The sequence below is a fragment of the Carassius carassius genome, chromosome 33 (genome assembly GCF_963082965.1).
Source record: "Carassius carassius chromosome 33, fCarCar2.1, whole genome shotgun sequence".
Classification (NCBI taxonomy): Eukaryota; Metazoa; Chordata; class Actinopteri; order Cypriniformes; family Cyprinidae; genus Carassius; species Carassius carassius.
This window is the reverse complement of record NC_081787.1, coordinates 22,787,005-22,931,183: the sequence shown is the minus strand read 5'-3', so window position 1 is coordinate 22,931,183 and position 144,179 is coordinate 22,787,005. Positions and strand designations below refer to the sequence as shown.

General features: G+C 38.0%; 3 protein-coding genes, 1 long non-coding RNA gene and 2 pseudogenes across 7 annotated transcripts; 4 read left to right on the top strand and 2 right to left on the bottom strand.

Moving 5' to 3' along the window:
- Positions 1 to 9,264: 9,264 nt before the first annotated feature.
- LOC132114164 (iduronate 2-sulfatase-like) lies at positions 9,265 to 18,509 on the bottom strand (annotated as a pseudogene).
- Positions 18,510 to 19,688: 1,179 nt separating this feature from the next.
- Positions 19,689 to 22,488, top strand: LOC132114163 (lysozyme g-like; annotated as a pseudogene).
- Positions 22,489 to 45,391: 22,903 nt separating this feature from the next.
- On the top strand, positions 45,392 to 46,857 carry LOC132114331 (lysozyme g-like). The gene is made up of 5 exons (XM_059522442.1): positions 45,392 to 45,530; positions 45,651 to 45,734; positions 45,843 to 46,039; positions 46,249 to 46,387; positions 46,500 to 46,857. Exons 1-5 carry the CDS (start codon positions 45,527 to 45,529, stop codon positions 46,631 to 46,633), a joined length of 558 nt encoding a protein of 185 aa, XP_059378425.1. The 5' UTR covers positions 45,392 to 45,526; the 3' UTR covers positions 46,634 to 46,857.
- A 9,340-nt stretch (positions 46,858 to 56,197) lies between these two features.
- LOC132114001 (CRACD-like protein) lies at positions 56,198 to 97,334 on the top strand. Of its 3 annotated transcripts, XM_059522108.1 has the most exons (15): positions 56,198 to 56,520; positions 60,307 to 60,363; positions 66,485 to 66,564; positions 74,565 to 74,733; positions 74,887 to 75,019; positions 83,390 to 83,548; positions 86,384 to 86,443; positions 90,789 to 90,947; positions 91,112 to 91,217; positions 92,629 to 92,984; positions 93,748 to 94,284; positions 94,372 to 94,903; positions 95,778 to 95,902; positions 96,251 to 96,338; positions 96,931 to 97,334. In XM_059522108.1, exons 2-15 carry the CDS (start codon positions 60,314 to 60,316, stop codon positions 97,092 to 97,094), a joined length of 2,718 nt encoding a protein of 905 aa, XP_059378091.1. In that variant the 5' UTR covers positions 56,198 to 56,520; positions 60,307 to 60,313; the 3' UTR covers positions 97,095 to 97,334. The 3 variants fall into 3 exon arrangements, with proteins under 3 accessions (XP_059378091.1, XP_059378092.1, XP_059378093.1); XM_059522109.1 differs by lacking the exon at positions 60,307 to 60,363; XM_059522110.1 differs by lacking the exons at positions 56,198 to 56,520; positions 60,307 to 60,363 and adding an exon at positions 61,761 to 61,809.
- A 6,369-nt stretch (positions 97,335 to 103,703) lies between these two features.
- On the bottom strand, positions 103,704 to 108,267 carry LOC132114000 (transmembrane protein 109-like). Of its 2 annotated transcripts, XM_059522106.1 has the most exons (4): positions 107,952 to 108,267; positions 107,206 to 107,265; positions 105,733 to 105,835; positions 103,704 to 104,336 (listed from the first exon to the last, which is right to left on the bottom strand). In XM_059522106.1, exons 1-4 carry the CDS (start codon positions 108,162 to 108,164, stop codon positions 103,966 to 103,968), a joined length of 747 nt encoding a protein of 248 aa, XP_059378089.1. In that variant the 5' UTR covers positions 108,165 to 108,267; the 3' UTR covers positions 103,704 to 103,965. The 2 variants fall into 2 exon arrangements, with proteins under 2 accessions (XP_059378089.1, XP_059378090.1); XM_059522107.1 differs by lacking the exon at positions 107,206 to 107,265.
- Positions 108,268 to 121,024: 12,757 nt separating this feature from the next.
- Positions 121,025 to 122,307, top strand: LOC132114330 (uncharacterized). The gene is made up of 4 exons (XR_009425288.1): positions 121,025 to 121,126; positions 121,272 to 121,356; positions 121,925 to 122,052; positions 122,173 to 122,307. It is a non-coding gene; the product is annotated as an uncharacterized LOC132114330 (long non-coding RNA).
- Positions 122,308 to 144,179: the final 21,872 nt, after the last annotated feature.

Here is a 144,179-nt window from a genome sequence, read left to right as displayed (position 1 = left end):
GAGACTGAGAGTATTTTATTTAGTGGAGAACTTTGCAGCAGTATTTTATTTCTTATTCTTTTTTTATTTTAAATATATTTTATTAAAAAAAAAATTTTTTAAAGTGTATAGTAATAAACAACCTGCAGTTTAATGTTTGCATTTCTTTCCCTTACTGTCCTGAAAATGAACCGAACCGTGACTTTAAAACCGAGGTACGTACCGAACAGTGATTTTTACATACCGTTACACCCCTAGTATATACAGTATATCTAGTTCATTCATGAATCTGTAGATGGCACAGGCTGATCCTTTAGGTCCTTTACATGCAATCTTCTGGCAATCACATAATTTACTACATGCACCATCTGATCAGCCTCTTCTGATTTTGCAACCAGTGAGATTGTGTCATTGTCATATGTTAACTGTAAGCTGGTCCTGCTGCATGCAGAGTTCATCTGAATCCCTCCACCTCCCCCAGCTCCACCTGTTTAGTGTGTCTGTATATCTTTTGGCAGTAGTATAATCCATACATGCATAGCAAATCTAGTCTACGAAAACAAAATTCACTAAGAATGTCAGAAATATAACATGCTAAAACTATTTAAATAGTTGTCTTGATTGAAATATATGTTGTTAAACATAAAAGTCATTTTGATAATTAAAAAAAAACGATTAAACTGTGAAATTGTCATACCCATCTCTATAATTGTATTGCAAGGAACTTTATATCTTGTCGAATATCCTGTTTCACTATGTAATACATCGGATTACAGAAGTATAATTGGTTGTGAATGGTATTTCACATTGATTTTAAAGCTAAGGTTTGGTTGCAAGATTCTTGGCAAGCTCCTGTCTGTTTATCCATGCCAGAGAGCAGCACTCGGTGCGATATGATCTGTGCATATAATGGGGGTGGCACAGGCCTAAGGGCGGATATCACTGAGCCAGACAGCAACAGCTTCCCCACCAAGACACTTAGACCTCAGGGCCAAGAAATCTGGCCCCAATCTGACTGGCACCATTAAACTCATCTGAGACACAGATAATGTGTGTGACCCCTAAAGCACAATCAGCCAAAGTGCACAAGATGAGAATATAGTAGCTGTTAGCGCAGTTTGATACAGACATGCACATACACGAACAGGTTGTTTAACCCTACAAAGCCTACTGTATCATATGTGGTATGTAAGTTTCTATTTCTATTTTCAATGATATGCAAACTTACCAACATGATCAAAACTTTGCTGAAAAAAATCTTGTACACAATTAAAATAATGACTTTATGATCACTAAATGGTCTCAACCAAATTGTAATTATTTTAAAAATATTACTAAAACATAATCTTTAATGACATTATGGTCTTAAAAATAACAACATCTTGACATTATCATGATCTGACATTATTCATGTCCATAGAGTGTGATGTGTCACACACTGAATTTAAACATGTGGTTTGTTTGAATCTTGAATCCCAGTGTGAGCAAGAGCAATTTTTATTCCTGCAAACACCACGAATGATGCGTTATATTCTAACTGTTAACTAGGTTCTTATTTTGTTATCTTTAGTGGGATTAGCTCAGTTCAGTCTGTTCCCTCTGACCCTCAGCTGATAAACATTATTATACAGTTCCAAGTAAGAAAATTAAGTGCCCTGATTCTGAGGTTCTTGTAAATCGTTTTGTTTTGCTGGCTGTTTGTGAGTCTTGTCAGACTATCAGATCTCTGGAGACAGTCCTCCAAAGAATCTCCAAATTCATTACAAAAGTGCTCATATGCACAAATCTAATTGCAAAAGTAATAGGTCACATCCTTCATAATACAGTCCAGCTGTCTTTTATTGCTCCCATGTCAGAGCTACAGCAAGCATGGCATTGTTACTTTTCATCCCAGACAATGCGGTTAGGTTTGGGTTTCCAACAACAGTATCTGGTTGCAGAGGCATAGCTATAGGACAGGCAAGGCAAGCAATTGCCTGGGTCCCCGCATTTTGTGGGGGCCCCCACAACAGCTGACCAGTTGAACAATCGGAAATGTCATTATCAATATAACATGGAGCAATTTATCTGCATCCCCCCTAGGGGGCCCCCTCTCTCCTTACGCTGGATGTGCTTGCATTTTCCTCGTGATACGTCAGCCGTGCATCTCTGTTGAAAGCAGTGGCCAATCAGAGGTGTTTACTGTAGGTTAGTCAAGTCCACTCTGATCTAATTTTTGTTTTCGCAAGTTTGCGTAGTTCTACACACTCACAGATCTTCCTAATATAACAAGCGTTAGTGTTCCTGTAGCTCAATTGATAGAGCATTGTGCTATCAAGTGCAAGGTTGGGGGTTCGATTCCCCAGGAACACGATAGGTAAAAATTGATAGCCTAAATGCCCTGTAAGTAGCTTTGGATAAAAGCGCTGCTAAATGCATAAATTTAATTAAATTTAATTTAACAAGACAAAAAGAAAGCATACACAATGTAAATTAGATTGTGTAGTTATTGATTATATCAGGAGTTTTCGCGTGAGAAAGCTCGAGCAGTTACACCATAAGTGCCGTTTGCTCGGTTTTTACTTCATTCACAGTTTGAAGAAAATTGTAAGAGGACCATCCACATAAACCATTTCAGGAATTACAAACACAAGTGTAAAAAATGATGCCAGTGAATCTACGCTATTGAGGGTAATAACTGTGGCAATGAACAGAACGAACTATCTGACAAGCCAATGTTAAAACAGAGCTCTGATGCAGAGTAAATTCAGAGTAACAAACCTACAGCAGTAACAAATCTGTGTTGCCTTGAGCAGCTTCTGTAGGTAAAGATAAATTAAAGATCTAATTTTTAAATAAAAAAGGCAAAATATTTAATGCATTATTTAATTATTTAAACCATTAATAATTAACTCAATTTGTAGTTATATACTAAGTTAATACTAAGTATTTAAATAATTTACCATACTAGGCTGTTGGTGTCTGGGCTTATTTATTTATTTATTTTTAATTTTTCCTGCACTTGCTATACTTTATAGTCATTTTATAATAAATCCAAAAGCAAGTCGTGAAAAAAAAAAAAAAAAAATTAGGTAGTTATAAAGGCACCTGAGCTAATGAGTGATCCTCTGCTGCAATTTACTGGATATAATGCTAATTTCATGTCATTTTCATCTAAAGTGTTTGTTTTCCACCTGGAGACAATTTTTTTCTTTATGAATGAAAGTGAACATTTAAAGTGAATTTCGGCATAGTTAAAATAAATAATAAAGGCTTTAAATTATTATAAGCGTTTAAAAAAAGTAGGGTTTTATTTTGAGGGTGGTGCTCATCTTTGTCAGCCATGATTACTGTGCATCCCTGGGTACTGTGTCTTGCAGCCAGTGTGGAGCCCACGAATGAATAAAAATAAATATCAATGCATTTACTTAGTTGACATTATTTATTTAGCTCTTCTACATTAAATTAGTTGAGTTAACATAATTAGTTGTCAACTAATAAAACTAGTAAAGCTGATAAAAACAAACAATGAACAAGAGAGGCTGTCAGCATGGCACTAATTTCAATTGAACAGAACATACAAATGTCTTCGGATATGGTGGACATAGTGACAGCATTTGCTATAGCTAAGGCTCATTAGCACCATTTTTAAGGTGACTGTCTGTTACTGTAAACATGAAGATTGTACTGTACTGTATATTCCAAATTGTATTGTACAGTATTGTTTAGCATCTACAGTATTTTCTGCCATAAAGATGAAGATTTGTATTTTGTTAAAGAGTAAGCACTTTATTCACATAACTTAGAACATAAATTGTTTATATATACATATATATAAACAATATATATATATATATATATATATATATATATATATATATATATATATATATATATATATATTATATAACAATAACAATTATATATATTCTTTTTAATTAATAAATTGATCATTGATTTCTTATTTTTTGTTAGTGACATTTTCCACAACTTTAACCACTGTAAATTTTGAGAAATAAAAAATGCAACATTTTAAACAATGAAAACCCTCCATCAAACACTCAACCATTATCACCAGGCATTATTATTCAAATTCACACTGTGCTTATTGAAATCAATGTTTATTATCCAGAGCAGTGATCCATAACCATGTCTGCATTGATTCTGTGTTTGAAATCACCCAACATAATGGAGTTAAAACAAACCATTTATCTTCACCTGGTCTATTTCTGTTTCGAAATGTTTGTTATGTTAGGGGACTAGTGTTAAAACAGGACAACGTTTAATGTTAGTTATAACAAAAATCCATAACAGGTAAGTAATCTGTCATGTTTTTTTTTTTTTTTCTCATACAGCTTCTCTTGAAAATACGAAAGAGGCAAGAATTTAGAAACCCTTGTTATTAGCAACATTAAGTGAACAGCAGGCAGCAGCTCAGCAATTTATTTGTTTGAGCTGGCATTCACGCAAACGTGCAAGAATTCAGTCCCCTGATATACTTATGATAAAGCTCTTTTCCTTCTTTGCTTATAATTAAAAACAAGTTGGAAATACATTTGGAGCGATGTATGGTTAACAAACATCCAGAAGCTGTTTACAGTGATGACAGAAACCTGGCTAAAACTAGATATTTACATTACTTTAAATGAGTCTACCCCTCCCCCAAGATTGATGTCAATGGCAATTGAAATATCTCAGATCATTATCTAGTATTATGTATTCTCCATATAGCTAAAGCCGCAAACTCAACTCAAATATGATAGTACTTCTATCCAATAGCTCAGAAAAACTTGATGGTGTAACAGAAACTATTGACTCTCTTTTCTTGCATTTTAGATACTGTTGCTCCTTTACACTTAAAGAAGATAAAGGAAAACAGTCCGACACCATGGCACACTCACACCTTAAATAGAGCAGCCCGGAACATGGACTGCAGCTGAAAGAATACAAAACCAGTGGTATTTCACATTGCATGGAGGGGAAGTACTTCTACATACAGAAAATACTTAAAAACTGCTAGATCTGCTTACTTTTCAACTCTTTTAGAAGAAAACAAACACAACCTGAGGTATTTATTCAATTCCATGGCTAAATTAATGAAAAATAAAGCATCAACAGATGCAGACATTTCGCAATAGCACAGCAGTAATGACTTTATTTAAATAAAATAACTTGCCTTTATGAACTTCTTTACTTCCATGATCAATACTATTAGAGATAAATGTACAACCATGCAGTCGTCAGCTACAGTATTGCATCAGACAGTGCACAATAGATTCCCTGAGGAATATCCCTGCGTGTTTTCCTCTGAATAATAAAATACACAACAAACATGACAGTGTTGAGGAGGGAAAAAAATTAAAGAAAGCATTGGATCAAAGCGAAATGGATATGTTTGCACCAACTCTGCAATTCAAAGACATCATGTTAATTGTCGAAAGATGAGGTAATGAAAATTACACCGTTATGATAGTTTGATTACAAAGTATATTTGAGACTATATAGATCTGGCTGAATTAATCCCTTTTCTTTGACATAACATTACAGAATGACTCTTTCAGCATTAAAGGTGCCATAGAATCACTTTTGTAAGGTGTTTGAACACAGTTGTGTGACGGCAGTGTGTGAAAACAACCAGCCTATAATGTTAAAATCCACCCACTCACTGTTTTATAATCCTTATAAGTTCTCTCCACACTAGCAGTTACAGATTTCTCACTACTAAGATGTCATAGTCGGGAAAGTCCCACCCTTTGTGACGCTCTCTGCCCTATTAGCATATACCCAGCCCTGAGAGAGAAGCTGCGGTCCACCATTACTGATTTCTCGCTGTAGCTGCTGGAGGTTCAATGTCAGCGTCAAAGAGCCATTAAAAGTGTCCTATGTTGGAATGCACCAACGAAAAAATCACTGGGAAAAAATGCTAAATTCCTATACTTTTGTGCTAACATTTTACACCAGACTGCCTCACAAACAAGGGTCAGTTCAGCGCTGGAGTTGTGCAAAGATTGCTTCTGAAAGAGGGATCGATGCTAACGCTTTGTGCGCAAATGTCCAGACCCAGGACAAAGTAAGCATCATGCCTCATATTTTGTTTTCCAAAAGATCTTCTTGGCTCTCTGTAAGGCTAATGTTGCTATAGCTACCATTGTCTCTGCCCGTTTTCACTAATGCTGCTTTTACATGCTACCAGAATAATCGTAAATAGGAATGTGGTAGTTATAAATTGCATTTGGAACCAATGTGAAACCCTAACACCGGTGGTATGCCCGCGAGCATGAGCTCATGAATTCCGCACTTGTCTGAAAAGGGAGGCGGGAGCACAAGCTCATTTTCATTTAAAGGGGACACACACAACAAAAAAATTTGAAAAACTGTGTTTTTGCTCATACCCTAACAGTGGCAGTTTCAACAAGCTAAAATTATAAGAAAAGATTATAAAAAGTTTATATAAATAGATTATATAAATAAATATAAAATATAATAATATAAATAATCTAAAAAATTATCTGTGGGGTATTTTGGGGTAAAACTTCACATACACACTCTGGGGAATTCATAGAACAATATAACATATTGCATCAATGCATTCTATGGCACCTTTAATCTAACCAATGTTAGAGTCGTAGAACATCGTTCACATAAAAATCAGTCTACATGATATCATAGACAGAAAAGTCTTGTTTTTAAATTTCGTTACAAGCCATAGATTGGCAATAAAAGTGATTAATACATGGAAATTCTTACATGTTGCCCCTTTAAGAAGCACATTTCTTGATTGTTTTAATTAGGTCTTTGCAAAAAAAGAGTTTGCAAGCAACACAATCAGCTCATAGACAAGAAAAGCAAAGCTACTTTAGTAAAAGCTTCAACCAGCCTGTTGAGCCTTCTCTGACTGCCCTGACCTTGCTTTTAGTCAAAAAAAGAGAGACTGCAGTGGAATTTTCCGGACCAGCTGGCAATGAAGCCTGTCTGCTGAAGCTGAATATATTGGCGGTCCCAAAGGATCCCCTCACTATAACAGTCCTGCTGCACTCTTATAAATACACACTTGAAAAAAGGACATACACAGAGACACACAAATAATGTGCTTGCTTTGTTCCGTTGTTTTTCCTTTTGAGAGAAAGCGAGAAAATAAATGTATGTTGCCACATAAATATTGAATATATTCCTTCAAAAAGAATTCATACTCTGCAGGAGTAAACAATGTGGCATCTGAAGCGAAAGAGTGCAGGGAATCCAAAATAAACCTGAAAAGAGAAAGCAGGTAGGAATGTTTAAAATGCAGACTCGTGGCATGCAATGAGTCTGAGGAGCCAACGCTGACTGACGTCACAGCATGCGAGCAACAAAAGATGCTGCAGCAGTCGTTTCTCCTTTTTTTAATGTTGGATAATGTTGGTTAAACTATACTCTGAGGTGTATCCGGGCAACATCATTTCCAGGTTTTCAAATTTAAGCATCTAATTACCTTGGCAACGGTGCAGTGGGAGCGCATGACTTGAAAATCTATATTTAAGTTGATTTTCATCACGCTGCCTGGAAAAACAAGAGCTTAGCACTGGCAGATTCTCTGTCGGCCTCCAAGACAAAATACAATTACGACTTAGTGACCTGATAAATTGCTAAAGCAGAGTGTTGTCTGAGCAGAGCTTTCTATTTCTCAGAGACTTAGATTAAACTCATTTCTCACTTAAGTTGACGTTGAGTCATTTCCATGTATCACATTCTGAAGGGAATGAGGAAATTAAGTCAATGGACTCAAATTTATCACGATACTACCTTTCTTTTAAATTCTTTTAAGAAAAGTGCTGTGCAATTTTATTTCATAAGAACATTGTGAGGTACATGATTTATTATTAAATAAATCAACCAAAACTAATCTGTCAAAAAATATTTTGTAGCAGTAATCTAAATATGAGGTTTGAAGACTTTTGTAAAGGAATCTTTATTATTAAAATAGGACAAATATCTGTGTAAAACAGGTCCTACTGCAATGCTGATAATTGTCTTTATGCATTATGTAAAATTACTCAAAATACCTTTGTATTTAACTGAACCTCACAAAAACATGTCCTAGGCACATTTATATATATCTCTCTCTCTATATATATATATATATATATATATATATATATATATATATATATAGATATATATATATATATATATATATATATATAGATATATATAGATATATATATATATATATAGTACAGACCAAAAGTTTGGAACCATTACTATTTTTAATGTTTTTGAAAGAAGTTTCTTCTGCTCATCAAGCCTGCATTTATTTGATCAAAAATATAGAAGAAGAATTTAATATTGTGATATATTATTACAACTTAAAATAATAGTTTTCTATTTGAATATACTTAAAAAAAAAAAATTTATTCCTGTGATGCAAAGCTGAATTTTCAGCATCATTACTCCAGCCTTCAGTGTCACATGTAACATCCAGTCTATCACATGATCATTTAGAAATCATTCTAATATTCTGATTTATTATGAGTGTTGGAAACAGTTCTGCTGTCTAATATATTTGATGAATAAAAGGTTAAAAAGAACTGCATTTATAAAAAAAAAAAAAAATTCTAATAATATATATTCTAAATATTTTCTTTACTATCCCTTTTTATTAATTTAACATATCCTTGCTGAATAAAAGTATTGATTTAAAAAAAAAAAAAAGCTTTGCATCACAGAAATAAATGATAATTTAAAGTATAATAAATTTAAAAACAATTATTTTAAATTATAATAATATATCACAATATTACATTTTTTTCTGTATTTTTGATCAAATAAATGCAGGCTTGATGAGCAGAAGAAACTTCTTTCAAAAACATTAAAAATAGTAATGTTTCCAAACTTTTGGTCTGTATATATATTTTGGTCTGTATATATATATATAAAATAAAGACCTTTAATTATTTTGCCTTGTGGAATTAGCAAATTTTAGCCCAAACTCTTAATTTTATTTTTGAATTTTTTGAATTATTTTTTTTCATGGAATTTATTACTGTTATGTAGAAAAAAACACTAATGTTGTTTTTTTTCAAATCCAAATAAATTTGTTAAACTGCCTAATAATTCTGATTTCTTTTCTTATCTGTATATTCTAATGGAAAATATATTTTGTATCTAAATCAGAATACATTAAGGGTGTTATAATAAATAATATTTTTGCATTACAGTAATGAGAATACAAGATAATTAGTATTTTGATTTTGAGAATTGTGAGGTGCGTTTATCATGACTATATCAGAATGCCAAAAATGTATTTTCTTATAATTATTAATTCTTTTATAGGGTGTAACGGTGGTCAGTGGAGCAAATGGAGTAGCCCATGCCCATGTCAAGGTCCAAGGTCCGAATTCTCCTGGATGGAGTCGGAGGGCCAAGGGTACTGGCTGTGTGAGTAGGCTGCTCTGTTGGGCTCTATCTTGGGGTTGTGGATGAGATATGCCAAGCTTGAGCCCTCGGTGCAAAGCTCGATCTTAAAAGATGAGGCAGGGCAGCAGTGCAGAGGACGCAGCCCAGCCAGGTGCGAAGCGTGGGGAAGACATCCACCAGCTCCACCACACTCTCAACTCCATGACCTGAAAGATATGAGGACAAAAGGCTGATGGAAAAATGAGATACAGATGCATTCAAGAACCAACAATGTATCTAAAGCTGCAATGTTTAGCATTATATACATTTAGCGTGAATGGTCATTTTACACTTTTATGTTGTTTAATTGCATTGCACTTGGTGTAAACATTATATACATATAATTATTATTATTATTATTATTATTTTACTTGCTGCTCTGTAGAATATAACAGTGACCATCCACACAGGAGACAAACCTTTTTTTTCAAGTATTTTTCTCATATATTTTCAATAAAGAAGTTATAACCAGAAACTAAACTGAAAAAAAAGATCAAGAGTATACAAGACTGAATGAATGAACTACCTTTCCCATAAAGCATTGCACCTGATGCAGTTCAATCTGAAACTACAATACAAACATATAAACTATGAATATCAAATCAATGACTTAATTTTTTATGTTTAATTCATGTATAATTGAATGCTTATCAATGTATAATTGAATGCTTAAAGTTAATATTAGATAAGTGTTGCTGTATTTAAAGAGAGGTCTCTTATGCTCATTTCTTTGATCAAAAATGCAATAAAAACTAATATATTAATATAAGTACAATTTCAAACAGCCATTTTCTAATTCATTCCTGTGATGCAGTGCTGAATTTTCAGCATCATTCCTCCAGTCTTCAGTGTCACATGTTCCAGAAATCATGCTGATTTGCTGCTCAAGAAACATTTCTTATGATCTCAGTTGAAAATGGTTGTGCTGTTTAATATTTTTTTCGTGATTCTTTAATAAGGTTAAAAAGAACAGCACTTTCTTTGCCATGATTCCTGGATCTGTGTTAAGAGTTACTCTACTGATTGGGGAATCACTGTAAATTGTGCAATTAAAACACAATTATAAAAATGAAGCTTAGATCACAGTGATCCGATGATATATATACTTTCACAGAAGCCACATTAAATAGCAAAGGAGCTTATAGCAAGTCTGCTTTGAAACTTTAAACATTATTAGTGCTAAAACTCATCTGTATGCAGTATTTTTTTTTCTTTAGTGAAAGGCCCCAGTTCTGAAATTTACATTAACTTTACTGATATGGTTACTGAACATAGCACAGTTCATTAGAGCAACAATACAGAGCCCACTATGAGACCAATAACTCTCAGGACTTATTAGCTTCTCTATGCTGTGGCATTATCATTACAGTCATTACTCCAGCTGCTTATGCTGGGTGTTTTCTAAAGATTGCCACAAATGTGCACTTGAGAGCTGAACGAAAGCAAACTATCAGCAGATGCGTGTGCTCACAGTACACTCTCAGTCAAACCTTCGCATTGCACAAAAAAACACTGAAGCAAAACAGGCTGCTTTAAGTAACATTAACTTTGCCAAACTGCTCCCGTGTGCCATGAAACACATCGATGAAGGGGAACGTCTTCTCCCCAGGCCGAGGGAAAGGTGAGGTCACACCTGGGCTTGTACACGATCAATGGCACTCGGGTGGCTACATCAAAGTTGCTGTATTTGGCCCATTCGCCATGTTCTCCTAATGACCAACCTGAGAGAGAGAGAGAGAGAGAGAGAGAGAGAGAGAATTAACCATGAGAAAACTCCGAATCTCAAAGAATAATCATTTCATCATTTAATCGTTTCTCTGATTTAAAGCATAACATGGATGTGACCTAATGAATGAACTTTGAATTGAGGTAGCAAATAGAATTTAACCTTAAGAAAGTAGAATGAAAATGTTTTATAAACATGCTATCATACAACATATGGGGTATTTCCAGACATGTTAAATAATGAATAATTGAAATGTTTAAAATAGTACCAATAATATTAAATATGCATTTGGTTGTAATAATTAAATGGATTTAAATACAATATTGCATAATTTTTTGCATTATTTAGTTTATACTATAATTATTATAATGAAATTGTAGGAGATAACTTATATGAATTTATTAGCAAACGAGCAAAAAATGAGCAGCTGCTCAGTAAAGTAATATAATAATGTAATTCAAAAAATGAATAATTTATAATCAATCTATTATTTAAGATTTCATACTATATATATATATATATATATATATATATATATATATATATATATATATATATATATATATATAGACACACAGACAGATTTGGGACCAATTCAATTGAAATTTTTCATGAATTAAAATGAGCATATTATACAGTATATATTATGAAATAATAATAAATACATTATACAGTATTCGTTTATATATTTTTGAGAGGTTATCAGTTTTTGTTCATGTTCATACTAGTGTTAAATGTCTTTGCGCTGCAAAAATCTTTCTGTCATTTCAATCCAATTTAGCATTCTGTGTAATGGAGCCAATTCAATACAAATTCCTCATGCATATTAATATGTTATGGATAAGAGCCCTTAATGCACTGCATATTTGCACTGTAACACACACACACACACACACACACACAAGTAACACGTATGACAATCTTAACCAACAATAAAAAATGCAATTTATGCTAAATAAAAAAAAGTGACATTTTGCGAAAAAGGTGATCTTTTTTTAGAAGAACTTATGTGAATTCAGAATAATATGGAAGCCCACAGAACACTAAAAATCTGAGCTTCAATATAAACCAAATGCTTCAATACTGCCACCTAATGGATGTAATATTTAACATTAAGCTGAATTTCCAGAACTCTCTTGAACAAACCGTGATCTGAAAGGTTCATATTTAATTCCACAAGAAATGGGACTTAAAGATCTTTTCAGGCTGGAACAAACTTAACTACTAAAACCATATTATAACTTCATACAACTGAAAAAGAAATAACTTCAAATGTAAATACTATACTTGTACAAAATCTCTATGTGTGAACATTGCATTTTTTGCATGGTACCTGAAAATCTTTAGGAATGGGGCCATAAGGAAAGCTCAGATTTAACGCCTGAACATCTTCCCTCTTGCAGATGTCAGTCCAGGGGTTATAGGCCACATTAGGAAGTTTCTTAGGAACAACTAGGTCTGGATACAGCAGCACACTCTCAAAAGGATAGAGCTTTAGGTACTCCTATAAAAACACAGGATTTCCCAGATTCAGTGATTTAACCGGTGCTCATGCAGTGTGCCCCGCTTCGTTGAAAAGCACATACCCGTGGAATTCCAAAGGGAATATGTGTCTTATAAAAGCCAACAGCCAGGAAGCAAGCAATGGGAAAGTCCTTCATAGAAGTTGGATGGCCTGTGCTGTGTTCTCCATGCCAGGAAGGGTTCCCAAAAGCATCTCTGACACATCCACTGCACACAGTATATTACTGTGCAGTGTGCCATCTTTATCTCTGAGGCCTAACAGATGGACATGAGATACTGGAAATAAACATTACAATGTTTTAGAAATCTACTCATACTTTATGCATGTTATTTACTCAATGTAACTTACTTTTTTTACTTTTTTTCAATGTAACTTACTTATTTTATTTTTACCTTTTAAACATATTAAATGTTAGGTGGGAAATTTTTCTATATTAAATATTTGATATTAAAACTTAAACTTCAATATTGTATGGTAACAATATGGTATTTTTATTATTATGATGATTTTATTATTCTTTATCTTATTAATTGTTTTATTTTTATTTACTTAATTTGTTTTTTACTACTTTATTTTACAGCAGATTTTGGAAACACAAGAACGTCTCAAATAATTATGAGACAGAATAACCAGCAGGTGTTAGAAATATAAAAAGTGTGAGAGATCGGATGGTACATAAAGGTTTACAGTTGTGGTTCTCAGCACGGGTCTGGTTCAGACCTATTTCTCACATGGACCATTGACACTCTATCTACAATCTCAATTAGGAGTGTCAATGATCCACTTGAGAGATAGGTGGCTGTAATGCACTTATAAGTCTGTGATCTGCCATAAAAAAAGAAGAAGAAGACACGTCATGTGACGTCTGTTGAGAATGAGCTCAGGACAGTTCGGACACTGCGGTGAATCAGAGGTAAAAAATGATATAAATACTGTTCAGTTTCTTGCACAGACCAATCATCTTTACACATCAATGTATCATCACAAGCTGCAGAATTTAATTTGGTTTTGTTTGTGTATGACTCTCAGACCAGCTGTATGGGTAATCATCTGAGTGGTTGGAGGCAATGCCTTGAGGACAAGCACATGAAAGAGAAACATTGTTAGTTTAAACATCAAGCAAGACAGTTAACACATGAAAGGATTATAGGGAAATCACAAATAAATGTCCAGGTCATATTTCACATCAAAAATGAAGGCATAGTTTTTAGGATTTTTTGCATTGTGAAATGATCATGCATACAGGTGCTGGTCATATAATTAGAATATCATCAAAAAGTTGATTTCACTAATTCGATTCAAAAAGTGAAACTTGTATATTATATTCATTCATTACACACAGACTGATATATATCAAATGTTAATTTCTTTTAATTTTGATGTTTATAACTGACAACTAAGGAAAATCCCAAATTCAGTATCTCAGAAAATTATAATATTGTGAAAATGTCCAATATTGAAGACACCTGGTGCCACTCTTTAATCAGCTAATTACAACCCAAATTCCGGAAAAGTTGGGACGTTTTTTAAATTTGAATAAAATGAAAACTAAAAGACTTTCAAATCACATGAGCCAATATTTTATTCACAATAGAACATAGATAACATAGCAAATGTTTAAACTGAGAAAGTTTACAATTTTATGCACAAAATGAGCTCATTTCAATTTTGATTTCTGCTACAGGTCTCAAAATAGTTGGGACGGGGCATGTTTACCATGGTGTAGCATCTCCTTTTCTTTTCAAAACAGTTTGAAGACGTCTGGGCATTGAGGCTATGAGTTGCTGGAGTTTTGCTGTTGGAATTTGGTCCCATTCTTGCCTTATATAGATTTCCAGCTGCTGAAGAGTTCGTGGTCGTCTTTGACGTATTTTTCGTTTAATGATGCGCCAAATGTTCTCTATAGGTGAAAGATCTGGACTGCAGGCAGGCCAGGTTAGCACCCGGACTCTTCTACGACGAAGCCATGCTGTTGTTATAGCTGCAGTATGTGGTTTTGCATTGTCCTGCTGAAATAAACAAGGCCTTCCCTGAAATAGACGTTGTTTGGAGGGAAGCATATGTTGCTCTAAAACCTTTATATACCTTTCAGCATTCACAGAGCCTTCCAAAACATGCAAGCTGCCCATACCGTATGCACTTATGCACCCCCATACCATCAGAGATGCTGGCTTTTGAACTGAACGCTGATAACATGCTGGAAGGTCTCCCTCCTCTTAAGCCCGGAGGACACGGCGTCCGTGATTTCCAACAAGAATGTCAAATTTGGACTCGTCTGACCATAAAACACTATTCCACTTTGAAATAGTCAATTTTAAATGAGCCTTGGCCCACAGGACATGACGGCGCTTCTGGACCATGTTCACATATGGCTTCCTTTTTGCATGATAGAGCTTTAGTTGGCATCTGCTGATGGCACGGCGGATTGTGTTTACCGACAGTGGTTTCTGAAAGTATTCCTGGGCCCATTTAGTAATGTCATTGACACAATCATGCCAATGAGTGATGCAGTGTCGTCTGAGAGCCCGAAGACCACGGGCATCCAATAAAGGTCTCCGGACTTGTCCCTTACGCACAGAGATTTCTCAAGTTTCTCTGAATCTTTTGATGATGTTATGCACTGTAGATGATGAGATTTGCAAAGCCTTTGCAATTTGACGTTGAGGAACATTGTTTTTAAAGTTTTCCACAATTTTTTTACGCAGTCTTTCACAGATTGGAGAGCCTCTGACATCTTTACTTCTGATCATGTTACAGACCTGATATCAATTAACTTAATTAATCACTAGATGTTCTCCCAGCTGAATCTTTTCAAAACTGCTTGCTTTTTTAGCTATTTGTTGCCCCCGTGCCAACTTTTTTGAGACCTGTAGCTGGCATTAAATTTTAAATGAGCTAATTAAGTGGATAAAAGTGTAAAATTTCTCAGTTTAAACATTTGCTATGTTATCTATGTTCTATTGTGAATAAAATATTGGCTCATGTGATTTGAAATTCCTTTAGTTTTCATTTTATTAAAATTTAAAAAACGTCCCAACTTTTCCGGAATTCGGGTTGTAACTCAAAACACCTCCAAAGGCCTTTAAATGGTCTCTCAGTCTAGTTCTGTAGGCTACACAATCATGGGGAAGACTGCTGACTTGACAGTTGTCCAAAAGACGACCATTGACACCTTGCACAAGGAGGGCAAGACACAAAAGGTCATTGCAAAAGAGGCTGGCTGTTCACAGAGCTCTGTGTCCAAGCACATTAATAGAGAGGCGAAGGGAAGGAAAAGACATGTTAGAAAAAAAGTGTACAAGCAATTGGGATAACCGCAACCTGGAGAGGATTGTAAAACAAAACCCATTCAAAAATGTGGGGGAGATTCACATAGAGTGGACTGCAGCTTCAAGAACCACTACGCACAGACGTATGCAAGACATGGGTTTCAGCTGTTGTATTCCTTGTGTCAGACCACTCTTGAACAACAGACAGCGTCAGAAGCGTCTCGCTTCAAAAAGGACTGGACTGCTGCTGAGTGGTCCAAAGTTATGTTCTCTGATGGAAGTACATTTTGCATTTCCTTTGGATTTCAGGGTCCCAGAGTCTGGAGGAAGAGAGGAGAGGCACACAATCCACATTGCTTGAGGTCCAGTGTAAAGTTTCCACAGTCAGTGATGGTTTGGGATGTCATGTCATCTGCTGGTGTTGGTCCACAATGTTTTCTGAGGTCCAAGGTCAACACAGCCGTATACCAGGAAGTTTTAGAGCACTCCATGCTTCCTGCTGCTGACCAACTTTATGGAGATGCAGATTTCATTTTCCACCAGGACTTGGCCCCAGCACACAGTGCCAAAGCTTCTAGTACCTGGTTTAAAGACCATGGTATCCCTGTTTTCTTAATCAGCCAGCAAACTCGCCTGACCTTAACCCCATAGAAAATCTGTGGGGTATTGTGAAGAGGAAGATGCGATACGCCAGACCCAACAATGCAGAAGAGCTGTAGGCCACTATCAGAGCAATCTGGGCTCTCATAACACCTGAGCAGTGCCACAGACTGATCGACTCCATGCCACGCCGCATTGCTGCAGTAATTCAGGCAAAAGGAGCCCCAACTAAGTATTGAGTGCTGTACATGCTCATACTTTTCATGTTCATACTGTTTAGTTGGCCAATATTATTAAAATTCCTTTCTTTGTATTGGTCTTAAGTTATATTCACATTTTCTGAGATACTGAATTTGGGATTTTCCTTAGTTCTCAGTTATAATCATCAAAATTAAAAGAAATAAACATTTGAAATATATCAGTCTGTGTGTAATGAATGAATACAATATACAAGTTTCACTTTTTGAATGGAATTAGTGAAACAAATCAACTTTTTGATTATATTTTAATTATATGACCAGCACCTGTACACATCAGATGGACTAGTTACCAGGATGGAAGACTTTGCCAGCTGATAAAGTGGTGTATTCAATAGACTTGAAGTACTGAGGAAGTGTAGTGTAGTTCCCTGCATGAACTCTCCAGTAGGAGTTGAAATCATACAGCTTTGTGCTGTCTGGTCTTCGACTCGTTAGGAAAGACACTCTACTAGATTCACAAACAGCTTGCTTTAAAAGAACATAACAGCAGTGTGCAACTGTAACTTAAATGTACACTACCAACAAAGCTTTGCAGAGTATCAATAATATATATTTATATTTTTGATGAGCAGTAATACAACATACCTGTGCACAGGCGTTATGAAACACTGTGGCAACTTTACCACTGGATCAGAGTAGCAGCCTAAAGTTGGTCTCAAATCATCAGCAATTAAGTACAAAATGTTGAACTGTTTGCTATCTACTGCAAAAGCACCTGCTTTCAAAACGTGTAAAGTCAAAAGGAACAACCACATCTGAGTATTTAAAAACATTATGTTCATATTTTCATGGGGAAATAGCGCGATATAGTTTATATTGAATACTATCGCAACAGCATCTTTATTTTATAACATGTCAAGCTACATACAGTGTTTTGCTAACAGGTTTTCATAGACTGGCTGTGATGACTGGGATTGATCTTAAAGACACAGTACACATTTTCTCTTGTCTACTGTACGTAGTGCTGGTAAAACCAGCTTTTTGAGTTGGCTCAATAGTGAATATAAAATATACAGCAAAGACATACAAATGATTCGTATGAGCTGGTTTGGTTTTTATGAGTCGATTCTTTTCAGTGAACCTATTACCGAACTAATGACTTTTCATCATAAACACTTACAAATCAGCTGGAGCGGTTATTGAATTAATGTGACTCGTTAACTCAATTACTTAACTGTAGTTCTAATGACATTTAAAGCAGTTGTAAATGTAGTAAAAGTGCAGTCGCCAAAGGCATTTAAAGGGGTAGTTCAACCAAAAAATGAAAATTAAGCCATAAATTACTCACCTTGAAATCATCCTAGGTGTATATGACTGTCTTCTTTCAGACAAATTTCAGAAAAATTGTCTTTGATCTTTCAAGCTGTTTAATGCAATTTAGCAGATGATGCACTCCATCGGTCCATGAGAAGTTTAATAAAAAGCTCATTCAATGAAAAAAAAATGTGTCTCACATGGCTCCGGGGGGTGAACATAGGCCTTCTGTAGCAAATCAATGCATTTTTGTAAGAAAAAATATCCATATTCAAAACGTAATAATCACTTTAATCTAGCTTGCGCTCACTGTTGTAAAACAGAAGCAGTTCCAGGGGAATGAAGTATGAGGTCAGCATTGTATGCGCCGTTGAGTCTCGTGAATACCAACGTTTATTAACAGGAGCAAAGGAAGCAAAGTTTTCTCACTTTAGCAAAGGAAAACCAGTCTCGTCTTGGCTTATATCACAATCCTCCGACATTCTTCTTTACAAATCCTTGTTTTGTACTTCTAATACTATATATCTGAGAGAAGAAAGTCATATACACCAAGGATGACTTCAGGGTCAGTATTTATGGTTAACCCTTTAATGTCAGTGTAGCCTACATCATAGGATGATTCACCTAAGAATCTGATAAAACCATTAAAAAAAGTTGATTGCATTTTTTTCTTAACATTTGTAGTAAAATGCCAATCAATCCACCAAATATATATAGTCAACTTGCTGCGCTTTTACTATAATAAAACCGCAGTTCATTTTCGTAAGGGTCACTACTGCAAACCTAGAGTTAATTTTACTGCAGTTTTACTGTTAATGAACTTTAATGTACAGCGGTTGTAGTGTTTCATAGTTTTATTGCAGCTACTTTAAGTTATTGGCTACTGTAGTGATTTTTGATAAAAGACATCCAGTATTGCATTTTTGTGTTATAACAGTGTTATAATGGTTACTGTTATATATGATGGTTTTATTATAGTACTGTACTCCAATACAATTTTGGTATTAGCCAACCACTGCCATCAACAACTATACAATAAGTCATAAGCACAGTTTGCTAGATGTTATAAAAGACTGGCACATTTCCTCAGTACAGAGCACTTCTGGCCAATGACTATATTAAAATCATTAGATTTTAGTGTGTGTGTCTGTGTGTGTGTGAGAGAGAGAGAGAGAGAGAGAGAGATTGACTTTATAGTTTAACTGAGAGTTATTATTGACTTTATAGTTTAACATATATCATAAAAGGTTGTAGGCTATTTTTTATGTTAAAAATTATTTTTCATGTGTATTTAATATTAAATTTAATATTAAATCATATAAATCTGTGTTTGAACCTGTTTTGTAACAGTAAACTTCTTTCTTTTTCTTCAGTCTGGCTTAGGTGTGATGTGGTAATATGACTTAAACGCAGTTCCTGAATTTCTTGTTATAACAACACTGAACATGGCAATTTTGTCCCTCCTTAGAATCGAGAAAGAGAAACTAATTCCACTGCAATCCCAACTGCTTTGTACCCTGCAGTTTTTATCATGGATAAGATGATATTATCCTGTGCTATATAATACCTCAATATGACACTGGGATAGACAGTATAGCAATACTTAATTTTTTTTATATAAACTATTTACTGACTTTTTAAAGGCCTTCAGACGATACACCATGTATTTTCTAGCATGCATTTATGGAGACATAATGAATATACACACCACCGGTGCATCAGAGGCAAAAGCAAGACAAGACAGTTTAAATGGTATCATAAAAAAAAATTGTGGGGTGGTGTTGGCGCAGTGGATAAGACACACGTCTTTGGCGTGAGAGACCCGGGTTCGAATCCACTGTGAGACACCAATGTGTCCCTGAGCAAGACACTTAACCCCTCCAGAGGCGTGCGACCTCTGACATATATAGCAATTGTAAGTCGCTTTGGATAGAAGCGTCTGCTAAATGAAATGAATAAATGTAAATGTAAATAAATAAATAAAAGGTATGATGCTTAACTGGTGTATTCAGTCAATTAAGCTACATGCATTGCAATTAGGTGTCGAGGCTTCCAAAAAACTGTCTGAGAATGATGGAGAAATACAAGAGTATGATTATCAAAGTTGGCAGAGCAAAGCAGATGGACCCGGCTGTGATTGCTGCCATCATATCCAGAGAGTCTAGAGCCGTTCTGAAGGCAATTGCTTTGGCCTCATGCAGGTTGGTCAGAATAACTGATTTGCTCTATTTGAAAAGATAATGCCACAAAGATCTTAATATGAGAAACATAAGACACATATAAAATTATATTTAGGCTGTTTAGTCTACATCTGGACTTTAAATAGACACACTAATCATAGATAATCCATGCAAAATTTGTGTCACTGTGAAATCATTGATGTTATATCTTGTATTTGTTTTGCACAAGGTAACATTATATTTAGCATTATTTGGCCTTTTTGTAAGGGACAGTTAATGAGACAGAAAATTATAGGATAGTTGAGAAGGATCAGGAAATTAAGCCAGTTTCAAATGGATAAACTGCATGAATGCAACATGTCAAAACATGTTCACTGCAAGACATGCCTCTATATACAGTGCAAATCTGCAGACTTTTTGTCACATTAAAAGATAAAAATGCAACGCTTAATATGGTCGCTCAGTCGCAGGAAGCCCTGCCTTCTGAATGAAAGAGCCAATTGCTAATCGATAAAGTCTTCGTGTCACTGCAGCTGCCATTAGAAGTCCCAGTTGTTATAGAAACAATCAGCATTCTGAGACGTGCTCTTATGACTGCACATGAGCACTGGCTGATCTAGCCTGAATATTAAGGTTTTTATAATGCTATTTGAGCAAAAGTTACAATATTTATGACACAGTTCGTGTCAGATTTCTTTGGTGATTTCAAATATGTAATCGCAAGCTTAGTGAACGGCTTTTGAGAATTTGATTTGTCCCCTTTCAAAGAGATAGGAGTTGCACTTGCATGCCCGAGAGGCGTTTCAAAGATGGCCACCGAGTGACATGACTTGTCTTAAAAGGAATTTACTAATACTTTGCCAAGCACAATGATAAGTCACTATTACTAGCCAGCAGTATAATGTGTAATTTTATGCCTAATTGCTTGTAACTCACAAACATATATTGTTTATTCTTTTATATGTGTGTGTCTTTTTAAGTTTACTTTTTGTTTTAGGCCCTTTCATTGAAAGTGCTCTTCAGAGAATGTCTGCTCGCATTTACACTGCTTAGATTTCCCACAAAGTTTAATTTTATTTTTCTTCACTTCTTTCTTTTGCCTTCACCTGCAAAGTAAGGACTTTTGCATCTAGCAGATGCATCAGATTGTGATGTTTAACATTTTTGTGGTGTATACTGAAAAACCTGATAAACTTAATTAAATCTAAATTTTGTAACCTTTCGTTTTTCCACACCTAAGAGGAAGAACATCTGAGACACACAGAGAATCCACTCGTTCGTGCTCTGAAGAATTGGCGGGATCCCACAGGGAATGTCTTTGGCCTCATGCAGGTTCGTTAAAACAATAGATCTACTCTATTTAAAATTTAATTCACAGGTAGATTTAGGATTAGGCTTATATGAGTGTGCACATAAAATAAGACATGTTCCTGGATCAACATCTTTTGTTGATCCTGGATCAACATCACTGTCCAAAAATATATAGCTAACCCAATCCCTAACCCTAAACCTAACCATACCCATAATTTATTCTTAAAATCAGAGAGAAATGATAGGTGAATAACAAGGGTGTAGAAGCATGTAACCCTGATGGTAAGTCTAAAACTGACATTTCTTGACAAACCTATCCCTTATTGTGATTGGTTGATTGGAATGTTGTTCCAGGATCTACAAGGATGTTGGTCCAGGACCATGTTGTACTTGGTGAAATCGCGTTCACCATGTTTAAGTAGTAAAGCAGTTAAGTAGGTTTTTTTAGGTTGACGAAAGCCAAAATCACACTCAAGCTGGTGCATGGGACAGTGAACAGCATGTCACACAAGCTACAGAGATACTCATTGGCTTCATTTAAGAAATTAAAGTTCCCCAAGTGGACACAAGACCAATGCTTAAAAGGTAGTACACTTCCACAAATTGTTTCAGAAACTACACACATTGGATTCATCAGAGAACAGAGAAGTGCAAGAATGATGATTCAATAAATGGATATTAATCAGTCTGTAAATTGTGCAAAAAAAATTGGGTTAAGTTAAATAGGATGTCATCAATCTGATTGAGTATCTCATGTCTGTTTTAGGGGGAATATCAGCCTACAACAAAGGTGTGAGTAGAGTCAATACGTATGACAATATCGATGCCAAAACCACTCCAATGACTACTCCAATGATGTTGTCACCAGAGCCCAGTGGTTCAAAAGCAAGGGTTACTGAAGAACATATGAACCTGTAAAACCCTTACATTAGTGGAATGAGTTCAACAACTCAAGATTATGAGTCTTCATTTTTTATATTAGGCCTATTAAATAAAATTAATGTATTCACTTAAATCATGTGTCCATTATTTATCACAATTATCTTAGGAACAGTCCTTCCAAATTCACAATAAAATAACCTCATTTATTGCTTCCAAGTAGATGCAAAAACATCATGAAACCGCTTCTTGTTCTCCACGACAGAGGGCGATGTTGAACGTAATCCTGCACACATGACACTGTAGTAGAACAACATTTCACAGAGAACATTGGGGGGCGCAGGAAGCACTATTTTGGAAAGAGGGTATTTTATTAGAGCAGTGGTTTTCAGGCCCCATTGCTCTGCACGTTTCATGTCTCCTTTATTTAACATACTTAATTCAGATCATCAGTTCATTAGGAAAAACTCCATGAATTTAACTGAATGTGTCAGATAAGAGAGACATAGCCTACAAAATGTGCAGAGAGGTGGGTCACCAGGACCAGGATTTAAAACCACTGGCCAGAGTCACAAAAAGATGAGATGAAACATTGTAACTACTTGCAAAAGAATATTGTTGGCAACTTTCAAACACCCCTGTCAGAGGGTCTGCATGCAGCATGTAGACGGGATAATATATGTTTATAATATTATAATGGGTTCTATGTGGTTTTGACACTACAATGTGGTTTGTGTGGTTTAGACAAGATGAAGTATTGTTTCTATGGCAACTACTGTTTACATCAGTGTTTCTATCAGTTTTCTGTTGCATGGCTGCAGAACTTTCAATGAACTTAGTGCTCACTTTCGGGCCCTATTTTAATGATCTAAACGTAAAGTGTTAAGTGTCTCCGAGATGAAACGGAGCTGTTCGTGTGCGAGCAAATAGCCTAATTCTGATACATGTGATGACTATCCATTATGACATGTAGGCATATATATATATATATATATATATATATATATATATATATATATATATATATATATATATATATATATATATATATATATATATATATATATATATATATATTAGCCTACAAAAAAAATCTTATGCATTGCAATTTTTAATATTAGGCATGTTTGTGTGCTGCTGTGCGTCCCTGTGTTTAATAAGCAGCGTGTACGCTCTTTAAATAACAAAGAAAAAACATTGCGCTAGACTTTAGACCAGGTTTGAGCTGGTCAATGGCGCAGTCTATTTTCAGCTCCTTAAAATAGTATTGCGCCAGCTATGCACTTGAACACACCTCTTTTTTAGACCAGCACGCCCATGGGCGCAAAAATGAGTGCAAATGCATTTGCTAATTAAACGACGTGGCGCTGGATGGGAAAATGCGAACAGCGCCAGACTGAAACTAGCAAACACACTTGCGCTACGCCTTGCGTCGCATTGCTTCGGGTGTATGATTCTTTGAGCCTGTCTCTCGATATATATTATATCCCAACCTTGTTCCTGATTGCTACTGTATGGCTTAAAGAGGAAACTGTTGCCTGGTGAAATGGATAAAGAGCCACCATGCAAGAGAGTTCACCTTGCTGTGTTGCACCCATCTGTTCCCTTGCATGATGCAGGTAAAAGACTGCAGGTAAAAGTTCACTATAAAAAAACAAAACCAAACATGTCTCAACCTCAGGGCTTTTTTCCTCCTCACTCTTTCTCTCATTTGCACAGTATGCAGGGTGTAAGCCCTGTGCATTATCTCATTCTCAATTCTGGTGGTCCAGCTTGTGCAGATGTCAACATAGGGTGGCGAGTATGATCACGAGCGCTTAAACATTTCAGTTTGCATGCAGACCACCCCACTTGCAAGATCAGGACACACCCAATTTTGCGAGCAGAGATCCACTCTCTCCTGGCAAAACAGGTGACAGAGAGAGTGCCACAGAAGCACAGGGAAAGCAGTCTGTGCAGCTATGATTTCATAGTCCCAGAAAAGTTTCAGTCTCAGCCTCATTTTGGATTTGAGACCTCCAAATTGCACTCTGACAAAGTGTACATTCAAAATGATCACCATGAAACAGATCCAGATATTCAGCCCGGGGACTGGTTTGTGTTAGTGGATTTAAATGATGCTTATTTTCATTTCCAGATAGCCCTGTCTTATCATATTATCAGTGTAAAGTCTTACCTTTCGGGCTGGCTTTGGGTCCGAGAATTTTTCCAAAATGCAAAGCTGAATGCACATTCTGAACTATCTGGATTACTGGCATATGGCTAAATTTCAGGATGAGCTAGAAAGCCACTAACTCCAGCTTCTAGACCAGTGGTTCCCAACCTTTTTTAACTCGCGGCCCACACAACCAAACATGTATGTTTGCACGGCCCACTGCAAAAAATAAATAAAAAAATAAAAAAATAAAAAATTAACTGATCCCACTATTGTTGGGTTAATAACTTAATACTCAGAAGCAAGATTGTTGACTGTCTTTATTGAGTGAACTGTGAATGAACAGAAAATAACTGTTTTGCTGGCACCGCCCAGCAAAACGGGAAAACCAGAGCTCGGCAGCGGGTATACAGTCAGCGGAGTAAGCAGTCAGGACAGGAGGGAACATGCAGAGCAGTGTTGAGAAATCGGTAGAGAACTGGAGCACTAGACAAAGCAAGACTAGAGTCAAACTCGAGTGACAAGCGCAAATTGAGAGCAGATAGAGCAAAAAAACTGGCGTGCCTTGTGTGAATAATCTGAAAACAACAGCAATGAAACAAACTTAGATAAATGGGTAACATGTAAGAAAATAAATGAAAAAAAAACTTCTGGCCTCATACAATCTTTGTCACTCACCTAATGCGAAGGTTGGTGTTGTTTAGCATTTATTAAGTGCTGTATGTCGGGCTGAAGTGAAGAAAGCTGCAAGCGGAGATCAGACTCGACGTTAAGTTTATTCCGGTATTTTGTCTTGAGTGTCACCAATGCAGAAAATCCAGCTTCGCATAAATATGTTGTTGGAAATGGCATCAGAAAACCTCAGAGCTTTGTCGGAAAGATCAGGATACTCAGAGAGAGTATTAATCCAAAAATCAGTCAAAGACTTTTGAGTAAACGTTAATTTTAAAGCACTGTCACAAGATAAGTCAATAAGACTGTCCTGCTCTTTTGCACATAAACTTGCGATGGCGTCATCACACAAGTTTACAAACGGATTTTCAATCCAGGTAACATTAACATCTGGAGATGGGAAGTAGTCGCGCAACTGACTCTTCAGACCTTGGAGATGCTCTTCAATCAGCTTTGTAACCGAGGCTGGTAGGCTCATCGCTTCTTCTGTCAAAAAATGTGACAAATTCTCAAACGATTCGGAGTTTGATTTGCAAATTCACCCTATCCACATGTCCAGTTTCTTTATTGTGGCTTCGATTTTATTTTGGACTTGAAACGCTGTCACTGATTTGCCTTGAAGACTCAAGTTCCCTCCATTTAGGTGATTGAAAATATCAGAGAGGTAGGATAATTTTGCAAGCCACTCAAAATCACTGAGGCGGTCCGAAAGGGAAAATTTTTAATCGGATAAAAAAATATGTGCTTCGTTGCGTAATTCGAAGAGACGAGTAAGCACCTTGCCTCGTGAAAGCCATCGTACCTCAGTGTGTAAAAGAAGCTGAACATGATCACTTCCCATTTCTTCACAAAGAAGTCGAAACAAACGTGTCTGAAGGGGCCTAGTCTTTATGAAATTGACTATTTTAACAGCTTCATCCAAGACACATCTGAGATCTGTGGGCATCTTCTTGGTAGCTAGTGCTTCGCGATGTAAACTGCAGTGGACAGAGCTCATGAGCGGTGCAACTGATCTCACGCACGCAACGACTCTGTTACGATGCCCCACCATCGCTCTTGCTCCGTCTGTAGCCTACTCAGACCCACGCATTTAGACCAATCTATTCCATTTGAAACAATAAATGCATTCAAAAGATCAAATATGGCATCGGCAGTTGATTGATTCAGCAGCGATTTACAGAAAAGGAAATCCTCTTGTAATTCTCCGTTATGTACATAGCGTACATAAGCAATGAGGTTGGAAAGGTTTGCTATATCTGTCGATTCATCCAACTGTAGGGCATAAAAGGGACTCTCTCTAATGTTTTTAACCAACTTCTGAGTTATGTCATCAGCCATTTCATTTATTCTTCTTTCAACTGTATTATCTGAGAGTGAAATCAGATTTAACTGCTTGCGGGCCTTTTCTCCGCACATCACGCCCACCGTTTCTTTCGCGGCAGGTAAAATCAATTTTTCACCGATTGTGTGCGGTTTTCAAGCCTTTGTGATGAGCTTTGCTACACGATAAGATGCCTCCACGGCTTTACTGTTGTCGTTGCCAGAGAACGCAGTTTCAATCGTTTTTTCCTGCTTTCGTACTCTTTCAGTTTGTTCTCAAAAAACTCAATAGGCTTGGACACATATTCACTGTGTTTAGTCTCCAAGTGCCATCTTAGTTTGCTGAGTTTCAGAGCTTCATTTGATAAGAGTTATGAGCAAACAACGCAGAGTGGTAGCTGCTTGTTCTCCGCTTCCACACATGTGAAGCCTAGCGCTAGATAGTCACTGCCATGGGCGTCAGTTTGGTTTGAAATGTGGTGGGGACAGAGACGCTGTCACGAAGGGGATTCAAGAAACACGGAGAGATCCAAATGCAGGTATGCGGTTTATTTAGGGGCAATCCAAAAAGCATAAACAGTCCAGGCAGGGTCAAAACCAGAATATCCAAACAACATGAAAACAGACAATAACACACGGCAAGGGCAAGACTACGGAAAGCATGAAACATACACAAGGACTCCGTGACACAGACTCAGACAGACCGGGTATAAATACACAAAAGGATGATGGGGAAACAGGAGACAGGTGGGGAACAATCAATTACCTAAACAAGGAGGAAGGTGACCAAATAAGGAGACAGGAAGTGATAAGGTGACAGACACCGTGAGAAAGGAGGACATCTAGTGGAAACCCAGGGACACAACCCAGACACTGTGACAGAACCCCCCCTCTACGGAGCGGCTCCCAGACGCTCCACGACAGACACAAAACAGATCAGGAGGGAGGCGGACAGGTGGAGGCTCAGGGGGAGGGATGGAGGGCCAGAAAAGAAAGACATTGGAAACAGGCACCAGAAAGTAACCACAAAACAGGAAGACCAGGAGGGAGGAGGACTGGAGGAGGTTCAGGGGGAGGGATGGAGGGCCAGACTACAGAGAGGAACAGGGACAGGAGTAAATACAAAAACAACAAACAAAAAACAACATGAAGCCCCCCAGGGCGGGGCAGAAGACCACCACGTCCTTGTGGTCGAGGCCAGAGTCCTCCAGGGCGGGGCAGAAGACCACCACAACCGTGTAGTCAGGGCAAGCGCCCCCCAGGGCGGAGCAGAAGACCACCATGTCCGTGTGGTCAGAGCAGAAGCCCCCCAGGGCAAAGCAGAAGACCACCACGTCCTCGTGGTCAGAGCGGACGCCCCCCAGGGCGGAATGGAAGACCACAACGTCCGTGTGGTCAGAACGGAAGCCCCCCAGGGCGGAGCAGAGGACCACCATGTCCTCGTGGTCAGAGCGGAAGCCCCCCAGGGCGGAGCGGAGGACCACCACGTCCTCGTGGTCGACGCCAGAGTCCCCCAGGGCGGAGCGGATGACCACCACCCCCCTGTGGTCGATGCCGGAGTCCAACAGGCCCGAGCAGCAGCCCACCCAGTGACTTGACTTGACTCTGAACGTCCAACGGTGACCCGCCCTGACTCTGGAAGGTCATCAGTGACTGGCCCTGACTCTGGAGAGTCCACTGGGACCTGACTCGACTCTGGACGGTCAACAGGAACTAGCCCTGACTCTAGACCGGTCTTGGGCACCGAATCGGGAACGGCATCGGGCACCGCCTCGGCCTCGGGAACGGCATCGGGCACCGCCTCGGCCTCGGGAACGGCATCGGGCACCGCCTCGGCCTCCGGAACAGCATCGGGCACCGCCTCGCCCTCCGGAACCGCATCGCCCTCCGGAACAGCATCGGCCTCGGGCACCGCCTCGGCCTCCGGAACGGCATCGGGCACCGCCTCGGCCTCCGGAACAGCATCGGCATCGGGCACCGCCTCGGCCTCCGGAACAGCATCGGCATCGGGCACCGCCTCGGCCTCCGGAACAGCCTCGGCATCGGGCACCGCCTCGGCATCGGGCACCGCCTCGGCCTCGGGCACCGCCGCGGCCTCAGGAACAGCATCGGGCACCGCCTCGGCCTCCGGAACAGCATCGGGCACCGCCTCGGCCTCCGGAACGGCATCGGGCACCGCCTCGGCATCGGGCACCGCCTCGGCCTCCGGAACAGTATCGGGCACCGCCTCGGCATCGGGCACCGCCTCGGCATCGTGCACCGCCTCGGCATCGGGCACCGCCTCGGCATCGTGCACCGCCTCGGCATCGGGCACCGCCTCGGCATCGGGCACCGCCTCGGCATCGGGCACCGCCTCGGCCTCCGGAACAGCATCGGGCACCGCCTCGGCATCGGGCACCGCCTCGGCCTCCGGAACAGCATCGGGCACCGCCTCGGCATCGGGCACCGCCTCGGCTTCCGGAACAGCATCGGGCACCGCCTCGGCCTCCGGAACAGCATCGGGCACCGCCTCGGCCTCCGGAACAGCATCGGGCACCGCCTCGGCTTCGGGCACCGCCTCGGCCTCCGGAACAGCATCGGGCACCGCCTCGGCCTCCGGAACAGCATCGGGCACCGCCTCGGGAACGTCCTCTGGGCCTTGAGGAACGGTAGACGCCTGTCTCCTCCTCCTCCGCCCTCTATGTTGGCGAGCCGGTGACACCTTATCTGGAGACTCAGGCGTTGAGTCGGCCATCTTGTGCTGTGGCCCCAAGCTGGCGGCCACCTTGTGCTGTGGCGCTGGGCTGGCGGCCATCTTGTGCTGTGGCCCTGGATTGGCGGCCATCTTGAGCTGTGGTGCTGGGCTGGGGATCGCCCCACCGGAAGAGACCGGAGTGGCTGGGGCATTCCACAGAAGCCGATGCTGCACATAGTACACAAACTCCCAGTATTCCAGTGTCTCTAAATGTACCATCTCCTCCTGAGACACTGGATCATCCAGCCCGCCATTGAAGTAGTCCTTCAAGGCCGCATCGTTGTATCCCATACCCTCGGCCAGGGACCAGAACACCTGTGCCAGGGCACCCACCTCATTGCCCTCTTGGCGGAGGGCGATCAGCCGGAGATACTTAGCTCTCCGCTCCGCCACCTTGGCTGGGGAACGGGAAAAAGACATACCGCTGGATCTCAGTGCGACGGAGTCCTTCTGTCACGAAGGGGATTCAAGAAACACGGAGAGATCCAAATGCAGGTATGCGGTTTATTTAGGGGCAATCCAAAAAGCATAAACAGTCCAGGCAGGGTCAAAACCAGAATATCCAAACAACATGAAAACAGACAATAACACACGGCAAGGGCAAGACTACGGAAAGCATGAAACATACACAAGGACTCCGTGACACAGACTCAGACAGACCGGGTATAAATACACAAAAGGATGATGGGGAAACAGGAGACAGGTGGGGAACAATCAATTACCTAAACAAGGAGGAAGGTGACCAAATAAGGAGACAGGAAGTGATAAGGTGACAGACACCGTGAGAAAGGAGGACATCTAGTGGAAACCCAGGGACACAACCCAGACACTGTGACAGACGCATTCAGAAGTGCATTTTCAGAAGTGGTGGGTACAATGATGCATTTTTTTTTCTCTTTTCTCTTTTTCTCGCAGGTCATGTTTTGAAATACGTCCTGTATCTTATTAATGTAAATAAATAAAAATGTATACAAAAATGTGATGATGTCCGACTCGTTTTATGAAGAAGAAAGCCGTACAAAGCATTAGACATATGATATATGACCCACTAATCTGCTTCATATCATCATATAAGTACCATGTTGACAATATGACATGGCCATGACGTGGTTTAATGTACCTAAACAATGATTACCAAATTTCTCTTTCATGTTGCTTTGTTATAACCACTGAAAACGGGGAAAAAAATCTAACCCAAAATCGGGCCTCGCTCTACATTATCCCGCTTATTACATGGCTACCCACCAAATAAATCAATAATTTGACACAAAATATTGATTTAAAAAAGAGTTTATTGATTTAAACACGATTGTATTGCTTCCGCTAAAGAAAATAGTTCCGTCTCTACGATTAGAATCCTGCCGCATCCATACCAACGCTCTGTTTTTCATGGCAACGGTGTTATTATCAAGAAATAACAGACTTCATTCTACAGTGGAATTCAACCAAGCCATGTAATAATTTGATTTAATTCCCAGTACAATTTACCATATCTACACACAACACAACTTAAGCACTACAAATTTTATCAAGATTGAAAAAGCAAAAATACGTGTAGCACATGAACACTATTGACTATCACACCATGATCTGACTGCTCTCAATTCACAACAACATGCATCCATCCAATCTACATCAGGCATTTTGACTAAAACTTGATCCATTCCTCATCATCATCATCATCATCATCACAACTATTTCAGAATTCAGCAATAGATTCAAGCAATAATTAAACAAGATACTGACTACTCAACAATCATCTCCCCCAACACTTGCTGTATGAACGCAAACCGTAACTAGCTAATTAAGTTGGTGGCTAAGGAAGTCTAACGTAACATTAATTGCAAGAGAAGAATTAAAACAGCCGATCCCTTGTGTGCAAATGCACAAGACCTAGCCATAATACCAGCAAATCTTAATAAACATAAGTTATCGCGTCTTACCTTTGTGTCAATGGTCTGCAGACCCTTGCTGTGTGTACAACAACATCCATTTGTTCTACAAGTTATCACTTTGATATGTTATAGTCCATGGCACTAGGATGCAACCTTGTGATATTGTATGAAGGCTAAATGACTTGCTCGTCTATGATACATTCGCCAGAAATTCTGGCCAATCCCAGCAAAGGCTAGGTAGCCTCGTTCCCGCTCGTTCACTGTCCATTCCAAACTGTCAACTCATTTGAAAAACATTCTTTAAAAAAAAGAAGCGCGATAGTCATATAGACGGTTTCATCGGGCGCACGCGCCTGGACCTAAGTTAACTTCCGGTCTGTGTTGTGTATATCGGTCTGGCTGCAGTGCCTTCTACAAACGCGGTTAAAGTCAAGGCGATGAGTAGACTGAGGGCTCAGGTGGTTGTGCTGCGGGATGTGTTTCCCATACATTTATTTATTTTTGGAAACTCACCACAATTTTAAAACTGATCGATTTTCAAAAAGGCTTCGCTGAATAAACATGAGTAACGTTATGTACTGCACGTTTAATAATAATAATCCCTTACATTTATATGTTTAAATATCAAAACGAGGCACAGGTGTTTTTTATATCGCTGTATTTCTGAAGGAAGACTTGCATGTTATATGCCTGATAAAGCAGCGTGTGTGAGCGTACTTTGTTTACAGCTGTTACTGGGGAAACCTCCATTTCTTGCGCTTTATGTCTATGCTTTAAAACATCTCCTATTGGCAAAGAATGGATTTGCATTCTCATTAAGTCCGCCTGATCCATGCAGCAAACATATTTTGTTTGTTATCAAAAAATATCTACTCTAGAGGGACTTGGCTGATGTTATTGATTCTATTTGGAAGTCTACCGGAAGTTAAGTTAAGTCCGCAAAAGCGCGCATGCGCTGTAACGTTTGTTTATGTTGTTGCCGTTGAAACCGGCATATAGAGAAAATAATAACAGTGACACGATGACTCCCCCTCCCCCAACCTAGAACGTATCCCAATGTTACAGTTGTTGCAGTTTTAATGAACAGAAAAGCGTGTAGCCAGCGCAGCAGCAGAACTCGAGGTTTAAAAAAAAAAAAAAGTGGTGGGTACAAAATGACTCATGACGAAATCTGGGGGGGACACGTCCCCCCCGTCCCCCCCCCCCCCCCCCCCGAAATCGACGCCTATGGTCACTGCTGTATTTTCTTTTAGATTTATTTTGAGTTTTTTCAGAGTCAGTTTTTTCAATATCATTATAATATTTTAACAAATATGAAACACGCTTTTTTTAATGGCTACAACAGTATAGTATGCCTACATAGCCTACTCTCTATTTGTACAAATTTCTGCACATTAATTTATTTCTGAATTTTGCACACACAAGTTTAAAGGCATTTGTTCAAATCAAGTTCACGGATAATTGTGCGTGCATTTATTAGCCTAATCATTATGATACTAAAATCCTAACAAATAGGCTATGCTATGTACAAAAAATCAGATGAGCCCATAAAATGAACGGTTAAGCATTTTCCTCCTATAGAAAACCATTATAAGAACGCTTAATGTGGCTTAATGCAGATTAGAATGTCCCCTTATTATGTCGAAATAACGAGATATCGATACTAGGCTACTGTGTCCACCGTGGTCTCCTTTTTGATCAGTGGAAACGATTTTTGCTTGTTTGGGATCTGACTGTCCAGCGTATTTGAAAAAGTTAAGCAAACTTTCCTGTCTTTTTGACATTTTTCACCTGCGTGAAACGATCGAGGCTAACAGCAATCTCAACTAGTACAACAAGCGCGCAAGTCATGTTTTACAAACATTGAACACTACACAAACAGTATTTTTTTTTTTCATTTAGGCAATTAATTTTAGTGACACAGGAGGTGCCGGATCCAATGTCGGAGGTGACGGAACATGTTCCGGCTCAAATTAAGCCCTGGTAAAACCTGACTTTAGAATTGAGCGTGAACGTGAACTGCGCGTTCTGTTCATTCCTGCCAGAGTGAGCGCCGCTCTCGTTCACGTTCATTGTATGAAAAGTGATTCGTTCAGTTCAGCGTTCGGCGAAAATATGAACGCGTTCAGTGAACGTCGTTCATTGAACGCGTTCATGCACAACACTGCCACACATAGCATTGTGTTCTTGGATATGACCCTAGTCTTTGCGAGCAATGCAAGCTTGTCTTTCTCAGGAGCATGTACTACAGTGTTTACTGAGCCGGTTTTGAGCTTATGTTTAAGAGCTGAAAAACTTTGTGCCACACAGCACGTGGCAGATGTCGTGTCTTAGTGATTTGTATCTGTATTAGTACAATGGTTCCCTGGTTCAACAGAGCAATGTACAAACAAGAGATTTCGATGGACAGAGTGGTCAGTAGGGACAGTTGTGACAACAGATGCATTGTTAACAGGCTGGGGAGCACTTTGCAATGACATACTATCTCCTCAGCCACTTGGATGAGTGCGCTGTCAGTGTGGCACATAAACTGGCTACTGTAGAGCTGAAGGCAGTGTCTCTACTGTAGCTTTGCAGCACTGCCTTCAATTAGTAAAGAATCGTCATGTTCTTATTCAAATGGACAATATGACAATGGTGTCTTACATCAACCACTAACAGGAACTGTCCATCCATACAGTTAGCCATTTTTCCGGCCATCTAAACTGCAGCGTGGACATGCTGTCATGCTGACATGCTGGTGCGGTTTATTGGGAATGGAGGATACATTCGCAAATTATCTAGTTAATCTGTTTGCCTTGGAGAACATGCATTGCCCCCTGTTCTTCTGACGAGTGCCCTCCTGGAAGGGGATGTGCTATCTAGCTGCTGGCCAAGAAAGCATAAATACGCTTTATCCCCCAGTCAAGGTCATGCCATTGATGCTGCACAAGATCAGGGAGGAACAGGAGACTGTACTTCTGGTTTTGCTGAATTTGCCCAACCAGCCATTATTTCTGGATCAGACAGAACTCCTGACAACTCCCCCCGTGGCATATTCCCTTACAACGGGACCTGTTGTCTCAAGCAATGGGCACATGGCACCTTAAGCTGGAGTTATGGAACAAACACGTTTGGCAAGTCAGTGCTGTGGGCAGATACAATTGCGGAAGCAAGAGTCCCTTTGACCAGGTGCCTGTATGCCCTGCAATAGAAGGTTTTCACTTCATGGTGTAAGGTGAGGAATGAGAACCTGACCAGCTATTCTTTGCCTGTCATTTTATCATTTCTGCAAGACTGTTTATATAATGCATGCACTCTATCTACCTTTAAGGTGTATGTGGCTGCTATTTCAGATTTGCATTAGCTCACTGATTGTTGCTCAGCACATTTTTTGTTGAAAGCATTCTGAGAGGAGCGAGGCAGCTGTGACCCCCTCCCCCTAACCTGTTACCTTTTTGGGATCTGTCTTTGGTGCTTAGCATTTCAAGTTCCAAGCCACCCTTCAAACTGCTGCATGCAATGGAACTGAAAGTACTGTCATTGAAGATGGTGCTTTTACTTGCTTTAGCATGTGGGGAGTAAGTGGGTGATTTACATGCACTGTTTATGGACACTGCTAGTTTAGTAAGGATTACTGCATGGCATGGCTTGACTGCAACCTAGATGCGGCTACGTGCCTAAAGTGCTTTCTACATCATTCAGAGCACAGGTTATAACTCTGCAATCATTTGCTTTTCAGGACCACATATTTTATGTCCAATTAGAGCTTTGCATACATATCTAGACAGGTCTAGTCATGAGCAGTCTATTTTTTGTTTCGGAGACCACAATTAAGGGCTGCCAGTTTTGAAACAGCATTGGATTGTGAAATCTTGGCCAGGTTTTAAGGGCCTCAATTTTCACTGGATCGGTCTCCACTCCATTCTCAGATACAATATGACCAAGGTATTGAACAGACGTCTGGAAAAACTTGCACTTTTCAGGTGACAGTTTTAGTCCACACTCCTTCAGCTGCTTTAAAACGTGCAATAGTCTTGACTCGTGCTCTTCCAAGCTTTCCAAAAAAAATTATCAGATCATCGATGAAGACTAACACCTCCTTCCTATTCAAATCACCCATACATCGCTGCATGAGCCTTTGAAATGTACTAGGGGCATTGGTGATCCCCTGGGGCATCCTATTGAACTCCCTGAACCCCAGGGGACACTTGAACCTGTCAACACTGAAAAGACTTCCTCCAGATTCGGCAGGGCAAATGCATCTTTAATGGTTTGTGTATTTAGCTTTCTAAAATCAATACACAGACGTACAGAACTGTCTTTCTTCTTTACAACCACTATGGGGGAAGCAAAGGGAGATTCTGACTCTCGGATTATTCCAGCAGCTAACAACTCCTGCAAATGTTTCCCCACTGCATCAATATCCTGAGGATGGATGGGTCGAAGCCTGTGTTTAAAAGGTGTTTCGTAGTTAAGCTTTATACGGAGAGTTACTTTTTCTGTATGACCATAATCTAAGTCGTGCATGGCAAAGACGGGCATGTTATTCAATTGATCTGTAATCCGTTTTTTCCACTCAGAGGTCAAGGGGGAATCTCCAAAGTCAAGTTTGAGATTGGAACGAGCAGGTCATTTTTCATTCACAGCACTGGAACTTGTTTGTCTACTCTGCATCACTTCTTGGACAGCCTGCATTTCAGCGATTATAGTTCTGGGATGGATCGTTCTGGGTTTCATTCCTTAACACAACTGGTAACTGGTGTTGCCTCTTGCAGAGTAAGGTATGCAAACCGCTGGCCATCAGCAAACCACCAGGTAAGGTGGGTGAAGTTGGTGATTCTAAGGCTACCCATTTATCAACAGGATGGCAGTCAACCAGAACATGTCCGTCAAGGACTACTGTACATCCCGCTGGTACTAACTCTGGATCATGTTCCTTGAATTTCACCCAGCCTACTACATCAGAACTTGCTTGTCGGTGTCTTGCTTCCAAAAACTTTTGGACTGCACGGTAACCATGGGAGTTAGATTGAGGCAAGGATACTGGTTGCTGGACATAGTTACAGTAAAGGGCATTTAATACATTTGTGCCAATCAGAACTTGAGGCGAGTTCATCAAATCTGGAACTACCAGGGCTAGAGTAGGTACCTCTCTCTCTGTTCCAAGGAACAGTTAGTTAGTTCCACATATCCGAGAAAAGGCACTGTTTGTCCATTCGTCCCTTCCACTTTCAGCAAGTTATCCTATGACTTAAGAGGACAATCTGACAAATGTTCTTCATAAAACGACCAGGGAACAGTGGTTACCTGGGACCCTGTGTCCAGAAGGCAGGAAACCTTTTTCTCTCCAACAGTAATTTGGGCAGTGCACTTTACTCCTACTAATCCTCTGGGTAAGTTCCTAAATGGGAATGTGTCATATGCATTTCGGTTGGACGGGTGTCTAAATCCCTTAGGGCAATTCTTTCCCTGTCCAGTCTCTGTATAGCCCTCTACAGAGACCATTCTCAGTTTAAAGGTCTCATAGCTGCATCGTGGTAGGCATCCCACTGGGCTTGTCGCTCCCTCAGCTTGCGCCTTTTCTCTGCAACTTAAGCAGGATCAGGAGCATTACTACAGCTGCTGGCAAGATGCGCATCTTCCCCGCATCTGAAACAATACCCTGGACGAGGTCTACTATCAGGCAGTCTACCATCTCTAGAACCACTCTATTGTGCCTGGTTCAGGTAGTGTGTGTTGGGTGCTGCTTTTGGACTGAAGGAACTTCTCAGAATGGTGTCTGTACATCTCAGGAGCAGTCATTTGAACCTTTAAATCAACAATCTGCCTCTTTAAATCAGAAATTTCGGTTGTTTGCTCATCACTCTTCATTCTTGAAGTGGCTGCAGTTTGCGTGGCTGTAATCTGGGCTTGTAACTCAGTAACAACTTTTCTCAGTGTACTCACTTCATCTGGTTTTGTGTTTTTGGTCTTATCCTTCTGGCTTGAGTGTTTTTGCAGAGCAACAACTTGAGCTTGAAGTTCACAGACTTGCTTTGCAAGAGATGTATCAGCTTGGTCATCTTGTGTTTCACATGGGTGTGCAGATATCTGATTGGTTGACAGTCTCAACTTTGAGGGGGCAGGACAGAGCTTATTTAGCCCTAAATGTTTCCTCATTCTTTCTTCCTTCGAAGCATTTTTATCTTCTTCGAAGGAGGGTTAACTTTCCTCCTTTCCAGCTGAAAATCGGCAATGAGAGCATTGTTCCAACAGCCACGACAAAACTGCTTAAGAAGACTGCGGTCTCTCTCACCTTCAGATATGCCACCTCGTCAGATTGCTGTGCTCAAGAGAATCTGTAATCTGTGCAGGTAAGATGAAGGCTTCTCACCATGATTTTGGAGAGTGCTCATGACCCTGGCTAGCAACTCGTCTCCATCTTCTACAGGGCCTTATACAGATTCCAACAACTCCAGATATACTGCAGGTAAGCTGTTTGGTGAGACATGTTTAACAATATCTGCTGCTGGGGGAAGCAGAGTGACTAGTATTTTCCTGGTCCGATGCAAGTCAGAAATAGAAGGATCTGTCAGTAGAAGGTCGATGCTTGCACGCCAAGTGTCAAAGTCTGGTTCGTTAACAGGTCTAGGAACCTTTCCAGAGAAGGACCTGAGGCAGAGCGAGGTATTATATGATGGAGCTGTGTCATTGGTTCGGACAATATGCTCAACTACTACCTTTTGTACACTGGGAGGATCAATTATATCCATGGTAAGTGCTGGATGAGATGACACAGTGACTGCGGGATGGCTAGTTCCATGGTTAGGCTTTTCCTTGGCCAGGTTTTGTGAGTTTGTGTATTCAATTTCGTGAGACGGTGAGTTTCGTGATGGAAGAGTAGCTACTTGTTCGGTGATCACATTCTGTGGTATGGCTGGGGACAACTGTCCATCTGGTGAGTAGACTGTGCAGCTATCATGTATTTGAAAAACTGCTGCATTTGCTTATTCAAGTCTTTCACCTGAAGACGGTGATGGCCCAGCAAGAGAGGGGATGAATTTAATTTTCAGTTATTCCGCCTGGAGTATTTCCTCAATTGATTTGCCACTTATACTAGCAATGTTTTGCAATTCTTTCACATACCCCTTGGCAGCACTGTCACTAGCAACATGAGGGTAGATACAACCTAAAGCACACAAAATAAAAGTGGTACCTGGGGTTGACATACTAACAACTGTTAGAGGCAACAGGGGCATCAATGTTTTCATTGCAGAGCTGCAAGTAAACTATGATAGCATGATGATGGAACTCAGAGTTCGGGTCATCAATGAGAAGATTTCGACTAATACTGCCATATCTCAAAAGCCATGACTCTAACCCCTGTTTCACACCGCAAGCGTGAGCGGCGCGCGAGCAGCGCATATTTTTTTGGCGTCCATGTTAATCAATGAGTGCATTCACACCGGGACCAGGAGCAGCGCGTGAGCGTCAAGCAGGAGCGTCGTGTGAACAGCAGTGAAGCGGGGGTTTCGGTGTACGGTCTATTTTTGCTGTGCTGCTCACGCTCAATTAAAGTGAAAGCACACTTTTGATGGAAAAATAAATATGATTTTACACAAAACTTGTTCAAAATGCACAGAATAAGCATGCCAAGAGTTTTAACAACAACGACAATGTCTAGTGTTTTAACAATTATGCCAGAAAAGAAAATTAAGTATAACAAATATGTATTTACCCATTTAAACTTTTTAATTAATCGTTTTGGGTGAAAGTATGGTGTATTGTTATAAAAACAAATGTTGAAAGAATTATATGCATTGTTTGAAATGGTTATTTTTCTGCCGAACACGCTTTGCAGCCGCTGCTCTGACGCTGTACTTATACGCTTCCAGTGTGAATACTCGCGAGAGTCTGCTGCTGCAGTGACGATGTAGTTGCGCGGACGCGCTGCTCGCTCGCCGCTCACGCTTGCGGTGTGAAACAGGGGTCAGTCTGTGTCTGCCTCTGTTAGTGTCAAACCGCCAACAATAACTGAGTTTGAGATGTTTATATTCTCTTTCTCAATGATACCCATGATGTTAAAGTTCTGTTCAATAAGTCATCTTTCTAGAAAACTCAGCTGCTCTACTCAGCCACTGCTGTTGCATCTCTCTCCTGGCTGCTGGCTCGCCACTTTTTGTAACACGTGCCACCCAAATATCTTTCAAGTTATTTTATCAATGGACCAGTAAGTTCAGCAGTCTAGGTTCGTCCGAGGAGAGAGATGTGCAACAGCAGTGAACCACTCAGACACGGGGGTTGAGGTACGAATAAGAAAGATTATATTTTCACAGTGAATTAACAATAAAAAAAACAGTTTTGTTTCCTCACACTCAAGTATACAATAACCCCAGTTACTTACATTCAATAATAAGGATTTGTTTTTCTTTTCCCTTACAGACTTATAGCAATATAACTCATGAAGGTAAGTTGACGTTTCCCTTCCGTTTTTCTACCTTGTTGATAGCTAATTCAACAGGTTAAATTTTAAAGCAGTTTATCATTAAGCATATTATCAACCTTTTCTTTTCTTTTTTTTAACTGTTCTGTTCCTAAATTGAAATTTTAGTTTAATTATTCAGCAATTATTTACCCATAAACCTCAAACAAGTTTCTGAAAGATATTAAACACCCAATAAACAAAATTTCATTCAGTCTGAACACTTCAAAATTTAACAAGAGTCCACTGCTTGCAACAAACAAGTCAGAATGATCCTTTGAAAAAAAAAAACCAGGCAGTTCATAAATTTAGTCCACGAATCCAGGAAGTAATGAAATCCACAGTCTCTAAAGTCTAAAATTCCACTCCTACCATTTGAAGATGAATAAGTTCAACTTCGGTGCTCTTTCAAAACAGGAATGTTCACAACCTTCAGCCAATGGGTGGCTCGCCAGTCCAAACTCCACCGTTACGCGCACAGGAGAGAGTTCAGACAGTTCACAATCCAGGAAAAGGTTCACACTTCACTTGATTCGTATCCAGAACAGGCCACATGCAGTAGATGAGCATCAACAGAACATTACATGGAAACAACAAACAGAGAAAAAAAAAATCTGGCCAAGGAAAACTCATTCAAATGTATTTGACAAATCCGGAAAACTCCCGATGATCCACGTTTGAAGATATCACCCTCAGACACACCCTGCTTTTCTCTCAGTCGTCGTTTATTTTCAATTCTGAAGCACTGAATCTCTTGAAACAGCAACAGCCATCTGCTCTCCTCTCAAGTTCACGGAACAAAGAAGGATCTGGAACGCGCACTGCGTTGTAACTTGCCGCAATAGCAGAAAACGTAATGACATCATTCAAAATGCAATTTCAGAGGATGAGATTATATTCCTTAATTTTTTTTTTTTTATAAAGATTTATGTTTATAAATATTTCATTCAGTCACAGATACATATTTAATCTCGCTGCACTTGGTGTTATTATTTGCTCTATTTTTCACTCTAACCACTAGTAACCTGGGTTACACTTCTAAACAGCAGAACGATCATTTTGGAGCTCACACTCACTTTACTAGGAGAATGGTTTCATTGTGGGCTTGGACTAAAGGAGTGTCAATTCAGGACATCTGTCTGGCAGCAACACCTCTGCTAGATTTTACAACCTCAATATCCCTTCTCCCAAGGAATCCTGGAATGATCCAAGATGGCGCCGATCATGGCAGTCTCCATGGCATCATCCACAGTTGTTTTTATGTATTTGTTAGTTTGTCCTGTCTTTAGTAATATCCCTGCAATCAGTTTCAACAGATTCAGACAAATTGCCGGACATTCGGCAGTACACACCACCCAATATTTCACCGTTTTTTGATTATTCGGATGTTTTGCTGGACATTGTACAGTAGTAAGGGGAGCAGTGGCACTCTTCGCTTCAGGACGCGCAGACAGGGTAAAGTCGGAGCCCTCGTGAAGCTCAGGCAGCGCAGATTTCGGACAGCACTACCTAGCATCCATCTGGTAAATCCCTTCTCTATACCTAATAAAATGGACAAACTCTTTCAGCTCTCCTGGACAAATAAGGATTTCTCACAAACTGCTGCTCTGTGTTTCAAGGGAACCTGGCTGAACGACAACAATTCCGACAGCATGCTCCATCTGCCCGGCTTTCAGCTATTTAGACCAGATCATGATGCAGAAATAACAGAGAAATCGCGCTGCAGTGGGACATACATTTACATCAATGAGAAGTGGTTATTCAGATATAACAGTGTTAAATAAGATGTGCTGTTTAGATCTAGAAGTGTTCTTCATTTACTGTAAGCGTTTCTACTCGCCGTGGGAGCTTCACTCGTTCATTCTCGTGAGTGTTTATATTCCACCACAAGTGCACATGAGCTTATTTATTCTGATAAGATCAGAACAGACACAGAACAACAGAACCCAGACTCTGTTTTAATCATTCTCAGGGACTTTAATTAAGCCAATCTTTCCCGTGAACTGCCAAAGCACATCACACATCACAGCACATCACATGTCCCACCAGAGACAGTAATATATTGGATCACTGTTACACCACAAAAAATAATACATATCAATCTGTCCCACTGGCAGCTTTAGGACTCTCTGATCACTGTTTGGTTAATCTTATACTGACCTACAGGCAGAAACTGAAGTCAACTAAACATGTATTAAGGACTGTAAAAGATGGACTAATAAAGCAGAACAGGATTTAAAAGCTTGTTTTGACCTCACCGATGGGAGTGTTTTTGAAGCTGGTGCCACTGATCTGGAAGAGCTCACAGAGACTGTAACATCATATATTCTGTGAAGATATGTGCATTCCTACCAGGACTCGTTTAACCTACAACAACGACAAATTGTGGTTCACTGTAAACAGGGCCGGCTTTGCCGACAGGCGACACAGGCGGCCACCTGGGGCGCCATCTGCTGGACGAGGTGCAAAATGGCAGAATTAAAAAAAAAAAAGTTAATTAAATGTATGAAAGCTGCGCACACGCTGTACACTTTTACTGTGCACTGTCCACACACTGCTTGTATTTGTCCATTTCTTTTACTAGATTTACAATCCTAAAAAAACGACTGAGTCACTCTGACAGGCAGCTGTCAAACTCAGCTGCTCAGCAACCGGGAGTGAAATGAAAACACTATAACTGCTTTTCCTTGAGGTGAGATCTTAATGCTTCTCTATTGTTTTCTACTGTATCGTTCAGGTTGTTGCTTTTAAAGAGTTGTTGTGTGAACATTTAAAATAAAAAATGAGTAACTATGGAATAACTGTGAAGTTTCTTTTTCCCGGGGGAAAAAGAAACTCCTGACGGAGTTTTGGCCTGACGGAGACAGCTCCGTCAGGCCAAAGAAGATGCTTCAGGAAGGGGGACAAAGTCTTGTATAAACAGGCTAAATGCACACTGGAAAAGTAGATCATAGTGAAAAAGAGGAATTATTCTGAAAAACTAAGGAATTAGTTCACTTCCAGTGACTCATCAGTGTGGAAAGGTGTGAAGTAGATCACCAACCACAAGACATCATCCCCCAGCACTGTGGAGAATCAACAACTGGCATGAGTTCTACTGTTGGTTTGAAAAAACACCCCACACCCACCCTTAACACCTCTTCACACAACCATTCACAACTCTTGCAACCACCCTCTCTCCCACATCATCGCCGTCCCAAAGAAACCCAAAATTACAGGACTAAGACTACAGGCCTGTGGCTCTAACGTCTGTGGTCATGAAGTCATTTGAAAAACTGGTGCTGGCCCACCTGAAGGACATTACTGGACCCTTACTGGACCCTCTTCAGTTTGCCTACAGAGCAAACAGGTCTGTGAATGATGAAGTCAACATGGGACTGCATTATGTTCTGCAACATCTAGACAGACCAGAGACATATGTGAGGATCCTGTTCGTGGACTTCATCACAAAACCTCCTCCTGTCCAAACTAACTCAGCTCTCCATGCCCACCTCCATCTGTCAGTGGATCACCAGCTTCCTGACAGACAGGCAGCAGCTAGTGAGGCTGGGAAAATTCCAGCACTCGTACGATCAGCACTGGAGCTCCTCAGGGTTGTGTTCTCTCCCCACTGCTCTTCTCCCTGTATACCAACGACTGCACATCTAAAGCCCCCTCTGTCAAGCTCCTGAAGTTTGCAGACAACACTACACTCATTGGCCTCATTCAGGATGGTGATGAGTCTGCTTACCGACAGGAGGTTAAAGAGCTGGCTGTCTGGTGTAGTCTTAACAACCTGGAGCTTAACACGCTCAAAACTGTGAAGATGATAGTGGACTTCAGGAGAAACCCCCCTGCTCTCCCCCAATTCTCCACCCATGAACATCACTGTAACAACAGTGGAGTCATTCAGGTTCCTGGGCACCACCATCTCCCAGGATCTGAAGTGGGACATTCACATAGACTCCACTGTGACTCCAAGCAGAGCTTGTTCTTCCTTGGCCAGCTAAGGAAGTTCGACCTGCCACAGGAGCTGCTGAAACAGTTCTACTCTGCCATCAATGAATCTGTCCTCTGCACTTCAATAACTGTCTGGTTCAGCTCAGCTACCAAATCTGACCTCAGAAGACTACGTTGGATAGTACGGACTGTGGAGCAAATCATTTGTACAAGCCTCCCCACTCTCCAAGAACATACAGAGTGAGCAAAAGGGCTGGCAACATCTCTCTGGACCCTTCACATCCTCTTTGAACTGTTGTCATCTGGTTGACGCTACAGAGCACTGAGCACCAGAACGGCCAGACACAGGAACCATTTCTTCCCTCAATCCATTTCATGAACACCTGTCAATAATTGTGGAACACACACTATTTATATACTTTTCAATTTGCACATAATATACCTGTACATAAGACTGTCTATTGATAAATATTTGTACATACAATTGTCAATTTGTATATTTTTTATTCCTTATTTATTTATTTATTTTTATTTGTGTTTTTTTATCTGTCTCATTCTGTTACACTGTGGAAGTTTCTGTAATGAAAACAAATTCCTGCCAATAAAAGCTCATTCATTCTCATTCATCACAGAATGTTTTGTCTGTGTAGTGAGGTGACAACTGACCCTCTATTGGTCATTTTCTGCACATGTCTAAGCCCTTTTTGAGCTGGTCTAGACCTAGGGAGTTCTAGGTCCTTCTTCTAGGTTTGTTTCAGGGGGAATATCAGCCTATATATGAGCACATGGACAAAGGCACCACAGGTGACTATGCTAATAAAATTGTTGCTGTTTATTTATTTATTTATTTTTTTGTTAATTCCAAACATTGTTCACTGTTCTGTATTTTGTTTTCTATTTTTTGGGGATGAAATAAAAACCATTTATTTACTCAAGTGTGTCTTTCGTGTGTCTTTTTAAACACATAAATCTAATGAATGGTCTTCTTATATTCATAATTAAATTATTTAGTTAGGGGTCAAGGCAGCATAGCAGTTTTAACCTTCTTTGCTGTCATCTATTGCTCAGTTGCAATATTCATTTTCTGTCCTAAACGTACCTGGCAACAGTAACTGAAAAATACAAACAAATCAGATTTGGATGGGTCCATATTTCACCCATTACTCAGTCAAGTGCAATGAAAACTGCCTGACATTAGCTGGCAGTATAATAAGTAATTTTATGCTTAATTGCTTATAACTCACAGATCATACAGACTAGAATTAAACAATCCGATCAAATTATATGTTATTACTTTACATTTTATAACTGCTGTTTATTTTTGTTTATTTATTATTTTGATTGAAAATACTGTAAAATTGTAATATATAATAAAATTGCAGACTGTACATGCTTGTAATGGAGTTTCCTCATATAAATTAATATATTTAACTAAATATATACAGTGGAAACCTCCTGAGGTTAACAATTTAGTTTAAACACCTACCCTCACTGATGCTTTCCTAAAAAAAAGTTTTAGATTTAATCAAGATTTAATCAAGGAAGTTGAGATGTGGCATGTTTTTTTACACTGGTATGAGTGCTAAAAATATATATATATATATATCTTTCCCACAATGTTTTCTTTTCACTTTTCATTAATACAGTACATTCATCATAAGTGTTTATATAATTTTGAGTTGTATGAAGCCTCCACCTGATAAATTTTCCCACTTATGATTCACTTGCTTGGGTGTGTTATAAGGATAAGTTCACATAAAAAAAATAAAAAAAACAATCAAAATTTTGCAACAGTTGCAAATTGTGTAACCTTTCATTTCTCCACACCTTAGTGGAAGAACATCTGGGAAAACAGAGAAACCACTCCCTCTGCGATCATATATATAATCAGGCCCTGCTGAGGTCTGATTCAGTAACAAGGCTCATCAAACTCTGTGATTTGCTCTTTCACAGTAGTTCTGCATCAACATCATGGGTAAGTCACATAATATCAGGTGATTTTATGATGCTGTCATTTTGTAATACCGTAGCACTGCATACATTTTCTCTATAAATATTTAAGGGCTTCAGGTGATATTTTCTGTGTTGTTTCTAGCAAGCATTTATGGAGACATCATGAAAATAGACACCACCGGTGCATCAGAGAGGACAGCAAAACAAGACAAATTAACCATAAAGGGTAAGAACGCATGCATACAAATCACTTTTTCACTTAGTATATGCAATATGCACACTGTTACAGTAGTAACAGTAATTACAATAGTTCAATGATTTAAACTTGTCGTAGGAGTTGAAGCCTCTAAAAAACTGGCTGAGAATGATCTGGCCCGGATGGAGAAATACAAGAGTATGATTATCAAAGTTGGCAGAGCAAAGCAGATGGAACCGGCTGTGATTGCTGCCATCATATCCAGAGAGTCCAGAGCCGGAGCCGTTCTGAAGGATGGGTGGGGCGACCATGGCAATGGCTTTGGCCTCATGCAGGTTGGTCAGAATAACTGATTTACTCTATTTCAAAATATAAGCACATGTCTCATGAGATAAGATTAAAAGCCTTGAGGATAACTAAAGCTGACTCGTAAACCCAAGTTGTTATCGCATGCAAAACATGTTTATGCCAGCCAGAAGTTGCAGAGTACATTTAATAATTCTGAACATTTCAAATGTTTCTCTTTTGATTATGTTTCTTATAGGTCGACAAACGCTACCACGCTCCAAAAGGTACATGGGACAGTGAGCTGCATGTCACACAGGCTACTGAGATACTCATTGGCTTTATTAAAGAAGTTAAAGTAAAATTTCCCAAATGGACACAAGAGCAATGCTTTAAAGGTAGGTTAGGTTTACGCTGAGAGATAAATAAACATAACTAGCATAACAAAGACAATTAAATGCAAATAGATGTTCATCGCTTAACTTCCATACCATATAATGTCTGTTTCAGGGGGAATATCAGCCTACAACGCAGGAGTGAAGAACGTCCAAACATATGAGCGCATGGACATCGGCACCACAGGAGATGATTACTCCAATGATGTTGTCGCCAGAGCCCAGTGGTTCAAAAGCAAGGGTTACTGAAGAACATATGAACCTGTAAACCCCTTACATTACAAGATTACAAACCCCGATCCCTAAAATGAGGCCTACTGTATTGCTATAGTAGTTAAAAATAGTTATTAGGTGTTGATGTAATCTTTCTCTTTTAAGAGTCTGTGGTGTTTTCTAAATGAAACTACACAGTGCATTTCACGTGATGATAGTAATGCAGATCTGATTAAATAAAACTCATTTATTTACTCAAATCGTGTGTTTTCTTGTTCATCACAAAATTAACCTTATGAACAGTATTTCCAAATACTGCATCCTTCATTGCTCCTGGAAGTAGAGCTTGAATCGTGTTGTTGTTCTGTACGATAGAGGGCGATGTCGAGCCTCATCCTGCACTCATACACATGACACTGAAGAATGGCATTAGTGGAAATCTCTGATGTTTCGTTCGCTTAAGGATGACCAGATATCTCTAGGATTTTCTTCACTTTGTAAGTACATGTCTGCGGTAAACATTAATGAGTGAATCTGGTTCTATTGCGGTTTTTTGTCGGGTTTCGGCTCACTGCGCTGGACAAAGCGGTTGTTTGGGAAGTTTGGGAAGCAAACATCTCTATCACTTTCCGCTAAGTCTAACGTTAGTTAACAATGTTACGCGGTAAACTAGCGATTGGTTCTTCGGTAGTTTACAATAGTATCGCTTTCTCTGTAATGTTTTTTAATGGTTGCTGTAAAAGAGGATAACTTCAAAACATTTTAATAGTTATGTGAGTTGATAATGTAAATATTCACTGCATCGAGCTGGCAAAACGTTTGAAATTTTACGTACGCTTTTTTTTACACTAACAACTGTGAGTACATTTTTTTTGTTAAAGGTTTTTAAACGTTTTAGTTGTTAATAGTGTTGTTTACTGTTGTTTTGTCTTGTATTGTTTTAATAACATAAGATATGAGAAAATACACACACACACACACACATTATAATTCATGTGAAAATAGATTTAAATATATCACATTGAAAAGCTATAAAACATTTTTAGCTATTTTTTTTATTTCCATTTAGTTTACCTTGATGTAATAAAATAAAACCGTAATATAAATTAATAAAAACAATGTAGATCGATGTAAATAAATAAATAAATAAATAAAATAATAATAATAATAATAAAAACACAACCACATTACCAAAATGTTAAAATTAAAACAGTATTAAAATTTAATAGTATCTCAGTGATACTAAAATAACAGTTCATATAAATCAGTGGTTCTGAGCCTGTCCTGGAGTACTCCCTGCCCTGCACATTTTGTATGTCTCCCTCAATTATCACATTCAACTCATCAGCTCGTTAGGAGACTGCAAGACCTGAAGTGGGTGTGTCAGATAGAGGGAGACATACAAAACGTGCAGTGCTGGGGGTACTTCATGGAGAGGTTTGAGAACCCCTGATATCGATTATTAAAATGCCTAAATTATACTAAATCTATAGCTAAAACAATCTGACATATAACTTAAAAATAAAAAATATAAACGTCAGATTATTTATATTTAAAGGTGTCATATGAAGTTGCTAAAAATAACATTGTTGTGTATTTGGTGTAATGAAATGTGTTTATGCGGTTTAAGGTTTAAAAAACACATTATTTTCTACATAATGTACATTATTGTTGCTCCTCTATGCCCCGCCTTTCTTAAACGCATCAAATTTTTACAAAGCTCATCGGTCTGAAAAGCGAAGTGTATGTTGGTTGGCCAGCTATCCAGTGCATTGTGATTGGCTGAATACCTCAAGCGTGTGACAGAAATGTTACAGACCTGGGCGATATTTCAGAAAATTTCTTATCGATAATCAGCTTAAAAAATATCATCAACCCAATCCCAACCTCCACTACGCCATAACCCCCCCACCCCCACCGCAGAGAAAACATTGCTGACGCGCACCGTTTGGTCTTAATTACTGCCAGATTTAAGTATGGTTGTACTTTTCTTAGTTTGTGCTTAAACTAACAGAAAACATTAGTTTTACTGTTGTGTTGGTGTTGCTAACAATTTCCATGTTCTTATCAAATTTGTTTAAAATTAATTTCACTCTGTGAGGAGAACTGCTGGAGAACTGAGGAATAGGCCGTGAAAGAATTTACGTATTTGAATTATACCTGTCGTGTGTGGTTTTTCATTATTATGCAGTCTGTTTACATAAATATTCAGGAACACATGCAGTGCTACTATATGTCTTTTTTCTGTTTAATTTTAATTAAACTGCAGATCAAAATAGAATAGGCCTATTCCCTAAATAAGGATACATTATATTGAAATGCATCCTCAGAATAAATCGCATACACAGATGCATGTTGCCATTACAGTAGTCAGCACTGAACAACAGGCAAATAAAATATAAACTGAGGTTACAAAAGTGATTCAGTCAATATCAGGTAGGGATTTTCTTTTTTGTTCTTTGATTACATTAATGACTGGCTTCAGAGGCTACGGTCAATGCACAGATCCAATACAGCTTTGTTTTCTTTATCAAAACTTTACTTAGCTTAAGACACTCCCTTAAAGACAAAGAGCAAGTGGAGCAGCTTAGGAAGGAGGTAGCCAGTGGCCTGGAGAACATTGACAGAACCTTGCTTCCTGGCAAGCTGAAGCTCTGGTGCATGCAGTATGGACTACTTCCACGTCTACTGTGGCCACTAACCCTCTATGAAGTCCCGCTCTCAAAGGTGGAAAAACGGGAGAGGCTGGTCAGCTCATATGTAAGGAATAGGCTTGGCCTTCCCAGGTGCCTCAGCAGTATTGTACTTTACGGCAAAGGGATGCTACACCTGCCCATTTCCAGTCTGGTAGAGGAGTACAAGTGTGCCAAAGTCAGACTGGAGATGATGCTACTTGATTCAAACGATCCATTTGTAGCCCAAGCTGCCCCCATCTTGGCCACGGGAGGAAGTGGACCCCACTGGTTGCAACTGAGCAGGCAAAGGCAGCACTCAGACACAAAGACATCGTGGGGCGATTGCAGGAGGGGAGGAGTGGTCTTGGACTTGGGAACAGTACACCAGTGTGGAGCAAGGCCTCTCCATCTCAGAGACACAAGATGGTGGTCCAAGAGGTACGTCGGGAGGAGAAAGCAAGAAGGTGTGCCCAAGCTGTGGCTCAGGCAAAGCAAAGGCAGTGGATGGCATGGGAAGGGGTGGAGAAGAGGAAGATCTCCTGGAAAGAGCTGTGGGAGATGGAGGCATTCAGGGCAAGCTTTACCATCAGGGCTGCCTATGATGTCCTTCCTTCTCCCGCAAACCTAAAACAATGGTATGCCGAAGACCCCACGTGCCCTTTATGCCCAAGTCTAGCAACACTGAAGCACATCTTAGTGGGATGCAAGACCAGCCTCACACAAGGCCATTACACCTGGCGGCACAACCAGGTGCTAAAGTGTCTTGCAGCAGTGTTAGAAAGCCGGACGAACAAGCGTGAATGCCCTTCCTCCCCTGTCACCCCAGTGGCATCCAACACTATTTGTTCGGGAGGGTGAGGGGGTGTAGACATAGTCTCATAAAAATATTTGCAGGAGCCACATTTTTCATGATATTTTATTCAGATTTGAAATAGAAACTCATGAGACATGTGACTTTCAACCCATTACTTTTCTAGATTGCTCCAGGACTCATTTCATGTATTTTTATATCAAATAAAAAAATATTTAAGTGTGGTAAAAAAAAAAAAAAATTCAAGGCACTTCAGTGTCTATAACTTTTAATATTTTTGAGCATTGTCAAATCTGGTTGATAAAAAGTAAAGCCCAAAGGGTTTTCTTTCCAAAGACTCCAAAATTATGTTTGTAACACTGAAGTAGGAAACTGTTACAATTATAAGTTGGGCCATCCTTAAAAATATTTTGGTTGGCAGTAACAGTAAATTTTTTTTTAAAAAAGGGTCGGTAGGTCGGTCTATTTTTTTTTTTTTTTTTTCAGGTTTCAATGTAAAAAAAATAAATACATTTTTGTGATGGTGATGACGTATGAATTTAAACAAATTAGCATATCGTGACGTCACTGACTGGGTCTTCAACCCGTGCCTTCGGGCGCATCATTGCAAACCTCATTTTGATGCAGGCTATATAGACCACAAACAAATTTAAATCTTTGTCAAAAGCATGTTTATTGCATGAATTTCAGGTGAGAAGAAAAAAAAATTAGGTACTGTTTTACTTGCATTCACCGCTACGTATCAATGCAACCTACAAATGAGGGAATGTTTACTTTGCTTTCTTGGGTTGTCACTTTTGTGAAAAAAATCCTGTTTGATTTGAGTGACGAGTGTTCATTGAATCGTTGAATCGAATTGAATTGTAAAATCGATTTTGCATGTCTAAAGTTTTATACAGCAAATAACACCAAATATAGGTAAATCCACGGACAACAGGCAGGACGAATGTAAAGATTCAATATATTGGTAAAAACCAATATTTCTGATGATTTATAGCGTGAAGTTACGTTAAAAAATTCTTTTTTCCAATATTTGTCGAATTTAAAATAAAAATCCACATTCGAATGCGTATTCGAATTTTAGGTGCGCATTAAGGAAGCTGCCTTATGAGCCCCGGTATGTGTTCCATTCCATCTCGCCGCGCGCACAGCTGTGTCTACACAACTTTCAAAGGCGGACGAGCTCGACATGCAGTATCTGCTTTCTCATCTTTCACCTCGTGTACGCGCACGAGATGCGATGACGATGTATGTGCCATTGCATTATAAGGTTATGTTAGCCTATCAAGTTCAAGCGGTGTCGAGCTGTTTTAATGATTTTTTTTAGATGTATTATGGTGCCCGAACCCGTATGACTTTGAATGGTGACCGCAAACATTTTGTTTACTGCAGCCGCAGCCATCATTACCAAGCGCATTACTCCAGCCTTCAGTGTCACAAGTCGGTCGGACTAAAAGCAAAAATAAAATAAAAATTTAGTCGGTCCTAAAATGACAGGGTCGGTCGGGTTACGGCAAACAAGAATATTTTTAAGGATGGCCTTAGGTAGAGCACTTTCAGCTGTGAGTCCCATAATGGGGGGTCAGGTTAACAGGTTAAAGGGGTCATATAATGCTAGATGCACTTTTACAAGTTGTTTGAACTGAAATGTGCGTTGGCAGTGTGTGTACACAACCACCCTATAATGCTAAAAATACACCAAGTGTTTTTTTGTAATCTCGTTAAATGTTTTCCCCTTTCTCAAATCGAGCTGTCTGACCATGTGACGTCACATGGTCGGAGGCCCCTCCCATGATTGTTTGATTGAAAGCAGCGCTTCAGCACAGACTGGACTTGTGTCTTACCTCAGACCCGCCCTGAGTGAGCCATCTTCAGTCCGAGATGCAGACGAGCATGAGTCCTAGTGATTGAGGTGTTTTGTTGTTGGATGTAATAATGAACATGGCAGTTGTCATTTACTCCTGACATCTGAGCAACTGAAATCTCAGAGGATTAATTTACGTTTGGATCTGAAAGAAATGTTCCCTTGATCTACTTAAATGCATTTTTGTTCGCGCGAATCATTCATGATCCAGCCTCCCGTACAGAAACAGTGAGTATAATGTATTATAATGAATCATTGCAAATCACCTTTCCTAATAATGTGCTAATTAGCAAGTTTCACTATGAATGTGGCTAAAGGTCTCTCAGAGAGCAGATGGAAGAGAGGGGCGGAGTCAGCAGAGCTAATTAGCATTAAAGGAGAATTCCACAAACCAGCGTGTTTTGAAAAGAGCTGTTTTTTACAGGGTAAAAAAATTGTTTTTTACACTACCATTGAGAAATTTTAAACAAACTATGTTACAGACTTTTCATTAAGAGCCTAAAGAATCATATCAATATATCAACAAATGGGTATTATATGACCCCTTTAACTTTCATAAAGAATATCTCTTTGGGTTTGAGACTTTATTCTGTGCAACTTTTTATGCACCAAGAGCTTGTAACACTCCAAAGAGAAAGTAAAAATTGTAATCACATGTGTCCCCTTTAATAAAAAATAAAAGAAATGAAAAGAAAAAGAAACAAATTAATTAATTTGGTCATTGTTGAATAGATGACACTTCCCACAACATCTGTATTTAAATTACGACACTCATTAACATTCTCTGTATTATTCATGAGTTGTTTAAACAGTCAAATAGCTGAACTGTAATTTTATTAGATAATTGAACCCCTACGAGCATGTGTTAACAGCGCCTGTTGTCCTGTGAAGTATCTTCTGATGATGAGCCATGTTAATAGTCCTGTTATGACTTTAAAGGAACTTTGGAAAGAAAAGCGTCGTAAAACCCAGGGTGCCCAACCCAAGTATTTCAATATTATCATCTCATTAAACTACTGAGATGCTCCATTCAGAAACCTCCCTCCAGAAAAGCCACACACCGATATTTAAATGGCCTGGAAAACAGGGATACAAAGTTAACTGGTCACAGATAGAGGGAAATAGCAGCTGAATGGGCTGTGTCCATTGGTCAAGCTGTGTGGACCCAGCAGGACGCTTTCTTATTGTAAGAGTAAAGGACTTAATGGACACATGGAGAGCTTGGCTTTGTTTTTTTCTCAGGAGGCTTTGCATGATTAGAGGAGCTTGTATATTCAGGTTATTTCGAACCATCTCAGTCGGCACGGTCCCGCTTATCGTGCCTCTGAGCCGAGGGGTATCATTTCTTGGGTTATTTACAGTTTGGCAAACATGGCCTTAATTAGAGTGTGTAGAGCACTGCCTCAGAAGATGTGTTCCAGATGTGGGCTGGAATTCAGAGAGCTTTGTAAAGAAAAGAAACAGTGCTCTGCAGGAGATGCCTGAAGAAACTTGAGTAAGAAAAACTGTTGAAGGGGATTGACGGAGTTGAATGGGGGGGCGGGGTTTCCGTCACTTTTCAGGGTTTAATATTCATGACTATGTCTGTTTCTTTAACAGAATGTGGTCTGAGTTGTTCTGGCTGATTCTGTGCCTTAGATGAGTGATCTGATTGAGTGATGGCTACTATTACAGCTCTGTCACCTGTGATAATGTACTTATGAGCAGAAGCATGTGTGTCATATCAGACTAAATCAAGATCAGGAACAACAATAAAAACAAGCTGATGTTGTTGTTGTTTCAAACAGTAGAACATAATGCCAGCAACACCAAGGTCATGGGTTCAGTTCTAAGGGAATGCAAAACCTGTATGCCTTGAATGCAAGTGTCTGCCAAATGCATACTGTAAATGTTTAAAAAATAGTTTTGGGTTAAACTCACAAATGTATATTGATATATATATATATATATATATATATATATATAAACAGTATGGTTAATAAGTTTGGGGCTGGTAAGATTTCTTAAAATGTTTTTGAAAGAAGTCTCTTCTGCTCATCAAGACTGCATTTATTTAATCAAAAATACTGTATAATGTATTATTACAATTTTATCTGTCTTCAATTTGGATATTTTGTTAAATATATTTTATTCCTGTGATGATCAAAGCTAATTTTTCAGACTCTCCCGTCTTCATTGTCACATGCTCCTTCAGAAATTATTTGAATATGCTGATTTGCTGCTCGAAAACATGTATTATTATTATTATTATTATTATTATTGTTATTGTTTTTTTACATTATAAGAGCATTGTAAAGGTCTAGTTCTATTTTTAGCGGCTTATTTTAGTTTGAGTCTAGTGTTTGTGTGAAGCTGTCATTTTAGTTTTTATTAGTTTTAGTCACTTCATACTCTATTTAGTCTAGTCAAGTTTCAGTCAACTAAAAGTCTGAGCATTTAGTCTTATTTTAGTCAGAATTATCCATGACTATTTTTGTCAGATTTTAGTTGACGAAAACTGATGACATTTAGTCTAGTTTTAGTCAATGAAAATTGTATTTTAGTCTCTTTTTAGTAATGCAATTCTATTTAACCCAGTCAACATAGTATAAGTACCTAGTAGTATAGACGAAACCCAAAATTTCGAAAAAACCCATTTCGAACAAGGCTATCTTATTATATTATTGATACCTTATAGAATACATCCATTCCAGACACGGAAGATGCTATGATTTGAATTTACAACATTTATTTTACCAATCAAACATGTTAGAAGTACACACATCAGTCCCCTTCTCTGTGTCAGACTTTGTGTGTTGTCTTCTTCTAAATAAAACCCCAAAGTGTAACTTCTTAACTTTCTTAGAAATTTTAATTTCCTTTTTGCATTAACTATGTAATTTTAAATAATTGTATATTTGTAAACAAAAACAAGTGATTTTTTATGTAGTCTGACCACTACTGTACAATTGCCATTAAAAGATGCATAATTATAAAAAAAAAGTATTGTAGCAATTGTGGCAAGTCATGTAGCATGACAGGACGTGTCAGCTTTCCAAAACTATTTAATCCTCAAATATGAAGGAAGCCAGTTAGAAGGACGTTTGAAGGCGAATGTTTTGCTGATTATCAAGCAACCACATACAATGACTGCATGAATGAATCTTCTGATAATGCTCAGCGTTAAGAAACTGAAATACATATGGGTTTCTTCAAAGGCAGAGCAAAAAAAGCTCTCAGGAAATACCAGCCTGGCTTTTTCATAAGGAAAACTGACTGACATTCCACCCAACTTTGAGAAAGAGGACTGCAAGACGTTCACCTGCAGTGCAACTCCACAGAGGCTCTGTTCTCCATATGTGTGAGGAAATAATAAATGGGTTTGACAGCCATCACTGAGTGTGAACTTCACGTCTGTGTCTGCCTGTATTGGTCTGTGCCGTTTAGCATGAAGCATGAATCTCCCCAACCGCAACTGGAAGAAAATACTTTTTCGAAGTCCAGCATTTGCTATTATTTGTGTTTAAGAAAAAGAACCGGCCGGCGCAAAGCTTTGTTTACACTTTTGCCTGATACTCCTATACGATTTGCCTGGGGGGGAGGAAAATATTCAAAACTTGCAGGAAGGCGAAACGTTTGTATGTAGTGGAGACTGCGGTGGAGGTTGAAGTTGTGTGCACAACACATTTTCTAAAGAAAATAGGGAATTTGACGTATGCCCTGTCACTTCTGTTAGAGTGAAATATCATCATTTTCCACCTAGAACCATGAAACAGGCTCTTCAACAGACTCTCTTCCCCTACAGTAAACAAGTACTTTTATTTGCATGCATGAACCAGCAACACTTTGGTTCACATTCACTTCATAATGAATTTTCTAAAAGAGGACTTTCGCAGAGATGACATAGAATAACTATTTTGAGTTTAGAAGAACATGAAGAACATTTTGGGAAATGGAAAGGTTACATTTGATGTTAAAGGTTCTTCATGGAACTATTGATGCCAATTTATTTTTAAGAGTGTAAGTGAAGTCATTCTGAGCAGTAAGGGTTAGGTTTCTAGTAACTGACTAAATATTGGGTTAAAAAGTTGCTGATGATTTATTCAAACTGTGTTGGCCATCAGCTGACTGGCTTTCCAACCTCCTTTCATGGGACAGAATGAGTCCCCCCCACCCCCCCTTTCAAACACAAAGGTGGTATCTCCTCAGGGAGCTGCCCATCTAATTATCAAATGACACCCGGCCTGTCGGCGGTAAGCCACTGGGGTGAGACAATAGTGGCTGCATCTCTGGATTAGTTGAAGGGGGTTGGAGAAGGAAAGGAGGGGTGAATCCTCTTTGAGGAGGAGACAGAGAGCATGCTCAGTCCTGAGAGACAGGCTACTGGTGCACACATGTACCTTCCCTGTGATGAGCTTTCTACTCTTTTACGAACACCCAATGTAAGGATATGAACAAGGAGATGTTGATGATTTGATAAATTCACTTTTGGACATTGAACAGATTTGTACAAAGGATGCACTAAAGAAGCTCTGCTTTTGGGGGTGAACTTTGACACCATGGCTGGATTTTGCAGCTGCTTTGGGGACAAAAAGTAAGTTGGAGCCTTTTTTATTCGTGCGAAAACTTAATTTAAAATGATTTCTGTTATAGTTCTAAAATGGCTTCGGCAACATGCTTGAGGTTGCATTTTAGTGGCATGTGATTGTGTTTTTTTATAAACGGAGCACTGGTGAAAATGGTTGTTTTGATATGCACTCTCAGATTCAAAAGCTGTCACCGTGGCAGTACTTTTTCAAAAGGTACTAAACTGCACCCTACACTTAAGGCACAAATATGAACCTTTAAGGTACTAAAATGCACATTAAGGGGTAAAAGGTTACTGTCCCAATGACAACTTTTGTACCTTTTTTTCTGAGAGTGTGAGTACACACTTCAATTGAAGTATTTTGTTCTGTAAGGTTTCAGTTGTGTCTCTCTGTGAATGTGCTAAGCTCAATCAGAGTCTCTTTAAAAGCTCTTCTATCTAATGGTCTCATGACATGACCAACAAGACCGTATTTATCCCCACTGAGCGGTATTCTAAGACCGCTGAGAGAACATGTTGTTTACCATTGGGTTTCGTCCAGATTCTTTGCAAGTTTAGAAAAGAGACCGTTTTGTTTATCATTTCTTTTCACAGAATTTGCCTTGTTTATTCTCCTAGTCCAGCCCCCCGGAGTCAAGATGAATGTACAATAAGAGAGTTTGGACTACTTATTGAAACATAATGTCCCTTATTCAGGTATAAATGTAAATGCAAAGAAACTGAAAACAAAAGGTTTGGATGGGAACCAGCTTCATCCTTATATTCTGACCTACCTCCACTTTTCACACCATTTATGGTTCTTGCGCTCCTGTGAGAGTGCTGCTTTGTTTGTATCTACACAGTGTATCAATTTGGCATGAAACTTGAGGCATCCCATGAAATAAGAGTCCAAATGTTAATGTTCTGAGCCCTTTCGTTTTGACCTCTGAGCTTGTTGATGTTGAGCTCAAACTCTTCCTTTTTTTCTCATCATCTTGCAGTTAACAAGGTTGTTTTTAGCAGGCCTCTGCTATCTTTTAAGACATGAATTCTCAAAGGAATCTCAAGTCAGAGAGAGACTGTGTTATTAAAGTGTGAGCCATTTGCATAGAGTGGAGAGTGGGGTAAGATGTGTCAGTGCGTCAACTTTATTTGAAACTCTTTTCTAATTCTGAAATATAATTATGCATTTCTTTGCATTCATCCCTTTCTTGTTAAGAAAAGGTGGCATATCTTACCCCACTCCCCTTTAATCTGTAAAAATGTTTCTGCTGTGGTTTACTCATGGATTCTCTAATAATGAATCATCGCTGTATCAGATAGCCAGAATGCTCTGCTCTTTCTCTACTGCTTTAGCCACGGCTAAAAGAGTTTTGTACTTTGTGGTTAAAGTTCAGAAGAACCACAGAAGTACAGATGGCTTTATAGTATGTCTGGATTTATGCTTCCCCCGCTAACTACTTTTTAAATCAATACTAACAGCAAAGGGCTTCTATACACCGCATGAGGTAATATTGTCTTAAATATCTCCCCGTATGGAAAGAAAAACAATATTTTTTTTAGAAAATTCAGGGTTTGATAAATGTTCTGTGTCTGTAATCGTAGGGTACTTTAAATATACAGCTGTGCAGTTTTATTCACAAAAAGCTCCCAGATCATGTGTCGAAGAAACTTTACTGTTGTACATTATAAAATTGTGCACGACTTCCTATTTTGGATGCGTAATGTGATTCCCAAAGGTTAATTTCCTGTTCATGAGGAGCTATATATAATTTAAAACCACTAATTTTGCTAGATGTTAGAATCTAACCAAAATAACTTGCTTATCAGTTCTATTATGAAAGTGTGGTGGCCGTTGAAATGCTAAATTGCATGGTATTATTTGCATGGTGAGTCACAGAAGATTGCTTTCATTTTGGTACTTTCTCACAATCACAAAAACGGCAAGCAATAGAATTAGACCTCATTGTTAAGGGAGCCATATTATGTCCAGGAAAGGTTTTAGGATGTTCGTTGCCTTATAATTAAGGGAATGATATGGGGATGGTCACCACTTTAGCTAATGCTGTCAACCGAATGGTGACTGCAGCTGGTTTAATAAACTCATTATAGTCCTGTCCCAATAAAGACATAACTTTGCATGAGTTAAATAATACAGCCATGAATGAGCACATATTGGAAATAAAAACACTGAATTTTATTCTCTCGCTGTTGTAAATTTGCTCATTAGTCTCGTGAAGCCACTTTCATATTGCTGTTCACTCAGCAGGTTGATGCTGATGAAATGCTCCAGCACGGCCACTGCATGTAACTTTTTACAAGATTCACTTGTTTAAAACGAAAATTGTATTAACATTTATATATAACCATTATTTTTCTAACAAACATCTAAATAAATACAACTCTTTGGAAATTAATTATTATCGTTGCGAGCGATCACAGTTGGAGTATGGTTCTGTGTAACTGCATAGATAAACCGCGCTGTCAGCAGGCATTTCATAATCTAGAAGGGCTAAAACATTATTAATAATTTTGATGTAACATTCCAGTTGAGAAATGCAATAAAATACAATGTTTTGTTTGTTATATTCCAATATTCCATAGAATGTTATTCAGAGAATTATTCTTGACTCTGTAGCTATTAAACCGCTTATAAACCTACTAAAACTGTAGTTTAAAATGAATTTGATATGACTCCTGTTTCTTTATTTTCTCCATTAGAAAACATTAGACAATCTACATTTATTTTGCTTATTGTTAATATTAGTGTTGTTTCTTTTGATACTTTTTATAAATAAAATGTTTTTATTGTTCTAATATAAAGATTAAATTTAACTATCTAATCTTTAACTACTAATTTTCAACACTTAAAAAAATGACTGAAAAGATAAAAAAACAAAGTGAAGAATGTTCTTCACATTTAGTTCTTACTTCACATAATAATAAATAAATATCGGTTCTGCATAGCGGTTATCGGGCACAAAAACATGCAAATAATTGGTATCGGTTATATAAAAAAAAAACAATATCGGTCAATCACTATTTAATCGTATAGTTTAATAGAACAATGTAATAGCAAATAATATGCAGACAAAATTAGGGCTATATCGGTTATAGTAAATGGTCATTGGATTTTATATATATATATATATATATATATATATATATATATATATAATATTATTTTTTATTTTTTTTTCATCAGGTTGATATTTAATTGTGAATTTTCTGTGTGTTCAGATTTATATTACTTTTGTTAATCTTGCCTAAATTAATCTTTAAGAATCCTAAAAAATTACGTTTAAGTCACTTCCAAAACTAACACTTAACATGAATAATTTCATTTAATGTAATTTTTAGCACGTCGAACATTTTGCATATTGTAGATTAAAATGTTATGATGCCTAAATTCACGTGTACTTTTTAGTGTTATTTTTGTAAATGTTTATTCAAAATGTGTGGAAATGGACTATCATTATAGGCCAGAACTAATATCGATGTATCCCATCTCAAAATTTCGTAATTTTACACAATTTTTACTAAATTCCCTAAAAACCGAAAATGTGAGATTATTCTTCATTACACTTACATTTAAAGTCTTTTTTGTTTAACGAAACCACATTTTGCATAAATGGATTACAGTCTCCTGTTTGATCCTTCCTTTTTTTGTCTTGTTTTCTAAAAACACAGTTTTTGAAGCTAATACAGCTAGCATGCTTGTTAATATCTTCTGCTTGAACTCTTCTCTCCACTAACTCTCTTACCCTTTCTTTCTCTCGCTCTTATTCCTCCCTTCCTCCCCACGTCCAAAAGTTAAGACATGAAACGTCGGACGTCATCGCAGAACTCTGCCGTTGGAGGCAGTCCAAGGTCAGTCCATTAGTCCCTGTAGAGCTCTGAACGACCTCTCTGCTATCATAGTCAAGCACAGGGTAATGATAAGAAACACTTTTTAGTCAGAAGAGGCTCTTGGGAAAGGGTTTATTTCGGTTTGCTCGATATTCTGTTAAGCAATAGCTCACATAAAATGTAAATTCTGTCATTTACTCATCCTCATGTCATTCCAAACCATGTATGACTTTCTTTCATCCCTGAAAGGCAAAAGAAGATGCTTTGCATCCAAGCTGCGCTTGCTTTTTCTGGTGATCCACACTGCTGAGCTCCCAAAATGGATTCATGAAAGTATTATAGAAATAGTCAGTGTAAATGGTAAAACAATACTACAAGTTTTCAGAAGTAAAATCATAGTTTAATGTAAGGAGCGACTGAAATTAAAGTCATTGAAAAAAAGTCACATGCTAAAAGTCTGCCACAGATGTCAGATACCATTAAATGTCAGAATAAGCTTTATTTGCCAAGGAATTTGTTGTTTTTTTAGGAGCTCTTGGTACATAAATACATACATATATACATATATGACATGAGAACAGAAAGAACAATTAAATTAGACTAAAGAAAAAAATAACAATAATGTGTTAAAAACTCTCTTGATAATGCAGGATGCTTACTTTAGAGACTTCCACAGACTAGAAGTAACCACCTTGGATTGTACTATTCTTGGCAGACCAGTACAGTGTAGTTATAATTCACTTCCAAAGTATGACTATACCATGGTACTGCCACAGTACTTTGCAGTTGTTGTTTTTTGTGACCTTAAACTGTCTGTGAAGGAGAGCTGTAGACACAAGACCAGCTGTGTGAACTATCCCAGGTGGTCCTTCATCTAGTGTTTGACACAGGCCACACAATGCTGACCTGAAAGGGGTCAACAAGTTTCTGGATTTTGAAAAAAGAACAGTATTGTACTTTCTCAAACAAAATCCTTTGTGGGTAAAATAAGGGGGAAAACAGCCAGAAATAATTCATTTAAACACCCAAATGAATCAAAGGAGACAGAGAGATGTTGCACATGGTGGCACATGACTCGCAAAACATTCATAATCGCACCCTTAGGCAATAACTGGACAAAATGACCCTATGTATGAGTGTTTGTATTTATCATTCCTCATCATTAGTGCTTTATGGTGTGTGGTTAAGGTTCTTTGTGTCTGTGGTTTTTCTAGTCTCGTTCTTTCATATGCCAACATAAGCTATCTGTGAAACAGACTTTATATCAACTCCCCCTGAGAGGAACAGAGGAAATGAATGAGCGCTATCTGATGACATCGAGTGTGGGTCATCCATGTGCTCTGATGTCACACCAGTCCCTCCAACCACTGGAACAAATCTGCCCAACACGTTTAGCAGCAGTGTGTAAGAAACTGCAAATCTAGTCTCTGTTAAGCAGTGGATGGCTGATAGTCCTTGCATGAAATGGTAAGGAGGATTGTTTCTCATTAGTTGACTGTTGTTATCTGGTCTCACGTGATGTTCAGCATGCAGTTAAGCTGAAACAAGAACAGTCTCAGTTTGCTAAAATGGGCTTTTTGCGTAAACTGCAAGGAAAGAAATGGGAAGAGTGTTTAGCTGTGCAGAACCAGGTGTTGCTATGCGGATTGTTAAGGTGTTGCTGTGTGGTTTCTAGGGTGTTGTGGATGGTTTGGGAAGCGTTGCTAGCTGGCACTAGTTGATTGAGCTCATCAGTCATAAGTCTATAATGTTATGGTTGCTAGATACATTACCATACAAACATTTGATGTCATTGAGTTCACTATGGTTTTATTTGTTTGATCAAAAATACAGTAATGTAAAATATTATTCCACTGAATTTTTTGCATCATTACTCCAGTCTTTAGTGTCACATGATCCTTCAGAAACCATTCTAATATGCTGATTTGCTTTACAAGAAACATCTCTTATTATTATCAGTGTTGAAAAAGTTGTGCTGCCTAACAATTTTGTGAGAAAAAAATCAGAGACCAAGAAAATGTTGATTGCGCTTGATTTGTGAAATAGCCTCTTTTTGCATTGCTGTTGGTTATGAATATGAATGATATTTGGCTCAGCTGCTCTGTGTGTTTGTTTAGCAATGTTTGGCAGACATGTTGAAGGTGTAAGCCGGATAGAAATTGCTGATGACTTGAGTTTTACTAATTTTGCTCTTCTGGGTGCATTTTAGTACATTATTCTCTTTGAAGAGTTATGAGTAGAAACCATTTGGGAATTTCCTCCATTGTTATGTTGTTGAAGGAATATAGCAGAATGTTACTCTCACAGGAAGTGAATGGTGGTATGAGTAGACTGCAGGAAGTGGTACAAGGGTGGGAGTGATGACAAAATGAGATGTGTTGCGTACATGAGTGTATGGATTATTAGATCGATGAGTAACAGTAAAATACTAATACAACCCCATGTGCAATAACGCGTGCCACAGCTAAATAAGGACAATGCATGGTTATTAGGGATGCACCGAATATTCGGCTACCGAAAATTTTCGGCCGAAAATGGCCAAAAAGTGCATTTTCGGTTTTCGGCCGAAACACTTTTATTACCGAAACAACACGGCCGAAATGTTATGATGACGCAAACAGAAACCGCGACCTGCACGTGCACCTGCATAGCGCAGACCACGAGCTCCCCGCGTCATTCACTTCACACCAGTGGGTCTTAATAGAGAACATTCTCTCTATTCTTATTCCTTTATTCGCAGCACTAAAGCGTCTCCTAACAAAGAGATTGAGACGGACCACGAAGTGAAAACAAAGAAAAGTACAGTCTTATAGAGTCTGTTAGCACACGTCTCACTGAGATCTTTTCGGATCCTCCGCACTTCATCGCGAATGTGCTTGATCCGCGTTATAAAGACCATTACTTGGACGCGGAAATATGGCAGAGCACACGAGAAATGCTCCAGGCCGCGCTGGATGCGGAAAAACCCGCGTGGAGACGGAGAAGCGCCAAGCGCAGGAGACTGAGATCAGAGCGCAAAAAAAAAAAGACTCGTCTCTGCATATATAATACACACACATATACATATACATGCATAATATCAGATTGTAGCCATATTTCTGCTAGATTTTTTGCTAGATTTCTGCTTTAATTTGATAAAAATGTTTATTTATGCCCTGGCCCTATTTAAATACACTCTCTCAAATATTTCTCAAATGTCAGGCAGATGACAAGCTCAACTGCTCAACAGCTAGATGGTTATCTGTCTGAAGTCCCCATCCCCAGAAGTGATAACAGTCTTGCCTACTGGAGAAGTAATGCACTTTCTAGTACTACAGAGAAAAATTTCAAATGCTCTTCACCTAAATGCACTTTTTATGAGAGAACAGTTAATTTTAAAACCTTTCTGCAGGCCAGTAGGCCTGTACATTATTATTTAATATACAGATGAGTGGGATTAAATTTTAGTTTGAATTTTATTTTATACTGTGCATTGTTGCAATGTGCTTAATAAATATTTGCATAATTTGTAATTATGCATTTTTATGTTTTTTTATAATTTATGTAATTGTAATTATCTTTGAAACTTTAATATTAATTTATGCAATTGCAATGTTTTAATTTTAGTAAAGTTAGTACACGGTCATAGCAATAAATGCAATGGTACTAATAATTGGGATAATTTCTTTCGGTGTTTCGGTTTCGGTTTTCGGCCTTGGTTTTCTCTTTTTCGGTTTTCGGTTTCGGCCAAGAATTTTCATTTCGGTGCATCCCTAATGGTTATTTTAATTAAACTGAAATTAAGCGGCATGCAATATGTAAAACAAATCCATTCTATGATTAAAACGATAGGCTTTGAAAATGACTTGACTTTGGTCATTGTAATATTTGCTTGCCATCAACAGAGAAGGGAACCAGTCAAGCAATCATGAGGATTATTTTAAACTGGAATAATCCTTGTCAAACTAGACCGCAAACTGCCTCCACATCCTGTTTGGCCATTCCTCTGCCTGGCGCTGCAGTTGTCTGTCATAGATACTGTTTGAGAGTATCCTCCTCGAGAGCTGGATTTGCTCCAGAGGAGAGTCTGATCCAGGATTAGGCTGTAGTCACTCATCAGGACAAATACTGAGGCCTCAGCCGGTCTGAAATCTGTTTTGGGCTGCTTGCTATTATCAGCAGGTCTTCTACTTCAGATAGGGTGGATCCACTGGAGTGACTCGGCTCCAGTGTTGTAATCTAAACGAGTCTGCATTGGCTTATCACCAACGCCTCCTGTTTGTCCTTGGGTGTTACAAACACTCTGACGGGTGTGGACACCCCTCTCATGAAGGACAATATAGACAAACATACTGTATAAGGGAGACCTAAACAGTTATTATTTTGTTGTTATTTATTTATATTATTTAGTTTATATTCTGTTTATTGTTAAAGGGATACTCCACCCCAAAGTTACAATTTTGTAATTTTAATCACTTACCTCCATGTCGTTTCAAACCCGTAAAAGCTTCGTTCTTCTACAGAACACAATTTATGATATTTTGGATGAAACCGGGAGGCTTGTGACTGTCCCAGTCGTTCAACTGTAACATTATGAAGCAAAGCTAATACTTTTTGTACACAAAGAAAACAAAAATAACGACATTATTCAACAATTTGTTCTCCTCTGTGTCTTTCAGCATCACCTTAGTGCCATTTTGGAAAACATCCGCTGAATGCGAACTGTACGCTATTCTGCGTCAGTCATGACACAAAGATACGTTTTCTATGTGTATTTACACTTTTATTAGAACGAAAACACTGCATCCGTGCAGCGCGGCTGACACAGAAGAGCGTACACTGCATGCGTTCAGCTTATATTCTCCAAAATGGCATTATGGTGATGCGGAGAGACGAATTGTTGAATAAAGTCAATATTTTGTATTCATTGCATACGAAAAGTGCTCTCGTCGCTTTATAACGTTATGGTTGAACGATTGATGGCAGATGGACTATTCTGATGATGAATTTCATCCTTTTCTGGACCTTGACAGTGTAATTTACTTGGCAGTCTATGGGACAGTCAAAAGCCTCCCGGTTTTCGTCCAAAATATTTTAAATTGTGTTCTAAAGATGAACGGAGCTTTTACAGTTTTGGAACGACATTGGGGGTAAGTGATTAATGACAAAATTTTCATTTTGGGGTGGAGTATCCCGTTAAGATTCATTGTTTTAATTATTTGAAATTCTTATTTAAATGCTTAAAAAAACACTAAAAAGAAAGATGTACAACATTAAAATAACATTACATTTTTAAGTTTATTTTTTATCACAACAGAAATAGCAGAGTTGCATATAAAATTTGAATAAATCAAAAGTATGAAGTTTGTAATCCTGTAATTAATCCTAAAGCACCAAAAGTGCTGTCAATATGTTTTATACATTACAGAACAATAGACAACGCAGGATGCCAAATAAAGTGAGAAATGAACCCTTTTTGCTGAACCCAAGGTGCTTCAAATAATAAGTGACAAATGCTTTTATTTAAAGCAATTGTTAACTCAAATTCTGTCATCCTTTACTCACTCTAATGTCTTTTCACTCGCAGAGAAGAATGCTTTTTATTTAAAAAAAATAATGTATAAAAATCACAGTAAAAGTTCTATATTCAAATATGGCATATTAAGACATTTCATTTTATGTCTGGTCTGTTTGCCACACAAAGATCTTTTGCAGCTCAACTAAATTTCTATTAATGTGTAGGTTAGTCACATTCATTTTCCCTAAATTTTGCTGGTAAAAAAGTCAATTTTCTGTTGTCAGTAGTGTTGCGATTGTATAAAGCACTGTTCACATCAAAGATTTGAATCAAGCAGCTTTCTAGATTCCTATTGAATTACTGGATTTTAGTTGCGAAATTTCTCCGAGCAGTGGTAAACTTTGTTAACTGTGACTGCACCTTCACACAAAAGAAAGAAGGCTATATTGGTTTCATGAAAAAAATAAAAATAAAGTTGTGTGTAGGTTATGAGATTTAGTTTTCCATTTTTGCTCACAACTACAAATACATTTGTTTTAAATAGTTTGTAAAATGTGAGGTTTTGTGAAATGTTTCTTGTTTTTCTATGTAACTGTTCAGGAATTATCTATTTATTTTATTTGATTTATTTTTTTGTCTCAACAGTGATTGTGACATCATGGCCTCGGGATCTCCAGACGTCACAGTCTCTGCTGAACCATCAGAAGCTGCAGAAGAGTGTTCAGGTAATGTTTAAGTCCCATTTTGTGTTTTAGCATCCAGGTGAACAACAAGAACGTCCATCATACATTTTTCCCCACACAGAGATCAGACATGATCTGTTTGGATACTCTTAACTCAGTGAAGAGATACAAGATGCTAGATCTCACTGACAGGAAGTCAAGTAGCACACAGACAAAAGCCAACATTTGTCTCTCCTATACGAACATGCTTTCCACTGTCAGACATTTGACCTTTCTCTCCAGTTTAATGTGGGAAGAGAAAGCCCAGACTGCTAAAGTCAGATTCTGCTGTGCAGACGACGGGCCTGAGTAGTAAATGTGGATTAGCCATTTCCTCACAAAATAGGGTGCTCACAGAGCCCGATAATCTCCTCTATTGGATTGTGAGTCTATCTAAATCCATTAAATTCAAGAGAGTGTATTTGGGAGGTGTTAATCTTGCACAGATTTACCACAGGATGTTGATGATTGATCCATGACCAGGGTCACATTCGTACAATTCGTGACTGTTACCTTAAAAAAGTGTGAAAGGATATAGTTGGAGTGAATGTAGCCATTTTTTAAGAGTGTCAGTTATAAGGATTTCTACTTTCGATGACTTCTGAATCTACTTTTAAAGTCTTTAAAGGAAAAAAAAAACTGATTAATTAAATGATTACTTCAGTAACTGTTCCTGCCTTATTACACATTTTAAGTATGTTTTTATTTTTTAAAAAAGTCTAGATTTTAGTGATGATTCAAATCTTCTCATTCATTTCACCAAAAAAGCCCAATTAGATTAAATTACAGTTGCTGTATGTCGGATTGACACCGAGTGGTTGAACTAGGTATTGCAGTCCAAATAAAAAATATTGGCGAGGGTTTTTTAATGCAGGTTGCCAGATAGACGACACCAACAGGAACGAGCGTAACTGACTCTAGCATTGTTTTTTAGTCAAACAACTATGTTAATATGATGCTGTTTCAAGTTTTCCTTTCTCTTGAGTGTTACAAGCTGTTTGTGAACCCAAAGAGATATTTTTTTATGAAAGTTAAGACTTGTCCACACCCTCCTAAAATGCCTTATTTAAACACGCCCCCACATGTCTATGTCACGATGTGGGAAGATTTACATAACGCAGCACAAATATTCACCCAAAGAAAAAGGCATAACTTTATTGTTGCTTTCACTGCAGCCACAATGTTTCGATGACGCTGTGTGTTTCGTTGTGAAAGCGAAACTACTTAGTTTGACGTTCCAAAAGAGGACATGACTAGAAATCAGTGGTTAAGTTGTATTAACAACACTGTTCCAGAACAGTTCAAACCAAGTATTCTGACGTGTGCAGTGCATTTTATAGAGGACTGTTTCCTGATCCTGAGAGAGTTGACTACAATGCCGGCTGTTCTGACTCAGTCTGTAAGTACATTTTCATATGTAAAGGATTTGCCACTGATGATTCAAACGTGAGTTTTAAGCAATGTAGAGTAGTGCTTGTTTTTTGTTATTTCTCCGATCACAAATATAGACATGGTTTTATGTTTACATGGCGCGATGCAACGCATAAAAAGACAGTACAAGTCATTATAATCTGTAATTATGTCTCCACTGGATGCTACAAATGCCTCATTTGTAATGGGTTTTGTTGTTTTGTCTCTGTGTTCTGTAGGCTTGGGCGGTAATACGGTAATATGGTATACCGCGGGATCTAAAAATAGCAACGGTATCAGTTTCAATACCGTCATACCGTCAATAAAAAAAACAAAAAACACTGCACTTATATAGGAGACAAGGATTAAATATTAAATATAATTTATTTAATGCCTAAAAATGCATATGCGTGGTTGTCATCGCGTGACAACGAGACGAGGAGAAAGAGAGATGCAAAAAAAAAAAAAAGCCGATGCAATGGCAGGTCCTGTCGGCATCGGCAACGTAAAGGACCGAGTCGGAGCTGATATAACAGCCTACTGTTTGGAGCCAAGTAGACGAGGACCCACTTCATTCATGGAAAAATGCTGCCTGGTGTTTTCCCCAGATGTCGCAAGTGGCACAAAAGTACCTGTGCGTCTGTGCTACAAGCACACCATCGGAGCAGGTTTTCAGCACCGCAGGTAAAGTTGTCGGTCCACAACGTGCCCTAGCGAAAAATCTTGACTAGATTGTATGCCACTTGCCATTCGTTCCTATTGGCACTGTGTTTATTTTTTATTTATTTAATGGATTCAGGTATTTTTATTTGGATTTAATTAAAAACTTTTTTGGAAAGAAGACTGGAAAGAATAAGTTTTTATTTAGACCTATTGCTTTTCAATAATTTTTATTATATATATATATTTAATATGGATGTTTATTTTAATTCAACTCTGGTTGACTGTTGTGGGTCTATTTGCTCTTTTTTTTTATAAGCTGCTCTTTGTTATTAAAAGTTGTTCGTGCAGTGTGATTTTTAGGGATGGGCGTTTTCCGCAAATATCACATTCAAATAATTTTGAGCTCACAAAAAACGAATTTTAGAATATTCGTTTATTTAAATTAAGTTTAATGAGACAGACGTTATTTTTCAGCAACATTTATTGTTTCTGTCATTTTTGAACAAGCTTACACACAATGAGCTTGAACATTAGCTACGCATCGTGTTTTGTAGCTGAAAACCTTTAACAATGCGTGCAAACAAACAAAAGTACAGATTAAAAGCAAAAAAAATAAAAAATGAACAAAGAAAAAACGTAAAGCATCCTGCAGCAATTAGGCCATTGACATTGTACAGAATTTAGCTTACACTTAACTTTGAAACTGTCAGCAAATCTTTTTGCTTTTTTTCTATTGTTTTACATGTTCTTATTAAGAAACACGGGCATGTAAACATGATCGGGGGAAAGTCGGCTCCTTAGTCTGTTAACAATAAGGCCGGCCGTGGAGAAAACGCGCTCTGACGACACAGACGTTGTCGGGACTCACAAATAACGGTCTGCTAAGCGAATAAGTTTTGTGAAGCGCTTCGTGTTTTCGTTTCAACACTGAATGGGATCCTCATCTGGTGGAATACATGGCTCCAGCTGTTCCCACTCGTCTCGGTTGGACTCTCTGTAATAATCGCTGAAGAACTGGCAAAGCCTTTTCCGACGAGTGGGCATTGCATCCTCTTTATCGTTGATGGCAGCGGCTGCATCCGCACCACTCGCATCAAGGAAAATGTTCTGATAATGTTCAAAAAAGGGTTTTTTTCTTACTTCTCTCATGTTTTCATCGAGAAACCTGAGATGTTTGTGCCGAGGGTCTAGGGCAGACGCGAGAAGAGTTTTCACTGCATTCTCCAAGTTGGCGGTGTTTATTCGTTGCTTGAGAGATGCCACAACAATGTTCTTGAATGCGGTCACTTTCTGTGATTATCCACGGCATATTTGAAGTACTGTAGAAGATAGCAGTTCTTATTCATTCATTAATTATTTTTGCTTGCATACATATTCAAATATGCCGTGGAGAATCACAGAAAGTGACCGAATTAGGTTTTATTGTGGACTTTTTTTCTTTTTTTTATGGCAAGCAAAAATATGTCAATTTGAATATCATTTTTATTTATGGAATAATTAGAGCAGAACGAATATTCGAAAGTTCGACTATCCGTGCACAGTGATTTTATTGATTTGTGTGCAAAAACTGTTCTGTATGTTTATGTTAATTTAATTCTGTTTGACTATTGCTATTTGTTGCTAATAAAAGTTGTTAATATTGTTGTGCATGCAATTTTGTTATTGTTTCAGTATTAGTGTTTGGTATTCAGTTTCTGAATGGTTTAGGCACAAGCCAACAGTTTGGTGATGCTGTCTCAGCCTTACGTCATCATTTTTTAATTATTCACGGTAATACCGTATACCGAGGTAAAATAGGGAGGAGGTTTGACGGTATCAAAATTTGGATACCGCCCAAGCCTAGTGTTCTGACGATTTGTGCTACACTGTCAGATTTTGCTACCTTCCATTAAAACAGATGGTAGCATAATTTGGAAGCAAAATACTTTATTAACATGTACACCTACCCCAACCCTAAACCTACCCTTGCAGTAGGATAAATACAGTGTTGGTAGCATAATCTGATAGGTTAGCATTATTTGTTAGAACACCGGGATGAAGCATCATAGTAGGTTAAGGGGCGTACCATTTCCATCACATGCTTGAGGTATTTGGCCAATCATAATGCACTGGTTAGCTGACCAATCAGAGCACACCTTGCTTTTCAGAATGATTAGCTTTGTAAAAATCAAGGCATTTCAGAAAGCCGGGGCATAGAGGAGAAACAATAATGTACTGTATGTGGAAAATGTTTTTTTTTTCACCTTAAACCACATAAAGACATTTCATTACACCAAATGCACAAAATAATGTTCTTTTTAGCAACATCATATGACCCCTTTATATATTTGCAAACATATTATGGTATTTGTATTCCTTAGTAGAGTCAAAACCTGTTTTTTACTGTTACACACTTTAAAAGTATTTTCAGAATTGCTGATTCAAAAACAGAGGTTAGATTGTTACTTCTGACTCAGATATTCTGAATCAGTTCACCCAAAATGCTCATTCACATGATGCGATTTCAAATTTTTCTTTTTCTTTTTGGAGCTCTTGGTGAATAAAGAAGATCTTTGAAGACTAAAGTCTCAAATCCATAGAGATAAAAGTTAACACTCATCCAAGTGTGGGGAAAATAACCTTAAACCGCATAAACACATTTTATTAATACACAAAATAATGTTCTTTTTAGCAGCATCATATGACCCCTTTTATAACCTCTTTGAAATGATTTGGTAATTGCTTATCCAAAAATAGAGGCTAGATTTTTACTGCTGGCTCAAATCTTCTGAATCAGTTTCACAAGAAAGCTCATTCAGATTCGTTCATTGATTTGTTCACTAAATCTTCCTGTAGGCTACATTAGAGTTTGCAGATTTTATATTGCACTTTGATTGTTTTTAATTGTTCATCCAAAGTTCCAAGTTAATTGATGGAACATCAATTCTAGCAAGTGATTCAAGTCATCTGAATCAGATTCATTCACTGTTTCATTCAGTAACTCTTCCTGTAGGTTTCATGATTATGCCTTTAATTGTGGTCATTTCAGAATTTTTTTCACATTGATAAATTTCCCATAGACTCCTGTGTAAGTGCGTTAGGTTCATGCATTTTAAATAATTTAATCTAACCTATAATCTTTGTCCTTTAAAGCCTGTATTATAAGGCTGTTTACTCATGCTTCAGTCAGTCGTTGAAGGTAACACATCTCTTTGCTACAAGGAAGAGGCTTGAATGGAAAATATGAATCATGGTAGTTAACGGGACTGTATTGTTCACTTAAAAGATTAATTCTGATATACTGAATTGGAATAGATGCAGTGCAGACACTGGGGAAAAGACATGATTATAAGATGTATTAAAAGTTTATTTTGAATTTGATGCTAGTTTGAATTGTATTCAGTTATTTATTTTGTCAATGATAAAGTTGATTTATTGTAACTTTCGTTGTGATTTACAAGCATCATTTTATTGTACATTCCTGAAATAAAACCTCAGCGTAAACAATGCAAACCTTCTCCCTAGGGCACTTAGTGTTTAATGTGGCTGCATACTGAGGCTCTGTTCTTAGAAGGCAATATTTAGCATCCCTCACTGTGTAATCAAATAACCGAGCATTGAGTGGTTTATAAGAGACAGTGAGATCTCTTTCTCTGTGTGTTGTTTACTGCCTTTAGACAGGACCCATCTGGAGACTGTAGGCTTTGCCAGTAGAGCTTCATCATGTGACTCTCCTCAAGACAAGAGTGTGAGAGACAGGATGTCAGGCAGCAAGGGAAAACCAATACACAAAGGCTGAAGTCAAAATCGAGTTCCCAAAGACTGTATGGAGAGCAGTAATCACTGTTTTTATTATCTAGAAAGACTTTATTGAGTTGAGTGAGACTAGCTCTGTTTCAAAACCCTGTTGAGCTACCTACCTAGATAGCATTTTAAGGGATCACCTACAAACATAATGACTGTTCTAAAAGGTAGGTAGTAAAAACCCTTTTTTTTTTCTTTTTTTTTTTTTGCATGTATCCTTCACTGAGAAGGTGATTCAAGACTGCACTGTGAAAAGGAAAAATGTGACAGACAAAAAAAATTATACCAAAATGACTACATAGGTGTTACAGAAGTGCTTCTGAAGTGCCATTTAGGCGACTGTTAAACAGACTATTTAATGTTGCTCAAAGGTTGCATAAATGGATTTACACTACAGTTTAACTGCATGCAGTTATACTAGAGGCTGAGGAAGGTCAGAACAGGAATAATTTAGTCTGGTTTTCATGCTGCATTGCATCTTTACTCAGATTTCCGAGCAGCTGTGTAAAGATTCCTTTAAACAGACTATTTAACTCAATATTTGTGTATTCTATTGCCAAATTTGCCCTGCAAAAGTGGCACAGAAGTGCTTCTGAAGCGGCATTTAGGTGTCTTGACACAGACTGTTTAATGCTGCTCAGAGGTGGCTTAAATGTCTTTTGTATTTTTATTAAGTTTTCTGCAAACAAATAAAAGGTGTTCGAACAGATGTAAAATGAAACAGGGTGTCTGAAAGAAAAAGAAAATCAACAGAACAGTTCCACACAGCAATATAGACCCTTACCCAACAACCCCCCACCCCTAAGGCCATCCGTAGCACTCACTAGTAGATAAAAAAAAACATTTTTATATATAAAATATTACATAAAAAGGAAATAATGCTGGCTTTAGTGCAGCATTACACCTTTGCATGGAATTCTAAGCAGGCACAGAGCAACCTTAACTCAGCTGTGTAAAGGTTCCTTCAGAGTATCATGTTGTTAGAAAAAATACTGTTGGATTGTAGTTTTGATCGGAGTCAGAGGTTGTTAGGATAAATAGATCTGGGATATGTTTAAAGGAGTCAAATGGAGGTCGGCTAGTGTTGTTCTTAAAGATTTACCCCACGTCAAGTGCACGCCATCACTGAGAATTGTGTTTGTTCTCAGAAGAAAGAATGACTCTACTAGTAAAGGTCGTCATCCCAGCATTGTTCATTCAGTTGTACTTCTTTAAAGACCACTGGCTTATTCAGTAGAACGAGACTGACCTTTTAATGTTTGTTTTGGATTTTTAAGCCTTTCTGGTTCTTAACCTTTGGGATGAATAAAATCAGTTTGTAATCTAATCGTTAAAACCGGCTGAAACCCCCAACACTGTATCTAAGCTGTGCACTGCAGGTGATGTCATCTAGTCACATGTCATGATCCATGAAAAATACACACTGAATTAGCAGCTGTTTCTATTGACGCTATACATAGAGGCAGATATCTGTATGATGAAAACAAGAATTTCATTGTATTCCGATGAACTGTATCTTTGATTACCTAAGAAATCACTGGATTTAACACTAAATGTTGCTTCAGTTGTGTGTTCAACAGTACTGTTGTGTGAAATTATTCAGCATTAAACCTCACTGGGCCTATTAAGAAATGGGTTTTTAAAGCAAAAGTAACAGAGGATCAATCATAAAGCCATTAATAACACAATTAGGACTTGTCAACTAAAGATAAATTAGTGTTACATAAGCACCCTGTAGAGAATAGTTATGGGTTTACAATGGCTTTTTTTTTTAATGGGTATTATATTAATGCATGTATTAAACCATTTAAGGATTTTTACACCAAAAAGATCCACAGCCAACTAATCAGAAACAATCTTCTGTCTGGTCAGTAGGACTTCTCTCTTGATTTTCTTGACCCCAATGCAGGTGGTGTTTGCATCTTAATTTACAACGTGATTGTTGAAACATGCTGTGTGTATAATTTGTAATACTTGAGGGCCAGCAAACATGATCGCCTGCGAGTTGAACTTATTTTGTTTAGATATGTGAACACTGACTAATTGTAAACACGTTCAACATTTGCTGAATGCAAGTCTCTCAGAATTCAAGATTCCTTCACAAGTGGTACTCATTTAAACATGTGTCTGTTGTGTTTTTAATCCAGGGAAAAAGAAGTCCAAATTCCAGACGTTCAAGAATTTTTTTGTAAAGAAAAAGAGGAAGGAAAGTCCTGCACCTTTGAGTGAAAGTGGTTTGAAGGCCAGTCAATCGAGTGATGACATCAACACCTCAGAGCCAACCATCAGCCATGCCAACAGCAGCAATGACCACGGGTGAGGGAATACAGTCCAGATCACTTTAACTTTTATTACTAAACTGAATCTTCACTATATATCTATTTTCGTAGTTTTTCCCATTTCCTCGTGTGCCAGTTTTACACTTTGCCAATTATATATGACATAAACTTTGCTCACCTTCGTTCAAAGATCCAAGATAAACTTGGGAAGCAAAGCCATGTCACATGATAGTGTCTTCGTGTCGGATTCACCCTCATCAGAGACTAATGAGGGTCTGGGGGCGTCCCAGGACAACATTCATGGGAAAGTGAAATCTCTTCAGGTATTCCAGTCTGTTATGATTTATCCATGTATTAATTATGTTTTATGCCCAGTGTAATATTGTGTAATGATAAAACCACTGGTGATGTGTTCCGAAATGCAATTTTCAGGTCATAGGGTAATTTTTTTTTTTTTACACTTAATATCATAAAAGCATTTTTTGAATGTCCTGTCCCACTCTAAGAAGTCTTAACTTTTCAAAACTGCATTCAATTGATTAAAGTAAATGTTTATTGCTAAAAAAAAAAAAATTACTAAATATATTTTTTCTGAGATAATCAAACTGTCTGAGAAAATAGGAAAAAGACTCGGATTTCGTCAAATTACAGTAAAATTTTGACAAAAATTACTTGCAGTATAATAATGCATTTATAAATAATTTAGATAATACATTTATACTAATAATTTATATTTATAATAATTTTATAATTTATTGTCACTATTAAATTGCAGTTTATTTGTTGATAATTGCTAACATTAAAAACTAACATTACTAGCCAATCAGAATGATTTGTGTGTGTGAGTGGCAGCCCTGATGAATAGAGAAACGTGACAAAAAGCTGCAAGGTCCATTGGTCAAAGATGTCCATCTAGCGCATATTTACATAGAAAAGCTAATTACAAAGCAGCAGAGCTTTGTGAACAGCTAAGAGTAATCGCGTCATTTCCATAAGAACAATAAAATTGGCAGAACAAATGTACCAGGATTTTTAAAAGGTCTTGTTTTTCACACATGATCTCTTAATGGTAACTTTACCGGTAATTTACCAGTGAAGACCGTATGTGTGAAAGGGGCCAAACTCTTCCTCTGTATATGTTGTTCATCTGGGAAAACAGTGTGCATCATCTCACTAGATTTGTAACGTAAATAATTTATAAACCTTTGCCAACACAGGAGAATACATCAGCCTAAATATACCATGTATTGTACATTATGATTTCAAAATTAAAAGTTTCTGCATGTTGCCAGATATTAAAAAGAGATGGATTCAAACATCGTTTAAGCACGCTATCACCGTCACTAGGCCATTAGCGCCCTCTGCAGGTATTTGTTTAAATACAAAATGTACTTAAGTTGGTCATGTTCATATTATAGTCACATTTCATTAGTTCCTTTCACACTGCACATTGGACCCGGAAAATTGCCGGAACATTGTCGGGTTCAGTCCCGGGACGAGCGCTGTGTGAACAAAAGCCATAACTAATGCCGTAAAGGGTGTGTCGTTCGCCAGCTTAAGTGAAAGTTAACATGCCTAGCGTTTTCGACTCGTACATTACATGCAGAGGTGGAAAGAGTACAAAAATATTCTACTCAGGTAAAAGTACCATTACATTAATGAAACTTTACTTAAGTACAGGTAAAAGTACCAGTCTAAAAATCTACTCAAGTAAAAGTAAAAAGTAGCTCATTTAAACTTTACTCAGAGTAAAAATTACTTAGTTACATTTTAACAGTGGGAGGAAGTCAAAATGGGACAGGCCAAGAGTGTCAAACTCAGTTCCTGGAGGGCCACAGTCCTGCACAGTTTAGATTTAACCCTAATTAAACACACCTGATCCAGCTAATCTAATCATTTAGGTTTATTGGAAAACTACATGATATGTGTGCTGGAGCAGGGTTAGAACTAAACTCTGCAGGGCTATGGCCCTCCAGGAACTGAGTATAGGTATATTAATCTCAAACTAGTTGTTTTTAATTAAAGGAATCAGTTATTTAGAATAATAAAACATTTGGGCTGTTACCAGGCAAATCAGTATCAACAAACTCATCTTTTAATGCAGAGGAAATGCAGAAGATCCATTGGAAGTGGCATTTAGATGTATTACACTGTTTAGTGCAGGACAAGAATGCATTTAACCTGCAGTTACAAATGCATGAATAATGTTTTGATATACAAGACATAAAATGTTGAATACTCATTTGAAATGATAAGAAATTAATTATTTAAAAAAAAAAAATCAAAAGATACTTTAAATGTGAAATTAAAATGGCCAGTATGTGTCAGCAAGTCACTGTTAATAAGTGAGTCATTGCGATTGAACCGAATCATTTAAACGGTTGATTCATTCAGGAACGAAACACTGTCACGTCGCTCAGAGACGCAAAACTGTGCTTTGGTGGCTGTGTTTGGAATTATTTTCTGTTGTAGAAATAGAGCTAAAAAAGGCAATATGGTGTCTAAAACGCAAGTCTCTTAATTAACTTGTTTACTGAACTGTTATATATATGTATGTATATATTCATGATGATTTTTGGAGGAAACGATGGCATTCTTTGTGTGATTTTGATTTAATATATGAAATTATATAAATATGTGAATTTTCTGCCCCTATATCTTCAATTTTGTGATCATTCTAAATGCATTTTAGGAGACTGAATCACACAGTGAAAGAACGCACTATAAATGCGCGCGCACATCATTAAAACAAAAATAGCACACTCCTCACCAGTCTTTTTAGCTAATTTGTGCAAAACCTCTTGCTAAAATGTCAAAGCTTCATTTTAACCACCAATGCAACGATGCAATTATTTAGCTTACCTCTACATTCTTGCGCAGGGTTGATGTCTTGTCGAGATTTTATAAGCTGCTAGTTTGGTCTTCCTAGGCAAGTACAGCTTACACTGCCTAATAGAGCATACATATGGCCAGGGGTTCACTTAATTTCCTTCGAGTTCAACTTCAGAATATGACGGGGTTTCGTTTTCAGCGGTGTCTGCACCACTAATGCCTGTTTTGTCCATCTGCATCTTTCTTGTGATTTTAGCGCCAGTTTGCCCTCCTGCCCATTATTTACTGACGAAGTTTCCAGGGAGCGATTTTTTATTTTTTTTACTCAGTAATTAATGTGTTTTAAAATGTAGCGAAGTACAATACTTCAAACAAAATATACTTAAGTAAAAGTAAAATTACAGATTTAAAAAATTACTTTAAAAAGTATTAGTACACAAAAAAGCTACTCAATTACAGTAACGCGAGTAAATGTAATTCGTTACTTTCCACCTCTGATTACATGTCACATCCTGATGTCACTTGTCTTTACGGGACCTTTACGGGTTGTGTGTGAATGTGCACACATATTCCACGTAATCACTAGCAGTGTGAAAGTGCTAAATATAGCAACCCAGGAACAATTGCTGGGACACAATACCCTGTGTATTTTCCGGAATTGCAGTGTGAAAGGGGCTATTATGTATTTAAACCGTGTTATTCAATACAATCATGTAATTTCTTGGTTTTGTTACTTTACTTGAGTCAATTATTATTGCTTCATCGTTAGTTTATATATAAATAGTCATACTAAAGCCTGGTTTTCACTTAGTTCTGTTTGTGTTACAAAACAAATATCAGATTACTCATTGTAAAAAATAATCAGTAGATTGCTTGATTACCAAAATAATAATTAGTTACATCCCTAGATTAGTTCAAATGTTTCTAAATACTATAATTGCATTGTTTTACTTTTTGTAAAAAAAAGACACATTTTGTCATTAAAATTTTCTTTAAACTAGTATTAAAATATTTTCACGTTCTAGTGAACCAAGTATCTGTATTTTGTCTCATCTCATGAGTTAAGTGTATTGTCACATCACTAGTGTCAATAAATGGTAATATGTAGCTCATAATTTTCCAAGTGTTTGATACAGCTTCCATTCCTCAGGTCAACCATTTATTCATGAAAAAGAAAATCAGCTTGAATAAATAAAGCAATAACTTTGCCGTAGTATCGTTTCAAATGTTTAAGTTGCCACAGTCATTGCATGCTTTGCCTGTGCTGCCCCACCCCTGGAAAAAGGTCAGGCTCAGGATTTTTTTTATTTAACCCCTGCATAATATATGTGTGTATAATGTATATATAAATACAAACACATGCATGTATACATTTAAGAAAAATACGTTATGTTTATATGTTCGATATATATATAAAATATACAACCCGAATTCCGGAAAAGTTGGGACGTTTTTTAAATTTTAATAAAATGAAAACTAAAGGAATTTCAAATCACATGAGCCAATATTTTATTCACAATAGAACATAGATAACGTAGCAAATGTTTAAACTGAGAAATTTTACACTTTTATCCACTTAATTAGCTCATTTAAAATTTAATGCCTGCTACAGGTCTCAAAAAAGTTGGCACGGGGGCAACAAATGGCTAAAAAAGCAAGCAGTTTTGAAAAGATTCAGCTGGGAGAACATCTAGTGATTAATTAAGTTAATTGATATCAGGTCTGTAACATGATTAGCTATAAAAGCTTTGTCTTAGAGAAGCAGAGTCTCTCAGAAGTAAAGATGGGCAGAGGCTCTCCAATCTGTGAAAGACTGCGTAAAATTTTTTTGGAAAACTTTAAAAACAATGTTCCTCAACGTCAAATTGCAAAGGCTTTGCAAATCTCATCATCTACAGTGCATAACATCATCAAAAGATTCAGAGAAACTGGAGTGGTCTTCGGGCTCTCAGACGACACTGCATCACTCATCGGCATGATTGTGTCAATGACATTACTAAATGGGCCCAGGAATACTTTCAGAAACCACTGTCGGTAAACACAATCCGCCGTGCCATCAGCAGATGCCAACTAAAGCTCTATCATGCAAAAAGGAAGCCATATGTTAACATGGTCCAGAAGCGCCGTCGTGTCCTGTGGGCCAAGGCTCATTTAAAATGGACTATTTCAAAGTGGAATAGTGTTTTATGGTCAGACGAGTCCAAATTTGACATTCTTGTTGGAAATCACGGACGCCGTGTCCTCCAGGCTAAAGAGGAGGGAGACCTTCCAGCATGTTATCAGCGTTCAGTTCAAAAGCCAGCATCTCTGATGGAATGGGGGTGCATAAGTGCATACGGTATGGGCAGCTTGCATGTTTTGGAAGGCTCTGTGAATGCTGAAAGGTATATAAAGGTTTTAGAGCAACATATGCTTCCCTCCAAACAACGTCTATTTCAGGGAAGGCCTTGTTTATTTCAGCAGGACAATGCAAAACCACATACTGCAGCTATAACAACAGCATGGCTTCGTCGCAGAACAGTCCGGGTGCTAACCTGGCCTGCCTGCAGTCCAGATCTTTCACCTATAGAGAACATTTGGCGCATCATTAAACGAAAAATACGTCAAAGACGACCACGAACTCTTCAGCAGCTGGAAATCTATATAAGGCAAGAATGGGACCAAATTCCAACAGCAAAACTCCAGCAACTCATAGCCTCAATGCCCAGACGTCTTCAAACTGTTTTGAAAAGAAAAGGAGATGCTACACCATGGTAAACATGCCCCGTCCCAACTATTTTGAGACCTGTAGCAGAAATCAAAATTGAAATGAGCTCATTTTGTGCATAAAATTGTAAACTTTCTCAGTTTAAACATTTGCTATGTTATCTATGTTCTATTGTGAATAAAATATTGGCTCATGTGATTTGAAAGTCTTTTAGTTTTCATTTTATTAAAATTTAAAAAACGTCCCAACTTTTCAGGAATTCGGGTTGTATATATATATATATATATATATATATATATATATATATATATATATATATATATATATATATATATATATATACAGGTCCTTCTCAAAAAATTAGCATATTGTGATAAAGTTCATTATTTTCCATAATGTAATGATAAAAATTAAACTTTCATATATTTTAGATTCATTGCACACCAACTGAAATATTTCAGGTCTTTTATTGTTTTAATACTGATGATTTTGGCATACAGCTCATGAAAACCCAAAATTCCTATCTCAAAAAATTAGCATATCATGAAAAGGTTCTCTAAACGAGCTATTAACCTAATCATCTGAATCAACTAATTAACTCTAAACACCTGCAAAAGATTCCTGAGGCTTTTAAAAACTCCCAGCCTGGTTCATTACTCAAAACCGCAATCATGGGTAAGACTGCTGTCCAGAAGGCCATCATTGACCCCCTCAAGCGAGAGGCTAAGACACAGAAAGAAATTTCTGAACGAACAGGCTGTTCCCAGAGTGCTGTATCAAGGCACCTCAGTTGGTAGTCTGTGGGAAAGAAAAAGTCTGGCAAAAAACGCTGCACAACGAGAAGAGGTGACCGGACCCTGAGGAAGATTGTGGAGAAGGACCGATTCCAGACCTTGGGGGACCTGCGGAAGCAGTGGACTGAGTCTGGAGTAGAATCATCAAGAGCCACCGTGCACAGGCGTGTGCAGGAAATGGGCTACAGGTGCCGCATTCCCCAGGTCAAGCCACTTTTGAACCAGAAACAGTGGCAGAAGCGCCTGACCTGGGCTACAGAGAAGCAGCACTGGACTTTTGGACAAATTTTGCATGTCATTCAGAAATCAAGGTGCCAGAGTCTGGAGGAAGACTGGGGAGAAGGAAATGCCAAAATACCTGAAATCCAGTGTCAAGTACCCACAGTCAGTGATGGTCTGGGGTGCCATGTCAGCTGCTGGTGTTGGTCCACTGTGTTTTATCAAGGGCAGGGTCAATGAGCTATCAGGAGATTTTGGAGCACTTCATGCTTCCATCTGCTGAAAAGCTTTATGGAGATGAAGATTTAATTTTTCAGCACGACCTGGCACCTGCTCACAGTGCCAAAACCACTGGTAAATGGTTTACTGACCATGGTATTACTGTGCTCAATTGGCCTGCCAACTCTCCTGACCTGAACCCCATAGAGGATCTGTGGGATATTGTGAAGAGAAAGTTGAGAGACGCAAGACCCAACACTCTGGATGAGCTTAAGGCCACTATCGAAGCATCCTGGGCCTCCATAACACCTCAGCAGTGCCACAGGCTGATTGCCTCCATGCCACGCCGCATTGAAGCAGTCATTTCTGCAAAAGGATTCCTGACCAAGTATTGAGTGCATAACTGAACATAAATATTTGAAGGTTGACTTTTTTTTTATTAAAAACACTTTTCTTTTATTGGTCGGATGAAATATGCTAATTTTTTGAGACAGGCATTTTGGGTTTTCATGAGCTGTATGCCAAAATCATCAGTATTAAAACAATAAAAGACCTGAAATATTTCAGTTGGTGTGCAATGAATCTAAAATATATGAAAGTTTATTTTTTATCATTACATTATGGAAAATAATGAACTTTATCACAATATGCTAATTTTTTGAGAAGGACCTGTATATATATATACACACACATGTAAATATTTTCAAAAATTGACTGTGTATTTATATATACATAATAAATATACACAGTACACATACATATATTATGTAAACAAACACTTTTATTTTGGATGTGATTAATCGTTTGGCAGCACTAGTCAAATAACAATTAAAAACAACTACTTTTCAGGTTAATCTCTATACATTTAGGGCTTTTATTCATTTATTTTATTAGTTGCTTCATTCTCTTTCTACAGTAATATACTTTTAAAATATAATTTTGAGGTATTATAACTCAAATAATTTCTAAAAACACAATAAGTACATTTACCGTATTAACAAGTAAAATGACTTGAAAATAAAATGGCTAACGTAAAATGTAGTTTCACCCCCTGATGCTTGAAATCTAAATTTTCTGAGGGCTAAACATTTCCTTTCACTGACAAATTTATTAAGTAAAAAAAATACTTAAAACAATTAAGACTTTCAGGCTCTGTTTTTTACCATTTTTACGAATAGTGTCATCCGTGTGCTCAGATAGATTGTATAAGTGTTTCTTTCCTGTCCCCTTTCTTCACTAAGTATTAGTGATGGCATTAGACTTTGGTTTAAAATTAGCAAGTCTAAGCCTCAAGTCACAGAGCCTGAGATTTTCACAGCTGACGTTTTGCCACGAGCCCAATCTAGAGAGCACGGATCATTGTGAATGTCACAAATAGACAAAACAAATGTGAACTAAAACGATTGCCTTAAACAAATGTGAATATGATGTATAGTAAGTTTATTAATATTAAATGTATGTACATGCATTATTAAATGTTTTTTATATGTCATGCATTTTATTTTGTACAGCACATTGGTCAGTCGGGTGACTGTGTTAAGTGGTGCTTTATAAATAAACGAACTTGAACTTGTACATCATCAATAATGTACAGGTATCAGTAATTAAAGTTGCCTCGGGATGCCCACAAAGGCCTGCTTTCACAGATATGTTTGTCTCACTCATGTCTTGGCATTGATTAAATGCTACTTAGCGTAGCCTTCTTGATGCAGTTAGCGGATTAACCATAGACATACCAGATAGGCACTTTGTCCCTGATCCAGACATGAGAGCAGCTCAGCAGTGAAAGTTACCAAAGTTACTGTGCCCAAACAGTATGTTTACTTGGTCTCATGTCAACGCATTAATGTACACTACAGTAGGCAGTCTTAGTAGATTGTGATTCATCTGTTTGAAGTTATTGATAATTCACTTTTCTGTAGCTCCAGCTGAAGCAGGTGATTCGTCTGGGCTCTCCGCCATCACTCCGGTGCGGGAGGAAAGGAGAGCATGCAGGGGCTCTTTCTGAAGATGATGGTCTTCCCTGCAACCCCCCGGATTACTCCAGCCTCCACCCTGTGCTGGCCACACCTCCTCACACAGTACGCCTCTCCACACTTTTCCTTTCACATCAGTTTAAACTCATTTCTTTTCATTTCTTTGGTTCTGATATAGCTTTTATTTTGTAAAATGCACAGACCACTGAAATACGTCATACAAAATTTAAAATCGGACTGAAATGACACCTTGCTAAAAAATAAACTTCAGTCATTCGGTAATGTTGAGATCCTTCAGAAGGATCTGCAGAGCTGTAGGTGCTACACACAAACAGAAACAGCACTAGGTTTGACAGGCTCTTATTATTAGTTGTACGAGTGTTTCGGAATAAAAATATCTATCCTACTTGATTCTTATTAGCTCACAGTGACTGACACAGTGTGGTTTTTTTTTTTTGGTTTTTTTTCACTGAAAAGGAAGTTTTGAATTTTGCAAGTATGTTTTCATAGTATGGAGAGAGTTTGGAGAGAACAACCATACAGTTTTGGTTCCCATTGACTTCCATTATATTTTATTATATTTTGACCATACAGTAGAAATCAGAAGGAACCCAAACAGTGTATAATATATATATATATATATATATATATATATATATATATATATATATATATATATATATTAATTTTGAAGCCGTTTTCTCATAACCACATTGTGTGCTTTCATCGCTAAATCAAACTATACAGGTGCTGGTCATATAATTAGAATATCATCAAAAAGTTGATTTATTTCATTAATTCCATTCAAAGAGTGAAACTTGTATATTATATTCATTCATTACACACAGACTGATATATTTCAAATGTTTATTTCTTTTAATTTGGATGATTATAACTGACAACTAAGGAAAATCCCAAATTCAATATCTCAGAAAATTTGAATATAACTTAAGACCAATACAAAGAAAAGATTTTTAGAAATCTTGGCCAACTGAAAAGTATGGGCATGTACAGCACTCAATACATAGTTGGGGCTCCTTTTGCCTGAATCACTGCAGCAATGTGGCGTGGCATGGAGTCGATCAGTCTGTGGCTCTGCTCAGGTTGCCGCTGTGGCACTGCTTATGAGAGCCCAGGTTGCTCTGATAGTGGCCTTCAGCTCTTCTGCATTCTTAGGGCTGGCATATCGGATCTTCCTCGTCACAATACCCCATAGATTTTCTATGGGGTTAAGGTCAGGCAAGTTTGCTGGCTGATTAAGAACAGGGATACCATGGTCTTTAAACCAGGTACTGGAAGCTTTGGCACTGTGTGCTGGGGCCAAGTCCTGTTGGAAAATGAAATCTGCATCTCCATAAAGTTGGTCAGCAGCAGGAAGCATGGAGTGCTCTAAAACTTCCTGGTATACGGCTGTGTTGACCTTGGACCTCAGAAAACACAGTGGACCAACACCAGCAGATGACATGGCACCCCAAACCATCACTGACTGTGGAAACTTTACACTGGACCTCAAGCAATGTGGATTGTGTGCCTCTCCTCTCTTCCTCCAGACTCTGGGAAATTGATTTCCAAAGGAAATGCTAAATTTACTTTCATCAGAGAACATAACTTTGGACCACTCAGCAGCAGTCCAGTCCTTTTTGTCTTTAGATGCTTCTGATGCTGTCTGTTGTTCAAGAGTGGCTTGACACAAGGAATGCGACAGCTGAAACCCATGTCTTGCATACGTCTGTGCGTAGTGGTTCTTGAAGCACTGACTCCAGCTGCAGTCCTCTCCAGTTATCCCTATTGCTTGTACACTTTTTTTCTACCACATCTTTTCCTTTCCTTCGCCTCTCTATTAATGTGCTTGGACACAGAGCTCTGTGAACAGCCAGCCTCTTTTGCAATGACCTTTTGTGTCTTGCCCTCCTTGTTCAAGGTGTCAATGGTCGTCTTTTGGACAACTGTCAAGTCAGCAGTCTTCCCCATGATTGTGTAGCCTACAGAACTAGACTGAGAGACCATTTAAAGGCCTTTGCAGGTGTTTTGAGTTAATTAGCTGATTAGAGTGTGGCACCAGGTGTCTTCAATATTGAACCTTTTCACAATATTCCAATTTTCTGAGATACTGGATTTGGGATTTTTCTTAGTTGTCAGTTATAATGATCAAAATTAAAAGAAATAATAATTTTAAATATATTAGTCTGTGTGTAATGAATAAATATAATATACAAGTTTCACTTTTTGAATGGAATTAGTGAAATCAACTTTTTGATGATATTCTAATTATATGACCAGCACCTTTATATGAAGTCAAGTATAAGAATCACTGTGATGAAAGTGTCCTGCATGCCTGGGTATTTTTGGCTCTGTGAAAAGCGTGTAAGAGCCTCAGACATCACTGGGGCATGATTTAAAAGACAGAAAGCTCCCTGCTGAGTTCTTTAACAGGATTAGATGCTATACCGTTCCTCTCGCTATAAATGCCTCCCCTCAGATCTCTCCAGAGATGTACACAGTACCTGTCCTCGACTTCCCTGAATTTGAGCACAGCGAGACCAAAGTAGCTCTTTAATTTAGAAAATCCCATTTAGTGGTAGTGAGTTTTGAGATTTTAGTCCAGTTTGAAAATGAGTATTGAAACTGTATTTTTGGCAAGCATATAACTGTTTTATTTATATATATATAAATGTGTGTGTGTGTGTGTGTGTGTGTGTGTGTGTGTGTGTGTGTGTATATATATATATATATGTGTGTGTATATATATATATATATATATATATATGTGTGTATATATACATATACACACATACATATATAAAATATACATACATAAAATTCTTGTAATTGGTAAGGTAAAATGATTTTGTTGATTGGGGGGTCATTTATCAAGGAAAGCATGTTTTATGTCAAACACTCAAACAGGAAATGATTTAATATGTTTCTTTACCGTTACAGTCGGTGGATTTGACCCAGAGTTCCTTGAGCATGGAGGCTTCAGACAGTGAAGATGATCAGGTGACGCAAGCACACATAAATCACGAATGACTTTCGTTTATCTTCAGAACACAAAAGTAGATATTTTAATGTAACCTGAGAGATTTCTGTCCTGAAATGGTAACCAGACTGAACAAACCTGAAAACCTTGATTAAATTTGTAAATCATAAAAATGATATAAAGTGGTCATTTCACTTCGGAAGACTTGGATTAAACAGCTTGATTCATATTGATTGCTTTTACAATGTCTTTATGAACTTTTTGAATCGAGAACGTTTTGAATGAATGGGATTTCAGCTCTCTTAGGTTTCAATAAAAATATCTTAATTTGTGTTTCAAGATGAACGAAACATATGGGTTTGAAATAAAATGAGTGAATGATGACAGAATGTAAATGTTTTGGTAAGAATAAGCACAATCACATGCTTTGAATGGTAATGGAATGCATTTAAATGCAAATTATTTACAGCTGCATATACATGTAGGCATTCAGTGATCCAATTAAACACACACATACAGTGTTTCCTAACCCTGTTCCTGCAGCCACATCAACGGACACATTTTCAAACTCTCCCTAATCAGAATCAACTCATCATCTGGTTTGTAGAGACTCATAAATGGATGGGTCAGATAAGACAGAAAAAATGTTGTGTATTTTATAGTACTTGAAATGTTTTGGACCGCTGCAGATCTAATCGAGCAAATTGGGGTGTGGATTCAGACTAGTAACATGTTTGGAATATCCGATAAAGGCCAATGCTGAGAGATTCATATTAAGAGTGTGCTTATCTGCTGTTGTTTTGGCTAGTTTGGATCATGTTGTGTTTTCAGCAGTATTGACAGATACTGATGTATTCAGAAACAGTCAAAGGCAGTTTGAAACACAGACATTAGAGAGCAGGTCACGGCTTATATCCAGTAAAAAGTTACAATTGAATTTCAAATAAAAGTGTTAAATTTATGCATTGAATGGGAATTTCTTAGACTCCAGCCACTCCAACACCAGGGCCTATCCAAAACTTCCCCCAAACCACTGAAAAACATGCACTTTTGGACTTTAAAATAGCTCTCATGTGTTTGTGTTATGCAATGCTTTGAGCTGGATCAGAGGTTGTTTCGAGAAATTGGGCTTTGGTGAGAAATGTAATACTGTTGGATATTTTAAATGAGGATACATTTTTGTTATATGTGCACTACTATTGTGAAGAAACATATAGGTTGCTCAAGAAACATTGCTTTTTATTATCAGTTGAAAACATTAGGCTGCTTAATATTTGCATAAAAACCATGCAACATTCTTTTTCAGAATTCTTTCCTGAAAGTTCAAAAGAAAAGCATTTATTTGGAAAAAGTAAATCTTTTGTAACATTATAAATGTCTTTACTGTCAATTTAATGTATCCTTACTAAATATAAGTATTAATTTCTTTTAAAAAAATACCTGCTCACAAACTTTTAAACAGTAGTGTAATGAATGCAGTGCACAAATACTATTGATTGAATGGCTTTGGAGTCATCAAATGGAAAAGGAAGCAAGTAATAAATGAACCGCAGAAAAAAATGGATGAAATTGTAAAAACTATTGGAGCCAGATTAGCCTAAAAAATAATACATTTACAAAACAAAATTCCTAAATGCATAGCACAACTTACATTTACAAAATGCGATTCGTAAATTCAAAACACAATTCATAACTATAAAGTAAAAGCATAAATATTTCCCCAAATGCTCACACAAATGCATCTTACCTAGATAAATAAAAAATGTTTACACATACAGTATTGTTCAAAATAATAGCAGTACATTGTGACTAACCAGAATAATCCATGTTTTTAGTATATTTTTTATTGCTATTTGGCAAACAAGTTTCTGCAGTAGATTCTCAGAAAACAAACTAGACCCAGCATTCATGATATGCACACTCTTAAGGCTGTGCAATTGGGCAATTAGTTGAAAAGGGTGTGTTCAAAAAAATAGTGTGGCATTCAATCACTGAGGTCAACAATTTTGTGAAAATCAGGTGTGAATCAGGTGGCCCCTGTTTAAGGATGAAGCCAGCACTTGTTGAATATGCATTTGAAAGCCTGAGGAAAATGGGTCATTCAAGGTTGATTAAAAAGTTGATTGGAGAAGGGAAAACCTATAAAGAGGTGAAAAAAATTATAGGCTGTTCAGCTAGAATGATCTCCAGTGCCTTAAAATGGAGAGCAAAACCAGACATGGAAGAAAACGGAAGACAAGCATCAAAATGGATCAAAGAATAACCAGAATGGCAAAGGCTCAGCCAATGATCAGCTCCAGGATTATCAAAGACAGTCTGGAGTTACCTGTAAGTACTGTGACAGTTAGAAGACGTCTTTGTGAAGCTAATTTATCTTCAAGAATCCCCTGCAAAGTCCCTCTGTTTAAAAAAAAAAGGCATGTGCAGAAGAGATTACAATTTGCCAAAAGAACACATCATCTGGCCTAAAGAGAAATGGAGGAACATTTTGATGATTGATGAGTAAAATTGTTCTTTTTGGGTCCAAGGGCCACAGACAGTTTGTGAGACGACCCCCAAACTCTGAATTCAAGCCACAGTACACAGTGAAGACAGTGAAGTATGGTGGTGCAAGCATCATGATATGGGCATGTTTCTCCTACTATGGTGTTGGGCCTATTTATCGCATACCAGGGATCATGGATCAGTTTGCATATGTCAAAATACTTGAAGAGGTCATGTTGCCTTATGCTGAAGAGGACATGCCCTTGAAATGGTTGTTTCAACAAGACAATGACCCCAAACACACTAGTAAATGAGCAAGGTCTTGGTCCCAAACCAACCAAATTAATGTTATGGAGTGGCCAGCCCAATCCTGGACCTTAATCCAATCGAGAACTTGTGGGGTGATATCAAAAATGCTGTTTCTGAAGCAAAACCAGTTTGCTTCTGGTTTGTTTTCTGAGAATCTACTGCACCTACTGGAAACTTGTTTGCCAATAAAAAATATACTAAAAACCTGGATTATTCTGGTTAGTCACATTGTACTGCTATTATTTAGAAAAATACTGTATGTATCATGTATGTATCAAGTTCTTGAATTAATTTCGATCACAAATTTATGAATTATGTATTTATGGATCCTTGATTCTGCATTTGCAAATCGTCACACGTGCGTGGACTGCTTTGAATTTGTGTGTGGTATTTTCGAAGCCTTCCTAAAAGGTTAAGATTCATATATTTTTTGGAGGATGTTCCATTCAGCCAATTGGGGTGAGCTTTTAATCCACCAATTAAAACGCTGCTTACTGAACAGACTCAAGAAGCTATGAAGAATACTACTTAAGAATACTGCCCTTGTACTGTGCATTGTTCAATGCTCCTTGATGTAAAGACATTTTAATGGGCACAGTTATATGCTTTTTTTGGCACCTGATTACAATTTCTACAAAATCACATTATGATTTATATAATTTGCACAAAATACAGTAACCCGGTTAGCCTGCTGTCAGCACAGTTTCACATACCCGGTTCATTCAGCTCAATCTGTAATGTTATTCAATAAGTGTTAAATGTCTAGACATCATATCATTAATGGCCATTAAAACCCATATTAGTTAATGACTAGAGACATTTGACAGTGTTGTTGAATGCTGGCTGTCCTTGACTGCAGGGGTTACGAGTGAAGTAGGCGTGTGGTCTGAAAAGCATTCCAGCGGTTCACCCTCGCAGCCTGGCTGTCTGCTGGAAATGGGATATCCCAGCAATCTGGGTCAAAACGGCTGCCAAGCTGGACCTGAGCACAGTGCAAGCACACGGCTGGCTCCCTTAAAACTCATTCACACACCAGTTCCTGACCTACTGTGCCATTAAAAGCATGAGAATTGTTTTTTTTAAATAGTGTTATCTTGAATTAATTATCTCCTTTTTATGAAACCCTGTTTCCTACACTGAATATTAAAAAAAAAAATGAGCATTTCTGAGAAAAAAAAAAACTCAATGTGTTTCATTCTGAAAGGAAATAGCTGAGGACAATCATAATACTTGGTCACGATGAGTCAGTAGTGGTGAAGGTGGCTGAGTGTCTGTTTTTTTTTATTATTTTCATTATTATGGTTCATGCTGTATGCATGTGTGACCTTGAACAAGAATTTATTCTGCTATCATGATGCCACTCTGGTTTTCTGGCGGTTAAGGGATTGAAGGAAATGCTTTGAATACAACTGTTTATTTGAAACCGTAGCCCAAATATGGATGTTTTTGTAGGGAAGTAGCTTGAAAGAATTGTACGATTTCATATTAAAGCTGTAAACAAATGACACAACTTATTGAACTGATGTAGACTTATTAACATCTGTATTCCTTGTCCCCCTCCATCATATAAAGATGTCTTGTGAAGCTTCTTCGAGACCTGGCACACCTCAGGGCTCCGTCCTCGTAGACTTCAGTTTGCCCGCCAGCTCCATCTCCTGCTTAGACAGCTCAGCTGCACATCACCGCATCGCTGTCAAAGCCAACGCTTGTGTCAAGAGAAAGCCTGCCAGCGTAAGATTCTTCACAATAGCCATTCATAGGCTTCAATTATCCACACTGTCTTATCATATCAGGCCAACAAGCTGTTAGTGATGTTTTCTTCTCGGTTAAGTTGTCTTTTTGAGCGATACAGGGGCAATGCTGGAAAAACAGAGTGTGTGCTTATTCATGTTTAGAAGCAAATATTGGACAAAAGAAGAGACCTGAGAGAAAAAGTTCTACTCAGAGACACAGAGGACAAACTGCGGATGATGGTCACAACTATTGAAGAAGAACAGAAAAGTATGTCTGTATATACATTACAAAGTAGCAATTGCAGTTGGCACCTAAAAGAGACATTTCTACCTGATTTAATCTATAAAATTAGTTTTGTTGTTACAAATTATTGTATTTTTATTATTATTATGAAAGCGCAATATTAAATAATATGTAATTAGTAATATTTAAATACGTTGATAAAACCAGTTACCACACACACACACACACTGTGATTGGGGTCAGAAAGTTTTTTTTTTATATATATATATAGAAACAAATATTTTTATTCAGCATGTATGCTTTAAATTTTCCAAAGTGTCAGTAAAATAAAATAAATGCTATTATTTTGTACTATGTCTATACTATATTATTTTGTACTATTTTGTAGATATGTCGTTTTAACATCTTTTCTCATGATGTACCATCTATAATAACGAGAAAACAAATAGTTTTTATGACATGTCTATGACAAGAAAAAAAATATTTTAATGAGACAAAAATCTCGTTTTAAGACATCTCGTTTTAACTAGAAAAGATGTTAAAACAACATAACGTCTAATATTACGACATAATTGAGTGAGGAAAAAAAATATGCGTGTGGCAGCAATGCGGCACCGTACTTTTGAACTTTCTTTTCTTCAAAGAATCCTAAAAAAATATATCACCACTTCCACAAAAAATATTAAGCAGTAGAACTCTTTTGAACATTGATAATAGTAATAAATGTTTCTTGAGCAGAAAATCAGCATATTAGAAAGATTTCTGAAAGATCATGTGACTGAAGACTGGAGTAATAATGCTGAAAATTCAGCTTTGATCACAGAAATAAATTTAAATATTTAAAAATAGAAACCTTATTATTTTCAGTTGTAATATTATTTCACATTATTAGTGTTTTTACCGTGTTTTTATTACCGTATTTTTCGGACTATAAGTCGCACCTGAGTATAAGTCGCACCAGTCCAAAAATACGTCATGATGAGGAAAAAAACATATATAAGTCGCACTGGACTATAAGTCGCATTTATTTAGAACCAAGAGAAAACATTACCCTCTCCAGCCGAGAGAGGGCGCTCCTTGTTTTCAGTGTATGCTACAGAAGCACTGAGCAGCATAGAGCGCCCTCTCGCGGATGTAGACAGTAATGTTTTCTCTTGGTTCATGTTGCTTAGTTCATTTCTCTTGGTTCATGTCAAATTAATTTTGATAAATAAGTCGCATCTGACTATAAGTCGCAGGACCAGCCAAACTATGAAAAAAGTGCGACTTATAGTCCGGAAAATACGGTAAATAAATGCAGCCTTGGTGAGCAGAAGAGACTTCTTTCAAAAACATTTTAAAATCTTGCAGACTCCAAATTTTTGAATGGTAAAGTAATTCAATAATTGTTGTTAGTAGTTCAATAATACTTTTTGTATTGTTCAATTTGGACTAGATTTGCCCGGAGAACAGGTGAATGATTCAGATGTTGAGTCATATGCTTCTGAACAAGAGGAAGAGGAAGTGACTGACTCCGGCCAGTGTCAGAAAACTTCTCCAACATCCTCCATCTCAGCCAGAGACGTCTCTGAAGGAGAGGAACATCACATCCCCAAGTCTGAGGTCCCAGAATCCTCTTGGGAGAGTCCAGTAACACTCGAACTGCAGGCCGAAGACTTCCTGTTGGACACAGGATGTGAGGTCGTTCCTGAGGAGCAGGGGTCATTGCTGGAGGAAGTGCTGAGCTCCCTGAAGAGCCCTCTTGCATCAGGACTAGCCCTGGAGCATGAGAACATGCTTCTTCAGAGTGAGGTACACACATCCACTGACTTTTTCAAGAAGATTGCAATTACCATTGTATGAGACAAAGAAATAAAAGTGCAAAGTTCCTGGAAATGTACTGTGTGCGGTCATGTTGGCTTTGAAAAACTTTATGATTTTCATCAAAAGTTTAAATGTAATGACAAAATAGTCATGTGGCGTAATCATCAGTTTTTATCTTATATCTTAAATACATGTAGATATCTTAATAATTATTTTCACATTATTCAAAATTGTACTTCAAATGAGTTTTAAAATAGTAATAAGTAAATAGTGTAATTTTAATAAAAGTAAATAGTATATATATATATTAACTTGGTATATTTCTTAGTAAAATTAAATTAAACGTAATATATATATATATATATATATATTATGTGTGTGTGTGTAAGTGTGTATTTTATTAAAGTTTATTTATTATAGATTTAGATTTTATATTATTAACAATATAATATTATATTCTGTATAAAATAACATAATAAAGGAATATGCCAAACTGCTCAATAAGAACTTAATATTTTTATTTAGGCAGTTTTTTTTTTTGATGCAAGGTTTTTTGTTTGTTTGTTTTTTTACTTTATGCCCCTCAAAATAATAAATTTGATTTAATATTATTTCAGAAATGTAATGTTTATGTCACTGATGTATGAATTGCATTTTTGATGTACTTTTAATCCATTAGAAATGCCATTATGTCATTGATCTACAGATTCTACAGATCTACAGTTGAACTATTTGTGCTTTCTTTTTGTAGGAGGAATACATAAATAGTGAGAGCACAGTTTCTCGGCTTGAGGAAGACAACAAAGATCTTCTCGATTCCTCAGAGCCTATGGTGCAAACTCCTCTGCCAAACTCGCTTTCAGAGTCATGTGTAGATTCAGAAGAGCAGCTGGAGGTGCCAGAGTCTGCTGATGTACAGACACAAGCAGACGAGGAGGACCAAGAGTTAGTACAATCACCAAACGCTCTCGCAGTAAATGTGACCGAACAAGATGAAGATGCGGTTGAGGATGAAGCTGAAATGGAGACCGAAAGCAAAGATGCTGGAGATGAAGATGATGAAATGATGGCGGTGGAACCTGAGAAAAGGGAGGACTCTACTAATGATGTTGGAGGTCAGACAGATTCTCTAGAGCCTGAGAAAGAAGAGACTTCAGGGGACCAAAGAGAATCAGCTGCAATCAATGTGGAGAACGTTCCTGAATCTGATCCGACAGTCAGAGATGATGAGGCCAGTGATGAGCCTGAAGCCTCTGAAGCTCCACCTGTTGAGGTCTTTCTGTCGACTGTGTGTCCTGTGCTAGAGAGTCCGGTTCTCCATTCTCAGTTCTCCGATGCATTGCTGTCTCCTGTGGAACAGGAAGAGGAGCCCGAGTCCGACATGCTTGATGTGTCTGATGAGCCTCAGGAAGTGTCTTCAGAAGAACTTGAGGTTGTTTCTGAGCAGCAAGACCAGCAAGTTTTTGAGTCGCCTACAAGAGAACTGAGGAGAATCGCTGAGGTTGGACCTCGGTTCACCATCACCCCTGCGTGGCAAAAGTCTTTGGCTTCTGGAGGCGCCCAAGAGCAGTCCCAGACCACCTCACCGTTTCCACCAGAGACTGATGCTTCTGATGAATCTCCACAAACAACTGAACTCATCACTCCTGTAAAAGAAGAACTGCCCAAAGCAGCCCGAGCTCAGAGTTCCCCAACAGAGGTCAGCCCAGAGAACCCGTTTGGAGTGCGTTTGAGAAAGACTCCAATCCCGCACCGCTTTGGTTTAGATGGAGAATCACCTTGGACCCCCGTGCAGTCTTCAGGGGCGCAGGAGACCCTGGACCGTGAGCAGAGCAGCAGGAAACCCATCCTGCCAAAGAAGCCCGATCTGTTATTAGACACTGTGATGTCGGCCAGGAAAATCCCAGGTACCTCTCCTTAAAAAGCTGATTGTGTGTATAGATATGCAAATCAACAAATAAATAAATAAATATATATATATATATATATATATATATATATATATTTATTAATATTTCAAATTTGCAATCAGTATTTTGTCTTGTTTTCCAGTAAAGATATTTAATATATTAATATTTCTATTATCTTTTAATTATAAAGTCATTTAAAAAGTCTGTCATTTTTTTTATCATGCTATACTCTTACTATAAATTAAATTATTTTATTACAAATGTCATTAAAATGATCATTAAAAATGTAAATATAAAACGATATATAAAATAAAATTGTGAGAAAAAAAAATGTTTTGCTTCTGGTGTTCATTTATCTTGTAGGGATGTTCGGAACATTTGTACTGTAAAACAGGACAAAATACGAATTATTTTAATAATTTAAAATTTTGTTCAATTATAAAATGTATTAAATGTATTATTGAATAATTATATATTTTGCTATATAAAATAGGACAATTGCAATATCTATACTGCTTTATAGTGCATTAAGGTTTTTTTTATATATAGTGCATTAAGAAAATGATTTTTTGTTATTATTTGTGTTTTGGCATTTATTTGTAGGTTAAATTTAAATAATCACTATTTATATTATGACGACTTAAAATGAATTTGCAATGCATTTAACTCACATAATTTGACATTACGGAGCAAAACTGAATATTTAGTAAATAATACAGGGCAGGGCTTTATTTCATTGATCAGCTTTTGACTTGATCTTGAAAAGTGAGGTATATTATTATTTAGCATAATTTTTTATTTTTCTGTGTTATGTCAGCCAAAAAAGCGTGTCTTAAAAATAATATGTAGCAAATTTGATGTGCTTTTTCAGACACAGTGGGAAGAATATCTGTTGGTAGTACTGCGTCTCCGAGCTGGATCTCTGTGGCCAGACAGAAGCAGAGGAACTTCATCGAGAACTCGCCAGAAAACTCTCCAGAGAAACTTCCCGCACAGGTTTGTGCGCTTCCTTTATATAATGAACAAATATGTCATGTCAAATCTTGCCCGGCTGAAGACTGTGTCTGAGCATCATGAAGCAACGGGACAATCATCTTCACACGTGTAGTCATCTCTGCATGTTGCAGCTTGGGAAAATGAAGTGTTCTGCAAAGATTTAAAGAGGTGAAATGAAACGAACACTAAATCAAGTGAGGTATAATTTCATGATGTGACTAATTTTTTTTGTGATAATTTGTATTAGCCGATGCAACAAATGTTTTGTTCCTTCATGGATCTTTTGTGTTAATTCCACGAATATTGTTTCTTTTCCCTCATTTCTAAAATGTGTCGACTTGTTCTCAGGGGGATGTCAAAAGACAGGATTCTCCGGCCACTTTATCAAATCCAGTCGTCAAAGAGCAACTGGCACAGCCGTGTTCACCTTTACAAGGTAACATTAGTGTCATTTGCGAACATTGCGAAGCTTTTCTGGATTTAGGTTTGTTCTGTTTGGTCTGAAAAGTGCAATGACCTGCAAAGTCACGAAATACGGTTTTAATCTTTTAATAGCATGAGGTTATGTGTTAAACAGATTGAAAAGGGATTTTATGTCAGTGTCTGCCCCCTAGCGGATATGTATTGTAACTGTCTAAATTATTTATTATTCAATATGAATGCTACAATCATGAAGTACTTTTTCTTACTTTTACACTCCCAAACAAACGTTTGGAATAATAAACATTTTTCTAATAGTTTTTAAAGAAGTCTTTAAAGCTCACCAAGGTTGACCAAAAGTTTCAGTACGTGTTTGATCAAAAATACAGTAAAAAATTACACTTTACAATACATCTAGAAAGCAGTTCTTTTAAACTGTAATAATATTTCACTATACTACTGTATAGACTTCTTTCATAAATATTTGTAAAATTTTGGCTGGCAGTGTATGTTTCTGATTTAATTTCATAAACGTGATAAACTAAAGGAATAAACTATCAAATGAAGATGAATATATAAGCTGTTTTCCATTGTTTTTGAATGAACAGTGTTCTGCTCCCTTGAACTGAACAACTCATCCATGGTAGAGAAGGAAAGTAAGAGAAGCGCTAACCCATCCGCTGCACCCCTGGCCCAAGATGAGCCTCCCTGGCTGGCTCTCGCTAAGAAGAAGTCCAAAGCATGGAGTGAAATGCCCCAGATTGTTCAGTGAGAAGCCCAGCTGGCATATAGACTGCATAATCCTCCTCTATATTTACATACACATGAACAAAACTTTGCTTAATCAGCCCAGTGTCATTTATGTTGTTTGACGTCATAAAGGAGACGGATGCACAGTAGACTGGGGCTTATGGGTAATACGTTGCATTTGTAATTTGGTTTGCAACAAAAGACATTAAATTTTTTTTCAAACAGACACAGGTCAGAGTTCACAATGCTTCAAACTGAGGAAAGAAAATTCCAAACAAAAAAAAACATTCCAAAAATTTGAAGATGACCCGCTGTCAAAGCTGTGTTTTTATTAAGGGCTACTCTTTATTAAATAACTTCGCTATGTTCTGTTATAGCCTTTAACGTTAGTAACACCGTTATCATGAATGGAGCTGAAGGTGTCATTGTATTTATTTATCTCACTCTTGTATGTTTTATGTATTTTTGTATTTACGTGCACAGTTTTGTGACTTGTACATAAAATGTGAAGTACAAATAATCAAGAAAAATAATAAAATGGAGCCATGCTTATTTTGTCCATCCACTGACACCGATTTCCTTCCTTTTATATTCGTTTTTCATTCATTTCTGCTTCTTCAGGATTGTAGTATCGTTTATCAAATATTTTATCCAGGTAGTATTTAATGCTTATAAATGTCATTATAAAAGATAACATTAAACCATCCAGTATTTTCTAATCTATGTAAAACCCAACATGTGCTGAGACAAATAATAATAATAATAATAATAATAATGCAAAAATAATTTAACATAATTAGTACATGTTCCTTCACTTAATGTTTTGACATTTCTAATCATTTGAATGAGCAACAATGCTTGATACAAATACATAATAAGAAATATTTCAGAACCGATTTGGAGAAATGTAGCATTGCATCACTTGCTCACCAGTGGATCCTCTGCAGGGAATGGGTGCCGTCAGAAAGCTGTTTGGAAGAAGCAAACTCCTTACATCTTGAATGGCTTTAGGTTAAGTCATTTTTTACTTATGGGTGAATTATTCCTTTAATAAAACAGTGTATTTCAAATGTTGACAAAAGTTATTTACGCTTATTTATGTTACATTTGTTTAATAAGGTGGCAAATTAAAATACCTACAAGGTGATATTAGGGGAAAATCTGTTTATTTGACTTTTACACATGCTGAACTCAAGTAACTTTGTCAGAACTTCACACAGTGGAGTTTTTCAAACGGGATCATTTGGAACAAAAAAGTGGCAACTTTCAAATGATATGAATTATTTTCTCAGTCAGACACAAACACGGCCAAAACTTTATATAGCCTACCTGGGCCAGTTTGCATGTTCTCATACTTAAACTGCTTAATACAAATCTGAATAGTCCAGTAAAACCACGCTGAAATATATTCTAAACCTAAAAAATAGTATCATAGATATAGGCTAGCTGAACTCCTAGTCTACATTCAATTTCATTGCCATCTAAAACAAAAAGGTAAATTTAAGAATACTGCAAAGTAAACATAGACTAAGTAACATATACTTGAAGTGAATGCTCATCAGTAGAGTGGTCTCATTCTTGTTTTGTAAAGAGATTTTGCAAAAGAAAACACTGTAGGGGTTGGTAGGCTAGTTTATGCCATCATTTCCTGAGTGTTGGTTAAGTGACAAGCTTTGCTAGCGTTATGGAAGAATGACTTGATTCGAGACTTGTATGTAGTCTTTTGGTAGTTTTAGTGCATTCTGAAAGTGAAAATATCTTCTGTGCCAATCTGAAAGTTAGGAGAAATCCGTAAAGAGTTTTGAAAACGTGTTTTATATTGAGAAATGAGTAGGGCTGGGAATCGATTCCAAAAAGAATCGATTCCGAGGTGTTGGGAATCGAGAGTCGATTCCAAAGGTTGAAATCGATTCTATCAAGGGGAATCGACTCCTCTTTCAGAGTATTTTTCAGTTCAACAAAGCTTATCTATGGGAGTCTCTCTAACGGAAGGCTACATCCGACAAAGGCTGCACACATTTAAATTCACGAAAATAAACGGAAAGAAAACGAGCCGGCAATGATCATTTGAATTTTAGGATGTAGCCTTTCGTTTCAGAAGCACAATTCACCTAAGCCATAATTACAACAGTTGTGAGATAAAAGATTATTTTCAATTTTTAGAGGTTATTTTACGGTTGAACTGGCTTAATTGTCCACAATTTTGAGCGCTGCATGAACGAATAGATCATGACGTCACTGAGGGTCTTGATCTATTACCATCTAAAATATATATATTTTTAAACATTTCTATCAGCCAATGATAATTATAAATATTACGTCAAGAGCATAGATCAGTGGATGAGAGCCATCTGATTGACAGAGCTCTATCAGTCATTAATGTTCTGGTTATTTCAGTGTACGGTTTGTTAATATTGTGCAAAGTATACAAAGTAAATTTCATCATTCAGCTGAACTGTGCACATTTATTTTAGACACTTCATGTCTTATTTAATTCCTGCGATAAACGCATCCCTGCTGAGCTGGGCTATGACTAATTTCACGGGTAAAGCTGATAAAAATAAAATTTTCATATCGTCAAAAAAAAATTTCAGCTTCATATTATAGGAAGGATACATTATATGACCTATCCTGCAGTCATCATGGTGAGATTATGTTCCTTTTAATCTAAAAAAAAAGAAGAAAAGATTGAAAAGAATCGAAAACAATAGTGAGGAATCGATTCTTGGAATTTATTCTTGGAATCGATTCCAAAAATTGTGGAATCGAACAGCCCTAGAAATGAGTGCTAGCGATTGAAAACAATGTCAGAGTAGCGCCATCTACTGGATCAATAGATACTCACAATGACGAAAATCACAAACACGTGCAGTTTCTATATTTGAAACTTCTTGCCTCTATAAGAAGTGTATTTTCATTAAGTCAGCATGCTCATTTGAGTTTACTACACTCCTTCCCTACTTGCTTTAATTAAAGTTAATTATTCACTCTCTCTCATCTTTTTTACATCAGTAGATTTCCACGACAATAAGACTTCATACATCCAAAAATCACTTTGGCACCAGATGGTTAATGGCTCAGAAAGGTTAGTAGATTGTCTAATAGAATTTTCAACACTTTTCTGTTTTATGATATGAAATTTTGACCAAATACATTTTGGAGCTGTTGTAGGCTATAAAGACTGCCCAGTATATGGAGAAATTTGTTTTTATCATAGCAAACCCAGCCTTGGGCAAATATTAGCATTATTTATTCAGATCAGCATGATCTACCCTTTTGAAAAAAGCAAACTTTATCATACTCATAAAATAGGACTTGTTAAGAAAATAATATAATTCAGCCTATAATAATGTCAAATGAAAAAAAAAAAACAACAATAAAGAATAATAGGAAAATATGATAATGTACTTAATGATTGTTAGTAACATTAAATCTGATTTATCCGGTGGGACCCAGATGGGTTCATATGTTGGTTTCAAACTTTAAGACAAGAGTCAACTTCATACAGTGGCCTCAAAAAATATTTGGCCAATTCAGTCTTTTTATGTGTCAATCACTGGATTAGAAGAACGTTCAAACCAAGTAACAACTGCAAACAGATGAACCTAGAGCTTTTCTTAGAACTGACTACTGATTAAAAACCAGCTAATGAATGTTTAAAGTCACGATCACGCGTTTTATTGAGCATCTACAGGTGTAGTGCATCACATTGCATAGGATTATATTAATAAAAAATATGTGTATACATATGTGTATACAATAATATTATATTTTAAAAAATAAAACAGGTGCAATTTTTTATTTTTAGAAAATACATTTATTTTAAATACACGTGTTTTATGTTTGGATAGAATATTATACAATTTACACACACGTAATTATTTTAATCTCAGTGAGAATCTCCAGCTCTATTGTTCCGTGCTTTTTGTCTGTAAAGTAAGTTTTACGTGTTGGTATTTTACATTTAAGTGTAGCTACAAATTATTTTACAGTTATCTGTAGCAATTTATTGTGTTATTATGGGAAAGTGACGGAAGGAGGAGGAGAGTTTGTGCAATCCCTGTACAACACTGACACCCACCGATCCTCATCCTGACGGGATCCTGAGGACACGGCAGGAGAGAAGGGGAGACAAGACAAAGAAGAAGAGACAGAAAAAGAGGAGGTTTTGGAGGTTTACTCTTCTGTTGTTTGCCTCCTCGCCCCAAATCCACCAAAGCTCAGGGTGAGGAGGACTAGGACTCTGATGGGACCCCATCCAGGAGCTGTACTGATGGTAAATAATGAGCACTAAACATTTACACACCTGAAACTGTTGTCAAGAGGAAAATGAGAAACAAGAGACCAAAAAATGCAGATGAGCTGAAGGCCACTGTCAAAGAAACCTGTGCTTCCAGACCACCTCAGCAGTGCCACAAACTGATCACCTCCATGCCACGCCGAATTAAGGCAGTAATTAAAGCAAAAGGAGCCCCTACCAAGTATTGAGTACATGTACAGTAAATGAACATACTTTCCAGAAGGCCAACAATTCACTAAAAATGATTTTTTTATTTATTTATTGGTCTTATAAAGTATATGAGATAATGAATTGGTGGGTTTGTTAAATGTGAGACAAAATCATCACAATTAAAAGAACCAAACACTTAAACTACTTCAGTCTGTGTGCACTGAATTTATTTAATACACAAGTTTCACAATTTGAGTTGATTTACTAAAATAAATGAAAATTTCCACGACGTCTAATTTGAGATGGGGAAAAATTCTGTAATGTTTTCCTCAAAAACCAATTCTTCTCGACTGATCAAAGAAAGATATGAACATCTTAGATGACATGAGGGTGAGTTAATTATGAGGAAATCTTTATTCTGGAAGTTAACTAATCCTTTAAAGGATTAGTTCACCCAAAAATGAAAATGTGGCTGTTTTACTCACCCCCATGGCATCCTAGGTGTATATGACTTTCTTCTTTCAGATTAATCCATTCGGAATTATATTTAAAAATGTCTTTGATCTTTCACTTCATCTACAGCGATAACGTTGACTTGATTGCAAATAAATGCACAGACACTATTTAACTGAACAGAGATGACATCACTGAATCCAATGATGAACTGCCTTTAACTATCATTTTTGCATTATTGACACTGTTTTCCTAATGAATGTTGTTCAGTTGCTTTGACGCAATGTATTTTGTTTAAAGCGCTATATAAATAAAGGTGACTTTGACTTTGACTTCAAGCTGTTTAATGCCACTCAGCGGGTGTTGCATGCATTAGTCCAAAAGAAGTTAAATAAAAACCATCCATCCATAAAAAAGTGTCTTAAACGATGCACATTTGTAAGAAAAATATCCATATTCAAAACGTAATAATCACTTTAATCTAGCTTTTGCTCACTGTTGTAAATGGAAGCAGTTCCAGGTGGTTGACTTATGAGTTTGGCTATACACACGATACAATACAGCATCGTCAAGTCACTTTTATTTATAAAGCGCTTTATACAATACAGATTGTGTGAAAGCAGCTTTACAATGTCAAACAGGAAATTCGTTTGTCGATAATGCAAGACTATAATAACAAACACAAAATTTTTCAGTCAGTTTATCATTGATTAAGTGATGTTATTGTCCAGCTCAGTTCAGTTCAAAAAGTATCTGTGCAATCAAGTCCTCATTATTGGCAGAAATTAAGCATCCCCAGCTAAGCAAGTCAATGGCGATAGTGGCAAGGAACCAAAAGTCAATCGGTGCCAGAAATGGACTAAAAAAACCTTGGGAGAAACCAGGCTCCATCGGGGGCCAATTCTCTTCAGGCCAGACAAAACCAACGTAGTGTGGTTTAATTCCAGGCTGCAACACAAGTCAGATTGAGCAGAGGATTCCTGTGGTCTTGTGCCAATTCAGGTGACGAGGTCTTTGCAGGGCATGTCTCTGGTTGACATGTGCCTTGCCCAATACACACTTGTGGTCTTTGCACTTGACTACTTATTTGATGTATTTGGTTCAAGTGAGCATGAAGACCACAAGTGTGTGTAGAACTTTTCAATACCTGATGGGACACACACATTTATTGTGTTGTAAAAATGCAAGTGTTTACAGAGCTTCATTGTTATTTTCAATACTTTGCATTCTCAAATCAACTTCTAAATGTCTGTTTAGTAGTAGTCCCTATAACAGATGACACAATTTATTTTTGTGGTGCTTCTAATTAAATTATAAAAAGCAGTTGCAAAAGTTGTACATAGTATCACTACTACTCATTTGCACCAATAAAATCGGCAACTCTTTGTTTTACTACCAAATTATATATACAGTAATATAATCTAATTATTATTAATATTTTACCTACGAGATTGTTCCAGAGTTTGGGCTCTTAACAGGATAAGGATCTGCTGCCCGCAGTTGATTTGATCGTCTGTTGATTGTAACAGATAAGGTTGGACTACATTAAAATGTCTAGTCCAGTCAGAAAGTTTCTAAATATTGCCATAGACACATATCTACATGTTTCCTAATCACTGCTTCATCCAGTTGCTCTTGTATTATTACAGTTGTTGCAAGTGTGAGCAGCTGAACTGAAGTTATCTGTGTGTCCATGCAATGGCAGTCTCAAAGAAACAGGCAACACGAAACAATCGAGAATTTTAATGGTACCACATGAAATTTAAAGAGCTGTGGGATGAAGTTCTTTCTTCTTGCTTTACATTTTACAAAAAACAATATGGGAGTAGTCTCCATGGCCCAATTAACTATGAAATGTATTTAAAACAAGAAAGAACTGGCAAAATCGGATATTAATACCTAAGGCTGTTCTGAGTTGCATTAAACACGTCCTCCTTGAGTCCTCATCTCCCTGTTGTCATGAGTCCATATGCTTGTTTTAAGCTGCTCATTACTGTTCATTGCTGCTCATTTTCATCTCTTCCAGCCCTTTGACTTGTCCCTCCAGTCTGCTCATCCGGCTCTCCAGACTGCCTCCTGTCCCACCGCCGCTGCTCGTAGCGACTCCAAACACAGCACAGATGAGCACTAGTAAAATCAGTCTCATTGTAGTGACTTCACTGGAGGCAGCGGGGTCACCGATGATCCGCACAAACAGCCACAGCACCACAACTGCTTTAATCAGCCAAAACACTCTCGTTACAAGCATTACGGTGACTCGCAGCAACAAGGACAGGAGCCAGTAAGCGATCAGAGCCAGCAAAGCCCACTTGGTCACAGCAGACACACCCTCAGCAGTGAAATGAGGCACCGATACGGTCTCTATGAATAAAACAAACAGAAAGAAAAAAGAACGTATGTGAATTGGGTGAAGCATTTTCAGAAGAAAATGTGAGAGGTGATTTCCTGTCCAGATAGGGGTGTTATGTTGTTAGAATTAACTTGACAATTTTCATCACTGTTGTCCATGTCGTTATTTTTCCAATTGCAACAGCAGGTATTTTTTGTCAGATTAATTTCTTTGTCACAAACCCAATGCAAAAAAAACCATGCATTATTTTTCACATGATTTACCTTTATTCTACACCGATCTGTCCCTTCTCTGACAAACGCCTTGATTATTTCCTGTTATTGTGAAGCCCCTCCCTCAGAAATACGCGATTGGCTGAGATTGGTCAGTTGGCTCAGTGTGTTGTGATTCGCTAAACCGCCTCGAGTGCGTCTGAACATCCCGCCCCTCTCAAGCTCAGAATGTGCTCCGGCTATATTGTAAACAATGACTTCCTCTGTATTATCAATTTGAGCCTGACTGAGAAACAGAGAATATTAAAGAAGAGGATCGCACAGAACCTGTGTAAGCACGGGTCTTAATGGTATGTTTGTTTGTTGTCTGTCTCATACTTTTATATACGCTGTTGTTTGTTAATGCTACTGCTTCTGTTAGCTCCTAATATATGCTTTTATTCTGATTAAAGCTTTAATACAGTACAGCAACCGTACGCGCTTCCATGTATAATGCTTCTCGTTTCTATGTGGAAATAAGTGTATAAATGGATCAGTTTGTTGGAGTTGATCTGAATGATAGAGAGAGAGAGATGCATAGAAGGGCGATGCGAGGAACATGATTGAGATCCGCTGCTTTAAAACATTGGTTTTGAAAATTGTGTATCCATTAGATTCGTAAGAAATCAGAATCTTGATTTATATATGCACAGATTTTTACGTGCACCCCTAGTTTTCTCTTCCTCTTCTCTAAAGCAGCACAGCATTGCCTCGTCCAGTTTGTTGCATGTTCCTGGGGGCGGGGTTTATCTGGGTTTGTGACGTAAGGGACCTGGGAAGAAGCTTGTTGTAGTCCCAACTAAAAAAAGTGAAATTGCAATCAACCACCCATTTAAAACTTGATAGTTTTGTTCATCGTCACTGGTGTGAAGAGCCCTTTAATTGGGGTTTCGGAACCACTAATATACTGACGAGTTGGACAAATGTTTTTTATATAAGCCCATATGTTTCTGAGATGAAATACTACCTTCTTTCTTTCTCCTCATTTTCTCTGAGCATTCCACACATACTAAGACACACAGTCATTTATATCAGCATTACGAGGCCCAGGGGCTCCAGTGTTAGTACTCAGAAGAGTAATGAGCTTGACAAGTTGAACAACATTATTTTATTTTTTATATTTAGTTCTAACACCTGAGAGACAACCTTTACTCACCGTTCACTCCTGTAGCTCTGAGAATCTCAGATACATACACAGCAATGACATTCAGTCCACTGGCAGCTCCTTCAGCAACAAACTTCAGCAACATTTCGACAAACTGAAGAAAAGAAAAACAAGGGAAAAAAGTGATTCGACTCCAGAATGTGCCTATGTAGTGTGCATTGTTGTTTTTCTTAGGGTGGTCTTTATATGAACTCAACTCATAGATCTCTGGCCATAGCTTATCATTAACCAACACTGACTGACAAGAGTCACACAATACACAAAATTTAATTAAAGCAATGTTTCGGTGTCAATGCAAATTCTATAGGCAGCGTATGTGACATGCAATGTATGTATTTATGGGGCACAACACTGTAACATAACAGTAGAGGCACAGTAAGCTATTATAAAGCACAGTTCTGTTCTGATGGAATCACAGACAGCAAGAAAAATGACAAAACTTCAGTTTAAGCATATCAGTTTTTAATAGGGTGGAATAAACATTTCATGTGTCTTTTGACTGCAGAAAAAGATTAAAGTTTTTCCAGATATGCTTCACAACTAACATTTTTCTGAGAAATAATAACTTTTATACCAAACTACTTAAGATGGTTTTCCTTTCACATTTTGTATTCTTTTCATTTTCATTCTGATCTCAGGACATTTGTACAACCCTGACATTTTTTACACCCCTTTATACTCCCCAAAGGATATATAATAATTACATTAATAATTATATTGAAAATATATTGATGATATATTATGATAATTTTACATTTAAAGTAGTTACACTTCATTTTAGCTAATGATATCAAATGAATCATTTTGAATCTTGTTGGGAATATGCATTTCCTTGTGATAATAGTGAGTTTTAATGTGGTACTTCTTTGTTCATCTCTTAATTTTGATAGGCTAAGGAAGCAGGCTAATAATAGATAATCTTTAACACTATTTGTGTAAGAGCACATCACGATACAAATAGAGCGGTCTGTGTGTGTGTGTGTGTGTGTGTGTGTGTGTGTGTGTGTGTTTGTGTGTGTGTGTGCATGCGCAAGCAACACTGCCAGAGTGACAGCTGGGCATCCCACTTAACTTTATCACTTACAGACATGCACAGCTATTACAAATACATTACTTGTGATCAAACACAGTCTCAGGAACAAGGTCACCTCATTTGGTGAAGGACGAACATGAGCAATCAGAAACAGTGTGTGTGTGTGTGTGTGTGTGTGTGTGTGTGTGTGTGTGTGTGTGTGTGTGTGTGTGACTTCATACAGGAATTCAATAAGAACATAATCACTGTACAAAGCAGCATTGTTTGCCATTCGAGGCGTGAGCCACCAAGCACTTGCGCACCTGTTCTGGCATTTCCCCTCACTAGCAGTTGTGGTTTTCACACAGACGGTAACATTACAAGGACGAGCATGTGTGTGTCAAAACAAGTACACAAATCAGTCCTGCTCTGACACTTTTACTTGTTCTTACCATTGCAACAGAATAGATGTTCTCAGGGCCAAACACTGAGTCAAGGTACAAAACAGCATTCTGGGTCAAAGAGAGGTTCAGTGAGCAGGACATAAGCAGAGGAAATTAGGGCAAAGGATGAGTGGAGGTGAGGAAAGGGTTAAAACATGATTAACAAGTCAAGAGGCAACATGAGAGAGGGATAAGAGTGGGGAGAGAAATGTGAATGCCACAAGTATAAGCATGTATTAGGGAATAAGAGAAGTAGAGGTCCAGTAATCAGAATAGGCTATATATAAAAAATTTAAACCATAAACGAGATCTTTTCAGAATCTCAATTGATTCTCCTAGATGTCATTGTTTTACATGGGGAGGCTCATGCTTCTCAGATGTTTCACCTGAGGTAAAAAAAAAAAAAAAAAAAACCTGTGTAATCTCATATTTCTCCTCTAGAGTTTCAGTTCTCAGATTTGCTAAAGCACCAAACTCTGCCATCAGAATTTCATTATAATCTTTTACATTACTCATTGAATTGTATCCATACTCAGCAAACCTTATTATTGGCCGTTTATTTTTTATTTATTTATTTTTTAGTAGAAACATCTGAGGCAAAGTTGATACTTCAATGAAAAATAATCAAGACCTCTGCTAAGTAAGCATTGAAAGAGAAGCCTCGATGGAATATTTTGAACAAATAAGAGCATAATTTTCCTCTGGGAAGTGTAGAATAAGACATTATATCATTTCACAAATAAAAAAAAAGTTACCTCAGCACCAATCTCAATCACATGGGTGCCGACAATGGACTCCGCGTACTTTCTCAACCCGTCCAGAGGCTCCAGGATAACAGACCCAAAATCATAAGAGCCCGAGGAGAACTCCTCAGCAAACCCGTGACACAAGACCGAACGAACCAGAACCAAAAACCCAAAGAAAAGCAGCTTTTCCGAGCTCCTCGAGGCAATGTTGTGACCTGACATCCTTAAAAACCCGCGGTACAAATGAAAGATCCGAAAAAAGACACTTAATAATCGATGTGTAGCTAATAAAAAATAGGCTGTCAGTATGTCTAGCGGGATTATTAGGCTACCCTAGAAATATATATAAATATATGGATAAAATACAACTACTGGTTCTAAACTAAACCTAGTTCATAGCTAAGCAAATTTACAAGTTCATGCGTGTCAAAAATCAATAAGCAAACAAAAACCCAACTGAAAAAACACAATTAGATGGCATACGTTACGCTGGGCTCCTCATGTATAATAGGCTAACGTTACTAAAATTAAGTTCTCAAACAGTCTGGCACGCGCTTGCCAAGGGCACTTAAAAATAGCGTCTGGATGACTGTATATGGTATCATACAAGTACAACAAAGCGTTAAGTCGATAAATATAAAATAAGATTTTAATTTAGAGACCTGACTCTATGCAAAAACTGTTTTTAAAAAACGCGCAGAAGTCTATTTTCTGCCGAGCGCAGACACAATTTATTATAGCGAGTTGGGTGAGGAGCTCCGGGCTGTAGATACGGCTGTTTGGCTACAGACATAAGGTTATGCCCCCGCCTCCTGCATTCCTGCTCGAATCCCGTTCACACGGTGCTGGCACTTAAACGCGATATCGCGCGCTGCTTACTAGATTTACAGTAGCGCCCGAGGTTCGTGGATGTGCACGCCGGGACACGTGTTTTCACACAGCCTCGCTCTGAAGACCAGAGAACAAATATGAGAACATAATTTAATTTTAGTGAGTCGCAAATGTATATAGAGTTAAAGCCCCACAATGAACGTTTCGACTGGCACATGACTGAAGTAGCCTACAAGTCTCATCATATATTAAGATATACTCGAAAGTAGTTAATAGCTACTAATTATATCTTCAAGTGTAAGTGGATTACTGTATATACTACTCTCTTTAAAAAGATATGCATTATTAACTACTTTCTATATGTCTCGACCATTTAAACAAAACAAGAATAGACACGAATCTGCTCTTTTAAATATTCAAATAAATAATATAAAGCCCATTAAATTATTCTTGAACTGGCCAAAGTATTTAAATTGACAAGGTTACACACACACACACACACACACACACACACAAACACACACACACAAACATTTTAACTTTAGATGTTAAATTTGTTAAATTCACTATCGTTCTATTTTTTTCTATAGTTTATACAGTATTTAATGCAATTAAGTAGGCTAACTAATTAATTTACAGAAAAATTAAGTGTAATCCCTTACTTTCTCTAGTTAAAATTATAGTAATTACTTGGCATTACATAATGCATTACAGTAATAAAAGTAAACTATGTAACATGCAATTAACCCCAATCCAAACCGTTTCTTTAATATTACTCAGTACTTGAATGTGTAATTACACTGTAACAAGGACAATGTAACAGAAAATCTTTCTTTTTTTTTTTTACTAGTCAGATATCTAGTTACAATTGTTATTATTATTATTTTTAATGGTGAAGGAGATTTAAAAAATACATTTGCATTTAGCCTTTTATTTAGCCTACTGTTTCTTAACTTCTTAAAACGTTATTATAAACTTAATATACTTTCCTCAATTATAATCATACTATTCTCAATTTTAAAAGAAACTTGGTTGCAGGTTTAAACCCCACATGGTTTGATTTAAGAATTGCCATTATTAAATAAATCCAGAAAAATATACTCTAAAAGTTTTTTTATTCCTCAGCTAAATCAAATATAAGTGACAACTTCAACAAAAGCATAAAATTGTCAATAAATTTCAATATTTTAATGGACTTCAATGAAGCATTTGCACAACCATCACTACAGGCAGTCAAAAAAATAATCATTAGACAGTACAAAAATTACAATACCAGCTGTTCAGCAAACTGAACGCAAATGAATTAGAAAAAAGGATCCTTCAAAGACATGAACACTAAACTATTTCTGGTCCCTCGTACAAATGATCAACATAAATGACCTTGTAATAATTTATTTCATCATCCAGGATCTTATCTCCATTTTGAATGTTCTCCGCAGGTTTCTTGGCCTTATCTATCTTCCTGTGCAGTTTGGATATGTCCTCCTATATGGAGTAAAAGAAACATCAGGTTAAACAAAAGTTTTTTGAAATAGCCATTTTTATTCACAAAGTATATCACGTTCATGCTGCAAGTACACAAACAGCATATATGTGAGTACATCTGCAACTGTGTGTTGTTGTACCTTGTGAACGTGCAAGTGAACACGGTGCCTCGCTTCGCTGGAAAACCTGCAGCACATATACTATTAAATTAAAGCCTTTGCTATTTGACCATTGCATTAAGCCACATCAAGATAACTGATTTTGACTGTTTAGTAACACAGCACACCTGTCCAAGCTGAACAAATTACTCATATCAGTAACACAGATGGCGCAGGAAGAAATATGCACAGAAGTCTAACACCTTGCAGTTTGTTCAAACTTTAGTGTTACATGATCCTTCAGAAATCATTCTGATGTTCTGACTTGCTGCTCAAGAAACATCTATTATTACGATCAATGCATTCAGATCAATGCATTATCTGATGAATAGAAAACTTTAAACAGAAATCTTTTGTAACATGATTAATAATGTAGAATCTTTGTTCATTCAGGGAAGCTGCAGTAAATCCCACTGATACTAAAGGAGTGTTTCACTCTGTTCCAGAGTATCTGTGTCTTCAAGTGTTAGCTGATAAGGAGCTTTCTTTCAAGGACAAGATATGAATGTGTGGGGTTTGTAATTTTCCATTCTGAAGAGCTGAACAGCTGACTGCCTCTAAATATCAGATTTAATCTGGTATTGCCTGAAAAGGAGGCAATACTCACAATAAGCATAAGACGGATCTAACAAGGTAATGATGTATGTGGTCTCGAGGGCTTAACCTTCGTGTTACTGTTCACCGTCTGCAAGTCTCAAACTAACATAGCATATTGTGATTCGATGTTAAAACAGTGTTCAGGTTTGTCCTTTATATGACAAACAAATCATTTGCCAAGGCTCTAGCAACAATACATGTTTGAGCAGGCTAGCAAATATTAAAGATACACTGACATTAACATTCATAACTTTGGGGTAAAGATATTTATTTATTGACAGAAATTAACAAAGAACTACATTCCAGTAAATTGATCCAAAAGAGACTTTTGATCAAATAAATGCAGCTTTGGTGAGCATAAGAGACTTTTTTCAAATACAGTGAAAAATCTTAAAGACTCCAAACTTTTGAATGGTAGAGTACACTTGCTAGAGATGGAGAAAATATATGCACTGTGCAAATAGCTGCTTACATCACGTTTACAGTGAGATTCACTGACACCAAGTGCAAATCTTGTTCATTTGACTGGTCATTTACCTTTCTTTTGTTGATTGTGATGGTTCCACACACACTGCTTGCTTCGCCGTACACCTTATAGCATTTACTGTTCACCTGGTTATGATGGAAGAGCAATTTCTATCAGTTCTGCCACACTGTGAAACAATAAAAATACTATATCTTGGTTTTGCTATTAGAAATGTCAATCAGAGACAACATGAAACAGAATGCAAGTTCACCTTTAAACCACTTTCATTTGCTATTATTGCAGTTACATTCACTACTTTACTGGTCACTGACATTAATACTGGTAAAAAAAAACAAAAGCCTGTATTACACGTGTGTGTGTGTGTGTGTGTGTGTGCGTGTGTGTGTGTGTGTGTTCACTACTCACTGCTTAAATGTAGAGCACAGATTCTGTGTATGGGACACCATACTTGGCTAAGACAAGAGTAGAGTCAGTGTCACCTGTCACAAACTCCATATCTTTCTTTAGCTGGTCTACGGTGTTCTTCAGGTTCTCGTAGATTTTGACCACACATCTGGCCTGTTTACAGCTGGACTCCAGTCGCTCCTGCAGCTCTGTGTCTATCTCCTCACTGCTGCTGCTGGCCAGAAAAGAGGTCGCTCCCTCCCCCTGTTGACCTGAGTGAAACATTACAACAAAATGAGTTAAAGGCAACACTAAACCCACACAAAAACCAGAAATCTGGGCACAGGGGAACAGAGTGAATGCTGAATTTATTGAAGTGTTTAGACTCTGCTGGCAGTTTTTGAAATCAAATTTAAGACCTGATTTTTTTAAGACCTTCACAAACAAAATTAATTGCATATGTCCATACAAACAAACCCATACAATTATTTTACATTTTTATTTAAATATGCTTGGATACATATCCAACTGCAAAACAGTTTAAGATACTGCATAATGTTTTATTTAATATAAGCATATGTGTTTTAACTGGTTTATTTAGTAATATGTTGAAATAAAATTTTTCAGATGATATTTGGCCGAGACACAAATATTTGAATATCTGGAATCTTAGCAATGTGTATTACTAATCAAAAATTGAGATTTGATATAAAGTAGGAAATGTACTAAATATCTTCATGGAACATGATGTTTATTTAATACTCTAATCATTTTTTTGGCATAAAGGAAAAATCGATAATTTTGACCCATAGGTTTTTTTTGGCTATTGCTAAAAAATACACCCCAGCGACTTCAGACTGGTTTTGTGCTCCAGGGTCACATATATCAATACATGCAAATTTGATGTTGACTGGTATTGGATTTTGTTGATAATATAATAATGTGTTTACAGTTTAATTTATATTTATTACCATGTCAGCTTCACATGCTATTTCATGGCAAGGCATAGACAATAAAGTAGTACAAAATACAATATAAATGAATTAAATAATAAAAACATTATAAAACGAAGTATCAAACAATCAGACATCTGCAGTGTAAACAACAATATCTGAACATTAATGTAAGATTTAAGACATTATATTATATATATAAAAAAAAGCTGTACTAAGTTATAATACACTAGCTAATAAAAGTAAAACAATAATAATAATGATTGTGGTTTTATTTTACTATTCATTCATGTTGCATAACAAATATAATGGTTTTTTAGCATTATTATTATTGAAACCTCATTTTAAAACATTAAGTAATACTAATATTTAAATATGCCTCACGGAAGGATTTCAGATGGATTTTTGCTTTATGCATTAATAATAATAATAATATAACAACTTTTCATTATAAGTAGGCCTAGTAGCAGTATTAAAATAGAACTAGACTATACATTCATATAAAAGTAGTAGTAGCATGATACCCTGGTCACATCACGTGGTATCAGATCAGTTTCATGTAAACAGTTTTAGGGATTTACAGATGTCAATAGTCCTTAGAGCCTTTGTGTTTTTTGACAAAGAGATAGTCATCATATATCGTTCAAGTTCTTTCTTCAGTAGAAAGAGTTCAGGCTTTCTATTGGTGAATTTGCTCTTGTGTATATGAAATTTTGCTAAAAATAAAAACAGATTTATACAATAAAAGGCATTACCATCTTTGTGATTAAAGTGATGAAAACCAAAAATAACATTCTTAAAATAAAGGTGAAAATCAGAAAATACAAAATCAGCAATAAACTTTTGGAAGTCCCTCCAGAATTTGTAAGTGAATTCACATGACCAAAATAAGTGGGTAAATGTTTCAGGTTGCTCTTGGCAGAAAGAGCAGTTAACATTTATATTAGACTTGAATTTTGATAGATAATGTATTGCGGGGTAGAATTTATGTATCAGTTTAAATGAAATCTCTTTAATTTTATTTGTTAATAAGAACTTCTGAGGTAAAGTCCAAACTTTTTTCACTCAATATCAGCCACAAAATTAGACCAATAAAACGTGGCTGGTGGGATAGAAACTAGAGCATCCTGAAACATAGATCGTATTGGAGTTCAAACGCTTACCAGATGAAAAGCAAACCTTACCAAGACAAGACTGACACACATCAGGAGGAATGAATGATAAGGGAGGAGAGCTGTAGGAGCACCTGAATAACATGCACAGACCAGACGGGATAGCATCAAATACCACAGAAAATTCTCTAGGCGTTATTGGTACATTATATCTCCAGAGAAATTCAGAGTAATTGTACAATAAGCCATCTTCCTTGAACAGTTGACTAACCAAAACAATTCCGTTGCTAAACCAATTATCCAAAAATAATGTTTTGTTTTTATAAACAATATTACAGTTATTCCAAATAAAACAGCTTTGTGGAGAGAAATTATGTTTGTAAACCAATGTCCATGCTAAAAGAACCTGTTGATGGAAATGAGAAAGTTTCAGTGGTATTTTTGGAATGCTATAATTGCATAGCAGCAGGAAGTTAAGGCCACCTAAATCTGAGAATACGAAATGAGAAATAAAATGCCAAATGGATGTGGGGTTTTTCCAAGTAGTTTTCGATCCAGTTTATTTTGAAGGTGTTATTAAGTGCACCAAAATCGATAAAATTCAAACCACCTTTGTCACAGGGGCTTAAAGTGACAGATTTCCGTAGGTAGTGGGTTTTATTCTTCCATAAAACATTGTGTAAGATTTTGTTAATTGATTTACAAGTAGTGTTATCAACATGTAAAGATTGAGCAGCATAGGTTAGACGAGAGATTCCTTCAGCCTTTGAAAGCAGAACTCTGCCCTTCAAAGACAAGTCTCTCTGGAGCCAGTGATTAAGGATTTTTGGGGGGTTTTCTATAATGGGAGTGAAGTTTATAGCGCTTCTTGATTGCTCTTTTTTAGTAATTTGAATACCAAGGTATGTAACAGAATTTTTTACAGGGATTCCATGGATTGAGGCCACCAAGCAGGCTTTAACAGGCAAAAGTTCACATTTATTTAGATTAAGGGAGAGTCCGGAGGCTTTAGAAAAGGATTAGATAGTGTCGACTGCCGCCGATACTTGAGATGCATCCCTGAGAAATAGAGCAGTGTCATCTGCAAGCTGGCTTATGAGTATTTCTCTGTTAGCAATGACCAAGCCCTTTAACGGACTAAGTTTGATGTGTGAACTAAGGAGTTGTACAGAAAGGAGAAATAGATACACTGACAGGGGGCACCCCTGCCTCACTCCACGCTTCAGGGAAAATCTGGGGGAAGTACCGCTAGCAAGCTTTATAGAACTATTACTATTGGAATATAACATCTGAACTGCATTGCAAAAGGATTGACCAAAGCCAAATTTATTCAAAACCGTAATAATAAAATCATGTTCCAGGGTGTCAAAAGCCTTATAGAAATCGAGAAAAAGAATAAAACTGTCATCTTGCACAAGTTCTGAGTAATCCATTATATCTAAAATTAATCTTATGTTGTTAGAAATATGACGATTCTGCATAAAACCAGATTGACTCTCATCAATGACTGTATCTAAAATAGGTTTTACTCTATTTGCAAGAATCAGTGCTAATATCTTATAATCATTATTCAATAAAGAGATAGGTCGCCAATTATCTAAGAGCAGAGGGTCCTTTCTTGTTCTTTTTTCACATAAAGTGGGAGGGAGTGCACCCCTATCAATGCTTTCCTTAAAGACTTCCAAAAGAAATGGGGCTAAGCTGTCAGAGAATTGTTTATAAAGCTCGGCAGTAAGGCCGTCTGTCCCGGGGGCCTTGTTTAGCTTAAGATACTTTATAGCATCTGTGACTTCATTCAGGGAAATTACTCTGTCTGACTATCAGCCTCACTCAGCTGGGTGATATTATTTACAGAATTAAAAAAGGAAAAAGCAGCTTAAGGGCAATACTTGGAAGAGTAAAGGTTACTGTAAAAATCTGCACAATATTTTGCAATGGTGCTCTGATCATTAGAAACTGTCCCGTTAATATTCAATTTTAGAATAGAATTAGTGTTGAATTGATGTTTCTCTAGTCTGAAAAAGTAAGCCGAATTCTGCTCACCTTCTTCAAGCCACTTTTTGCGAGACCGGACAAATGCTCCTTCAGCTTTGCGCTTATAAATCTCATCCAACCTATGCTGCCAGTCATTTAGTTCAGTCTTATCAGATTCGCTGAAAGCCTCTATCGGTTTGGAAGTGAAAAAAAGCAATCTTCTCTATTACCTCTGTCTCCTCAGCCCTTCTTCTCCTCGCTACCTCAATGCAATATTTTCTAAAAAACTTACCAAGTTCATATTTCAGAAGCTCCCAGTTATTACAGAATATCTTTTCAGCTAAAGCTTTGCTCCAATAATGTTTTCTCAGATTATGAACTTCGGTAATCACTTCTTTATGCTCGAGGATAGTACTGTTAAGGTTCCAATATGAAGACTTAGCACTAGAGGGGGAAGACAAAGGGACAGTTAAATGAATTGTTTTGTGATCTGAAAGTGGCGTAGGAAAAATATCTGTTTTAACTTCCATCAAATCTTTTGAAATAAGCCAATAGTTGATGCGCGAGTGACTGGTCTGTGTCTTATTGCACCAAGTATATGCTCTTTGAGCTGGATGCGAGTCCCTCCAGGAATCAGGCAAATCAAATCTTTGTGCAAATAGCCTTATATGTGAGGTAGAGGAGTCTGAACTTCTAGAGGGCCATCTATCCATACTGTTGTCCAACACAGTGTTGAAGTCACCACCAAAGATTATGAAAGAATCTGGATATTTGGATAACCAGTACAGCAAACGCTCTTCCAACTTGTCAAAAAATATATTATTCTCTGTTTGATAGTTGAAGCCATACACATTGACTAGAATATAAAAAGACTCGAGTATTATTACTCGATATTATGCAGCCTCTAGTATTAAAAGAAAATTTAATGGCCATTTTTATCACAGTCAGAGATCAAAATTTTCCCATTAAATCTGCGTTTCAGTATACAAACACCTGCAGCCCGCTCTGTGCCATGGGACATCCAAAATCATCACCCCACTGCGACCTCCAAAAAGTCTTGTCTTGTTCTGTTGAGTGGGACTCTTGTATAAAGCAAAAATCTGTGATAAACTGCTTGCAAAACAAAAATACGGCTTTACGTTTAATGTTGTTTCTTAAACCTCTCGCATTTATGGAAATAATGGACAAAGACATAAGGATAATAATAAGATAAAAAAAAGAAATAAATGAAAGCTTAGAACGAATAAACGAATGAGTAGTTAAGTTGAAAACCTGTGGTCACTTAAGAGAGTAGGCTACTGTAGAAGATGAGAACTGCAAACCCTATGGGGAAATGTGAACTTAGAACATAGCAAGAAATAGTAGTAAGTTAAGCTAATGTGGCATATGTACCATCTCAAATAATTGTACATTTGAAGAGAACAAACAATTAAACCTCTCACTCTTTATAGAAAGAAAAAACAAAAACCTCGCTCAATAAAAAGGCTGCTGTTCAGCTCTGCCAGGAGCAATAATCAGAGTGCTGCATGCCTACTTAAATTAAAGGGCATATTTAGGTTATCAACAAAAGTACAGCAGTTAAATTCTAATCGGCTCTTAGCGCGATTGCATACAAAATCAGGTAATAAAGAGAAAAAAAATAGTAATGTGAGAGATAGTAAAGACAGCTAAGCCATATTTTACTCCAGTTTGTACCTTGTGCCATCACCAACCTGGTCTCACAGAATTCCGTGAAATGTCCACGGGCCCTTAACTCAAAATCCGTGAAATCATCACGGAATTGCCCCAAATTCCGTGACGCGGCCACGGATATATCTCCAACGCAAGTCAATGACACTGACCTTCCGTGGTCCACACACGGATACCCGTTTCAATGACGGAGTACAGAACTCGCTCAACGGACGTGCTTTCTCATTTGGAAACGCAACATTTGAAGTATTTGTTTCTTTTCCAATGCCATAATGACGTTAACCAGACAGTTATTGTAGTTATTGCATTGTCCTGCCATCATAAAAATTCACTTTGATTCTGTTAGCCTAACTAAAATCTGTGATACGAGCACGGAGTCTGTGCTGAGATCACGGATAACTCTAACGCAAGTCAATGACACTCATCTTCCGTGGCCCACACACGGATGCAGTCTCACGGCAGTTCGTGATTTGGGCACGTAATTTAATCTATTTATTCGTGGCATGGACACGTTTATTTCGTTATTTTCGTGATTGCAGCACGTTTTTTTTAAACTAATGCATTTCAATTGGAGGCATCTTTCGTGCATCAGCACGATACTTTCTGATTAATTAATTTTTTTCCCCCACAGGACAACAGAAGAAACTTACTGAAACTTTTTTTTTTTTAAATCGGAGCTTAACTTACTGTAACAAAACTGAGCAACATACTGTATTGCTGGTGACAAAAACACACATTAAAACTTTTTTTGCTGTAAAATGCACAATGGTTCTTTTTTTACTTTTTTTATTGATTTTTATTTTTTTCATAGGCCTAGATTTTTTTTTAATTACAGATATCAATATCAAGTCCTTGACACATAATTGTAACACATTTTCACATTTAGAAACAATATAGTTTAAATAAAAAGAAAAAATAAATAAATAAATAAATAATCTAGCAGAGATCTTTTTTTTTTTTTTTTTTTTTTTTACTTTAGACTCTAAAGTTAAAAGTTTTTATTAAGGTTATTGTAAAGGCTGCTTAAAAATGCTATTGCTGATGAGCCGCTGATCGCTGTCAGATTCTGCGATATGAATGTCCGCGTTGGATTGTGGCTAATGGGCTTAGAATGAGCCCCGCTCGGCCCGTGTTCTGGCTTACTGTAATATTTCACCGGTAATAAGACCGAAATAATATAATTAAAATAAAGAAATGAATGAATACAATGATAACATCTAAATAAATGTTGATAGATATAGCCTTATAGTTTTAAAAATATCAATAAACAGCAAATCAACACAGCTTCGAAATAATAACCGAAAAAGACCTAAATAATAATAATACATAATTAATTTACAGCACCGCCACTCCCACCACGCGCATCACGCGCTTTGCATCAACCCATTCACTCCCAAAGCGTCAAAAACTGAAGGCTGGTCAAGCGCCTCTAGCGTCACTGACATGAGATGTTTATCGCTATGAAATCACGTTCAAGAAGTCTCATTCAGCACACATCGCGATACTTGCCATCAGTTTACAAGAGCCGCAGGTGGGGTGAGTAGTAGTAAATATGCTCTTTTAATGCCTGTTATAAAATGTATTCTGTCTTCTTTATTAATCAGATGAGCGCCTTATGTTAACTCTCTGTATTATATCGGTCATCCGAGGCTGTCTTTGAGTTTCATTGTGTTTAACTAAATGAACACAGCTGCTAACTGGGGTGATTAAACTCTGTCACGTGACGTGCCATAGACCTGGGATCCGTTTTATATTCATTTCAGGTTCAAAGATGGAAGTTGTATTTGTAGTAAAATCATGGTAACCATGACACCTACAATAGTAGGTCAAACCCAGTAAACAAGACATTTACCATGTTTTTTACCACAGTAACTGTAGTTTTACTATGGTTTCGTGATAGCACAATAATCACCAAAATAATTATAGTTGTACCACTGTAATGATAGTGTTTAAATGTGCTTTTATATGACATATTTCACAGTAATCACATTTACTGTACCATGCTTGTAATACCTTTCTAATGTAAATAAAAAAAAAAACAAATTTTTCCCATCTTGCAGTTCATTCATATTAGTTTATATCTTAAATATTTTGCTCACAGATCACTATTAACATTCTGTATATAATTCTGTTTTATTTTCTCTCCCCTTGTATTTATTTTTTAGCTGAAAAGATGTAAAGGAAGCAGTCAGCCCAGTCGTGTTTGTGGAGAGGTATTCCTTCAGAAATGGAGAAGACAGAAAGCTGCAGAGGCAGGTTGGTCTGTGACTGTGATAGTTTGTTCCTTTTATCAAACATTCCTGCTGTTATCATTTGCACAGCATCTGTTGTTTCTTAAACTGTTGTACGGTCCAAATACCCACACTTGCCATCTTTGCACATTTCCTTTATTTGGCCCAAGTGAGCATGAAGACCACAAGTGTGTGTCGATCTTAACATGACAAAGTTTGTTTCAACTTTGCATTTTAAAATAAACTTCTAAATGTTTTTCCAATAGTCCCTATTAAAGATGACAATTTAATTTGTGGTGCTTCTAATTAAGTGATAAAAAGAAGTTACAAATGATGTACAAAATAAATATACTTTTCTGTGCACCAAGAAATTATTCTCAATATCTAATTATTATTATTAATATTTCACATACATTGGAAAGGTTTGCGTGACCTCCTGTGAGATCTCTGCAAAAAGTCTCACGATTAATTCCAAAACATGATGCATGATGGGATACACTAAGCGTTGTAAAGCGCTCCGGAGCAGTATTGGAGAGGTTTAGTTTGTGTTAAGGATGCTGTGCTTTGGCATTATTAAGACCGGGGACAGTCTTGTGCATGCACTGTCACATACACACACTCTCAAGGGACCTCAAGTGTGGGTATTTGGAAAGGGGAAAAGTCTTTAAAATGATCCCTAAATACAGTCGCACATCAAAGTCTTAATAATTCACTAATTCAATTTAACACTTGTATGATATTGTACAAGCCCCTGGACAATCTTATCTGACACTGTCACAATATTGGAAAATCACACAGTCAGAAAGTTTATATTGTTCATTGGCTTCTCATTAAATTACTTCAAATAAGCCCCATCAGTTCATGTTCCCACTATACGTGATCTCCATGACTAGAAATGCTAGTTTAATGTGTCACGTGATATATATTAAATCTTTGATTAATTTGTCAGAACCAGATCAATTACACTACTGATAACAGCCCTATTAGCATGTATTAATTTTTAAACCAACTCATATGAATATAGCTTGCTATTAATGACTTATACAGCAATTAATTATACAGCATCTTTGCAGAGGATGCTTTCATGGTCTAAAAAATAATGTATAAGTAATGAATAAGTTGCATGTAATGAAATAATATTTCTGTCTTACAGGATTGTTTGCAGATAATGCTGCTCTTCTTTTTCAGAAGTTTTTGGTGAGCCAACCCTCACAAAACTTCCTAAAAACTAAAAGAGCTATTACTGAGTCTCAGTGAATCTTGCCATGATCAGCTCTTCCCAGGTACCTTTTTTTTTAAAATATTTTTGAATTAACATTTACTCATCAAATGCTCTGGTCTGAATCTTACTTTAAATTAACTTAATTATATGTTTAATGAGCAATATTAATTACACACAGAGTAAGCAGAGATTATCTTGTTTCACAGAAGAGAAGGAAGACCAAGGAAATGATTTGCTCAGGATGAGGAATGAAGACGGCCATCTTGTGCTCAAACAAACAGAAGTCCACTGGTATGTGTGTGTTGAAGCAATGCTGTGTTATGTGTTACAGCACTTTATGATGATCTCTCACAGGACTGGTCATGTCAGCCTTGATTTTTCTTTCCAATGTTTTTATTGTTATGTTATTTTATTTGATACAGCTATTATAATTATAGCATGTTAGCAAAGTGTGACTGAAACATTTTTAATCTTAAGTTTTTAAAAAACACTACCTGTTTTTCTTAAAAGCATACAAGTGCCATAAAAGTGGTTTAATTGATATAAACACCAATTGACATTATCTCATTGTATTGTAAACGTTGTGTTATAAATTGTGGATTGATATTTGATTGGTTTGAAGCAAGGCCTTACACTCCACAGACTAAAACACATTTGTGAGAGAAGTCAGGAACTTTGGAGAAAGATTCTAGAGGAAGAAAGACACATTTACTGCAACATTAGATCAATTCTAGAGTCTCTGAGAACTACACATGCTAATGGAGTCTCATGAGCAAGACCTTTGCCTCTGTAATTTTTTCTTAATTCTTGCAGAATTAAATTGTTTATTGCAATACTTTAACAATTTCACTTTGCACAGATGATCTCATCAGCCAAATGAGGGGTTTTGATCAAGTGATGCTCTTGAAAGGAGTGAAAGAAGAGGATGTGGTAAATTGTCTTCAGAGAAAAAGCTTCTCAAAAGGTCTTAAAGCAGCTTGAAGAATGGTAAGTGTACAATACTACAAGGGTCATAGTTGCTCACCCTGCTAAAATCACACAGAACATAAGCTGAGCTCTCTGTCCATTAAACAACTTCATCTGGATTGATTGTTTCACTTTGACCAGGTCTGGGATGTTAGGACTGAGAGATCCTCTGGCTGAGAACAAGCTACACCACATCGGTGCTGGATATCAACCACAAACTATTTCCAGACACAAGAGAAGAAGATCACGATGGGGAGATGAAACCAGTTTAGATGTGATGATAAGGAATCTGAAACAGTATCACATGTCTTATATGTACTGTATCGCATGATCTGAATCACAGTTGACTGGATGGGATTGTGTGACTTTTAAGGACATTTCATCACTCATCTGTGTGAACTGATTAATATATGAGGTTAATGTATTTTTGATGATAAATAATTATTTTCCTTGAATCTTATTTGTCTTGATGCTACTTTTATCATCTTTATATTCTATGCTTCAATAAAATGAAAATGGTGAATCTTGTGTTCTGAAGATTCTTGGTAAACACATCATTTTACTAGGTAGGCTCATATGTGTTTATTTTAGACTTGGAAAAACTACATATTATTAATTATCGGGATTATTTTTTACTTAAGACATAAAAATATTTGATCAGATTAATGACATCTGGGACATCAATACACCAGAAAGTTATTATTGTTTATATTTAGTAACAAATGCCAATTGTTTTGTGAAAGAAAGGGAGTTACGAGATTAATTATTTTGCATTACAAGATGTTGCCATGGGCTTTATTGTTACAAACACTTGAGGGATAACTGAGAATGTAGCAGGAATGATCAATGTTTATCTTGAACTGCATTAAAACCAAGAGCATGCACATTACTGATGTCCAGTACCTGAGGAGCAAGATAAGGGGGTGAGGAGGACATTTTTTACACAGATTTTTTCTAATTAGTTTTTCCATGTTTCATCAGATGGCCTCACCATGTCCTGTCAAAAGCTTTACTAGCCATGATGTTAAGATTAGAAAAGTGTGGACTGTGAAAACTGTCAGATATAAATGTGACTCAGCTCAGTTTGTTGTCCATGATGAGGAGAATACATATATGTAGGATTTACTGCCCTTCTACCCCCAGGGGCCCAGTAGCACCTCCTGGAAGAGCCCAAAACTGTACATTTCAAATGGCTGTAAATCAGAGTCAAATTAACATATCAAAGAGAAAATCAGCAGGATTACTACTTATGCTATGCTGATAAAATAATTTTGGGCACAGTTTTCAGAAATAAATGGAAAGGTGGCATAAAGGCATTTTAAATATTGCTCACTCTAAAATACTAAATTTCATCATGCCTCTCAAATATATCATAGATGTTTACACAGTGAACATATTTATATGTCCAGTTTACCATTAAATATATTATTTATTTCATTTCGTTAATAAAACGTTTTAAACTACATTACCCATAAGCCTCCGTCATTCTATCTATGGAAAGGCAAAACTAGGCGCTGTTTTTTGTAGTTCATTGAAGTTATTCTTAGGGATAGGGTTAGGATCTCACTAAAAAGGTGATTTTTCTCAACATAGAAACACTTCATTGTTGACTTAATATATTTACTAATGTGATAATAGCAGCAAAACATACTTTTGTAACATGATGCGCTGTTTAATATGGGTTAAAAGATAGTCCAACCACAGACAGTCCTGCGGTGACAAGGAACATTCACAGCCAATGGCATCAAAGCTGAGCAGCGTCATCACACTTCCTTAACCATTTATGGTCATTCATGAGCGCTGTCTTCCGTTTTTAACAATTTAACAATAAATTAAATTTGCCACCTATTAGATAGTGTTTTATTAACGTCTACACCTTCTTCCAACAATAATGCAAATACAGAAATTATTGTTATTCAGCTTGACAAAAATTAGGCAATATTGATGTGCACATGTGTATTTACAACTACACATGTGATGAGAACTGCACAGTCACAGTTGTATCTTATCTAACCAATAGATTCATTTCATTCAATTTAAAAGATACATTTTTTTCCTGACCAAAGACAAGTGCATTTACTAATAAAAAGTAAAGAGTGAAATTATTAAGTTATTAAATTATTCACATTTGTTTCTGTGATTTGCCTTGCTTTACCAATTGATCTCTAGGAATAAAAACTGAAATAAAGCATAATGAACATACATAATTTTGTAAGAATTTTCCAGTATTTATTACAGTATTATTATTATGTCAAACTCATTTAAAGACAAAGAGCGCATATTACTGCACTGTCACCAAGCTCGTTTTTGAAGAATAAAATTATGAAGAATAAAAAGGCAGTTATGTTGTAAACGTTAACAATTTTCAGTATGCAAATACTTTTATTAAAAAACAAAACAGTATAAATACGGTATATGTCTTTCAGAGAACACCAGAAAAAGATACATTCTCTTTAAAAATTCTATTGACCAAAAAGTGATACAACACAATGTAAATGTTTCAAACTCACAAAATAACATCATGAAGGCATGCATGTCAAGTGTGCAATATCATCTATAAAACTCTATCAGCACATCATCAAATAAACACTGATTGTCCGAACAATGGAAGAAAGATAAAGTGTTCAGGAAAACAAACACCTGCTACATAAAAATGCAGAAATATACCTTTAACAATAACATCATTCACTTCATGACTGGAACTAGGGGATGGCTGTGTATGAATATGTCCTTTACTAAAACTCCCGATGAGAACTGATGCTTTTTTTATGATAAAAGCACCAGAAGTACAGTTTACTGTATGACGCTTGAAAAAGAGAACACAATGCTTTATCAATATGATAAATACTATTTTTAACTATTGTTATCATCACTGGTTCTGTATACAGTACAGTATATGGGTTGCTGGAAGGTCACAATGTATTCATTATAAGCTTAATTAAAACAAAGTTACATCTTCTGCAAAAATCAAACCACTGCAAAGTCTTAAGTCACTGATCCAGGAACCATTTCTGTCTGTGGGGGGGGGGGGGGGGATAAAGAGTTTTAGAGGTGAGTCCTTGTGCATGATGGAGAACTACAGTGTTATCTGCAAACAATCCTGGAAGACAGAAAGGAAGGAAATATTATTTCTTTACATGCAACATTACTGTGTTTTTTTTAGACCATGAAAGCATCCTCTGCAAAGATGCTGTATAATTAATTGTTAAATGCATCCATTTTATAAAAGCAAGTCATTAATAGCAATTTCTAGTCATGGAGATCACGTATAGTGGGAACATGAACTGATGGGGCTTATTTGAAGTAATTTAATGAGAAGCCAATGAACAATATAAACTTTCTGACTGTGTGATTTTCCAATATTGTGACAGTGTCAGATAAGATTGTCCAGGGGCTTGTACAATATCATACAAGTGTTAAATTGAATTAGTGAATTATTAAGACTTTGATGTGCGACTGTATTTAGGGATCATTTTAAAGACTTTTCCCCTTTCCAAATACCCACACTTGAGGTCCCTTGAGAGTGTGTGTACGTGACAGTGCATGCACAAGACTGTCCCCGGTCTTAATAATGCCAAAGCACAGCATCCTTAACACAAACTAAACCTCTCCAATACTGCTCCGGAGCGCTTTACAACGCTTAGTGTATCCCATCATGCATCATGTTTTGGAATTAATCGTGAGACTTTTTGCAGAGATCTCACAGGAGGTCACGCAAACCTTTCCAATGTATGTGAAATATTAATAATAATAATTAGATATTGAGAATAATTTCTTGGTGCACAGAAAAGTATATTTATTTTGTACATCATTTGTAACTTCTTTTTATCACTTAATTAGAAGCACCACAAATTAAATTGTCATCTTTAATAGGGACTATTGGAAAAACATTTAGAAGTTTATTTTAAAATGCAAAGTTGAAACAAACTTTGTCATGTTAAGATCGACACACACTTGGGATCTTCATGCTCACTTGGGCCAAATAAAGGAAATGTGCAAAGATGGCAAGTGTGGGTGTTTGGACCGTACAACAGTTTAAGAAACAACAGATGCTGTGCAAATGATAACAGCAGGAATGTTTGATAAAAGGAACAAACTATCACAGTCACAGACCAACCTGCCTCTGCAGCTTTCTGTCTTCTCCATTTCTGAAGGAATACCTCTCCACAAACACGACTGGGCTGACTGCTTCCTTTACGTCTTTTCAGCTAAAAAATAAATACAAGGGGAGAGAAAATAAAACAGAATTATATACAGAATGTTAATAGTGATCTGTGAGCAAAATATTTAAGATATAAACTAATATGAATGAACTGCAAGATGGGAAAAATGTGTTTTTTTTTTTTTTGATTTACATTAAAAAGGTATTACAAGCATGGTACAGTAAATGTGATTACTGTGAAATATGTCATATAAAAGCACATTTAAACACTATCATTACAGTGGTACAACTATAATTATTTTGGTGATTATTGTGCTATCACGAAACCATAGTAAAACTACAGTTACTGTGGTAAAAAACATGGTAAATGTCTTGTTTACTGGGTTTGACCTACTATTGTAGGTGTCATGGTTACCATGATTTTACTACAAATACAACTTCCATCTTTGAACCTGAAATGAATATAAAACGGATCCCAGGTCTATGGCACGTCACGTGACAGATAGAGTTTAATCACCCCAGTTAGCAGCTGTGTTCATTTAGTTAAACACAATGAAACTCAAAGACAGCCTCGGATGACCGATATAATACAGAGAGTAAACATAAGGCGCTCATCTGATTAATAAAGAAGACAGAATACATTTTATAACAGGCATTAAAAGAGCATATTTACTACTACTCACCCCACCTGCGGCTCTTATAAACTGATGGCAAGTATCGCGATGTGTGCTGAATGAGACTTCTTGAACGTGATTTCATAGCGATAAACATCTCATGTCAGTGACGCTAGAGGCTCTTGACCAGCCTTCAGTTTTTGACGCTTTGGGAGTGAATGGGTTGATGCAAAGCGCGTGATGCGCGTGGTGGGAGCGGCGGCGCTGTAGTATATTATTTATGTATTATTATTATTTAGGTCTCTTTCGGTTATTATTTCGAAGCTGTGTTGATTTGCTGTTTATTGATATTTTTAAAACTATAAGGCTACATCTATCAACATTTATTTAGATGTTATCATTGTATTGATTCATTTCTTTATTTTAATTATATTATTTCGGTCTTATTACCGGTGAAATATTACAGTAAGCCAGAACACGGGCCGAGCGGGGCTCATTCTAAGCCCATTAGCCACAATCCAACGCGGACATTCATATCGCAGAATCTGACAGCGATCAGCGGCTCATCAGCAATAGCATTTTTAAGCAGCCTTTACAATAACCTTAATAAAAACTTTAAACTTTAGAGTCTAAAGTAAAAAAAAAAAAAAAAAAAAAGATCTCTGCTAGTTTATTTATTTATTCTTTTTATTTAAACTATATTGTTTCTAAATGTGAAAATGTGTTACAGTTATGTGTCAAGGACTTGATATTGAATTCTGTAATTTAAAAAAAAATCTAGGCCTATGAAAAAAATAAAAATCAATAAAAAAAATTAAAAAAAGAACCATTGCGCATTTTACAGCCAAAAAAGTTTTAATGTGTGTTTTTGTCACCAGCAATACAGTATGTTGCTCAGTTTTGTTACAGTAAGTTAAGCTCCGATTTAAAAAAAAAAAGTTTCAGTAAGTTTCTTCTGTTGTCCTGTGGGGGAAAAAAATTAATTAATCAGAAAGTATCGTGCTGATGCACGAAAGATGCCTCCAATTGAAATGCATTAGTTTAAAAAAACGTGCTGCAATCACGAAAATAACGAAATAAACGTGTCCATGCCACGAATAAATAGATTAAATTACGTGCCCAAATCACGAACTGCCGTGAGACTGCATCCGTGTGTGGACCACGGAAGATGAGTGTCATTGACTTGCGTTAGAGTTATCCGTGATCTCAGCAAAGACTCCGTGCTCGTATCACAGATTTTAGTTAGGCTAACAGAATCAAAGTGAATTTTTATGATGGCAGGACAATGCAATAACTACAATAACTGTCTGGTTAACGTCATTATGGCATTGGAAAAGAAACAAATACTTCAAATGTTGCGTTTCCAAATGAGAAAGCACGTCCGTTGAGCGAGTTCTGTACTCCGTCATTGAAACGGGTATCCGTGTGTGGACCACGGAAGGTCAGTGTCATTGACTTGCGTTGGAGATATATCCGTGGCCGCGTCACGGAATTTGGGGCAATTCCGTGATGATTTCACAGATTTTGAGTTAAGGGCCCGTGGACATTTCACGGAATTCTGTGAGACCAGGTTGGCCATCACAGAACCAGTCACTGAGGTGGAAAAATTTATTTTCCATTCACGAATGCGCGTTCTTCTGGCCAGAGTCAGTTTCTCCGGGCGCGGTCATCAGCTGACAGGTCCTCCACCAGCTTCAAGTTGTTGTCTTTCAAGAAGGTTGACTTCTTGGCAGAACGCCAGATAGCATCACGGTAAATCCTGGATGTAAATTGTATAATGACTCCTCTGAGTTGGTTGTTGCTTGGTTTCATGGGGCCGAGATACCGTGTCAACAACTTCTAGAAGTTTATCTTTTGCCCCCGGTAAAACAGACTGAAAGACCTGGATAACTTCTTGCCGCACGTCTCGGCTAGGCCGTAAAGTTTAAGATTCCAACGCTTTCAGAGCGCTTTTCATCTATACGTTCAGATTTGATATATGAGGACTTTTTTTGCCCATCTGCTCTAATATTCGTGTAACTTATTGTTTTCTTTGACTGTTCTGTATTACTATAATTTTCAACCTTTCAAAGCATTACAATATTAGTAGAAAACGAGATATGGGACATTCATTGATTTAGAAGACACTTTTTTATGATAAGAAAAAAAAAATTAAAGGTCAGTTCTTAAAGAAGACATCCCATACTATATCTATACCTCACATAAAACCATTTTACTGGAGCCTTTTCGAGATATAGGATAATATTACACTTTACAAGTCTATTAAGATCCCATTTCTGTCACGGTTCATGAATCGGCTGTCTCACACTGAGGTGTCTGTATGAGTGTAATTGTGTGGGTGTGGTTACTCGTTGTGTTGATTAGTGTCACCAGCTGTCGTTGATTTCACCTCCATATATATATCAGTAAATTCCCTCTCTCATTGTCAGATCGTTGTGGTTGTTCCCTGGTGTGCGTCCTGTTCTTTGTGTCTCGTCAAGCCCAGTTCTCTGTTGGATTTCGTCAGTTCTTCGTGTCGTTTGTATTTCGTCAGGTCCTCGTGTCGTCTGGATGTTCCACGGTTCCTGGGTTTCTCTTCACGCTCTTCACCGCACCACCACCGGATCGCCATCTCGTCCCTGCTTCACCACCACCACCTGATTGTTTGTCCCCGGCCTTTGTCTTCACTCTGACTCTCATTAGTATTATTAAACTTGTTAACTTGCATCTTGCATCCTCTCATTATTCATCACAATTTCTAACAAGTAGAAAAAAACAATGGTCAGTTCTTATAAGGGACATCGCATACTATATGCAAACTTCATATCAAACCATTCTACTGCAGCATTTTGGAGATATTGGACATTATTACACTTTAAAGGGCTATAAAAAATCCAATGTCTAATAAGTAGAAAAAACAATAGATAGTTCTTATAAGGGACGTCCCATACCATATGCACACCTCATATCAAACCATTGTACTACAGCATTTTTGAGATATGGGACATTATTACACTTTAAAGGGTTATAAAGACCACATTTCTGATAAGTATAAAAAACAATGGTCAGTTTATTAATGGGACCTCCCAAAATGTATGCTCACCTCATATCAAACCATTTTACTGCAGCATTTTCAAGATATGGCACATTATTACACTTTAAAGGGCTATAAAGACCCCATTTCTAATAAGTAGAAAAAAACAATGGTCAGTTCTTAGCGGGGACGTCCCATACTATATGCACACTTCATATGAAATCATTTTACTGCAGCATTTTTGAGATATGGGTCCAAATGGTGATTTAGAGGGCTATAAAGACACCATTTCTAAAAAGTAGAAAAAAACAATGGTCAATTCCTATAAGGGACATCCCATACTATATGCACACTTCATATCAAACCATTTTACTGCAGCATTTTTGAGATATGGTTCCAAATGGTAATTTAGAGGGCTATAAAGACACCATTTCTAATAAGTAGAAAAAAACAATGGTCCGTTCCTATAAGGGATATCCCATACAATATGCAGACCGCATATCAAACCATTTCATTGCAGCTTTTTTTAGATATGGGACTATATGGTGTTTAGGGGGCTATAAAGACCCCATTTCTAATAAGTAGAAAAAAACAATGGTCCGTTCCTATAAGGGACATCCCATACAATATGCAAACCTCATATCAAACCATTTCACTGCAGCGTTTTTGAGATATGGGTCCATATGGCGATTTAGAGGGCTATAAAGACCCCTGTAGCGGAGTACAAAACTTCGTATCCACAGGAAGGAGGAGGCGGGAACCGGCCGTCAATCAAATGAAGCTTTTAATAACAAAATAACACTGCGACAGCCCTTCACGGACGACTGTCGCGTACAAACAAAAACCAAACACAAACTAAAATCCTGGCCTGGCCCTCTCTCGTCCTTCACTGTCGTCGCTCATCTTTTGTATCCTTCCATCTCCTCCGTGGGACGCGAGACCGGTGAGTGGAGCAGGCGTCGCACATTTCCAATCACTCCACTGGCCTCGTTCCGATCTCACGGCTCTCGGCCCCGCCCCACTCATCACAACCCCATTTCTAATAAGTATAAAAAAACAAAAGGTCAGTTCATATAAGGGCCGTCCCATACTATATGCACACCTCATATCAAACCATTTTACTGCAGCATTTTTGAGATATGGGTCCAAATGGTGATTTAGAGGGCTATAAAAGACACCATTTCTAATAAGTAGAAAAAAACAATGGTCCGTTCCTATAAGGGACATCCCATACTATATGCAAACCTCATATCAAACCATTTCACTGCAGCGTTTTTAAGATATGGGTCCATATGGCGATTTAGAGGCCTATAAAGACCACATTTCTAATAAGTAGAAAAAAACTATGGTCAGTTCTTATCAGGGACGTCCCATACTATATGCACACTTCATATAAACCATTTTACTGCAGCATTTTTGAGATATGGGACAATACAATGATTTAGAGGGCTATAAAGACACCATTTCTAATAAGTAGAAAAAACTATAGTCAGTTCTTATCAGGGATGTCCCATACTATATGCACACTTCATTTGAAACCATATTACTACAGCATTTTTGAGATATGGGACCATACAATGATTTAGAGGGCTATAAAGATCCAATTTCTAATAAGTAGAAAAAAAAACAATGGTCAGTTCTTATAAAGGACATACCATACTATATGCACACTTCATATGAAACCATTTTACTGCAGTGTTTTTGAGATATGGGACCATACAAAGATTTAGAGGGCTATAAAGACACGGTTTCGAATAAGTAGAAAAAAACAATGGTGCGTTCCTATAAGGGACATCCCATACTATATGCAAACCTTATATCAAACCATTTCATTGCAGCGTTTTTGAGATATGGGTCCATATGGCGATTTAGAGGGCTATAAAGACCCCTGTAGTGGAGTACAAAACTTCGTATCCACAGGAAGGAGGAGGCGGGAACCGGCCATCAATCAAATGAAGCTTTTAATAACAAAATAAACACAAAACACTGCGACAGCCCTTCACGGACGACTGTCGCGTACAAACAAAAACCAAACACAAACTAAAATCCTGTCCTGGCCCTCTCTCGTCCTTCACTGTCGTCGCTCATCTTTTGTATCCTTCCATCTTCTCTGTGGGACGCGAGACCGGTGAGTGGAGCAGGCGTCGCACATTTCCAATCACTCCACTGGCCTCGTTCCGATCTCAAGGCTCTCGGCCCCGCCCCACTCATCACAACCCCATTTCTAATAAGTAGAAAAAAACAAAGGTCAGTTCATATAAGGGACGTCCCATACTATATGCACACCTCATATCAAACCATTTTACTGCAGCATTTTTGAGATATGGGTCCAAATGGTGATTTAGAGGGCTATAAAAGACCCCATTTCTAATAAGTAGAAAAAAACAATGGTCCGTTCCTATAAGGGACATCCCATACTATATGCAAACCTCATATCAAACCATTTCACTGCAGCGTTTTTAAGATATGGGTCCATATGGCGATTTAGAGGCCTATAAAGCCAACATTTCTAATAAGTAGGAAAAAACAATGGTCAGTTCTTATCAGGGACGTCCCATACTATATGCACACTTCATATAAACCATTTTACTGCAGCATTTTTGAGATATGGGACAATACAATGATTTAGAGGGCTATAAAGACACCATTTCTAATAAGTAGAAAAAAAACTATAGTCAGTTCTTATCAGGGACGTCCCATACTATATGCACACTTCATATGAAACCATTTTACTACAGCATTTTTGAGATATGTGACCATACAATGATTTAGAGGGCTATAAAGATCCAATTTCTAATAAGTAGAAAAAACTATGGTCAGTTCTTATAAAGGACATACCATACTATATGCACACCACATATCAAACCATTTTACTGCAGCATTTTTGAGATATGTGTCCATATGGCAATTTAGAGGGCTATAAAGCCCCATTTCTAATTAGTAGAAAAAAACAATGATCAGTTCCTATAAGGGACGTCCCATACTATATGCAAACCTCATATCAAACCATTTGACCGCAGCTTTTTTTTTAGATATGGGACTATATGGTGCTATAAGGGGCTATAAAGACCCCATTTCTAATAAGTATAAAAAAACAATGGTCAGTTCTTATCAGGGACGTTCCATACTGTATGCACACTTCATATGAAACCATTTTACTGCAGCGTTTTTGAGATATGGGACCATACAATGATTTAGAGGGCTATAAAGACCCCTGTAGTGGAGTACAAAACTTCGTATCCACAGGAAGAAGGAGGCGGGAACCGGCCATCAATCAAATGAAGCTTTTAATAACAAAATAAACACAAAACACTGCGACAGCCCGTCACGGACGACTGTCGCATACAAACAAAAACCAAACACAACCTAAAATCCAGGCTCCTCTTTTGTATCCTTCCATCTCCTCTGTGGGCCGCGGGTCCGGTGAGTGGAGCAGGCGTCGCACATTTCCAATCACTCCACCGGCCTCGTTCCGTTCTCAAGGCTCTCGGCCCCACCCCACTCATCACAACCCCATTTCTAATAAGTATAAAAAAACAAAGGTCAGTTCATATAAGGGATGTCCCATAATATATGCACACCTCATATCAAACCATTTCACTGCAGAATTTTTGAGATATGGGTCCAAATGGTGATTTAGAGGGCTATAAATACACCATTTCTAATAAGTAGAAAAAAACAATGGTCCGTTCCTATAAGGGACATCCCATACTATATGCAAACCTCATATCAAACCATTTCACTGCAGCATTTTTAAGATATGGGTCCATATGGCAATTTAGAGGGCTATAAAGACCACATTTCTAATAAGTAGAAAAAAAACAAAGGTCAACTCCTATAAGGGATGTCCCATACTATATGCACACCTCATATCAAACAATTTTACTGCAGCATTTTTGAGATAAGGGTCCATATGGCGATTTAGAGGGCTATAAAGACCCCATTTCTAATAAGTAGAAAAAAACAAAGGTCAGCTCCTATAAGGGATGTCCCATACTATATGCACACCTCATATCAAACAATTTTACTGCAGCATTTTTGAGATATGGGTCCATATGGCGATTTAGAGGGCTATAAAGACCACATTTCTAATAAGTAAAAAAAAACAACAAAGGTCAGTTCCTATAAGGGACGTCCCATACTATATGCACACCTCATATCAAACCCTTTTACTGCAGCATTTTTGAGATATGGGTCCAAATGGTGATTTAGAGGGCTATAAAGACCACATTTCTAATAAGTAAAAAACAAAAACAAAGGTCAGTTCCTATAAGTGACGTCCCATACTATATGCACACCTCATATCAAACCATTTTACAGCAGCATGTTTGAGATATGGGTCCATATAGCAATTTAGAGGGCTATAAAGACCCAATTTCTAATAAGTAGAAAAAAAGAATGGTCCGTCCCTATAAGGGACATCCCATACTATATGCACACCTCATATCAAACCATTTTACTGCAGCATTTTTGAGATATGGGTCCAAATGTTGATTTAGAGGGCTATAAAGACACCATTTCTAATAAGTAGAAAAAAACAATTGTCAGTTCTTATCAGTGACGTCCCATACTATATGCACACCTCATATCAAACCATTTTACTGCTGCATTTTTAGATATGGGACTATATGGTGATTTATTGGGCTATAAATATCCCATGTCGCTCCCACTTTATATTAAGTGTCCCTAATACCTGTGTATATACAAAGTAACTACATGTGTACATAGTATATAACACACTGTAAGTACAAATTGTTATATAGTATCTACAGCTGTAATATTTTTGTAACAACCCTCAGAATGGTTTGTGCAAGTACAAATGTATAACAGGACATGTAAAACTACATTTTGTAACAACAATATGTATAAGAGTAATTTGAACCATTTGATCCAGGGGGAGGAGATGGGTAGGTTTAGGGTTCGGTAAAGTGGGAGGAGTTGGTGCACCACTGTAATACCAGTGTACTTACATGGTAACTCCTCAGGAACTGTCGACTTAAATTAAAGTGCAACATTGTGGATACCAACCATATTTTATATGTAAAGCCTAATTTACTGGCCACTGCAGTGTAACATAGGAGTAATTGCATAATAAATTGAATATTGCTGTTAGTCCTGTTACACACCTTATATAAAAACAATTTACTTTAGCATTTTGCAGAAATGTTAATTTATTCTATTTCAGAGGCCTAGAAAGACCCCATTTCTAATAAGTAGAGGAAACCAATGATCAGTTAGTACATGGGACATCCCACAAGCACACCTTATATAAAACTATTTTACTGAAGCATTTGGTGTATAAAGACATTTTACCATAGCAATTTGGAGTTAAAAATCAAGAAAATCCTCAGAAACTCCAGTTTTGAGAACTATTTCAAATAATTTTAAAGAAAAGACCATTCCTTCTAAAGTTCCTCCTACATTTTCAGCAAACCTAATGTGAAGTCTGTGTACTGTGGCAGTTTGTAGAAGCATGCATTCATATAGAACAAAACACTCAAAGACGTTTTAATATTTCCTCATTTTTTGCAACCTATAGAAATGTTTTTTTTAAATAAGTAGAAAAAATAATGGCCTTTTCTTACAAAGTACCTCATATTCTATCAATTCTATTCTATTAATAGGCTACTATTTAAAAACCATTAATTCGAAATACTACCAAATAAACCAAAAAAAAAAAAAAAGTCCGGCTCTTCAATCTTCCCCCGCCCATCGAGTGCTTGATGTGCGTCAGAAACAGAGCGCGCGCGATCAATTGTTGGTAATTTGTTGTGTAGCGTGCCCGACGCCGCATCCAATGTAGACAGCACTGCTTTTGTTAACACACAGCTCGTAGAAACGGGCCTGGCAGCTCGCGCCAGTTCTAGACACGGTGAAAGTTTCCTGATTGTGACGGAAGGCCGAATTTACATGACACATTATAAATGAGCATAGTCTGCGATAGATACAGTGCCAAAAAGAAGAGAAGAGGATAAAGACAGAGGTAAAGAGACATAGTGAATGAACAGTTTATTGCATAGGAGTAAGATACTATAATTTCATGGCAGTTATTTTTACCTTAAACTTAATGTTAGAAGTTGCTCTGAGTTCTGAGTCCCCAGACTGTGATTTTGTACAATCATGTCAGTTTTAAGAGCATTTTTTATTATCACTTTTTTATTAATGTTTTACTCTACAGTTGTGCAGTTTTGGGGGGATACAGTACAGGCCAAAAGTTTGGAAACATTACTATTTTTAATGTTTTTGAAAGAAGTTTCTTCTGCTCATCAAGCCTGCATTTATTTGATCAAAAATACAGAAAAAAGTAATATTGTGATATATTATTACAATTTAAAATAATTTGTTTTCAATTTTTTATACTTTAAATTATCATTTATTTCTGTGATGCAAAGCTGAATTTTCAGCATCATTTCTCCATTCTTCAGTGTCACATGTGACATCCGGTCTATCACATGATCCTTTAGAAATCATTCTAATATGATGATTTATTATGAGTGTTGGAAACAGTTCTGCTGTAATGTGTGTGTGTGTGTGTGTGTGTATATATATATATATATATATATATATATATATATATATATATATATATATATATATATATGCTAAATCATGAACACAATGATAGGGTGAAATGGGCTGTGATGCATGGGGCGCCAGGTAAAATCTTGCCTAGGGCAGCAAATTGGTCAGGGCCGGCCCTGTATATATATACATACATACATAATTTACATATACATACATAATTTAATTACTTATGTAATTAAATAGCATTTTGTTGTATTAGAATACATGTTACTCCAAACTGCCACAGTACACAGATTTCATTTTAGCTGTGCTAATAGAGTAGGAGGTGCCTTGCATGAAATGGGCATCGTTTTCCTCTACTTTTATAAGCTGACATTTCTACATGTCTCAAAGTTATGCAAAGTCTCAAAACCGACTCTGAATGCATGCAATTCCAGATTGGTAAACTAATTTTTTTTTTATAATAGGTGGACATATTAGGTGATGTCCCTTATGACAATACAGAACAGTCAAAGAAAACAATAAGTTACACGAATATTAGAGCAGATGGGCAAAAAAAAGCTCATCATATATCAAATCTGAACGTATAGATGAAAAGTGCTCTGAAAGCACGTTCCCTCTCTGTTGTTCCTGCTATTACCGTAATTATAGTAATATACGCGCATTTACATTTCACTCGTGACTGGCTTGACGGTGTTTTTCTGAAGTGCGGCTGGCTTGACCGCAGTTCTCCTGTGCTTCGGCGTTTGTCTGACATTTCTTGACTTGCGTTTCCATATTGGCAACTCTGTCTTTCATGTCATTTATCTCGGCACAGATCGCATCAAAAGACTCTTTCACAGCTGTGATATGTTTAGTGTTCTCTTGAACAGCCTTTTTCATCTCGGAGATCACTATGGAGTTGCCGCTAACCATTTTTTCGAGAGTATCTGACCTCGAGTTGATCAACTTGGTAAGCGACGAGAGTTGGGAGAGAACGGTAGATGCTTCTGTGTCCATAACTTTTCTTAGCTTACCAGCAGGAGAGGCACATGGTGTGATAGGGAGAGAAGGAAAGTCTTCTTCCATGAGGACATGTTGGGATGGGTCGGAAGTTGCTCCCAAATAGTCATGCATTGAGTCGATAAGAGTATTTTTAGCGTCAGCAGGCTTATCAGGAGTGGAAGTTGGCTTTGCTGGTTGGCTAACATTAGCAGGCTTGCTAACAGAGCCGGTATTAGCTAGCGACTTCTTGGGTTCAGTCTTTCTCTTCTCTGGTTTGGTCCGTGGACAACAGCCAAAAGTTGCAGTGAGCAGTAATTCTCAAAAAAACTCAATAAAGTATACGTTCACCCAATTCAATATAATTATAACAGCTAGGTTTGCAGAGCTCAACCAGAAATGTCTGCTCAGAGCGCCATCTTGTCCACTCTTGAACGCTAGCACAGCTGATCAAACAGCGACCACGGCGGCTAACGTAATGTCTCATTCCCGCCTCTCAGGGAACCGAGGTTACGATAGTAACCGGAGACGTTCCCTCTCGAGGCGGTAACTCAACATTACATCAGCTAAGACGTATATGGGAACTGTATAAAATCCCGCCGTGAGAGCAGTGAAGATAAGCCCTGAACGGAGTCAATCACCCCCACACATAAGCAGGACAGTTCTAGCCAAAGGCCGTGTCGCTAAGAGTGCTTGCATCTGATAGGTGGAACTAAACCAATGAGACATCTGCTCCGACCCTAACAAAATTTGCATAACTTCAAGCAATAAATCGAAGTCTGCACTAACCAGGGCAGACACAACGCAATAAGCACTCAAGCATGAGAATTAAACAGAGTCGACGGCGTTTGCGGTGACTACTGCATAAACCATATAAACCATAACACAGAGTTAGCAGCCATGGTAACTACTGTATAGCTGGTTATAACAGAATTAATAAAACTTAACTCACCGAAAGTACATGTGATGCTACAGAGGGTACATCCAGCTTGTAAAACCTGGCGATTGTGTTAAGGGAAGACCAGCCAGCAGCAAAACATAAATACTGGACAGACATACCTCTAGACCAGGCCCATCAGGAAACATTTATATTGTCCTCGCAGAATGAGCTCTGATGTTGAGGGGATAATCCTTCCCCTGGCATTCGATAGCGTCCACGATCCAGTGAGAAAGTCTCTATTTAGAAACAGCACGTCCGAATAACGAAAGGCAGCCGAGCGATCCATATACATCCGTAAAACCCTAACAGGGTCCCGGTGCTCTGAGCATCAGCGTCACGCGAGGCTGACGGCTTAACAGATAAGGCGGGCAGGGAAACAAAACGGTGTATTGAGTGACTTCGGAACGAAACCCAGTCTCGGCCGGAGAGTGACATTATAGTCGCCAGGTCTCCAAGGCGCTTCGCCGAGGCGAGAGCAAGAAGCAAAGCAGACTTCAGGGAAGCTCCTTAACTGCAATCGAAGCTAAGGGCTCGAACGGTAGTAAGAGATAGAGCCCTCAAAACTAGAGCTAAATCCCACAGCGGCACGGAGGGCGGCCATGAAGTACACAATCTCCTTGCTCCCCTGAGAAAACTGATTACAAGAGCATGCTTACCGATCGTTTGCCCGTCAACCGGGGAACGAAAAGCGGCAATAGCGGTGTCACAGTGTCTGGGTTGTGTCCCTGGGTTTCCACTAGATGTCCTCCTTTCTCACGGTGTCTGTCACCTTATCACTTCCTGTTCCCTTATTTGGTCACCTTCCTCCTGTTTAGTAATTGATTGTTCCCCACCTGTCTCCTGTTCCCTCATTATCCTTCTGTGTATTTATACCAGGTCTGTCTGAGTCTGTGTTACGGAGTCCTTGTTTAATGTTGAAAGTTAATTCTTGTCGGTCGCTTCTTGCCTTGCCTTGTCTTCGTGTCTTGTTTATGTTGGATTTGGATATTCTGGTTTTGACCCTGCCTGGACTGTTTACCCCTTTGGATTACCCTTTAATAAATGACTTACCTGCAATTGGTTCCCTCTCCGTGTTTTCTGTAACACCGATCGTGACAGAAGGACTCCGTCACACTAGGAACCAGCGGTATGTCATTTTTCCATTCCCCAGCCAAGATGGCGGAGCGGTGAACCAAGTATCTTAGGTTGACCGCCCTCCGCCAAGAGGGAAAGGAAGTGGGTGCCCTGGCTCAGGTGTTCTGGTCCCTGGCCGAGGGCATGAGCTACAACGATGCGGCCCTTAAAGACTATTTCAATGGCGGGCTGGATGATCCAGTGTCTCAGGAGGAGATGGCGCAGTTAGAGACACTGGAATTCTGGGAATTTGTGCACTACCTGCAGCATCGGCTTCGGTGGGATGCCCCAGCCACTCCTGTCTCTTCCGGCGGGGTGGTCATCAGCCCAGCACCACTGCCCAGGATGGCTACCAGCCAAGCGCCACAGCACAAGATGGCCGCTCACCCAGCGCCAATGCCCAAATTGGCCGCCAGTCCAGCGCCACAACCCAAGATGGCCGGCAGCCTAGCGCCACAGCCCAAGATGGCCGTCAGTCCAGCGCCACAGCACAAGATGGCTGTCAGCCCAGCGCCACAGCACAAGATGGCCGCCTGTCCCGAGTCATGGCCCAAGATGGCTGCTGGCCCAGCGCCAATGCCCAAATTGGCCACCGGTCCAGCGCCACAGCACCAGATGGTCGCCAGCCCAGCACCACATCACAAGATGGCCGCCTGTCCAGAGTCATGGCCCAAGATGGCTGCTGGCCCAGCGACGCTGCACAGGATGACAGTCACGGCTGACCCTCTGGAGTCGAGTCAGGTTCCAGTGAACTCTCCAGAGTCGAGTCAGGTTCCAGTGGACTCTCCAGAGTCGAGTCAGGTTCCAGTGAACTCTCCAGAGTCGAGTCAGGTTCCAGTGAACTCTCCAGAGTCGAGTCAGGTTCCAGTGGACTCTCCAGAGTCGAGTCAGGTTTCAGTGGACTCTCCAGAGTCGAGTCAGGTTCCAGTGGACTCTCCAGAGTCGAGTCAGGTTCCAGTGGACTCTCCAGAGTCGAGTCAGGTTCCAGTGAACTCTCCAGAGTCGAGTCAGGTGTTCGTGGACCCTTCAGAGTCAGGGCTAGTCACCGCTGACCTTCCAGAGTCAGGGCTAGTCACTGCGGTCCCTCCAGAGTCAGGACTAATCACTGCTGACCTTCTAGAGTCAGGGCTAGTCACTGCTGACCTTCCAGAGCCAGGGCTAGTCACTGCTGACCTTCCAGAGCCAGGGCTAGTCACTGCTGACCTTCCAGAGCCAGGGCTAGTCACTGCTAACCTTCCAGAGCCAGGGCTAGACACTGATGATCTTCCAGAGTCAGGGCTAGTCACCGCTGATCTTCCAGAGTCAGGGCTAGTCACCGCTGACCTTCCAGAGTCAGGGCTAGTCACTGATGTCCTTCCAGAGCCAGGGCTAGGTACCATGGACTTTCCAGAGACTAGGCTGGTCGTCGTTGACCTTTCAGAGTCAAGTCAAGTCACTGGTGATTTTCAAGGACTGAGTCAAGTAACTGGTGATTTTCAAGGACTGAGTCAAGTCTCTGGTGATTTTCAAGGATTGAGTCAAGTCACCGGTGATCTTCATGAACAAAGGCAAGTCACCTCTGATCTTCATGAACAAAGGCAAGTCACCATTGATCTTCATGAGCAAATACAAGTCACCAATGATCTTCATGTACAAATACAAGTCACCAATGATCTTCATGAGCAGTGTCAGGCCAGCACCAATCTTCTGGAGTCCAGTAAGGACACCAGGGGATTACCAGAGTTTCGTCGGGACACTAGGGGTTTACCAGAGTTTAGTCGTCCCGTTGGTCCGGCCGCACGGAGGTCTGCTCCGCCTTGGGGGGCTCTGGTCCTGACCACATGGCTGTGGTGGTTTTCTGCCCCGCCCTGGGGGCCTTCCGCCCTGACCACACGGTTGTGGTGGTCTTCCGCTCTGCCCTGGAGGACTCTGGCTTTGACCACAAGGACGTGGTGGTCTTTCGCTCCGCCCTGGGGGGCTTCCGTCCTGACCACACGGTTGTGGTGGTCTTCTGCTCCACCCTGGGGGGCTTCCGCCCTGACCACATGGCTGTGGTGGTCTTCTGCTCCGCCCTGGTGGGCGCCACACGATGTCCTTCATGGACTTCTGTTTTGTGTTTCTTGGTTTCTGTTATGTTTCTGTCTGTTCCCCTCAGTGAGTCTGGCCCTCCGTCCCTCCCCCTTAGCCTCCACCTGTCCGCCTCCCTTCTGGTCTGTTTTGTGTCTGTCGTGGAGCGTCTGGGAGCCGCTCCGTAGAGGGGGGGTTCTGTCACAGTGTCTGGGTTGTGTCCCTGGGTTTCCACTAGATGTCCACTAGAGGCCATTATAGTCATGGGTTGTGGCTCAGCACTGCTATGAGACAGGGCAAGTGACACAGTGTTGAGTGTAAGAGAAAGAAAAAGCTCTTTTGTTGATTGTGTACATGCTTCTATTGTGGAACTCACACAAACAGCATTTAAACACACATAGCAATTGTCGCCCGAAGGAACATGGGAGACATGATGCATTTGAACATGCCGCTTGGGGGCGGGGCCTCCTGCGCACTCACTCTTTCACTTTATCGGTCAGTCAGGGAGACGGCTCGGTGGCCAAGGATGACACGCTTGCTCTCTCGCGGCGCGGGGTCCTCAACTGACCCTGACGTTTCCTCCCAGGCTCTTACCACTGCTGGTTTCGGCCGAAACGAGCGTCCGGTTCAGAGTGGGGTGCCACGGTGGGCTGTTTTAGCTGGTCTTAGAGCCTGACGAGGTGCAGAAGAGTGGAACCTTGCAGATGATGACTGGAGTAAGCAACGGGGCATCACGTGGCTCATCGCCTTGACGCGCTTTCTGGGTGCGCGCCGATTGGGGTTCAGCCCACGACTTCACCACGAGCTCTTGCATGCCTCAATGCCGTCTGGCAGCAGCTCGACTGGAGGAGCCACGAGTCCCAGCTCCGTGACGGCCTTTCCGAGGACCCCGACGAGCTCCTCCTGGAGGTCTGCAGGGCCCTCTTGGTCGGAGCCGTTCCACTGAGAGGCCCAAACCTTTTCCGACGTTGAAAGCGACATGGAGTCGTTTTCCTCGCCAGCTCTGAAGAGGACGAAGTTAGCGGGGCGGAAGCTATCGTCCACCACGCCGACGTCAAACTCGTCTTCAGGCGGGGGAGGGCCCACCAGCGGCTCGCTGGCGGCAGTGGGCCTCATTCCCGCTGTTTTCCGAGCCACTCTGGCTCTGAGGGCGCGCACTGGCAGCTTGGTACAGTGGGCACACATGTGGTCCGTGTGAGGCTCCCAGGCAGATCACACGGAACTGGTGAAGGTCCGAATCTAGCATTAGCAGCCATCGGATGCGGAGAGAAAAAAACAGGGTGAGTAGTCCTCTATTGCAACTTCCACGATGACTTAAATAAGACTTCTAGCGTGAAGAAAGAGATTCTGACGTAATTTTCGCACCCATGCATTTTATACTGCCCGCTGACCTGTCAGTATTTGCATGCTTCGCGTCAATTGGCCAGCTGCCCCACGCTGGCGTTAGCCAATAAGATTTCAGCGAAAGTGGAGAAGGGAGGAGTTCCCATACACGTCTTAGCTGACGTAATGTTAAGTTACCGCCTCGAGAGGGAACTCACTCTGCATTATTAATAACACTCTGCATTATTAATAACACAAAGTGATTTCTATTGATTGCAAAATGTTTTGTTGTTGCACTGCTTCTCTTCTTCTTCTCTTCTTCTGCTGCTGCTGCTGGAGACGCGAGAACTGCAGCGCCGCCGCATGGCGGAAGGACTGACTGCAGGTCTAGTGCTTTAAAAACTCCTCGCAATACATCTCTGCATGTATGCTCTTTTTATTGCATTAATTCTGGGGCATACAAATAGATCAGATTAAATAAAAAAGGCTGTATTTTTTTCTAAACATTTAATAAACTAAATATATAGAATCAAAATCCCTAGGAGTCAAACTCTCTAACCACTAGGCCACGACTTCCCCCCTGATATATATCAGGGTTTCCACAAAATATTAAACATTAAGTATTTTCAATTCAGCATATTAGAATGATTTCTGAAGGATCATGTGACACGAGCAATGAAGCTGAAAATGCAGCTTTGCATCACAGGAGTAAATTATGTTTTCAAAATATATTCAAATGGGCTCTTTTTAAGACTGAAGTAATGATGCTGTTATAATTTGCTTGTTCTTATATTTTATCCATTATAACATTTAAACTACAGTAAAAATTTTCTCTAGTTTGAACTATAAGTGTAGGTTGTATTCAGCAGTGTATACAAGCATTTGGTGTAATGGGCGACTTGTTCGACTTCCAAAACGATCATTTTTAAAAACAAATTGGCCTGTTTAGCAGGAGCATCTGTAATCTTTACAGCCCAAATGTTGGTGTTGTCTTTACAATTAAACCTGCTTCTCTGAAGCAACTGGCAGATGTTCTTATACACAATATTCAAGTAGTGGAATTTAAAAGCTATTTACTGTGTGTTTACATTATTTTAATATTTATTTAAATTTGTACATTATTTTGTCCAACCTCTATGTGTGTGTGTGTGTGTGTGTGTGTGTGTGTGTGTATGTTTGTGTGTGTGTGTATTTGGACTCAAAGACTTATTAAAGCAATTAAATGTCACGCTCTGTGCACAAACTACTTTTTGGACTCTGTCCTTGAGCGTGCATTTGGTACTCTTGCCTTTGAATACAGAGTTCATGTTGTGAAATCCCTCGACTTTTGATCTCTTACTTCAAAGTGTCTGTGCATCAGTGCACGTCTTTGTATTCATCATGCAGGAAGTTTATCAATGGCCTGACTGCTCAAACCCACGTCTAGTCTGT

Bases quoted from the DNA above. Each gene is read 5' to 3' on its own strand.
- LOC132114331 (XM_059522442.1), top strand. The intron at 45,735-45,842 runs GTAAGAACGCAT...AACTTGTCGTAG, and splicing joins AGACAAATTAACCATAAAGG to GAGTTGAAGCCTCTAAAAAA. The intron at 46,040-46,248 runs GTTGGTCAGAAT...TGTTTCTTATAG, and splicing joins ATGGCTTTGGCCTCATGCAG to GTCGACAAACGCTACCACGC.
- LOC132114001 (XM_059522108.1), top strand. From the start codon at position 60,314: ATGAAACGTCGGACGTCATCGCAGAACTCTGCCGTTGGAGGCAGTCCA. The intron at 74,734-74,886 runs GTGAGGGAATAC...CTTCGTTCAAAG, and splicing joins AACAGCAGCAATGACCACGG to ATCCAAGATAAACTTGGGAA. The intron at 90,948-91,111 runs GTAAGATTCTTC...ATTCATGTTTAG, and splicing joins TCAAGAGAAAGCCTGCCAGC to AAGCAAATATTGGACAAAAG.
- LOC132114000 (XM_059522106.1), bottom strand. From the start codon at position 108,164: ATGTCAGGTCACAACATTGCCTCGAGGAGCTCGGAAAAGCTGCTTTTC. The intron at 107,266-107,951 runs GTAACTTTTTTT...TCTTTGACCCAG, and splicing joins TGATTGAGATTGGTGCTGAG to AATGCTGTTTTGTACCTTGA. The intron at 105,836-107,205 runs GTAAGAACAAGT...TCTTTTCTTCAG, and splicing joins ACATCTATTCTGTTGCAATG to TTTGTCGAAATGTTGCTGAA.